The 144,179-nt window shown below is 40.7% G+C and overlaps 3 protein-coding genes across 10 annotated transcripts in view; 2 read left to right on the top strand and 1 right to left on the bottom strand.

The window, feature by feature from the left end:
* Positions 1 to 2,687: 2,687 nt before the first annotated feature.
* On the bottom strand, positions 2,688 to 99,553 carry Adgrg4 (adhesion G protein-coupled receptor G4). The gene is made up of 24 exons (XM_074063263.1): positions 99,398 to 99,553; positions 97,178 to 97,257; positions 81,260 to 81,874; positions 57,166 to 63,180; positions 56,132 to 56,226; positions 54,341 to 54,405; positions 52,751 to 52,790; positions 51,483 to 51,535; positions 49,415 to 49,578; positions 47,828 to 47,960; positions 45,673 to 45,791; positions 38,711 to 38,927; positions 37,343 to 37,505; positions 29,148 to 29,282; positions 25,363 to 25,485; positions 24,110 to 24,155; positions 22,354 to 22,457; positions 19,737 to 19,858; positions 17,130 to 17,398; positions 13,414 to 13,492; positions 10,582 to 10,862; positions 6,548 to 6,649; positions 5,498 to 5,665; positions 2,688 to 3,824 (listed from the first exon to the last, which is right to left on the bottom strand). The coding sequence occupies exons 2-24, from the start codon at positions 97,245 to 97,247 to the stop codon at positions 3,643 to 3,645; spliced, it is 9,360 nt and encodes a 3,119-aa protein (XP_073919364.1). The 5' UTR covers positions 97,248 to 97,257; positions 99,398 to 99,553; the 3' UTR covers positions 2,688 to 3,642.
* Positions 99,554 to 115,533: 15,980 nt separating this feature from the next.
* On the top strand, positions 115,534 to 116,246 carry LOC141419915 (mitochondrial import inner membrane translocase subunit Tim9). Its single transcript, XM_074064323.1, has one exon. It carries the CDS (start codon positions 115,680 to 115,682, stop codon positions 115,947 to 115,949), a length of 270 nt encoding a protein of 89 aa, XP_073920424.1. The 5' UTR covers positions 115,534 to 115,679; the 3' UTR covers positions 115,950 to 116,246.
* Positions 116,247 to 140,969: 24,723 nt separating this feature from the next.
* LOC109675089 (MAP7 domain-containing protein 3) overlaps positions 140,970 to 144,179 on the top strand; it is a 15,058-nt gene continuing 11,848 nt past the window's right edge. For 7 of the 8 annotated variants that reach the window (XM_074062525.1, XM_074062522.1, XM_074062526.1 and 4 more), the window contains exons 1-4: positions 141,223 to 141,529; positions 141,621 to 141,704; positions 142,520 to 142,680; positions 143,614 to 143,725. In XM_074062525.1, the coding sequence (XP_073918626.1) occupies positions 142,531 to 142,680; positions 143,614 to 143,725 (262 nt within the window). In that variant the 5' untranslated portion in view covers positions 141,223 to 141,529; positions 141,621 to 141,704; positions 142,520 to 142,530. The other variant, XM_074062528.1, reaches the window with a different exon arrangement.

The raw sequence follows: 144,179 nt of genomic DNA on the forward strand, positions 1-144,179 counted from the left end.
AAAAGAATAGCATTTGACACATTTGACAAGCAGGCCCCCATTACAACCTCCTTGCTGTCTCATGAAAATTGCTAAGAAGAAACTTACACAATTCCAGCTTAAGAGAAGGAAAAAGACTCTATCCAGTGGCAGAATGTGGCAGAAATTAGTGAAGACAAATAGTGTTCTCACCTTGTGCCCCACACTGAAACACAGCCTCTATGGGAGGACCCCATGTCATGTACCCCTACCTCACCAACTGTCACAGGTCCCAACGCCCAGTCTTTAAAAACCTTCCAGTAGCCGACCCTGCTGGGGCAATACTGCTTTCTGAGGGAGCAAGAACTTTGTTTCCCCATCCTGCCTCACCCCACAAGTTTAGACCATTCATTCATTTATGCATATCCTGACATGCACGTGACAAATATTTATGGCGTGGCTATGAAGGACCAGACAGTATAAGTATGAATTTAATCACTTCGCTTGTTTTGCCTAATCACCATAAGAAGGGCCTTCCTCCATTTCTCCAGACTCTATGTGGCCCCTAATGGTTGAAGGTTAGGACCAGAAACCCACCAATTCACCAAAGGCCTGAGCTGTTGAAGTTAGAAGTCTTACCTCCCTCATCCTTTCATCATCCCCAACCTTCCCCTATCCCTGGGTGGAGGGGAGGGGCCCATCACAGATGGTCGCTGTCACCTCTGGAACATCTAACAATAGAACATAGGGGTCCTGGGTAGGAGCTTCCTCAGACTTGATCCAGAGAGTTTACTACCTTCGGGTTTTTGCCCGCTTGTCTGCAATCATAACAGAGAATGGACAGCGAGAGCCTGTGCCCGGAAGCTCCAAAGGGGCTTTGTAAAATTCTCAATAAAGAGCATTTGCCTGTGGTGTTGGAAAATGGAGTCCCGCCTTACCCAAGCTACCTACCTCACCCTTGCTGGTTCCACCTGAACACGCCACTCCCAGCCTTACTAAAGCCTGCATCGTTGTCTACCCAGGAAGCACCTGTCTTCTACCACATCCCTGCTTTAGTCATTTACACCAGTGTGTGGGCCTGGTCTCCCCAGACAAACAGCTGCCGGAAGTAGTAGGCTAAGTGTGGGGTGTCCCTGTCTTTCTCCCCATATCAAGGTTCGATGAGTAATTGGAAGCTAAAGGTTGACTGAAAGCAATCCAAAGACTGTAAGGCTTCTTTTCCATAATTACTAGGATCTGTCTTCATAAAAGTGCCAACCATTTTGTGGTCCAGGAAGAACAAACCAAAGGACAGCCTAAAGATGTTTAATCTGTGTTCTCCCTGCTATTTCAAACTGTCATCTAATTTGCAGAAAACCCATGTTTTACTAATTAACAGGAGGCGTCATGACAAGAATCACGAACTTTTCCATAAAACATCGTGTCTGTTCTTGACAGCACATCAGGTCATTAGAGACATCATTCCAGCAGCAGCAGAACAATCAGGGTCCTATTACTTGTTGAAAATAAATACGATCATGGGTACTTTAACAGCCAAATCAGATCAAACAGATCAAATCATCTGCATAAGGCACATGTTGTAGATTTCCTAATTACAACCAGATCTTGTCCTTAAATCTAGTTTTGAGTGACAGTAACTTAATGCTGTCAGTTCAAAGACATGTAACATTCTGAACATTTTGACCATCATTTATATTAGTCCTTACACACACAGAGACACACACACACACACACACACACACAAACACACACACACACACACACACACAGAAAGAGAGAGGGAGAGAGAAAGGATCACTCATCTTCCCTTACACAAAAGTATACATGAAACCAGATAGGGGACAATGCATGTAGAATTTCCTTAACACACAATTTCATAGGAAAAAGATAAATTCCAACAACAGATATTCTGAGTCTTAAGGGCCTATCTACCTTCGTTTTGATAAGACTGGGGTTTGACCCACCCAGCACAACAATAAAAAAAAAAAAGACTGGAATTTGAATTCAGGTCTTCATGTTTGCAAAACAGGCTCTCTATCACTTGAGCTACACTTCCAGTCTGTTTTGCTCTGGTTATTTTTGGAGATGGGGGGGGTCTCGTGAACTATTTCCCCTGGCTGACCTCAAACCACAATCCTCCCAATCTCAGTCTCCCAAGTAGCTAGGATTATAGGTGTGAGCCACCACTGCCAAGCACCTATCTGCTTTTTTAATAGTATGTGAGCTGCTAACAGGGGCAAGAGGAGCCTAAGAACTTTCTACAAGGTACTAGCACCAGCTTCATTCTGTTTAATAGTCAGTGCTAAATTTTCCTTATAGGATTCAATGTGATACTTCTAATGGAGTAAACATGGTGGCTGTGGCTTGGGGCAGGGGAAGTGGTAAGCAGGTAGGGGGTTAAAAGGAAAAGAATGTAAGAAGTGCTGTGTTTCACTGTGCTAGAAAATTGTCACACCTCATCTCATTTAAGCTTCACTTCAGTTATGTGATGAATGTATAACTATTGTTACTTCTGGGGGGGGGGTTCTCATATTTAGGAAGTGACAGAGCTGGATTGGATCCCCGCTCTGCTGACACCACAGTTCACTGCATCACACACATTCACAGGAATAATGGAAACCCTGATTTATGGTTTTGAAATCCAGGAGTTTATCTTTCTTTCTCATCAGAATAGTCTGTTTAATAAAAGATCATTTATGTATTCATTTATTAATTGGTCAAAGAGGTAATGTATTTTTTCAGAACAAGATTCAAAAGATACAAAGAAGCATAGAATGAAAAGTAAATCTCTCTTCTTCCCTTGCCACCCTACACCCAATTTCCTTTCTTGAACTGTTCCCAGTTGCTTATGTATCCTTCCAGAATGTTCCTTTCTTTCCTCATTTGTGCCCAAGGCCAAATGTGAGCAGCATGCTTGGCTTGGAAACCTTGGTGGTGGTATTTGGATGAGACTGAGAAAGTCTCTCACCATGCTTAGGCACAAAGGCAAAGCTGGCAAGATCCATCTTTGTTCACTCTTGTTGCTTTTGGGTGATCCGTTCCTCCTCCTCCCCTACTGTCCTGTGCACCCTGATTTGTCCTTTCCTTCCTAGGGAGAACCATTAGTTTAAGACAGTTTCTGTTCTATTTCACTCCTCAGGACCCTGCCTGCTATTCCCTGAGGGGCTCTCTTGGCTGAGAAATTAGTCCTTACTATGGAATCCCTGCTTGCCTGTGGATTGATGGGCCACCCTTTTCACAAAACATGTTTACATTTTAATAAGGGGCTTCAATCAAGAGTAAGACTTGAAAAATGGTGACTTTAGGTGCTTTGTCATGAGAAGCAAATAACAAAAGGTGTTTTCCCAAGAGATATGATCTCATGGTTCTTCTACCTACAATCCCCTGTGCTTATCCTGACACTTTGGGCACCTAAAGTTGTTTAGCTCCTAGGGTAGGGCGTAAGATATTTGGTCTTGATTTTTTTTTCTTTTAGGATATGGTACACTTAGAATTTTTGAAACAAAATCTTCAATGCTGTACCCCTCTCTCCCCTAATATAGCATCTATAGGTTCCAATGTTGAGAAACAACTGTAATATCAAATAGAATTATTCTGACTTTAATATTCCCTAAATATTATCTCACTCTGCCTCTTCCAAAACAATATTCCAAATATGAGGTTGGGGCAGATTGCTTCACAAATTCAACATTTTCCCCAATCTAGGGATGAGGGGAGATGAGCATCTGTGCTGAGATTTATTGAAAAAGATCCTTGCTTGTGAATGGAATTCATTTTAATTTCTGCAGGTAATATTCTTCTTAAACAATTAGGCATGACTTCACAGCTCAAGGGAGAGAAACAGTAGGGATCTCCATCAAAGTCGTCTGCATTGAAGAAGGAAAAAAAAGAACGTTTTCAGCTGGGGCATTAAGGGCCTTGTACATAGAAGTATAAGAATTTCATAGAATGAAGGAATGAATAATTAGAAAGAAAATGAAGGCTCTGCTGCTTTCTTTAGATAGTTTTAATATAAATCTGTGGGGAATTAATTAATTCTGACCTCACTGCTTAGGCAACAATTGTATGTTCTTCCTGTTTTGTGAATAACAGACAGCTTTATTGACCTTGACCTTAACCTTAACCTAGGGGAGGATATTCATAACCAAACCTTGGAGGCCCTCAGGAAGAGGAGCACGTCTGTATCCCATATGGATCTGATATACTTACACTGCAAATCTGGTTATTTCTCAAGCTTGAGGGAGTTCAGTGACATGGAAGACATGAGTTTTCACTTAGGCTAATGGGATTGAGCTTCTGACTACCACAAATGTGATGTTAGCAGTCACAGTTCAGTTTTAAAATCTATGGCTGTCTTTCTGATCTCTGGCTGAGTTACAGTCACAACTGATGAGCATTTTGAGATAGGCCTCCAGACCCCTGGCTCTCCAGATCTATTGTTTAGTATAACAACATTGATTTCTTTGATATGTATTTACTACTGTTCCTCTGGAGGCAAATATGTTTACATTTGCACTATTTATTTGCCAATAAAATAAATGATATACCCCAGAGACAGCAAAAGAGCCAATATTAACAACCCTTTTGCAAAAATGATATTTTCCAATAAGACCCAACTATGTTCTACTAATGAGCTTCCACAAGCCAGGCCTTCTCTGGACTATGCCTCTATAGTGCCTCCATATGTTCACCAGAACACATTCACAGGTTAGTTGGCCAGAGTCTGACGGATGCTTGTGGTCAGGGAAAGATCTTTGCCATGTACACCACGAACTTTCCCATACAAAGATGAAGACTGAGACTCTTTGCTCTGGTCAACCAGCCTAAACTTGCAAGTAGTGCTACTTGACACAGACCTTGAGTTATTAGGTACTTTGGAGATCATCCATTCTACCCCATTCATATTAACGCTAGAAATAATGTAACTCCAAGCAGGGTGGTGAGGTCCCCAAGGTCACAGAGTTAGCGACAGAGCTGGGACTTGAGCCAAAGCCTTGTCACCCCAAGTTTGGTGTTCTGTCTATAACTAGAAATACAGTTTCCTGTGGAAGAAAGTGAACACCACAGAGTTGTTTTAACTCAGAGTAGTCTTGGTTGGGTGTGCTATCCCCGAAAGTCAGAAGACCTCTCCAGTCTGCTGCTGATGGATTGTGTGACTGTCTACAAGGCACTTTCCTTTAACCAGATTAAGGTTCCACTTCTGTAAAATGAGAGGCTTGGACTAGGCAATGTCTAAGGTTCTTTCTGGTTTCGACAGTCTGTGACAATTGTTTTCAGTTGCCTATGACTTTTTCACCTCCTGTCTTCTTTCTCCCCCATCAAATTAATAACTCTTCAGATGTGTGTATACTTAAGTTCAACAGGTGTTTCTATCCACACTTTCTCACTTTCTCAGCCAACAATGAGTGCACACACACACACACACACACACACTTGATTTTGAGGAGGAAGTACTACCCAAGACTCAGTACACACACAGTCTCACATTAATTGCAGGTGTCTGATATATGATTGTAGACAAAACAGCCTTTGTTCTCACCATTTGAGAAGCTTATTTCTGAAGGAGTTTCTTGTGCAGAGCCTATAGATTTGAAAGTGAAACTAGTTGCCGTCGACTTGAAAGATGGCGTCAACAACTTGTGCTGAAATGTTTTCTTCAGTCTCTCCTGTTCAGACCCAACATGCACCCTACACCTGATGCTCCCATCTGAAATGACACCCAAAAAAGTATAAGTGTCTTCAAATTTTACACTTCAAATGAGTGAACTTTATGACATGTGAACTATATCTCCCTCAATGATCCTGTCAAGAATACAAAGCCCAGTGAACAGTGTTTGTTCATTCTGGGAGTCAGCTTTTCTAAGCTGAAGAGAAGCTGTGAGAAGTAAATTTATGCTGCAATGTGTGTCACAGGAAGAGGTTATTGATACACCCAGCATAAAGGAGGGGGACCTTGGTGTTACTTCTAGATTTTAGAGTTCAAATACTGCCTTCCCTAAAGGAAACAGACTGGGGCTTGTATTGAGACTGAGACAAGCTGCCTGAATTGGATGGAAGATCCTTTTGATACATGTGACGTCAGTGTGCCACCTTGGAGACATCCTCAGGGCAAGCACCAGTGCTAAGAGGCAAGAGTAGAGTCCATTGCATCTCTGACTTTGCAGAGAATGCCATCAGAAGGGCCACCCAGGTAGCCCACTGGCCAGACATACTAGGAATTGATAAGTTCTCTCCACTGCCACCCCTACCTCTCACATCCCCTCAAACCACTCTGTCCCTGTGACCCAATGCCTGCAACACAGCAGACAATCAATATTCTTCTGATGAATCAAGACTAAGATGACGTAGATGACAAACAATGCAAGGAATCTGGGCCAAAACGAAAGCTCCACTAGGTTAAAGTATGGCCCAAGTCACATTCGTCACTTGACTTCATTCATCTTAGCACAGAAGCACAAATCATTTTAATGGCATGGAAACATCCCCTATTTTGATGCTTTGGCTATATGAACTTGTTAAGGAATGAGTTAGTCTTATCAGTCTTGTAAAACACATAAAATTCCACACCTTACCCAGACTGGCATCTTACCAGAAGAATTATCCAGACGCCACAACCTGCAATGGAGGTGTATGTGCCACTGCTCCCGCACACTCTCCTTCATCACGCAGTAAAACACAAAAATGAGGAATCCTAAGCCAGGAGAAGAAGGTCAGTCTTGTTCAGCTCTCTTTCACCAGCTATCACCAATACCCACACAAAGGCCTACTCTTGTCACCATAGATACTACTTCCAAAGAGCTCCAGGGCCATTACTGGCCTTCTGATCTTATCTTAGCCTCCCCAAAGGTAGCAAGGGGAAAAGGGTCTATGTCAAGACTTCATATCCACTACTATTTCCCCTTAGGTTGCCCTCTATCCCAAAGCATGAGAAATAAGGGTTACCATAGTGCCAGTCTCTGAGATGGCTCTCACCGATCCCCACATCCTGGTGTTTATACCCTTGTACAGTCTCCTTTCACATTGTCACATTGTACCAACAGAATATGGCAGAAATAATGGCATAGCACGTCTAAGATTAGGTTACAAAAGACATCTCTCTCTCCCTCCCTCCCCCTTCCCTCCCCCACCCCTCCCAGTCTCTCTCATTCACTCTAAAAAGTAATCAAGCCTTTTGTCTTGAAGACATCTCTGTGGAAAGGCCCACATGGTGAGAAACTAAGGCTTCCAGTTCACAGCCATGGGAGTGGGCCTTCCTGGAAGCAGATTCCCCAGCCCTAGTCAAGTTCAGATGACTACACACCCAGATGACAGCTTGACTCCAAATTAATGAGAGTCTCTGAGCCAGGAGTACCCAGCTAAGGCTGTTCCTAGATTCCTGACCTTCAGATATTGTGGGAGATAATAAATGCATGTTGTGTTAAACTGCTGAAATTTGGGGGTAATTTGTGACACAGCCATAAATAACCTACACGCATGATCTTTGGTGCAATTACACCATGTGGAAACAATGTAATTGGTGCCCTCAACTTCCACTGCCAGCTCTAATTTTGTCCTACAAGTGAGGGGGAGGTGCTAAACATATCTATCAGCAATATGGGCTATTTTTCATTTCCACCTTCTAAAATATCTCTTTGGAAAATAAAAGTAGGACTTAAGCTATTCCCGAATGTAAATTCCCTTGGGGGCCAGTTGGATTTTCTAAAGTTGGGGGAGGAATTGGCAGAAATTACTCCAATACTTATTGACAGGAGTTATAGTCCAAATCCAAAATCTTTACCCACAAATATTTTACAGATGCCTCAAACTGAAACTCATTTTTCCACTTCTGAGCTCCCATAACACTTTGGTTCTCATAATACTTGTCACATTGAGCAATATAATTCTCCACATACTGCCCATCTCACCACCCAGCTGTCCAGTCTTTGAAGGGCTTGGGTATATTTCCTTTTCATCTTCATGTCACCTTTCCTTTTGTCTCTAGTAGTATATATGGCAGCTCACTAGATGGTTGATGACTTGAACTCCAAGATACTCAATGCATAAATTCTCATAGCCTTCTATAGCCTTAGCAATGCCTGCTTGGGCCTCAAAATACGTATTTTGGCACAAGTGCAATTTGGAAACCTTGATTCTCTGTACAGGGTTCAACTTGCCTCTACACTGGCAATTGGTCCTATGGTAAATTAGATAGCGGAAGGGTCTTAACTCTGCAAAGTGAGCACAAGCAAATGCCTTCAAAGCTTATTTCAGTAATCCCTTAGTGGAAGTAAAGAATCTTGATTGAGGCAAGTGGGACTCTCCCACTGTCTGCTCTGGTTTGACCATGCATCCCACCAGTCCAGTTTGGGGGGCTTTGTTTTAAGAAGATGATGACAAACAGAAGTACAGAAGAATAGAGCAAATGGGACAGTAATGAACTTGAGGAAAATCTGTGGTGTGCATTTGGGTAAGCCAAACTTGGAGTGGGAACTACAGGGTAAGGAGAGGTGGTAGTCACAGATCTGAAAGGGCTGTCATGAAAAGGAAAACTTACGCTTGTTCTGTGTGGTTGTCAGATTAGAACCAAGAGCCATGGGAAGCAGCTACAGCACAACCATTTAATAACAAATTCCAGCTAGTGTTTATAAGCAAGGAGGCTATGATAGGCACTGTGATACTAGTCTCATGTTTACAGATGAAAGACTCAAAGTCCAAGAAGTCTAGTAAACTTGACCCAGGCCACAGAGCTAATATTGAGTTGGCAGCATCAGGATTGAACTTGGGCAGTCTGACTGTAGAGCCCAGAGTCTTAACCACTGTCCAATCCTCCCCTCAGGTAGGAAGGCTGGTAGAAGAACGAGAGCTGCTTAGAAGTTGGATGTGCTGCTTTATGGAATGGCAAGTTTTCTGTCTCTGGAAAGTTTCAGGCACAGGCAAAAGACTTCCTGTCACTTGATGGGGAGTTGGATTGGGAACATCTCCAGGCCCCAGCCCTGAGACTCTCTGATTCCAGGTGGGAGGCAACAATTTGGAGGCTAAACGAAATGACATGTCTCACTAACTCTCCCGAGGGCTTCACTTCCATTTGTAATCAAACAAGCGTGGTGATGAATTCAGCAGCCACCCAGAAGGCAGTGCAGCAACCTGATGGGACCAAACCCAGTCTCAGAGCAGGTAAAACTCCTCCAGCTTCAGCATAAACAAGGGGCAACAGTGACATCAAGCAGCTATGACTGCTCTGATTTCCCACATGGAGTTCAGTTAGTTCTCAGACTTAAAGGTTAGCCTGTGAATTCCAATGAGCTGCCTGCCAGCTCTCCCTCTCCACCTGACAGCCTTCCTTCTTCTCCAATAACAGATTGATCTGCTTACTCACCAGAACACAGGCATGAAAGATGTCAAGGTTTTGTCACCTGCATTTTAACTTGTGCATACTCCTTCACAAATGGTGCATCATGAACATAAGTGACCACAGGATGCCTCCTTTCAGCCAGAATCACTAGCTTGCCATTTTTTTCCTTAAGCTACTTTTGTCACTTGTTTCACTGCATTCTTGTTTTGAGGTTATTTGGGGAGTGTATGTGTGTGTGTGTGTGTGTGTGTGTGTGTAACTTGAATTTGAAACTCAAGGCTCCGAAAATACCCTCACTGCAAGATGGTAATTTTGTGTTGTAGGCAGGACTAGGAATGTTGGGTGCATGATTAACAGAAAGCATATCTGACAGACGGCTTGGTTCTGTTGATGCCAGATTTAGGGGCTTTTGGTTTTCATCTTCAAGAAGACAGCCAATTAATTCTTCTTCTACACATATAGGCTCCCTCTTAGATACTACATTCCCATTTCACAAAAGGAATGGAGGACTGGCTGTTTTGAAAACACCACCTCCCTTTTGAAGTTCAAAACTGCCTTGCTTTCTTGTTCTTTTGACAGCCTTTCTTAGACTCCTCTTTGGATATAGTGAGCACATTTCTCCTCAGATTAGTGAACAAAAGGGAAGCTGGGAGTTAGCACTGAGAAAGCAGTCTACACAGGTGCCTGGTTCCTAATCCACTTCTGTGGACACTCTCCAATAAGGTTGGTATGTTCTTGACATTGCTAGAATATACAGCGGTATGGGTCAGGTGGTTTTGTACAGAGGCAATGCGTAGCAGCATCACAAAGGCCTCAACCGGCAGTCTAGATTATAACCAAGTGCTTGTAGCCTCCTAGGGTACTGAAGGAGAGTGTGTAGAGAGTTCCTAGAGCCCATCCTTACTACCTGAGGCAATGAAAAAGTCCTGTAGAGGAAAGTGAGCATATTCGGTACCTTTACATATTCCACTCAGCATATAGATGTACAGTAAGATCCCCATTATCCAAGGGAGATGCATTCCCAGAGCCCAGTGGATGCCGACACAAATTAGCTAGATCTGGCTTCACTTATCTGGGCTGCTCCCTATGTCTCTGAGTAAAAGAGAGGGCTCTGTATTTATTTAATGAGGGCTAATATCTAGCCAGCCTTCATGTCAACTCACTGGGAGCAGGGGTTCCTGGAGTGTTTTCTCCTTCCTTGAGTCTCTGCTAGGTGACATTATTTTCCAAAGCCACAAAGACTTTACTGGAGACTTTACTAGCCACAGAAAGGCCAAAGAAGCAGCAGTTACCTTGCAAAGTATTACAAATTGCAAAAAGATATGTGAAAAAGATCCTCACAGGTCCCCAGGCAAAAAAGGCAAACCCCCAGGTGAGGCCAAGTAAGAATGTCAAGCTTATTGTGCCTTTGAGGTCATGCAGGATCATCTTCTTCCGAGTCTTCTGGCTTTGGAATTTCACAGAATTCAGTTGAGCAAGAACAATGCAAAACATGGAGAGATTCATGATAAATATGAGGCAGAAATAAGCCACCACCGAGATGTAAAATATAGAATCATCTGTAATCCAACAACTGCAAGAAACAAAGAGAAGACTTTTGTGAGGTAGGGAAACATAAACTCCTTCTTTACAGAGTCTCGGAAGATCTCCTGGCCTGTTTCATTTAATCTGAGGGCACCTCTACCAAGAGAACCCCAGTTCAGGCTCCTTTCCAATGCCAAGTTAGAAATCCTAGAGGATATTTCTGCCCTCCATATGGAGAAAGCTCTCAGTCTATTTCCTTAGGTGACTATTTCTTCCTCAACAGCAAAAAAACCAAATTATGTATTTTCCTCCAAAGTGGCTCTCTTCTTCCCCCCCCCACACCTGAGCTTTTTATTTGCAGGATAAATTCAGCTTTGCATGATAAATATCACAGTAAAAGGACATGAGCCCTGGCTGACTTTTCTGAATGCTTTGTCAAACAATAACGTGATGATTATAGTTAATGAAAATGCAACAAAAGAGGACAGCTCTAGTTGTACAGCTTTAAAATATGATGCATTTGGACTACATAAAGGAACACTAGCCACTGGATAGATCAATGGTCTATGGTTTCTATAAAAGAAGAAACGTGCAGTGGTTCATATGTACACCACACACTTCAGTTAATGTTTCCAGGTGCTAGAAGCATTCCCTCTGAGTTTTGACTCTGTGTCAATTGGCTCTGGGATCTCTTTGCTAAAAACCAGGAAAACGCCTCCTGGACATGGTGTGCATCACTTCATATGTGTATGAGTTGATGTGTTGGTGAGTTGAGACAGTATGTAAAAGAACATCTAATTTCCCTGATAGAGTCTGATACCCAGGATTCTCTGTTATCTTCAGCCCTGAAGGAACCTATAGAAAACTCTTCAAATGATCCATAGAGGACCATCTCCAAGATACACTGTTAAGTGAAAAGAGTAACATACAACATGGTGGATATTTATTATTTGAGTAACAAAGCGTTCAAGGGGTCACTCATGTGGCATCTAATAAAGTTGATCTATAGAAATAGATAGGAGAATAATGGTTTCCAAAGGCTGGGGAGTGTAGAGGGGAGGAAGGGGTGGGAACAGGTTAATCAATGGATGTAACATTGCAAAAGACAGAAGGAACAAGATCTGGTGTTCCATTGCACAGCAAAGGGGCTATAGTCAACAACATTGTATTGTATACTTTAAATTAACTAGAAGAAAGGATTTTGAATGTTTGCACCACAAAGAAATGATAAATATTTGAGGTGATGGATATGCTAATTACCCTGATTTTATCATGACACAACGTATATGGATATCCAAAATTCCACTGCACCCCATAAATATGTACAACTGTTATATTTCAATTAAAAATAAAATAACTTTAAAAATTAAAAACCAACAAAAAAGCATGCAAAAGAATATCTACAGATTTTACTGTTGGTTATAAGAGCTACCTCAAGGGAGAGAAACTGGGGGGGCGTGGAATGGGGCCTACATTTCAGCCTCTACCCTTTTGTACATTTGGATTTTGTACCATGTGTTGAATTACCTTTCAAAATATAATTATTTAAAAAACAAAACTCTTAGAGCCATCTGCCTCTTACTAACAAATTCGCATGTGAAAAGGCTGTTTGGGGGGAGAGCTGAGTTGATTCTGTTCTGCTTTTGTTTTTGCTTTTGATCTTTGAAGAAGAATCAGCATTAGATAGATCTTGGGGACCTTTTAAGTCACAAAAACAGGCAAAGAGGGAGGACAAAGGGGGAGACTAGAAGGAAAGCCAGTGAAAATGGAGAGAAAGAAAGGATAACAAGGAATTTTAATTAGAAAGCATGGCTGCAAAGGGCAATATAATTTCTACCCGCTGGAAACTGTCGTCTCGGTATGAAAGACAGGAGTCTTGGGAGCAAGACTTCCTACATTTGATTCTAGTCCAGTGGGAGAGGAAATCTATAGTGGATGTGATCTTGAGATGCAACCATAAAGAGACTGGATATGGAAAGTAAAAACAGACACCATATCATACAGCCTAAAGGATTACAGGGTTGTAAAAGAGATGGAATGGCCACTCTTTTGTGGCTGTGGTTGAGAGGACCAAAGGGACAGGCTTACCCACCAAATGAAGAAGAAAGGAAAGAAAAGAGGCCATGGAAGCTGAGCCGGTTTACAAAGGGAAGCTTTGCAGCTTCCTGCAGGGAAGACCTTTGTTATTAAAAGGTAGAAAATGTTTTCCCACTTATCTCAGTATTTCCTCAGAGTGGCCACTGAATCTTTCCAATGGTGAGTTTTATAATCCTAATGGCTGCCAGTTAGAGAGCACTTACCCAAGATCAGGCAACAGGCTGAGCACTTCACGTACATGATGTCATTTTAATTTGCACATGACCTTGACAGTAAATATTATTAGCCCCGTTTTCCAGAAGAAGAAACAAAGCTAAAAGGTAAGGTAATCTGCCCAAAGTCATACAGAGCCCAGGCACCTAAACATTCCATGAGTGTGCCTGTGGCTGTGTTTAGGCAAGAAGGCTGAGACTCAGTGCTCATCAAGGTCAAGACCGAGCCCCAGCCCATACCCAGCCTGGCCAGAGCTCCACCACTTGAGAAGCAGAGATGCTGGTACTTACAATGGAGTTGTTGGGCTCAGAGTTCCATATAGATCTTTTTTCACACTGAGTATGACTGCCACGGTGATTGCTGGAATTCCTAGAATGGGAAAGCAAGCCAAAGGATCCTGTTATGTCTGGGGTGAGGGATGGGGGCACTAGTACAGGAAGATACGCTTTAAATTAGCCACAGCTGTGCGGGCATCAAAATACCATTGTTTGCAAAATGTTTGTGAATTCTTCCAAGTTAAACATTTCTCAGAGTTTTCCAATCTGCTAAACTAAACAGCATGCCATGGCTCCAATACAACGCCCACTGGTTATTAAAAACAGCTCAAGTGCCAAAAACTCAACTTGGCAATAGAAGTACCTAATTCATTGGAATGCAAGTTTGCATCAAGCATTTCTTCTCAGATGCTGGGCCGTCGATTTTGTTCTCTCTTTGAATACTGCCCCTTAGTCCCTACTATCTTTGTCTCTAGGTCACCTTGGAGGAAGGGAACAGGCAATCAGTTGCACCCTTCAGTCCTGTTTTTGATAGGGAAGCCATTTCCGTACTCATTTACTAGTTTGGCATTTTGAGTACATCGACCAGTTAACGACCAGTCAACTCAGTCAGACTTTAATAAAGCAATCAGTTCAGTCAAAATGGTCAAACGTGACAGGAGCATAGACCCCGGGTTTCAAAATCCAATTTCATGGACATCTGCAAAACTTGAATGATTTATTTCCAAAACTGTATTTCTTCTAAACTAAAGAGCATGCACCCACTTACATTTTAAAGGTTTTGGAAGATAGTTCTCAAACCTGTTCCAAACCCCTGAGTGCTAAGCATCTTAACAATCCTCTACTCTTCTGTTCTGTGATTAACAGGAAAATTCCATCCAATTGGAATAGCCCACCCCTAGCACAGGACCTAGGCTCCTGCAGATGTTTTCCAAAAATACCTGAGGGAGGCTAGAAGGAAGGGATGGAGGAAAGCCTCATAGTTAGGAGGGAATTACACAGCAGTCCTAAAGTTTACATGTTCATAGTTGTTTTTTTAAATCCCTCTTGGTAGTGAGTTAGTTTCGGCGGCACTGGAGTTTGAACTCAGGGCCTCACACTTGCTACGCAGGCACTCTTACCACTTGAGCCACTCTGCCAGCCCCCATTATTTTTTTTAAATGTGAACAAATCTACTGCCTTGGACAGGGATTTAAATAAAGGAATAAACCTTTGCAACAGGTTGCCTTGACATTAAGAAGTCAGAGTTAATATTTATTGTCCTTCTAGTTGATTGTATATGTCTAATGTTTCAATATTCCAAAAATCCCTGCAGTGGCTCCCTGGTGAGTCTTGTGTCTAGGGCAAAGGTTTGGATGTCAGCTTATCAGAATTTTGGCAGAGTGCCCTGTGGCCCTCCACGAAGGGAAGCCTGTGAGATGTTCCAATGTCATCTCTTACTCGTCTCCCTGTCTCCTCTGGGAGACAGTCATGAGACATGTTCTCATCACCTCCCAGGTTCTGGGGAGATGTGGGACTTTGTATCCTACCCTCTCCGAACAGAGCTGCAGAAAAAATAACCACATAGCTTCCATTTGGAACTTGCTTGTCAACAACAGGGAATCCCACAACTTGTGCAGCAGTCATCTGTCCCCTTTTGTTTTGGTGTTATTCTTTCTTAGAGTATGATTTGAGAACTTGGGAGCTGGCACTTTTAACTACTCTTCCTTTCAGTGATTTTGTCAGTAATAAACTGAATATAAGAGTGGCTCTTGCATCTTTCTTTACTGGTCAGCCAGTCAGTCCTTGGCCTTGGCTTTGTGTTGGCTTGTGTGTGTACTTGATATTTCTCAAGATTCTCCTGCCTTAGCTTTTCTTGCCTCTCCCCGTACCCCAGGTAGTGTATGGAGAGAGAGTCAAGAAGCAAACCCTGCAGAACAGCGACATGAAAGAAATAAGTGAGGGAGGAAGAGTCTGCAAAGAGAGCTGCGACTGAGTAGTGATGAGGAAAGAGAAAAGCCAGGATCAACTCTGACAATTAGACCTATGTTGGTTCTCCAATTTTTGGGTTATTCATGAGGACCCTTCCACAATATTTTTCAGTCCTCTGGCTGAATCAAGATGAGGGATGCCAGGCACCCAAGCACTGCTTTTGGCTCTGTTTCTAATGAATTCCAAGGTGTGCAGAAACAAGTTTTTAGATTATGCTTTGTTTAATATTTGCCTCTCTCTGCTCCCCACACTAGCATAGATAACACTGTGTAGCCAATGTAGGCGTACACTATGTTAATTAACTTATCAAAAGGCTGAGTAGCTAATTAGGAAGCTATGGCGTTCATGCAGGCAGTGGAAGATAAAGTCAGTCTTCCTAAGTACCCCATGTAACCTGCTTCATAAACACCTCCTGTGCTTCCAGCCATGTTCTGAACACCAAATCTATTTTGAATAGACAAGGGAGGAAGGGAAAGGAGCTAATCCAATGATGTCAGTTAGGAATACAGGAAAACTGGAGGGGGTGATTTTGATCGGGGTACATTGTGAGCATCTGTGCCCGTGTCACAGTGAAACTCCTTTAATAGATGCTAATAAAAAAAGAAAGAAAAGAAATGTTTGTACAGATGCATAAGAGATGAATGTGTAGGAACACAAAAAAAGAAATACAGGAAACCAAACCAATAGAAAAGCATTTATATTAGGAAATGTCCGTGCTGAGTTCCATTCCTGGTGTCTTCCAAGGGCAGCAGTGATAGTCACAGTCAGGAGGTATGGTAAGAGTCAGGTCATGGCTGACTGGACCCCATTTCACCCATTTCAAGGCTTTGCCCTGTTCCTTAAATGATATGGCAAGGTCACAGAGGTTAAAGGTCCAAACTATGGAGACAGATTCCCTGGTTCAAGTTCTAGTTGTGACACTTACTGGCTCTGTGAGTTTGGGCAAATTACCTAGTCTTTCTGTGCCTGGGTGCCTTAAGTGGGAATAACAATGGAACTCATCCCAGAGAGATTCTGTGAAGATTAAATTAAATTCTAAAGTAGTTAGAATAGCATCTGGTATGTGCGAGGGCCACCTAAGTGGTATATAATATGTCAGTAAGAGTTTGATCTGAGTATAACTTCTGTAAGGGAAGGGCTCAAATCTGACAGGTTCACTACTGGGGATCCTGCACTTGGCACAGCACACAAGGCAGTGCTCAATAAGTATTTGTTAACCAACTCTTCACTATAAAGGTTAAAAGTAGAATTTATAAAGCAAAACAGGCAGGAAAAAAGATGCAAACCCAAACACCAGTGGTATAATCCTGAATTCCTTACTTACGATATTAACAGATTTTGGTCCCAAATAATTTGTCTAATGGAGTTTGCTGTAGTGTGGATGTCCCCCAACATTCACATGGAGAAAACTTACTCCCCACTCCAACAGTATTAGGAGATGGGCTCTTTAAGAGTCAGAGTTGATTAGGTCATAAAAGTTCTGCCCTCAAGAATGGAATAACATTATCGTGAGAATGGATTCCGTTTTTCAGAAGTAGATTTATTATACAAGGAAAAATTCTGTTCCCTCCTCTCTCTTGCCCACGTGATGCCTTCTACCATGTTATCGCATGGACTCTCCAACCTCCAGAGGTTAAGAAACAATCTTTCTTTAGAAATTACCCAGACTCAGATTTTCTGTTACACAGCACAAAACAGACCAAGATGGAGACACACAGGCTTAACACAGAAACATCACAGACAGTGGCAGATATACTTACCCCAACCAACCAGACAAAATTTAAGGATATAGTTTGGAATGTATATGTTGAAGACTTTGACTAGAGCAAAATACATGTGAACTGCCTCTAGGCCCATCCAAGTTAAAGAAACAAGCAGGAAGTAATGAAGTCCCACTGCAGCTGTGATACAAAGTCCCACATTCTGAAACGATGACAACCAGGAATTGACCAGAAATGCCAGGTTTAACATCAGTAGTGCTGTGCACAAGTTGATCAGGATTTTGGAAGGATAATCTTTTCGAAGTTTGCTAAAAGACAAAATACAATATTAAGCTAGGTGTGGTCAACATATCTGTATAATAAAAAAAAACACTGTTTCTTAAAATTAAATAATCAGGCGTGGTGGTATACTGGCACTCTGGAGGCTAAGGCAGGAAGACCATTAGTTCGAGGCCAGCCTGGGCTACATAGCAAGGTCCTGTCTCAAAAATTAAACTGTTCATTTTACTTTACATGGATTGAATTTTAGAGACCTCCCCCACTGTCTTTCCAGGTAGTCAAAGTATCCTAAATACAATAACCTTCACAAACAGGATTAATACTTGCCTCTCTCAGCTGGGCAGCCCTTTCCCTATTTTTTTATTTAGCAGGAGGGACGGAAGATATTTCTTGGCTACTAAAATTCTATCATTGCCAGTTCAGCAGGCTGTTTTTCCAGATAACAGGATGACTATGGAAAACATTTCACATAGAGTCACTTGAATATTTCCAAAGACCATGATGCTTGGAGCCATGGAAACATGGCCTTAAGTTTCCCTAAGAAACAGAATTTTCCTTTTGAAAATTGACCTAGTATATTTTCAAATTTAAAAAATATAATTTCCCCTTTGATTCTTTTATAATTTTTATTCAACGTTTAATAATTCAAAACTTGCAATCTTAACTTCCTATGACTGCAGGGGCCATTGTTTGTTTTTTGGTGGGTCTGGGGTTTAGAACTCAGGGCTGTGTGCTTGCAAAGGAGGCACTCTACCACTTGAACCACACCTCCAGTCCGTTTTTGCGCTGGTTATTTTGGAAATGGGAGTCTTGCGAACTATTTGCCCCAGCTGGCCTCAAACCTTAATCTTCCTAATCTCAGCTTCCCAAGTAGCTAGGATTACAGGTGTGAGCCACTGGTACCCAGCTGAATGTGCGGTTTAATTGTTTTTAATTGCAAATTGCAGAGATGTTAGGGAAGCACTCAATGAGTCTTTACATGTGTACAGACCTGTGAACTTCCATGCAGATCAAGAGGTAGAAACTGGGTATGGTGGTGCATACCTGTAATCCCAAGCATTTGGGAGACTGAGACAAAAGAATTGGGAGTTCAGAGCCAGCCTGAGCTACATAGTGAGACCCTATCTCAAAGAGAGAGAGAGAGAGAGAGAGAGAGAGAGAGAGAGAGAGAGAGAGAGAGAGAGAGAGAGAGAAGAAGAAGAAAAAGCAGATAAGGGATAGGATATTTTCAGCACCTCAAAGGGTTCCTTTATGCTTCTCCTTTTCAATAACCCTCAGCAGCCATAACCTACACTCTAACTTCTATCCCCATGGATTCAGTTTTGCCTGTACTGGGAACATCATAGAAACGTTATCGTGCACCATGATCTCTTTTTCCTGGCTTCTGCTCAATTCTGTGTCTACGAGATGTAGATATTATGCTGTGAAGAAGTAGTTTGCTCTTTTTTATGGCTGTGCAGTATTTCATTTTGCAAATATACCACAGTTTATTCATTCAGGACACTGAGGTCACTTCTCATTTGGGGCTACTATGACTGAAGCTGCTGAGAATATTCTAGCACATACCTTTTGATGGTCATACACATTCATTTCTCTGAGGTAAATACCTAAGCCTGAAACTTCTAGGTCAACAGCTTCATGTAGCTTTACCTTTAGAAAGTATTGCCAAAGAATGCCCTCAGGAATCTGTGCCTGTTGTACTTCCAAAGCCCGCAATGCAGAAGAGCGCCAGTTGTCTCACACACTTGATAACACTTGCTATTGTCAATACTTATTGATTTAGCCATTCTGTGTGTGCGCAGGTATGTAATTGCAGTTTCAATTAGCATTTCTCTCAGGAGTAATAATGCTGAGAACTTTGTCATATGTTTATCAGTCATTTTGGTAAAGGTTGAGGGGCTCCTGTTCAACTCTTTTGCGCATTTTTCAATTTATCGCCTATCTTGCTTTTGGATTTATAGGAGCTCTTTCTACATTTTGCATAAAAGTCCTTTGTTGGATATATGCATTGTAAATGTCTTCTCCCAGGCTTAGCCTTTTCACTATCTTAATTGTGTCTTTTGATGAAAGATGCTCTTATTGTTAATGAAGTCTACTTCATCAACTGTTTCTTTTGTGGTCAGTGTTCTTGTACCCTGGTAGAGAAGTCATTTCCTGTCCCAACCATCTTTCTTTTTAAAAGTCCAATTACACTCTTTTGTTAGAAGTGATAGTTATTTTGTTTTGTTTTTAACCTGCCCACTTCATAACCTAATAGGTCTAACTGCTTCCTATTGTGATTTGTTCATGAAATTAACAAGCTTCCAATGACAACAGCATCTGTCAAACCAAATTAAACTTATTCAGAGCAAAGCTGTATGAACTTACTGAAAAGCTATGTATGTCACCATTGCGATTCCCAGAAAAATGGAGGAGATTCCACATCCGGTGTATGTTATAATCACTAAAATCCGTTCATTGACTACATCCACCATGGACCTGGATAAATCCTAGGAATGCAATGTGTTGGATTTTACACTTTTGAAATGGCAAGTTTACAGCAGAAGGCATTCAATGCGCATGGACAGGTGGTTCCCAGGACGGAGAGCGTCATTGTTAGAGCTCTTACACAACCAGATTGTGTGGCTGGATACGTGATAAGACCATTGACTTTTTGTTGAGTATGCCCAGTACAACTTATTGTGTCCAGGGCGTGGAGAGTCATCTAGAGCATTGGAAGAACATTTAGTCCTTGGTTTCATTGTCATTAACATGTTCCACACTTAAAATATAACCAAGATAATAGGTTTGAATTTGGGATACAAAATGAATCATTATCTGAACTAAGCGTCCCAAAACACTACACAGTACATAAAAAATGTTCCTTTTCTTTAGGCCTTACATAACTTTTACAAAATTCAGAGACAAAGTGGACCTTAGAGATCTCCGGTAATAGTCCAGCAATTTCTTAATCTGGGGACAATAAAAGGCTGACATGACATGCAAAATGAAGTGCAGTGTTCTGGGAACAAAGTCCATAGCTGTCCTCAGATGGTAATGGAGAATCGTGACTCATAAAAAGTTAGGAAGTACTGGTCTACTCCTCTAGTTCTCAACTGGAAGGAGTCCTGTCCCTCCTCCAGATACACTGGGTAGTGTCTGAAGAGATGCTTGGTTGTAACAGGTGGCAGTGAGTGAATAGAGGTCCAGGATGCTCTTACAATATACAAGAGCGTCTCCCACAACAAAGAATTATTCGTCCAGAATCTTAATATTGTCAAGGTTGAAAAACTCTGATCTCCTTCAACTGTTCACATTTCAGAAGAAAAATCTTAAGTTCCAAACAAGTTAAACAAACAAAACCACAAAACTAGTTACTGGAGAGCTGGAAACCAAATGTGACTCTTTTGACTCTGACTGTAACCAATTTGGAGGGAGCTGAACAAAATTCTTACAATTTTGGTTTGAGGCTAACCCAGGCAAAACATTAGCAAGACTGTGTCTCAAATAACAGGTAGGCCCTGGTGGTTCACGCCTGTTAGCCCAACTACTTGGAGGTATAGGTAGGAGGATCTCAGTCCTAAGCTCAGCTCCAGGCAGCAGGCATGAGGCCCTTATCTGAAAAACAACTAAAACAAAAAGGTCTGGGTGTGTGGTTAAAGTGGTATAGTGCTTGCCTAACAAGCATAAGATACCAGTACCAAAAAAAATTCTCACACTATGACAAGTATCAATTGAAAGTATCTTATTTGATGAATATATATGGCTTTAAAAAAAGAAAGAAAGAAACATGAAACAGACGCTCAAGCCAAGTGTAGTGGCATATACCTCTTATCCAGGCAATTGGGAGGCTAAGGCAGGAGGACTGTGAGCTCTAGTTCAACCTCAACTACATGGCGACTTTGAGGCCAGCCTGGGCTACTTAGCAAGACCCTGTCTAAAATCCCAAAACAAGCAAACAAAAACCCCGAAATTCTCAGCCTTCAAAGAGCTTACCATTAGTTGGAGAAACAATTCACATAGGACGCGTTCAGATTACAGAACATAAAATAAATCAGGAGACCTTAGAAAGTCTTCCTGTGTGGGGGAGAGAAGAGACGCATTCACAAGCTATTTGGAAGGAAATCTCAGTATGACCTGATGTCAGGGAGGATCACAGGGAGTTAGGAACTAGGAGTGCTGAGGGGCTGGAGGTCTGGCTTAAGCAGTAGAATGCTTGCCCAGCAAGCCTGAGTTCAATCCCTGTACTGCCAAAAAAAAAAAAAAAAGAATACCACCAATGACACTGAGGTTTTAAGCCTGGGTATACACACTGATCAGATAACTTCTATTAAAAACTGCAAGTATTTAAAAAATATACCTGTCATATATTGAAAATTGACAATAACTACTAAAAATAAAAATTTTAAATGTTTATGCCCTTTAATCCAGCAGTTCTGCTTTTGTTAATTTATCCTACAAGAATATTTCCCCCAGTGTTTGAAGATAAATAAGTAAGAATGTGCATTACAGCTGAAATGCCCCCCCCAGGGACTAGTTAGATTCATTGTGTCAAATCCACATACTGGTGGATTCAGTGTTTAAATTGCAGTAGATGGATGCAGATTTACCTGAAAGTTGTCCAATATACATTATTAAGAGAGAAATAAAGTGGTAAACACAGTATGCAAAATTTGATCTCATTTTTATGAAACAAAAACATTAAAATATGCACATCGGAAAAGAATGTAAATGAGTATGCACAACAGACCGTTTAAGGTAACATGTGGATAATGCAGAGGCCTTCTCTGTATAGCTTGGAATTTGAGGAGCAGACATTCATTTTATAAGGAGAAAAATAAGTATCAGTTTCCATCTATTCTACTTTGGGTGAACAAGATGGGAAGAGGGGAATTTTTCTGCTTACATACCCTTTTTCCATAATTTAGCTCACAAATATATTATTAGTCTGAATCTAATAAAAGTTGTCAACATTTTATTGAGGAGTGAGTAAGAGACAACTCACCATTAAAACTCCAAAGTGAGTGAGGTGGTCACACTGACAGATTGTGTAATTTACAGTTGTTTCCTCTACTTCACAGCCCGACGAGTTCCATCCACCTAGGCCATCTGCGGGAGACAGAAGGGAATTTCAAAACAATTCTGCTTTTCTCAGAAATGCTTCAGTTTTCATTGTGTGCATCATACCAACATGGGTTATAATTAGCATTGTTAACACAGCAAGATAGAGGTATAATTGAACACCAAAATTAAATTAAGTCTAATAGGCCAAATTGCCTCCAGGACGGGCTTCGTAAATGGCATAACTTCTTTTTCTCTCACTTTTCCTGGTCTTGTACCATACCTCCACAGATTAGGACTGACTCTGAACACTCCACCATGCTGACATGACAGGTGTTTTTTATTTAATAGCCAACAAAGGAAACAGGAAGATCTTGAACTTTGTGAAGGATGTGAACCTGTGGAATATAGGCTGACACTTGAGTCTATTTGATGGGACTGGAACAGACATCAAGCAACCATTCAACCCAGAAATCAAATGGTTTCAAATGCTTCATGCCTAAACCAAGTCCTGGTCTAGAGCTCCCTGTGGCCAATTAGAGCCTCCGGTCTACTTAACATCTGCCTACTTTCTCATGAGCATTCCAGGGCTCTGAAACCAACTCTATCTGGACCCTGTAGGGGTCCTTGGATCCTAGAGCTGATTTAGGGTAGAACCTCCAGGGTGGCATTAGACCAAAAGGGTTATCTCAAGGCAGGTAGCCAAGTGTGGCCAGAATTTGTCCGTCTAGATAATTCCATAGTTTCTACAAGTTCTGGATCCATGGGGGAGAAAGGCAGGAGAAAAGGATATTCTGAGAGCATTCCACCAGTTGGCATTAATGAACACAGAGGCTAACTTATTGGTAAATCTTTGGGAACAATGTTTATCACTGTTTTCCTGAGAGACTTGCAGAGGACCAGACAAGAACAGTGCTGTTTCTGTTTGTCCACAAAAGGTAGCATTTCTATACCCCAAAGAGCCAAGTAGAAGAGAATTTCCCTTTTCTCCTAGAATCCTAAGGAGAAGTTCCTGGGCAGAGCTTCCACAGGTGGAAGGACTCTTGTCATAGGCATCCCTGGTGTAACAGGGGAAGTTAGTACTGTTGTGAGAAGACTGTGGGATTCGGTGCCATCTCTGGAGAGTCCAGAGAAACAGTCATCAGTAACTATCCCCAACATTGTCCTTTACTGTCTCAAAGTCTCATACCTACCCAAGCAGGAAGGGTCCATAAAAACCAACCAAGAAGCCCCACCTCCTCAATGAAAAGATTAAAAAATTGGAACCCCAAAAGTGTAAATGGCCTACCCAAGGTCACACAGTCAGTTTTGAACAGGTGAAAAAAAAAAAAGAAAAGAGATGGTAAGCATTGCAAATTCTTACAAGAAAGCACAGATAAAGGGCCATAAGATCATTCCAGATCTTTCTTTGAATTGCTTAAGGCTACTCTGCAGTGGGCTTTCCAATTTCTTTCTCCCAAATTTGCTTAACTGTAAATTGTGTGATTTTGTAATTTTTCTAATAAGTGTCTTATCAAAGAGGGTTTTTCTTAACTTCCATGCCCCAATTTGATATAAAAGTCATATCTGGTATCTTGGTCATTAAAAATACTCTGTAGATCTTGATAATACAGCAGCTTCAGCAAAGCCCTCTCCCTTCAAACTGTCAAATAGGAAAAAGAGCGAGGATAAAGTCAAAGTTTGCTTCTGAAAATACTTACTGTTAATCTCAAAATCCCAAAAGGCACAGTGAATATGATCATAGTTCTGGGGAGAAAAGAAATAAGAGTAAATATCTTTCCTTGTGAAGGTCAATAACAAAATACACACAAGCATTTTCATTTCTTTAACTTAATAGACACACACATGTACACACATACACACATACACACGGCCCCTTTGTGAGTTGATTTTAAGACTAACCCCATCTAACTCTGGATTTACAAGTGAGAAAGCAGCATGTCACTGCATGGTGATCTGGCATGTGTCATTTCCAATATTTGGCAGCATTGATTGGAATTTGCTGTGTTCTCCTGCTCCAAGACCCAGGAGGAGGCTGTGGGTGGCATAGGACTGCCGTGTAGTGGGTGTTCTTTACAGAGCTTTGGGCTTTGGGGCTCACAGCTGACACCATGCCTTAATGGACACAAGGTTGAGCTGCTCCCTCATGAGGCCCACTGAACACTCGTCAGGCCTCACCAGCTTCTAAGATCTCTGAGAAACCGGAGTCAAGAAACTCCAGTTTAATTCCTATTTTCTAGGGATGATTTGAGAGCAGGGGCCCTGGCACAAAAAACTGAGAAATTTCACCCATCTAATGTGCTTCATTTAGTATCTGTTTTTTTTTTTAAATTTCCTCTCCCACGCTCTCTTCCCTTCTTCTCTTCTAGAATCAAGACTACTGAAAAATATGTTCCACCATATGGTCGTTTAAGATTGAGAATGAAGGAAGCTATTACTTCTTCACACTGGACACACATTAACATCACAGAATGGAATAGTAACTCATCCTTATACTAAGGCTAAATTTGATCATTTAGCAATATATGTCTTATTCATGCCATATGACTATGGTTTTAGTCCTTTGGTGACAATTAATACACATTTTACTCCTCTTCATGGGAAATTCAAAGAATACAAATGTTTAGGTATTTTGAAGTTGTTTGCCTCACTCAAACAGGAATGGAATTAAATGTCATTTAGTGTGCTGGGACAACCAAGAGATCCATCTATTCTTAGTGACTGCCTTGCCAATGTGTCACAGTACTAAAATGTCCACCATTTGCTATCTCTTTAAGATAAGACACTCTTTCTATAAGTCCCCAATTACAACACACCTCTGGTACTTGGAATGGAGCAATCTTTATTTACTCTTTGAGTTACATCTATTAATTAGCCAATTATATTTAATAGGGGAATCAAGGAGGGGTGGTTCTGGGGCCATCTGGTTCACAGATGAAAATTGATATATTACCCGGTTTCCTCCAATGTGCCGAAGAGTGATAACCACTGGATCAGCCAAGCTTTGGATGGACATATCTGAAATGCTGGCACTCACAACATATGTGGTTAATGCTTTACTAGTGATGTTTCTGGCCTATGGATGAAACATACAGAAGAGAAGTTCGAGTCCTAAGTTTCCAATTTCTTACATATTCATCATCAATGTAGAATTTGTAAAGTGCTATACATAGTATTAGGTACAGAAATGTGGAAAATAAAATTGCAAGCTAAGAATGAATTTTCAGAGATCATTCAGATCATCTCCATTTGTATAAGGTCTCAATTACACCAAGGTAAAACAATTCACTAATCCATCCATCCATCATCTGTGCAGCCAGCGTTGGCTTTGTACCTGCTACTCTGTACTGTACTAGTGACAAAATAAAACTATTCCTTCCTTGGAGAACTCTCCAGATGCTGACACTTCACAGCTTACCCCAGTTCTGGCTCTCAACCATTCTTATAAGGGGATTCCTCCTTATAAGGAGTCGAAATCCATCATAGGTTAGTTATAAACCACTTCCTGTTCTATCATCTCTGGCGATGGAAGCAGGTTGATCAACGTTCACCTTGAATCAAGTCTCTGAGCATAGTCATCTCTGCCTTTGAGGACCATGAGCTCTGAGGTCATACCCAAGCATTGTGTGTCCTGGTGTTCTCTGCATAGCCTAGCACACAGCAGGTATTTTGTCTTGTGCCCACTATAAGCCAGATACTCTGCTAAGTGTTTTCCACATATATATTATCTTCAGTTCTCACTGATATCACACAGATTTTTTTTTGGGTAAACAGAGGCTTGGACAGGCTCTGCACCTGTATATACAAAGATGACATAGTCAATGAATCACAAGGAAGAGGTGGTTAATAAATGTTGGTTTAAAGGCAAACTAGAATGTATCTGTTGAGATATGGGGTGTGCTAATTAACAGGGCCAATGTACAATGGACAAGGCTCTAGAAGGCAAGCCAACTGGGGCACATGTGAAGAGACCAGACAGGGATGGTACAAGATGAGAGGCATAAGGAGGAAATCCTCTATGGACTTGCTAAGAAAGCCTGGAGTAGGTGAACCCAGACAACATCCCTTGAAGAGCTGCTGTGTTCATTTTGAACCAATATGGCGGCTCATTGCTCCCTTCCCAGTGGAGTTTCCTGGGACAGCCTGATGTAGAAGGGGAATCAACAGCAAGCTGTGGTGGAAAGGCCCTGGGTAACCCTTGAAAGACCAAGTACTAGCCTGAACCCTCTTGTTCTTCCAAAGGCCCCTCCCTTTCTGGGCCATTGGTGACATGAAGAAAGAGGGTGGGATAGATGATTTTTAACTACTCTTTCAACTTTCTGTATCTGTAAAGCTGTCTGTATCCCCAAAGGAGGAGGTACACACAATAACTTAGCAGTTAATTAACCTTTTCTCTGGCTTCATTTCTCTTACCTACAAATTGTTGGGCATGCTAGGGAAGGAATAAAATCCTTCCTCATACCTCCATCCTTTGTGCCTTAGACTCAAGTTTTATCTGTTGCACCTCTGAACCTTTATACAAGCTGTTGCCTTGGCCTGAAAGCCACATCCTTCCTCTTCTTTCATCCTAGGCAGCCTCAGCTCTCTTACACTAAGCCATTCCTGCTCTCCCAGATGAGGGGAGAGACCCTTTCCCACAGTCCCAGAGCCTCTATTCCCTTGCTTAGTGCCTTTTCCCTTCCATGAGAACTACAGCCTGTGGAGGAGGAAGTCCAACGTGTTCAAGAGCTGTGTCTTATCAACAATTTCTAAGGTAATGTGTTGTAATGAAAGTTAAGACTTTGATCTGAAGATGTGAGAGGGAGCTGTGTGAAAGCAAGACTGTGAAACCTGGGGCCTAATTTTTAAAAAGATAGAGGGTAGTATTTCTTTAAGCACTCGCTCTTCAGCAACCAGTGGCACAGATCCAGCATTAGCCTTGCCCCCCCCTTCTGTATCGAAACTTCTGGTCTCTGCTCTCCCTCATCACACTGTACTTCTGATGTGAGCAGGCCCTATGTCTCTCCACAGAGGACACAGGGTAAGAATTAAATGAATATTTGCTGAAGGAATCAGTGATGGGATGAATAAAGGAATAAACCATGTCACTTTCAGTGTCCTCCTTGGTACAATGAGGAGATGAGAACCCTTCCAGCTCTGAATTTGATGGCAGGCTAGTGCTAATCCTTCTTCATCTGGCACTATGACGTTTATAGGCTAATTTTGGCAAAGATCTCTAATCCCTTTCAGTGAAAGGTGTTAGTGAATAAAATTACTTATTAAGTGTGAAATCTATGCAAAGCAAGTTTACCTCTTATTCTAAGAGATAAGCACAGCCCTCTGAAGAACGAAGAAAAGCAATGGCATCTCAGATGATTCAGAGACATGACAAGCCTATCAAAAGGTTGAAACAGCTATGGAACACATGTAAAACTTTTTGTTACAAATTTTGTCCACTAAAAACTTTCATCTAGGGGTAGGGATGAGAGAGAGAGAAGAAGGGCTCACTAATTCTAGACAAGCATCCTGGGTAGGATTTAAGCTAAGCCCACAGAAGCAAATAGAATTTAGACAGAGGGGAGTAGCTACAGATTTCCAGGGGAACACAGTGTCTTAAACATACATAGCTGGTGATGATATAGTATATTTGAGTTAGTAGGCAGTATATTTTGAAATGGTTCAGCACAATCTCTTCCAAAATGAATCTGAATTTTTGACCTTTATAAATTCAATCCTTTGGATAACCTCCTAAGAAATGCAAACATATCGAGGAAAATTAATGTATTAACTTCTTACATACATGAACTTTGGAGCCAGACAACTTGAGTTTGATTTCTAGCTGTGTGACCTTGGATAAAATTCCTTAACTGCTTTGACTGTTTCTTGTGAGAAGTAGATGAGAAAATGGATATAAATATTAACAATGAATAGTGGTCACCATCAGCCATTTCGTGCAAATTCTGATTGCTCTCTCTTCCTAACAGATTCGATAGAGTGATCTGAAGGAATAGGCCTTTTGTTGAACAGATATCCAAGATAGGGTAATGATAGCAATGAAAACCAATTACAGTGGTACTTAGTATGTACCAGGCAAGACTATAAGTCCTTCACAGCTCTTCTTATCCAACTTTACATAGGATGAAACTAAGTCATATGGAGGTTAAATAGCTTTCTCAAGGTCACACAGGTAGAATATGGCAAAGGCAGCTTCAAATTCCAGCAGCCTGGCCCCCAAGTCCATGGTCTTCACCACATCACCCTGTGTGCGTCTTAGAGTGGGCCTGGAGTCCTCAGAGAACGTTCTATGGAGGCAGGGAGAAGAAGCAACAGATGCCTGCAGGCAGGTGTCCTGCTGGACCCTTGCCAGTTTCAAATATATTGCCCCAAAAGAGAAGTCATGGAGGCTTTGAGGAGCCAGGAGACATAGGGGAGGAGAGCATTGGCAAGAGGAAAGGACATTTTATCAGGAGAACATGCTCTTCTTTCTGGCTTGGAAACATCTTGTAACCACTGTGTGGTCATCAGATAATCCTGAAGGTCCCTTCCAAAGCTAAGATGCTAGGAAAATGTAAAAGCATAACACATCATGATAACAGGCATTGATTCATGTTGCAGGGCAGGGTTGTGATGGAGTGCTTGCAGAATCAATCAGAGAGCATGTTCTAAAATAAACAAAACATCTTGGAAATAGCAGGAGTTCATAATTACAGTGAGTCACCATATGTCAGTTCCTGACAGCTACCAGAGGTAAGAACTTACCTTAAAGAGTGAAGTTTGGCCAAAAAAACTGAACAAGATGGTTTGGAAGCTGTTAAGAGGAATTCTTTCCCTCAGTGATTTAGGCAAATATATGGAAGCCAAAACTTTCTCCAGAGGGACACTGCTTAAGTAAATCTGCCAAAAAAAACCAGGAAATGAAAACTAGAGTTTTCAGCCATTGGCATGAAATCCTTCCCACCTGTCACCCCAACCCCCTATGTCTCAGTATCCCACAGAAGGTTGAAGGATGGGGACACGCTCATAAGCCACCACGCGCGCGCACACACACACACACACACACACCACCTTTCCCTTTCACATCTCATCTCTGAAGTTGTGTCCCTTTAACTTGCCTCCACCTGGGTAATAATAGACATGGGAAGGGGAATGACAAATTAACTGATTTGCCCTCATTCTGAGAAATAAAGGCAAGTCTTAGAAATCAGGCCACCTTCCCCCACATAGTTCTGAACGGAAAACAAAACACAGCAACAACAAAAACCATGCAATAGCATTTGGCACTTGCCACATAATTTATTGAGTAAGGTTTTCACTAAAAGTAGGACAGAAAAGTGAGGCATTGCCTTTGGGAATTCTGCTAAAGACACACAAACACAAGGATTTGCTGATTTGGTTGGTAATAGTATTTGGTACACACTGGAAGATTTTTGAGAGGGAAAGAGGACTTTATTAAAAATTAAATGGGAACCAGAGTCATAAGCCTGGACTCTCCCAGGCAAAACCAGGTATGTGGGCACCCTTACCTGAATTCTTTTGTTTAATTCCACTACCAGCCCTGATAAGTATGTTGTGCTATATTGGGGCTCAGAGAACTTAAGGGACTTTTCCAAGGTCCCAAAGCTAAGATGTGGCTGATCAAAGATACATGTAATTTGGGCCCACATTTGCCCTGCTGTCCATGGTGTCTCTCAAGGAGCTATTATCTTGAGAGATGTATAGTCGGGGTGAAGGTGGAAGTTGATACTGTTTCTAAAAATTGCACATGCCCACAAAAGCCATCTGATTCTTCCCCTAGCACAGATGAACTCTGCTCAGGCAACTGATTACCCTACAGGTCAGGACCGAGCTTCAATATGTAGGCAGTGTCATACGAAGAATGCAATTGGGGTTAGTCAGTCAGTTGGTTGGTCCACCAATGTTTATAATAAAAATTCTGTAAGTGACCAGAAGGCAATGGAAGACGCGTCTGCCTCCACTGTGGCTAAGTAGTTCCTGATGGATTTGAACTTCCCTGCACATAACAACAATATAAACCAACAATGGCTTGAAGGCACTGGAAAGTGAACAAAAACAGATTCTAAAGAAGAATAGACACTTAGGAAAAGGTAACATCACAAGTTGAGTCACCTGTTTTTACAGCTGTTAGAGTGATGATGGGCTGAAACTTTGAAGGACATTTATAACTCTGATGGGGTCTTTCTGGTACAAAGAATCAGAAAACAAAGGTCATGGGAACCAAAGCCACTAGAAGGAGAAGGTGGGAGACATCTGTAAGGCAGAGAGCTACAGGTTATCACCCAAATTCTAAGTATAAACTAACCACATACCCACCTGATCTCCAAACCATGTTATGCACAGGACAGTCTCCAACTAAGGATAAAGGAACTTAGCTGAGATTTGAACTGCCACCCAGGAGAGTTCACCCTTCAATTTCAGCCAAGTTAATTGCCTATTATAACAAAAATCAACAGTCTTCAGAGTAATATAGTAGAGTTGAATGTCCACAATATGGAATTCACAATGTCCAGAAAATAATCCAAAATTACTGGATATGTGAAGAAAGAAAATATGTGACCCATTTTCAAGGGACAGACAATCTATAGAGATCAACCTTGAGGTGATCTGGATGTCAGAATTAGCAAACAAGGATTTCAAAGCAGCTAATACAACTGTGTTCCAGTATTTAAAAGAAAATATGCTTACAATTAATGTAAATAGAGAAAATAGGAGCAAATACAAAACTGGAAAAAAGGAGAAAGAGGAGGTAAAGAAAATTCTAGAACTGAAATACAGTATTGGGATTTTTCAGTTGCACTGAATGGGTTTGATAGTAATATGAAGATGACAGATGTCAATAAATTAGAAAAGAAGAGAATAGAAATTATCTCACCAAAGGAAGAGATAATAAATGTTTAAAATTATGAACAGAGACTCAAGGACTTACACAGGCAGTATTTAAAATATAACAAGACAAAATTGGAGTCTCAAAAGGTGAGAGAAAATTGTGAACAAATGGCATTTGAAGAAACAATAAATTGCAGATTCAAGAAACTCAGCAAACCTCAAGCTAGAGAAATAGAAAGAAAAACATACTTAGGGACAAAGAAGTCAAACTGCAGAAAAATCAAGCACAATATTAAAAGTAGCTGGAAAAAATGACAGATTTCATATCACTACATATCACATGCAGAGAAACAAAAATTCAAATGTTATTGTTTCTCATCAGAAAACGTACAGCATGGGCTACTTTACTGGGCACAGTGGCTTACACCTAGAATTCTAGCTGCTGGGGAGAAGGAGGTCAGGAGGATCATGGCTTGAGACCAGCCCAAGCAAAAACTTCAAGAGACCCTATTTCAGTCAATAAAACCTGGGTGCGGTGGAGCACACCTGTCATCCCAGCTACACAAGAAGCACAAATAAGAGAATCAAGGCCATACTGGAAAAATACCTAAAAGTCAAAAGGGATGGGGGTGTGGCTCAAGTGGCAGCACACCTGCCTGACAAGTGCAAGGCCCTGAGTTCAAACCCTAGTACTGCCCTTCCCCGCAAAAAAACATGGAGGACAGAAAGAGTGGAACAATATTTTCAAAACACGAAGGAAAAGTCTGTCAAGTTACAATTCTATAACAAGTAAATGTATCCTTCAAGAATAAAAAGAAATAAAGATACTTTCAGATAAATAAAAACTAAGAAAATGCATCATCAGACCTGTACCACAAGAAATACTAGGTGAAATTTGTGAAGCTGAAGGGAAATGATACCAGATGGAGCGCTGACCTTTGGGAAGGAATAAAGAACACCAAAAATGGTAAATATCAGCCAGGCATGGTGGGGCACACCTGTAATTCCAGCTACTCTGTAGGCACAGGCAGAAAGCTTGGAAGTCTGAGGCCAGCCCTGGCTGTAAGTGAGACCTTATCTCAAAAACAAAAAAATAAAAACAAAAGGGCTGGAGGTGTGGATCAAGAGGTAGCACGCTTGCCTAGCATGTGCATAATATACAAAATTAATTTTCTTTCAATTTCTTTAAAATACACAAGACTTTTTTGACGGTACTGGGGACTGAACTCAGGGTCTTACACTTGCTAGGCAAGTACCCTACCACTTGAGCCATACCCTGCAGTTCTTTTGCTTTTTAGTTTCTTTTTCAGATAAGGTTTCTTGCTTTTGCATGGTCTGCCTTCACCTGTAGAGTAGCTGGGATTACAGAAATGTACCACCACACCCAACCCTATGTCAAACTTTTTAAAGCAATGATTACAACATTATCTTGTGGAGTTTATGATAGTTCCAGGTTAAAAATATATATGACAATTAGACTACATAGAACAGGGGCATAAATGGATATTTATAATTCAAAGTTTCTACATTTTTCATGAAACAGTACAATCTTCACTCTAAGTAGACCGTGAAAAATACAAGATAATGTTATAATCATTGCTTTAAAAGTTTCTATAAATTTAAATGCACTGAAATTAGACCAAGTTCATTCTGTGTCCAAAATGGAATAAATAAGATATCAATAATAATAAGATAGCTTAGATATCCCCTAAATATTTGGGATTTCAACAACACATCCTAAATAATCTGTGCATTAAAGCAAAAAAGCAGAAAATATTTCAAACTAACAGATAATGAAAAAACAACATCTAAAAACATGTGTCCTGCAGCAAGTGCAGGCTTAGGGACACAGTTACAGCTTTCTACAGTTACATTAGAAAAGAAAAGGCTAATATCAAGTGCCTATGGATTTAAATTAAGAAGTTGGATAAAGAAGAACAAAGTAATCCCAAGGGAAGTAGAAATAAAGGAATAATAAAAACATGAGGCCAGCTGTCTACAAAGTAGAAAACAAACAACAGAGAAAATTAACAAAGACAAAAGTTCAGTTTTGGAAAAGATCAACAAATTAAAAGATGCCTAGCTCTACTGACCAAAGCAAAAAACTAGAGAAGAAATGACTGCTACGAAAACAAAGGCGATTTTACCAGCATGGATGGGAGCTAGCAGACCACTCAGCAGCCAAAACCCTACTCAAGGCTTGCTTTTGTATTGCACCGAGGGACAAACAGATTTTCTACTGCATTTTGTAAAGGTTGTGCCAAACAGGAAGAGAGAAGAGGGAAGGGAAGAAACAAAGACCAAGATGGAAGAACATGCAGCAGACTGAGACCACCCCTGGCTTTCAAAGTGTAAAGTATTTCTCATCTGCTCTTTAGAGAGTAAGTGCTGACTCCTGCTCTAAATCCTGCCGACGTTACAAAAACAACAAATGTTATGAACCATGGCCAACGAGCTTGGCAAGATAGCTGGAATAAATTCATAAAGAAACGTGACTAACCAAAACAGACACAAGTTGAGTTAGGAAGTCCTGACGGCAATGTATACCTAGTAAATAAATTGAATAAACCATCAAAAATGCCCATAAAGAATAGTCCAGACCCCAGGGTCTCTATCAAAACTGAATGAAAAAAATAACACTGATGTTGCCCAACCTCTTTCTGAAAGCAGGAGAGGGAACATATGCAACTCACTTTTAAATTTAGCATAAGGTGAGTAGAAAGCCCAACAAAAGAAAAGAAGATCAAAGACTAATATGTGTCACAAACATAAGTACAAAAATACTTAAATTTTAAGTACACTGAAAATAGCGACATAAAAATAATAATACAGTTTCTTCCAGGATTGTAAGATTGGTTGAATATTTTACAATCCCTGCAATTCATATCAAAAGAATAAAGGACAAAGACAAATAATTATTTCAAGAGATACAGAAAATAATTTGACAAAATTCAACAATCATTCATGATAAAAAAAAAAATTTCAGCAAACTACAAACAGAAGATAACTTCCAGCCGGGCAAGGTAGCGCACACCTATAGTCTCAGACACTCGGGAGGCTAAAGCAGGAGGTTCACTTGAGCCCAGTTATTCAAGACTAGCCTGGGCAACAATGCAACCTCATCTCAAATAAAGCACATCCAAAAATCAAAAACACGGCTAACATAGCAGAAACGGTGAAACAGTGAAGGTTTTCCATATAAGATGGAGAGTAAGTCTAGGATGCTCACTACTCAACATCTTATTGGAAGTATCAGATGTCAGAATAAGACTAATGACCAGAAAAAAAGAAACAGAGATGAGTAAGGAAGATATAAAAGCATTGTCCGAGGAGGTTGGCTTACATAAAGAACTAGGGAATCTATAAAGCAAGAATTAGAAGCAAGCATTGAATCTAGCAAGTGCACAGGATGAAAAATTTATACGCACAGGTTGAGTATCACTCATCCCAAATGCGTGCAAACAGAAGTGTTCCAGATTTTGGAGTTTTTTGGGATGTTGGAATATTTGCATCGAACTTACCAGTTGAGCATCCTAACCCAAAAGTCCATATTATGTATTATATTTTATATTATTTTTATATATTGTATTTGACATATAATATGCCAATGATGTTTGATATGCTTTATGCATAATTGAATTTTACATATTAGTAGTAAATAATTTGAGAATCAACTCATTTGTGACAGCATCAAAAAATCTTAAATATGTAAGGATGAATTTATCAGGAGGCAGCTGGGTGTTGTGGGACGTGCCTATAATCTCAGCACTTAAGAGGCTGAGGCAGGAGGACTGTGAGTTCAAGGCCAGCCTGAGCTGCAGAGCAAGACACTGTCTCAGAAGAGGGAGGGTCGGGATGCAGCTCAGAAGGAGAGCACTCATGAAGCATGCACACAGCCCTGGGGTCATTCCCCAGCACTGCAAACAAGACAGCTTAGATGAAAAGATGTAGCACTCCTGTCCCCAGAAAAGCATCAAGCACTGTGGAGAGAGATAGAAACAGACCTAAAGAAATGTCCTTACATTAGAAGATTCAATAGCACTAAGAAAAAATTCTCCCAATACCGACCAACGGCTTCCATCCCAATCGTGATGTCAGCAAGGCTTTCACGTGTTCAGCAGATGCAAAAACTCACATTGGCGTGAAAAAGGCTTAGAATTGCGAGCTTTGGGGAGAACAGAGTTGAAAGACTCACTACCACACTTCGAGACAGTGTGGCATAAGAATTTACTAAAACTAAGTGGAACAGAACAGGAAGCCTAGAAATGTGCCTACATTACCCACCTGTTGTGGGTTTTTTAATTTAAAAAAATTTTTGGTGGTACTGGGGTTTGAACTCAGGGCTTTGAGCTTCTTGACCTAACTAGGCAGGTGCTCCACCACTTGAGCCAAGCCCTCAGGCCTTTTGGTTTTAGTTATTTTTTTTATTAGGGTCTTATAGTTTTGCCCAGGCTGACATGGAGTGCAATCCTGTCTATGCCTCCCTTGTACCTGGGACCCAGGCATTCACCACCATGCAAAGCTTGGTGACATTGGTTGACATGGAGTCTCACTAACGTTTTACAAGGGCTGGCCTATAAATCCTCCAGATGTCCACTCCCTGAGTAACTGGGATTATAGGCCTGAGCCACCATTCCTGCCCCAACTATTTTATTTTTTAATATAATTATAATTTTTTTTTGCTAAGGGTACCAAAGCAAGCCAACAGGAAAGTCTCCAATAAATGGTGCTGGGAAAACTAAATATCCATATATCCTAATAAAAGCAAAAACTAAAGTGCTTTTAAAGGAAAGCATAGGAAGAGTCAGGCATGGTGATATACACCTGTAATCCCAGCACTCAGAAGGCTGAGTCAGGAGCATCATGAGTGGGTAGCTAGCCTACGTTACACATCAAGACCCTGTCTCAAAAAACCAATTCATAAATGAATGCATGGATAAATAAATAAAACTATAGGAGTTGCTAGCTACAAAGGGTTTTTGTGTTAGATAAGCAATATATGGTGATTGATAAGAGAAAAACCTACAAATTTGATCTAATGAAAACACAAAACTTCTGCTTATCAAAAGACACCACTAAAGGGTGGTAGACTGACTGGCCAGCATGAAGGCCTGAGTTCAAACCCCAGTACCACAGGAAAAAGAAAAGACACCAGCGAGAAAAAAAATACACACATTACACAGAAAATCCACAAGCCAGTTTAAAAAGAGACAAAATGTTTTGCCAGACACTTCAACAGAAGCTAAAAATGAAAACCTACTGCACGTCATTACCACTTTAAACCAATATGACAGCTTCTCATAAATGAGAACATGTACCCTCGGAGCCAGCCATTCCACTGCTAAGAATTTGCCCAAGGCACCTGACAGTGTATAGCCACACAAAGACATTCACTCAAATAATCATAGCAGTGTTATTCATAATATCTCCAAACTGTTCAGCAACAGGAGAAGAGAGAAACACTGAGTGGTATGTCTATTCAGTGGAATATTATTCAGCAATAAAAAAGAAAAAATCATACTAATGGAGTTGCATGCATGTATGAAGTTGTAGGACAGGAAAAAACTGTGGTGGAAAAATAACTCTATCAAAACTGGTGACACTATATAAATATGAACTCAAAATGGATCAAGGATCTTAATATCAGACCACAAACTCTAAAGTTGGTACAGGAAAGAGTAGGAAATACTCTGGAATTAATAGGTATAGGCAAGAACTTTCTCAATGGAACCCCAGCAGCACAGCAACTAAGAGATAGCATAGATAAATGGGACCTCATAAAACTAAAAAGCTTCTGTTCATCAAAAGAAATGGTCTCTAAACTGAAGAGAACACCCACAGAGTGGGAGAAAATATTTGCCAGCTACACATCAGACAAAGGACTGATAACCACAATATATAGGGTCACAAGGCCAAATGTGGCACCTCATAGATACCACTGCAACTAAGATGATCGCCTACCAGGAGTCGCATATGAATCCTCCCTGGGACGTTTGGGTTTTCTTGAGGTCCCTGCAGAGACTGCCCTGTCTCCCTCTTAAGATGCCCCTAAATGAAGCTCTGGACCCCAGCCTGGCTGCCTGGCTCTCCGCTCCCTGAGCCACACTCACCTCAGGAGTTGTGACTTCTTCATAGGAGCGGATACTGAAGGCCATCCCATTAAACTCGTGGTCCACACGCAGCACAGCCAAAGCCAGCCCAGCCACCGTCACATTTGCTGTGCTCCCCTCAAACTCCATCTTGTGACCAAGTCGCTCAATGGTCCTCAGAATGCTGCCAGGAAGCATGGGGCAAGACTGTATTGCATATGGCCTTAACCACCATCTGAACAGTGAATGATTACAGCAGTGCCAGTGGCTCACACCAGTAATCCTAGCTACTCGGGAGGCTGAGATCAGCAGGACAGTGGTCAAGGCCAGCCCGGGCTAATAGTTCTCAAGACCCCATCTCCAAAATAACCAGAGCAAAATGGACTGGAGGTGTGACTGATGTGGTAGAGCACCTGCTTTGCAAGCACAAAGCCTTGAGTTCAAATCCCAGTCCCACCAAAACAAAAACCAGAATGATAAGCTATGAGTATTGACTTTGCAATCAAACAGACGAGGGTGTACAACTGAGCACTTCTCATTCCTATCTGTGTAGGCAAGCAAAATGTCCTCTAAGCCTCCATTTCCTTGCCTGCAAAGTCAGGGGTGACACCAGCATGCATCTCAATTGAAGTTTAAAAAACTAAATTGTTCATAAAGTCAGATCCTTCAGAGTCTTGTGCAACTTACAAGAAGTTTGGATTTTATTTGACATGTAATGGAATGCTGCAAAATGTGATCTGATACATGCATTAAAAGATCACTCCAGCAGCCAGATGTGGTAGTTCACACCTGTAATCTCAGTTACTCAGGAGGCAGGGAGGATTGCAGTTGGAGGCCAACCTGGGCAAAAAAGTAGGCAAGACCTCATCTCAACCAATAAAAACTGGGCATGGTGGCCCATTCCTGCTATCCCAACTATGTAGGAAGCATCAATAGGAGCAGGCCCCAGGCATAAACGTGAGACCCTATACCAAAAATAACTAAAGAAACAAAAAGGGCTGGGAGTATGGCTCAGTGGTAGAATGCCTTCCTAGCAAGTGCAGGGCCCTGAGTTCAAACCCCAGTATCACCAAAAAGCAGTGCTTGTACAGTATGTGTTGATTGACTATGAGCTAGAGGGAGATAACTAGTACAGTACAGTTCCCATTTTTCAAGTTATCATTGTATAAAATTTGGAATACTGGGGAGCATGTTGGGGAAAGAGATCAGAGGTTTGGTTTGGGGCAATTATTTTATTGGCAAAGTCATTGCCACTAAGATTCAATTCAAATTTGAGTGCATTCTTTCCCAACTGGGACGGGAGTAAAATAAGTCCATTGCATTGTACTGGTTGGGGCTGACTCTACACTTACCACTCCCATTTTAGGAAACTGAGGTACCGGTACTTACTCGTCACTTATTTCATGCAGATTGGAGGTTAAATGGTTTTGCTTTTCTGAAACAGCACTGATTGTTTGTAATATAACCTGGGTTAGGCTCAGACTTATGTCATCGCATTTTGAAATTTCAGCTACTTTGGAGACAATAATCTTTGTCTCGTCTTCGTCCAGGAGTGAAGATTCATTTACCAGGTTTAAAATGTGCTCTGCGACGTCGTCAGCATTCTCTAGGAAGCAAATTGGAAACAGGCGATCTGCATTTCTGTACTTGGGGCCCATGCCTATTTTTAAAGAAGTTTTTAGGATGTATTCATTGTTCAGGGGGTTTCACAGAGACAATTCCAAATAGGCTTATATTGTACATTATTTACATCACCCCCACTGTCTCTCTCCCTCAACCCCCTCCCCACCCCACTCAAAGCAATCGCGACAGGTTTCATCGTTCTGTTTCATACAGGTTGATAGGGCCATGCCTTTAAAAGGGCAAAGCAGTGCAGTGGCAATGCCACCAAAGTAGCAACATTTACAAAAGGAAAACATCAGGCCTCGGTTTCCACCAGTCCCAGAAAGTAGCACATAAGGCAAGTTTTTATTCATTAAACCCTTTTCAAAATACACCAGGGAAATCTTTTTGTCACTGAAGAATCATCTTGAAATTTGATCCTAATTAAGTTAAGACTTTGGAGCATGGGTTTGAGTTAAGTCGATCCTACCTATATGCAAATATCAGCAAACACTCGCTCTAAATTTCCATAATCAAGGGTGGTGGTTATAATTTGCTGTCAAGAACCGTCAACCACAGGAAAAAGGAAATATGGACCACATAATAAAAAGCCATTAATTGAGATTTGTCTAGAGAGGCAGAACAATAGATATTAACTCGCCCACTTTTTTCTTCATTTTTTGTTATGGAAATTTTTGAGCACACACAAAAGTGGAAAGTGCGGTATAATGAATCCCTGTGTATTATGAATCACCGACTTCACCAGCTGTCACTGGAAGGCTAATCCAGCTGATCTACTCTCTCCCTCATCTGTGCTCCATCCTCAAATTATTTTAAAACAAATTCCTGACGTCATATCATTTTACCCATTAATACTTTAGTACATATCTTGAAAATAAAGGATTTTCATGGTTGGGTATGGCAGCTCACGTCTGTAATCCCAACTACTTGAGAAACATAGGTCATAAGGAGCACAGTTCTAGACCAGCCCAGGAAAAAAAAAAAACTCAGTGAGACTTCCATCTCCACCAGTAAGCTAGGCGTGGTGATGCATGCCTGTATTCTCACCTGCCTGGGAGGCATAAGTAAGAGGACTGAGGTCCAAGACCTGTCCTGGGCAAAAAGGCAAGGCTCTATCCGAAAAATAATAATGCAAAAAGGCCTAGCTAGGGTCATGGCTCAAGTGGGGAATGCCTCCATAGCAAGTATGAGGAGGCCCTGAGTTCAAGCCCCAGTACTGCATAAAAAACTAAAATAAAGTACTTTCATTTGTCTTAACTGGAATCTTAATTAAATTAAAATTAAGATGAAATATTAGCAATAATATTGTACTAATAATATCAAATATCCAGTCAGATCTCATAAGTGCTTTTTGAACAGTTGCTTTGCTTGAATCGCCACCCCCTGTTAAAGTTAAGAAAATTGTTGACCAAATGCCATGCAAATTAGCTTTTACTTCAAGATAATTTCTATAAGGCTAAGCTTTCATAAAACTTTTTCTCTCTCTCTCTCCCTCACATTTCAATATCCTTCACAGTTGTCAGCATCTCCCCAAATCTCTCTCCTACCTCAAGCTCCACAACAGCCTCCCCAGGTGAATTTTTTTGCTTTCTCTCCTTTCTCCCTCATTTTCTTACTGTACTCTTTTTAACCTACGAACAACTCTGTCCTCATTAATGAAAATTAAGCAATCTGAACTGTCCTGTACGCCCCCTCCTGGCTCAACCAGTTCAACAATGACCTCCACCGGAACTGGCAAAGACAGGCCCTTTGGGAAAATGGGAGGAGACTGACTAACGATGTAATCATGTCTAAATTAATATCTTGTGCCTGTTCATATCTCTTGCTAGTCAGTTAAAGAAACAAAACCAGAAGACTAGGGATGGAGGATAATGGTACTGAGCTCCTTCACCGCTCTTACTAAATTGTTCAAGATTTGTTGAAAATGGAAAAGCCAGAGCTGCCAGGGGTCATGAATCTTTGGCCTTCAGTGGTGTGACTTCACTTCGTGTAGTCCCTGCTGTGGCAGGGTGAAAGTAAACAACAGGCCAATGACTGAGTAGGCTGTGGAAAGTAATTGTAGACTTTTCATCTGGACCTGTAGAGTTTGTTCAAGATAACTCGTACTCATTTTGTAAAAATTCTGGGTCCCTAAGCAAAAGCAACACAAGGAATTTTCCCTTATTTATTGCAGAAGAACTAGATCTCCATTGCTTGAAATATTGTTATGTTCAATTTGCCAATAGTTGCAATAGTCGAAACAATAATTATCTGTTGTTTACTGAGCAATTTCTGAGTCAGTGTTCTAGTTATCTATGGCTGCATAACAAAAACCACTCCAAAACTCAAAGGCTTAATGCAACATTTAATCATTATCTCTCGGGGTCCTTTGTGTTGAGTAGGCTCAACTGGGCACTTTGCACTTGGCATCTGTTACATACTTGCAGTCAGTCAGAGGGCAGGTGGGCCAGCACATATGTGAAGAATAGACTGGGCTGGAGCTCTCACATGGTGACTGTTGATACTGACCATGGGCTGTGGACTGTGCTCCCCACTCATGGCCTGTCCTAGTTGCGTAGGCTCTAAGTGGTCAGGAACCAAAGTGTGATGATATTACAGCCAGCTGGTACCAGCTTGTAAGAACCAATTATAAATTGGGAGGAAGTTTTGTGAGCTGCTTATTAAACATAGACATCATTAAAAATTAAATTATGTAATGCTAGAATCAAATAAATTATATTAAAACAGTGGTGCCATTGCTTCCTAATTATTTTGCTACATTTTGCTAATTTATGCTCTTGTGATTACTTACACCCATCATCTCTGTGTGTACATCCCTGATCGACTTCAGAGCTCAGTGACTGTATGCTATAGTTTGCACCTAGCCATGTGCATGGTGAGAGGAAGCAACCCATATGAGAGCATACCAAGAGCGTATGCAGAAACTTCCAGCAGTTCCACAGTTGGCAGTGTCCCTGTGGCCAGATTCTACCACACTAAGCAGTCACTAGCCAGCCCCCATGGACAAGGAAAGAATGAATTGACGTTGGGCATGTCAGAGCCAAGACACAGAAGGAAGTCTTTGCAAGCATCTTCTCAACTAATCCTGGCAGTACCGATAGGAGGCAAGTGTATCATCCCCTCTGTGCAGATTAAGAGATTAAGACAAGGGAAATTCTAACCCACTTTGACTCCCAAGCTTGAGTTCCCCAATGTCACTTTTTACTACAGCATCTGTGCCTTCGCTCCTTTTCTCCATGTTGCTGGAGTTTGGGATGGCGATACTTTGCCATCCTTCCACCTGATTTCCTGAGGGTGGAACCCAGGGCCTTCTGCATGCAAAGCCTGTCCTGTCTCACTGAGCTATACCTCAGTGCTTAGTCACTCACTGTCCTATCTGCCGTGTTGGTGACATGGGCACAGACCACAAACCAGAGAGAGTTCTGTGCAAAGTCCCAGCCAACTTCTTTAGAGCCTGTGTGTGCTTATATAGCACAGAAAAGAACTCAAAGAACTTTGAAATAAGGATACATTTTCCAACTCTGTGATATTAAAAGTTAAGAAAAAAAATGAGCATCGAAGTGGAAGAATTTAAGAGTTTTTCACCAAGATGTCTAATGCTTGTCAGCAAGGTTGAAAACTAAAGTTTTGAAATATTGTGGCCACATTAGTACATGTTTCTGTCCTTTATACTCATTGTTCACTAAACCCTGAATCTAGGCAAAGAGAAAGATCCTTCCAGAAGAGAAGGATCCTTCCAAAGCTAGCAAACACTATAGTTCACTTTTCAGTTATATATGTTACAACCACCATCCAACTGTTTTCTTACTGTAATGATAACTTTTTATCTTCAATTTTCTAAAATTCCCAAGTATGCAGTGTTTTTGTTGTTGTTATGCTTGCTTGGTCACTCTTCTTCCACAAGAGAAAATTCTATTAGCATGTTTAAAGAAAAAGTGTCACTCAGGAGCCCTGTCTGTGTTTCCACCCACTTCCCACAACACCGCCTCCTGCCCTGACTCAGGGACTCATGGTCTCCCATCTAGGAACCATCAGAGCTGCACTTGCTGTCCTACTTCTCCATAGTCCTTGGCAAGGAGGTCAGGTTTGTATCTTCTGTGAGGAAGACGAGTCTGAGAAGTTCACTGTCTCCAGGTCATTAACATACGCAGTCCAGCCAGAAATTTTCTGAGGTAAAGACATTTGAAGCCTGGTGAGCCCTACTTCCTGGTTCACAGATAGGGGACTAACAAGTCCCTTGTGCTATTCGTGAGGGTTCCGCCTTTCTGACTTAATCACTTCCCAAACACCCCAACTCCAAATAGCATCACATTGGGGTTAGGATTTCAACATAAGGGCAGGAGGGGGTGATAAATATTCAGTTTATGTTCAGTCTATAGCAGACCTCACCAAAAGACACACACAGATAACAGGGGAGTGTATGAAATAACACCACAGGAAACCAGAGAGCTGCAAATTAAAACAACAATCAAACATGGTGTTGTATACCATAAAAGCATACAATTTTTATTTGTTAACTAATAGTAAAAAGGGTTAAGCATCTTTTTTAACTACCCCACACCTACTAGTATGGCCAAAATATAAAACAGTGACAATGCCAAGTGCTGATGAGGACATGGAGCAACAGGAATTCTCATTCATTGCTGATGGGAATGAAACGTGGGACAGTCACTTTGGAACATGATGTGGCCATTTCTTACAAAACTAAACATCCTCTGACCAGATAAGTCAGCAATCACACGCTCTGGTGTTTACCAAGTGGTGTTTAGGTCCATATAAAAACCTGCACAAAGCCGGGTACTGGTGGCTCCTGCCTGTAATCTCAGCTACTTGGGAAGCTGAGATTGGGAGGATCATGGTTCAAGGCCAGCTCAAACAAATAGTTCATGAAACCTCATTTCGAAAATAACCAGAGCAAAATGGGCTGGACGTGTGACTCAAGCAGTAAAACACCTGCTTTGCAATCATGAAGCCCTGAATTCAAACCCAGTCCCACCCTCCCCCCCACACAAAAAAAAAGGATACGGCTGACCCAGCAATTCCATGTTCATGAATTTATGCTTCACAAATACCCCACTTGCTCAAGATTGTGGGCCATGTGTGCTATCCGTTACAGCATGTTTTTTAATTCATGCTCCCACTTGCAAGGTATGAAAGTGCCCATTTTAAAACACCTTCATCAACACAGCATGGTATCAGATGTTTGTATTTTTGGTGATTTGATTACCAAAAGTTGATATTTCCATGTAGTCTAAAGAGATACACTTTATTTTGAATCTCTTTTACCTAACAATATGGAATATGGTAACAGTGTCACAAACAAAAATGAAAACTAACATGGTCTATGAATGTATGTTTAAAAGAAATGTAATCTTCCATATCAGCTGCTTAGAGAATGCTCACTCTGAAACATTGTATATACCAACGAAAATGTGTTAAAGTCAGGTGTGTTGCCTCATGCCTGTAATCCCAGCTACTTAGAAGGTGGACATAGGAGGATTGATGTCGAAGACCAGCCCAAGGCAAAAAATTAGCAAGAATCCATCTCAAAAAAAAAAGCCCTGCATCATGGCACACACCTGTAATCCCAGCCAAGCAGGAGGTATTGGCAGGAGAATTGCTGTTCAGGGCTGGCCTGAGCAAAAAACACTACACTCCATCTGGTCCAGGCATAAAGTGACACCCGATTTGAAAAATAACTGAAGCGAAAAGGGCTGGAGGTGTGGCTCAGGTGGTAGAGTGCCTGCCTAGCAAATGTAAGGTTCTGAGTTCAAAACCTCAGTATTACCAAAAAAGTGTTCTTAAAGATATGTTATACTATTTTTACTTATTATAAAAACACAAGTAAATGATTTTTGTAATAAGGTATTTAAAGCAAAATTATGTTAAAAACCTAAATACCCTTATGTAGAAAGCATCTTAAATAAATAAATCAGAGAGTTGTGGGAAGGAGAGCTGTGGAAAGATTGGTCAGTGGGTCATACGTTACAGTTAGAGAGGAGCAAGAGGCTCTGGTGTGCTACTTACTGCACAGTGGGTGACTACGGCACATTTCAAAAAGCTAGCAGAAAGCATTTTTGAAAATTTTTGCACAAAAATTGATACATTTGATTTTTTTTGAAAGTCTTTTTTGTTTTTTAGCACAACTGGGGTTTGAACTTTGGGCTTAATGCTTACAAAGCAGGCACTCTACCACTTGAGCCACACCTCTAGACCATTTTGCTCTGGTTATTTTGGAGATGAGGGTCCTGCAAACTATTTGCCTGGGCTGGCCTCAAACCGCAATCCTCCCAATCTCAGCTTCCAAGTAGCTAGGATTACAGGTGTGAGCCACCAGCACCTGGCTTTGAGACAGAGTCTTGCTATACAGCTCTAGGCTGGTCTTGGACTCACAGATCCTCCTGTCTTCACCTCCCAAGTGCTAGGGTTATAAGCATGCACCACCACAGCTGACCTATTAAAACCTTTCGAGCATTAAAATAAAATGGAAAATAACAAAGAGACAAAAATATAAAAATTTTTAAAAATTACAAAACCAAACAACCTGACAATCCTTACTTTCTCCTGCACCCCACTCCACTTCCACCACTGTGAACTACTAGTTTCTGAAATGGGATTGTTGTAAGGCGGACTTTGATGAAGTGAGGGTTTGCCTGCACTCTCTGGTCTCAAGGCAAGGAGGCCAACTGAGGCTCCACGACTTCCCTGATGTGCACAAACAATCTTACCATCACTGATGGTAATGTTAGCGAGATCCATGATCTTATTGGGCAGTTCTTGAAGCAATTTGCATTGCTTAAGCCTTGGTTTTTCCCACTGACACTTGCCCGTTTGGATGCTGATGGAGCTGAAAAAGAGGGAAAGGAAGGGTAAGTGACATGGTCCAGCTGCATCACTGAAGGATGAGGCACGGATAATCATTTTGTTGTATTTTTTTTTCTTTTTAGCAGTACTGGGGTTTGAACCTGGGGCCTTGAGTTTGTGCTCTACCACTTGAACCACACACCCAGCCCTTTTTGCTTTTAGGTATTTTTCAAATAGGGTCTCAACTTATGCCTGAGCCAACCTGGACCACAATCCTCTTATTCATATTTTCCAAGTAGCTGAGATGACAGGTGTACCTCACCATGCCCAGCTTTTTTATTGTTGTTGAGATGGGGTCTTGTGATTTTTTTGCCTGGGCTGTCCTCAAATTGTGATCCTCCCCATCTCTGCCTCCTGCATAGCTGGGATTACAGGCATGAGACAAAGTGGCCAATGAGACAATAATAGCCTTAAAGCAAGAGGTGGAGATGCAGTTATCCTTGGGATGCCTCCTCCTCTTCCTCCCTAAGTCTACTGGACAAAATAACACGGGTAGGAATCCAGTGGTGGGGGATGGGGCAAGGCAACACCCAGCTCACCAGGAGTCAAGGCAGGGATATTGTCCCTCTAGATACCGCCCTGTCCCCTCACGCCTCTTTTAAGAGGAAATTCCTATTGGAATGCTGTCTCTATGTCAGCATATTAATTTCCTTCAAGTGATTGATGTAGGACCCTCTGTAGCTCATGAGCCTTCATCATCCGCCCTCTCTTGTGTCTCATCCAAGTCAACCCAGCTCAAGTCCTCAGAGCCCTCGGTGAGCTCACACTACACTGTAGAGCTGGTGACGGGCAGTGCAGACAAAGGGGACAGGAGCTTGTAATTCAGTGGCTTCAGACTCTGAATACAACATCTCTAAAATTAGGCAAAATATGAGAAGAAAATCAGTGTAAACAAAATTGAATCTATGAAACCTCCGAGGAGGAACTGATTTTTCAACATTTGAACCGAGCTGAGTCTGGCGCTGAAAGACAGAGACCCAGAAAGACACACACCTCAACCCACTCCCACCTCCAAGCGGGGGAAAGGAGAGAGGGTGCAAGGAGGTGTCCTTGGAGGCCACAATAACAAATGCTTTTCGGGAATGGAGTGCAAGAGCCCCGTGAGCAAGACAGCAATACAGGGAGCCTGAGGTCTTGAGGACTGTATTTAGGGGCTGCCACTTCATTCTTGAGCAAGAGTGTGACGTGATGGCAGCCAGACTTTCAGAAGATCATGCTGACAGAAGTGGGAAATCCAGTTGCGATGCAGTGGACAGCAGAAAGGCGAGGGAATGGTCCAGTGCAGGCAGAGGTTGGCAGAGGGTTTGCACCAGCAGAGGGTTGTCAAGGAGAACCTCGATGTGAACTCTGGCTGTGCCTGTCCAAGAAGGGAGGATGCAGCCCAAGATGTGGCTTTCTGAGTGCTTTTAAGCCTCTGTCAAAACCTGCTGCCTCTCTGGTCTTGCCTGCTTAAGTTAAAAGCATAACCATTAACAGCAGAGAGTCGGAAAAAGAAGGCTGATGATTTTAAAAAGGAAAAATGATAAAGTGAACAATAGAAGAGTGATTCAGTAAATAATTACAGTCCATCAACGGGACAGCATCAGAGGCCGACTTTTGAACTGACCATTAAGAAGATGAATGTAAAGCGTGGGAAATGTCTGATAAACCATTGAGTAAAAGGGTAAATTACATTATTGATATGAGAACTTTGATTACCACTGCAGAAAAATTAAATGCACACAAAGAAAGGCCAGATTTGGAGAAAAAAAAAGAAGAAGAAAAGAAGACATGTCACAACCTAAAAGCAGCCGCCTTCAAGTGGTGGGATTCCAGGTGACTTTTCTCTTTGGACTTCTCGAATTTTTTTTTCTTATTATATCGCATCGTGTGTTTAAGTCCGAAAGGGGAAAGAAAGAAAGACCAGCAGGAGAGGTGGAGGGGAGGGAGCACGCTCACACAAAGGACATAGAAACAGGCCCCCAGCTAAGCAGATCTTGGTGTATGTGAGCTAGTGATTAGAACATGGCCGTCACATACCAGATTCTTGTGGCATTTCCATCCTCATTTTTTATGCATCTAGTTTGGGCTGTCTCAGTAGGTTCAGTTAATGGCCATTTGTATGTCCCTTTGTATATAGATGATGTTTCATCGGCTTTGCACTTTCCCGGATCTACAGAGAAAATATATACACATTTTCAAAGGCAAAAGCCACTTAGAAGTATCACAAATACCCATTATGACCCATCGTTATTACCCTGCACATAAATGTCAGCAAATAAAAGAGGAAACTTTCAACAGCGACATTTAAAGCAGGCTTCACTGAAAATAGCTTTAAATGGAGTCTTTTTGTTTAAATAAGCCATCCAGTAAAACACAAGTTTAGTCCTTTTCATTAAAACGAGCAGTTGACAGGAAAGTGTTTTTTAGTCTTGTTTTTTTCAAATGGCATATATACACTAAGAAAAAGTTGAGGCCACACGAAGAGGCGATAGAGTGAAACATGGAAAGCCCTGACCTGCCACCTGCCTTTCTTCTGAAGTCCCCACTGTTCTCAGTTTGATGAAGAACACAGAGACTATAGGTGTACTTCTCTTCCTGGAGAGTCACATGTCCTTCTTAATGGACGCTGGGGTGGATATGGTTTGAGAAAACTGAGTGTCCTTGCCATGACCAATATAGACAGGGACCCTGGAGGAAAGAACTAGCCCCTTCATGGAGAACTTAGGTAGAAGTAGTGGCCTACCAAGGTTTGCTGCCAGGCAATGTCCCATTAAGGGAGATGTGGTCTGGGCTAAGTCTATGTGGTAAGTTCCCAGCTTTTGGAGAGCACCCACTGGTATGACCCTGACTGTGGAATTCTTTCCCTTAGGTGTGGACAGAGTGACTCAAGAAGTGGCCCAGCCATCGCAGCCTCCTGTGTGAGTGAGAATGAAAGATGCCTTCCTTTTACTTTCAGGACATGCTAGTTAGTGTCATTTGCATGATGGCTTTTGCCTGTGGCCTCTGCAATTCTCTGCCTTCATCCCAGTCTCACTCTTGCACAATCACAGCCTACCCTCTGCTATTTAATTAGCTTGTTGCCAAGGACTGTGAGTTGCAATGGCTATGCGTGTTGTGTGGGTAACTCGGAGCTCTTACAGTACTCTGTTGGGGGAAAGGAACAAAGCAGGCAGCAGAAGGAGGCAACATGGCCTGGTAGCCTTTCTCTGTTACCATTAAAGCCTTCCTAATTGGAAAAGAAAATCCCCATGAGAGAAATTGGGGCAGTTCCCAGATCACTTCCCAAGGTGAATAGGTTGGCCGACTCAATCAATAAATTAGCAAGTATCTATAGGGCATCTGTTGTGCATAATAAGGAAGCGCTCTAGGTCTTAAATATCTGTGCAAGAGAGACCATCCTCCCACTCTTAATATCCACAGCTGACCAACAGTCTCTTGGAAACTTTCTGGCACTGTTCTTTTATAAGCAGTTAAAGGCAGAAAGGTCAGCAGGGCAAATGAGTATCGATGACATGGAAAGACAACTTCTCTTCCCTCTGAACCTAGGATCCCTTGCAATATGCACTATGAGTTTTGCAATAAGGACATTGAATTAATCCTGAGATACCCCGCCAAAATAATTACCTATTTTTGTCACTACAATGTGATCGGCCTTTACTAATAATGTCAATTGATTTTGTGTGAAGATCCCATACGTGAAGTTGCCATGTATTTTACTTCTGATTCTGCTGATCAATTCCACAGATGTTAAGGCGGAGTTGGCTTTTATAATGACCAGACACGCACAGCTAAAAACCAGGGCAAAAAAAGAGAAAATGTTGCAGTTATGTAAACGGAGTACAACTTGGCCTGCGATGCTGAAACTCTGTGTAGTTGCCTTAATTGGCACCCCATAAAATGTCAAACGTTTTCTACCTATAAAGTGACAAATATTAAGAAATGATGGAAGGCAGCATATTGAAACCTTCTGACACATTTTCCTGTATCCAAAATGGACAACTCAAAGCCTATTTTCAAAAGAATAGTCGGCAACATTTGTATTAGGTTGAAATTGCCAAGTCCTGAGATTTCTCCAGGAGGTTACAGTAATTAATAGAGAAGATGGAGTACTATTACTTCAAAGAAAACCTTTTATTGTTCTGGTCTCCAATTTACCCGTCATTGCTGCAGTAAAGCAAATAAGCACATGCTCAATTAGACTATAAAGATGTGTTCTGCAGAAGGCTTATTTCTATAATAGAATAATAATGATGATAATGATAGCTGGCATCTATGGAGTGCTTGCTGTGTGTGTTTTCATTCACTCTATCTTCACAACAACCTTTTGAGGTAGTGCTGTTATTATTCCCACTCTCCAGATGAGTGAACTGAGATTCAGGGAGATGACATTTCTCTCAGTCACAAAAGCCCACCCACTACTTCTCTCCACTAAAAGATGTATCATGAAGCCAGGTGCTGGTAGCTCACACCTGTAATCCTAGCTACTCAGGAGGCAGAGATCAAGAGGATCGAGGTTGGAAGCCAGCCCAGGTGAATAGTTTTCAAGCTCCTATCTTGAAAAAAAATCCATCACAAAAAAGGGCTGGTGGAGTGACTCAAGGTTCAAACCCCAGTACAGCCACAAAAAAAAATGTATCATGAGCTGGGTGCCGGTGGCTCACGCCTGTAATTCCAGCTACTTGGCAGGCTGAGATTAGGAGGATCGCAGTTCCAGGTCAGTGCAGGCAAATAGTTCGTGAAACCCTATCTCCAAATTAACCAGAGCAAAATGGCCTGGAGGTGTTTTGCAAGCATGTTTTGCAAGCATGAAGTGCCAAATTCAAACCCCAGTCCCACCAAAATAATTAAATAAATAAACAAACAATAATCATGAAAGAATAAGGTTGACCTCAACCTCTATAGTGAGGTCATTAAACATATTTCATTAGGGAGAATGTTTCAGATTTATGAGCTTACTTGCATTCTTTTTTTCCATTTGTATTTGTACATACAGCTTTTGAAAAACACATTTGCTAAGTTTCCTACTGGATGTTGAAAGTTAGATGCCCCTGTCCTTACTCAAAACCTGGGTTTGCCCAATCTAGACAATGTTTCCCTCTCCTTTGATCCTATAGGTGGTGAAGTGCCTGCTCGTCTTGCCCACTCCATTTGGAGCCGACCTCTCTCAGCTTTTGTCTTTATAGTCTGAAGAGGACTCCTCTTTTTAAACCCTTCTCTTGCTTATAACAGACCCTATACTCTGGCACCTTGAACAACCTTCTTTGGTTGTATGTCCTTAATGATATGCATGAAGCAAATCAACAAGAGCCCTTGCCCAAGAAAGGCTGGACCATGAATGTCAACAGGACCCGGGTGCTTTCCGTGGGGTTGGTGTTTCAATTTCCCTGCTCAGAATGTCATGGACCATGTTGACCACAACGAATGCTTTATTCCTCCATCCCCCAATTGCAATCACTTTCTACCCCATTTTCTCTCCACACAAAGAGGCAGGAGGCAGGCTGCTAGGCTGTATCGTGACCAGATGAAACAACTTATTTCATGAAGCCAAGAGCCCAATTACAGCATCTGTAAAATAACCACTGGGTACTTTGATCTCCTTCTGACAACTCTGACCAATAGACTGCACATACAGAATCAAATGGAAGGAAAATCAGAACTAAATGTACCAGCTATGAATAAACTCATCTCTTACCTGTATGTTTCATGGGAAATTGTAGATATTTCTTGCCCTTCTCTCTGTCCCAACTGATGCAAAAGAAAAGTACACAGTCACTGGAATCTTCAAACAAATGTCAAAATTGAGTACAGGGCTTATAGCTAACAATCATAATTTTGATTTACATTTAAGTAACCTAGTGCTATCTGCAAGCCACCCCCAAAACCAGTAATGCATTTGGTCCTCACACCAAGCCTGTAGGGTAGGCAGTACAAGGAATGCCACCCCATTTTCTAGATGAGTAAATGGAGTCTCAGGGAAGTTAAATGATCTGTCCAGTATTGCACAGTTGAGTCACAGAACTGGGGGTATAATATAAGCCTTCTGGATCTGGATATTAACATCATGGTGACAAAAGAAAACAAGAAAAACAATACATCCTAAGCCATGTGCTAAGCACCTAACACAAATTACTTATTTTCTCTAACAGCCCTCAATTTATAGACGAGGAAACTGAGGCACCAAACAGTTAATTCAGTTACCCAGTTCTCACAGTCAGGAAGTAGAGGAGCAGAGATTCCAACCCAGGCAACCTGACCAGATTACTACCAAAAAGCTTTTATATCTATTATTTGACAGATATTTTGTTATATCATATAATCTATAACTGTTAAATTTTAAAATTCTGACAGCTATTTACAGAAAGTATTTTAAATGGTGTCAGATGATTTGGAATGCGCTGTAGGCTTGGTTGTATTCTGTATAGTCAAAATATTTATCTCATTTAAATATCTTGAGGCATGTGTGCTTTCTAATCATTTTAGATTCTACCATTGGAAAGCTTTGAGGTACTGTAATAAGCAGGAAGATTTGGGGAAAGGATGATATGAGATAGCTTTGTCACACTGACTTCAAATCTATACAAATAAAGGGTGGATTTAGACTTCTTATCTGAATGTCACATAATGCAGACAATTGTGTTGCTCTTGGAAGTGCCAGACTTTTTTGCAAGATATCTACAGTCAAGAAATTCAACTGCCATTTATAATCCCCAAATCATTCCACCTTCCCATAGCCCAAGAAAATGTGCCTCAAAAAACTACCACGCATATAGATCAGAAAAACGGGGGATGACTTTCTGGATAGGTTCTTGTGCCAATCGCAAAAGAAATAATATAATTTGATCCTCGATTATCACCACTGAACTTTGACTGATAATATAACCTTGGGTAGAAGAGCTACTTACTTATATCTAATCAAGTATAGAATGATCACAAGTAGACTCATTTTTAAAAATTACTTACAATATCTCGGTGCACGACCATTTCTTCCATAGAAGTGTCTCTGTATCAAAAACACCACAAAATAATAGAAAATGAAATGTAGTACCAAAAAAACAGAGCAGGATAAAGACAACTCTGATATAGAACAGCAGATTGCCTATTTTCCCCAGCTGTGAGTTCAAATAATCCAGTGCTCCAAAACAACCCTGGTAAGTCTTCAGTAGGCAATCCTTCCAGGAATCTATCCCATAATGGTATAAGCAGGAGTATATATATATATATATATATATATATATATATATATATATACACACACACACACACACACACACACACACACACACACACACACACACATACATGATGGTAAGATTTGCTCAATTATCCCTCACCAGACAGTTGAATAAACATAATGGCATGTCCATGCAAAATAATCTTATGCAATTATTAAAATGAATTAGCCAGATTTTCATGTATTGTCCTGAAAAGAAGTACATGATGTATTATAAAGCAAGAAGCAAAAGTCATTAAGCAGTATACAGAGTAGGAACTCATTCTCTTAGTAAATGCATAAAGAAAATCTAGAGAAATATGTAAAACAAGCTGTCCACAGGAGACCATGAAGGAATGGGGAAAGGAAAGTCATTCAGAGATTTTGACTATCCCTTTCATAGATTCCTACAAAACACTAAGATTTTATAGTGACCACATATTACTTTTGCAATAAGGAAAGACAATACACAGTTTTAAAATATTGTATACACTAAATATCTCCAAGTTTCTTTTAATATCTGCTGTGGGTTGAATAGCAACCCACATATGAAATTCATATGTAAAAGCTTGTGCAGGGAATGTTAGAAGGCTTGATCTTTGAGAGGTATTTGGTAATGAGGGAAGAACCCTTGTGAGCAGGATTAGAGTGGATAGCACAGATAGGAGAGCTTCCTGCTTTCTGTTTTCTGCTATGTGGGGACACGACAGGGTGACCTTCATCAGGACCAGATCATGCTGATTTCCAGCCTCCAGAACTGTGAGAAATAAATTTCTTGGTTTAAGCCACCCAGTCTATAATATTTTTGTTATAGTACTACAAACTGACTGAGACAATCAATGGATTTCCTTCCTTTCATTCACATGAACCTGTTTAACCTATTTATATTTGAACACGTAAAAGAAATGAAAGGCCCAGCATATAGGAGATAGGCAGTCACATGTTGAGGTCAGTCAGTCCTCCTATGTGGCAGTGTTGAGAGGTGGAGACTAGTGAGAGGTGTCTGGGTCATGGGGGCAGAGGGCTCATAAATGGACTTTCTCATGTGAGTGAGTTCTCACTATCATGGGATTGGATTCATTGTCTTAAGAGTAGATTGTTATTCATTACTTCCTCTACTTATTTTTTATGTTTTGTTCTTCCATTGACTTTACACCCTAAAGTAAGACAAATTTCATCTTCTTTCCAAAGAGAACTTATGCTCAGAAGGAAAGATGCAACTCCTCTAAATGGGAAGCAGCCCCTAAATCTCAGACATAAACAACCAGAAACCGTTCTGGATAGGAACAGACCAGAATGCCCTCAAATTGCCATTTGAACCACAAATGGCATTCACTTACCTGCCATTAATTTGAATAGCCAGATTAGCAAGAGAAAATTCACTGTGCTGAAATACAGAATTCAACTGTAAAAGATAAAAGCAAAGAAAAAAGAAAATCAATTTTTCTATTCCCACTCTCCCATTTTAACACAGCACAGTCACCTGGGACAATGTGATCTTTAAGCTGCATTCATTATTTCAGCAGGCTCAACATTTATTTCCTTCTGCTCTACTCAGTGTTTCAATTTACATCTTGCACCTTATTACGGGCTAGGTTGCCCACTCCCCAATACACACACTCAAATTCAAATGTTGAAACCCTAGCCCCCAATTTGATTATATTTGAAGATAGGGTCATTCGGGAGGTAATTAAGGTTAAATAACTAGGTCACAAGGTGGGGCCTTGATCCAATGTAATTGATGTCCTTATAGGAAGAGAGAGACCAGAGGCGCATGTACACACACAGAGGAGATACCATGTGAAGACACAGCAAGAAGGTAGCCATCTTCAAGCTCCCAATGAGAGACCTCACCAAAACCCATCCTGCCAGCACCTTTATCTTGATCTTTCACCTCTCCTCACAGAACTGTGAGAAAATGCCTGGTTTTTTTTTTTTTTCATCGATCTGTGTATTTTCCTAAGTCAGCCTAAGCAGACTGATACACTCACCCACCGTCAAGCACCTACAGTCATGTCATATGTCGTCTAAAATAAGTGCGGATGAGTTGAAGGGAAGCCCATATGAGCAACCACTGTTGGGTGGAAGGTACAAGTTGGTATCTGGGAGGCCATTTAGAGAAAGCTCTTAAAATGCAAAATGTTCACAACTTTTGATCCAACAATTTCAATTCCAGGAATTTCTCCCCTAGAAATATTTGAGTGTTCCAAAATAATAATATAGCAAGAATATTGTTTTCAGATATGTTTAAAAATAGAGGGAAAAAACCTAAATGTCCATCAATGGATGTCTGGATTTAAAAACAAAACTTTAAGTTACAACCATATAGTGAAACCGTATGAATAAGTTAACATGTATGGGAAAGAGATACTTATCATCATGAATACGTTTTCAAAGGTACATGTTTAAGGGCTGGAGATACAGTTCATTGGGAGAGTGCTCGGTTAGCCTGCGCAAGCCCTGGGTTCTACCTCCAGCACCACAAAAAAAAATACATGGGTAAGCGGGAAGGAGAGCAAGTTGGAGAGTAGCATTAATGCTGGGGAATGCAGCTACTTTTGTGAAAAACACAATGTTATAATTTGTATAGAAAAATATAAAAGAACATACCTTAAATTATTTAAAGCAGTTTGCAAGTAAAAGCGGTAGATGACATGCACTTTCTGTGTTAGATGTGAATGTGTGACATTTTTACGGAGTGTTATTAGTCTCATCATCAGAAATATGTAAGGATAACTAAAACATTCAGTGCGTTAGAGATAGAGAAAAGTTAAAAATGCAGAGAACAAAGATACTTAAATACAATGGCTAGACTTTGTTATCACTGCTCTCCTATTTTCCCCAAATAGGAAAATTTGGCAATGACTCAGAATTTGTATCAGTGGAGGAAAATGTACAGATCTCAAAAATGAAAATAATAACATTCCATAAAAGCTTTTAGGACGGGTACTATGAAATAGAGCTTGCATAGATCTTCAGAGTGTTGCTTACAGAGTAGATAGATTTGCAGTGAAAAAAATCAAAACTGTATATGTCAAATGGATTATCAGTAGGAGAAAAAGTAAAGTCTAGTTTTAATCTACTTGCCTATATACTTCTATGTACAATAAATATTCAAAAGATTATTTTACCCAATTTCTTGCAAATTCATTTATAACACTGGTAATAGGAACCTTTGGCTCTTCTTCAGAGATAGACAAGCTCATTTCAATATTGTAGAAGGAAACTGTAATTAAAAATAAGCAGGTTAATTTTACTCGTTTACATCAAAGAAATTTGAATTCTGTAGATTTGATCAAAAGTACACTCCATTTTAAAGCAAACAAAACAATGATTTCACATTCCTAAACTTGACTTAGTTTAACTCCAATATTAAAAGCACTTTTGGCTCCATATCCAAAAGCAAAACATGAAAGACGTTATCATCCCATTTTTACTTTATTTGGGCATTTCCCTGATTTCTATACAGTTGATAGACATGCAACAAATCTCCTAAATTCTCCACTTTCAATGACCAACAGATTTCTAGTCCATTCAATGCCCAAGACAAGCATTATCTCATCCAAGCATATACCTTGAGAAAATAACTGTTTTCCCCCTATGCATTTCTTTCTGCCTTAGGGTTTTCTCTCCTTATGCCCCTCTTGATCTTGCATGTACTGTCATATTTTTACTTTTGAGTGTTAAAAGTTGCAAGAACATTCAAAATTTGAGCAATATGGAAGCCAAATACACCCTAGCTATGGCTAAGTATTTCTAGCTGCTGGATGTAGGGATTGGAGAAGGCTGAAACTTGCATGAGAAGAATTCAAAAGACAAGATAGTGTATCTTCTACTGTTTTCTGGTGTGTGACTAAGATGACAGTCCTAAGGTCACATGATCTTTTTACTAGGTAGGTGTGTCTATGAAGAATCAGTCAGGACATCAAGAATAAAACAAGTGGAGAGGGGACTTCAAAATGCCATACTGGGTGAAAAGATAAATTTCAATGAAGATGAGAAAATTTGCTAGAAAATTCTGTGTCTTAGTAAGGTACCCATTGTACTCACTATCTGAAGAAGGGCGCACCCTTCCTCATCCTTTTCTGCCTTCAGAGAATTGGCCACCTTGGAAAAGACATGACCCATTGTCCACAAATTCTATTAGGGATAAAAGGAACTATACCTGGGGATCTGGCAGCAGTTGGTGAAGTGAATGATTCTGTAGATGGGATGGAAGATGTGGAGTCCGGCCAGGTTGTCTCAAAAGAGGAAGAGATTAGTGAAGACACAGTTGCTGTAGGATGTGTCACCTCAGTGGATATGAGTGGAATTGAGGCTCCAGTAGCAGTGGGTTTAGTAGTGATTGTATTTATAAGGGAGTCCAGGGTGGGCTTAGGAGGAATTAAAGCAGAGGATGCTGATGCAGCTGGAAATCTGCTCCATGCAGTCATTTTTGTAGGGCTAGGTGGTGGTGGTGTGGAACCAACAGATATCGTGTGGGCGTGGTCAGTTGTAGAAGGTGATGCACTCATTCCACTATAGGTCAGAGATTGAGACACAGTCCTGGAATTGTCAGTCATGGTGGTTCTGGAGGATGCCTCAGGGGATGCAGAAATGTGTACAGTGGCATCTGCGGTTTTTGTAGATATAGGGAGAGAAGTTGGGGAGCCAGAAGTGATACTGCCTAGTGTAGATACAGGAGGGGTTTTGGTGAGTATGGTGCTTCCTGTAGCAAAGGGTAGTGTGGCAAAGTTAGTGAATGGGTATGTTGGTATCGTGTCCGAAGTTAAAAATGTGGATTTTGACACCTTTACTATAGAGGATGTTGGAGCAGGAGAAGCATTAGATCCCATTGTCAGGGGGGAGCCTGAAGGGAGACTAGATAATATCCAAGTCAGCATAGGTGAAGTAGCAGCCTTGGAAACTGTAGGAGGACTTGATAGGAGGGTGGTTCCAGGGGTTACAAATGTGGATTTTTTCTCAAATGGGTGCTTAATGTCAGCCAAAGTGGTAGAGAGAACTCTTGAAGATATTGATGATGAACGGCTCTCAGAAGGCCCAAAGGAAGGAAGAATTTCTGGTGTAGGAAATGATGATGTTGCCATAACACCTCTAGAAACTAGACCAGTCTGAGAAGCTGCAAATGTTGACAAAGACCCAGGAATAAGGTGTAGAGTCTCTGTTTCCATCTTGTTGGGTGTGGGTACACGAGTCATGGTGGGTGTGTTCCAGGAAGTTGTAAGCAGAGACTGAGTATTACTAGATGTAATTCTTGTTCCCAGAACTGGAAATTCAACCATTTGGGATGTAGGAGGAGGGGAGAGCTTTGGAGTAGAGAACTTGGCTTCTGTACTATGAAGTGAATGAAGAAGTGATGTCAAAGAGAGTGTAGTTGTACTGGATGGGGTCCATGGAGAGTATAAAGCAGAAGTATTCACAGATGTGGCACTTTTTGTTAACTCAGTTGTTAAGAAAGTATTTTCTGATGAGGAAGTCATCTTTTTGGTATTAGAGGAAAGGTACGCAGTGATGGCTTTTACATTTTCTGTGGGTCCAGGAGTGCGCTTTAAGCTGGTCAAAGATGGAGAAACCTGAGTAGCCAGGGAAGTATGAGCATTATCTGAAGGAGTAGGTGAAAGCCCACTTTCAGGGACAGCAGTTCTGGAATAAGTATTTGTGAAATCTGTCACTTTACCGCTGCTCATAGTAGAAAAGGAGCTGTTAGTAATGCCAGGTAATATGCTTGGAGTTGTAGTCTCGTCTCGCAATGATAGCTGGGTTGTTGATGGTAATGGAGAAAATGTGGTCTTTGGAATGGATGAAATAGCTTCAGTGTTCTTAGAATTGAGTAGAGAGGAGGCAGTGGTACCTACATCTGAAGTCACTACCCTAGCCATGGTTGAAATGGTTTTTGTGGATGGAAAAGTTGGTTCTGTTGGAGCAAAAACAGATGTAGGTGTGATCTTGGAAGACATGTTTGTCATTTCTGAGTTAGTGAAAGCAGAGGAAATCACTGAACTTTTTTTGGAAGTAGGCCCAGCATATGTCACAGGTGTGACAGCCAATGTAGATGTTTGTATGTTCATGGTAGTCCTGGGGGTAGTTGAAGACAATAAAGTAGAAAATGACCCAACTTCCCTGGAAGTGTCAGAAGAAACCACTGTAGGTGAAAAAGCAGAGTCATTAACTGGCATTGAGGACATCTCAGACAAAGGCCCAGAGGTAGCTACAGAGGGACTTTTCAAACAACCTGGCCGTGTTGTTTTAGAAGGTTTAGTTATTAGTATTGTGGGAGTAGTGGAAACATTTTTGGAGGCGAAGGCAGTGACATTAACTGGTGATGGAGACATCTTGTAAATAGGAATTGACGTTTCCAAAGAGGTTTCCCCAGAGAGTGTTGTAGGTGCATTTGGAACAGAAACAGCTGTAGTGATCCCATCATTAGAGTTAACTGTAAAATTGGCATTAGATAGTCCAGTTGTGGAAAGCATCAGGGACTTAGGGAAAGCCTGAGTGCTTTCAGAAATGGAAGAAGCAACTGAAGTCACCTCAGGTTGAGTCTTAAGTGAAGACAAGTGTGAAAGACTTGTGCTGATGGTTGTTCTTGAGGTTGTGATATTTGCAAATGAAGTATCCTGGACAGTGGAGACAGGGTGAGTCACAGAGGAGGAACTTACTATCATTTCCACACTCTTGGGAGTGTGGAAAGGACACTTTCCACAACTAACACTTTCCAAGGACACTGAAAGGACACTTGCACTTTCTTTTTCAGGAGGTAAAATTTTCGTTATTGTCAGAGCCTGTGAAGGGAGAGATGTTTTCTCAAGACTGGTAGACATTTCTGAAATATGAACATCCACTGTGTTACTTGAGGTCAAGATATGTATACTCTGTGTGCTCGCAGAAGTGGAAGGTACAGCTGAATTTCCATCAGGTGAAGTCCCAAGTGGAATCTCTGTAGATAAATGTGTTTGGTGGTTGGAAATTTCTGTGGTCTCAGAGAATCCCATATCTGTCATTTCCAAGTCTGAAGTGGTCTGAGAGTAGGAAATGAAAGAATCCTTGGATGGAGAAATTTCTGTCACTTGCATAGTTCGAGGGGTTTTCCCCAGAGAGATGGTCATCTGCTCTTTGTCAGAAGATGAAGTAGAGGTGCCAGTCACCAGTTGGGTGGAGACCTGTGTGTTTACAGGAAGTTTGGAAGATGGAGAAATGTGAATGCCTCCTAAGGTAGCAAGCTTGTTGGCTGAGGTGTGTGAGGGCATGGTCGCATCAACAGTAGAGGTCTGTGTGGTGCCGGTAGCTAAGCTAACAACATCTTCTCCACCACTGGAAGTATACGGAAAGCTAAGAGCAGGGGTAGAAGTCTCCTCCACTTGCGATACGGGTTGAGTTGCTACTGGTGTAGCTGTAGTTGAGATCACATGAGCAGAGGTCACGATAGGAATGTTGTCAGGGGGCGGTTTTGAGCAGAGAAGAGTGTGTATGGATGGAGTTACTGTTCCAGTTGAGGTGGAAGGAAGGGTGGACTTAGCCTTTGTTGTCATAGGAGTGAGGGGTCTCAGGGAGGGTACCAGAGTTTTTTTCAGTGAGGGAGCTGCTGTGAATGTCATTGTGGCAGAGATCACTGTGGCCTCTGAAGTGGTATAAAGTGAGTCTCTGTGGGTAGACAAGGTATTGCTAGTTGTGGAAGCTGTTTTGCCCAATGGTGTTCCTGATGCTGTGGTCATTGTAGCTGATGACAGAGTGGAAACATCTGAGAGCACAGATGTGGAGAAATCGATGGCCACAGTAGAAGGCTCTGGCGTGGTCACCTTATTCTCATCAGACACCACCACAGAGGTGACCACAGAGATATTATTTGGTGGTGAGACTGTATGGGTAACAGGAGTAGTGGTTGCTGAGAAATGCAGAGCTGTAGTCTGTGCAGGCAAGATACTGGCAGACAAGGACATAGCTGTTCTGTCTGTAGGAGCAGTGCTGAAACTAGTTTCCAATATGCTTGTGGTGGAAGCACCCAGGGGATTGAATGTCTGAGTACTCCCAGAAGTGGGAGATGGAGTTGAATTTCCCTCAGGTGTCTCTGAAGTCCAAGGTGTGGTATAGGTATGGGTGGAATTCAATATTTCTGTAGTTCCATTGTATGAATTCTTAGGTGTACTTTTCATCAGTTTTGTCGAAAACCAACTCCATCCCATCTCAGAAGTTACAATTTTATTATCCAATGTGGTTGTTAATTTTTCTGTATCAGGAAAAGGAGAAAAGGTGACAGAAGCTGTTTGTGATGATTCATCTGTTGCTTCTTCCAGCACTGCTGAAAATGGAGAAGCCTCAGCTACTGTTGCTATCGTTGATGTTTCCCCAAGATGATGGGAAGTTGTTTCTTTTCTCATCACAGTGGCATTGACTCTTGGTGTTGTTGCAGTCTTTGGTACAGGGGTCGTTGTATCAACAGATGTGCTTGTACCATTTGTTTCTGCTTGTGTGGTCTCAGAAGTGCTCTCTTCAGTAGAAAGATTTCGTTTCATATCAGCAGTGGTAGCTACTGATGGAACAACTGTCTCCCTCGGTATTAGAGAATGTTCACTTACAGCTACTGTGGACACAGGGATAGTTTTCAGTAGTAAGGTGGTGACTTTAAACTCAGGCAGACTGGTGACAGATGTGGTTTCAGAAACACTGGAGAAGTCAGCAAACTGTGGAGATGTCGATTTGAATAGAGCGGTTGTATATCTGGCTGCAGTAGCATCAGTGCTGGCGGTAGCCTTGCTCTCTGTGGATGCTTCTGGTGGGGCGATATTAATACCTGTGGATGAAATTTCTGTGTTAGTAGTATTGTCATGAAATGCTGATGTGAAATTTTCATTAGGTACAACTGTAAGTATGGTAGGCGAATTAGTAGATGTCAGTAGGGTCTGGCCTGGCCTAGAAGTCCAAGTGGTCTTGTTGGTGGAGAACCAATGGGCTGTTTCATCAGTTACAGATGCAGGAACTGATTCAGATGCCTCAGGTGTGGAAGCTGATTTAGTGGGAGTCAGAGTAAGCATATGATCACCAGCTGTGGGTGTATTCTGGGTACACACAGGCCTTGCACTTGTGGGGGAGAGCATAGTTTCGGCCACTGTAGGTGCAAGTGTGATTCCAGGAGTTAAGGCTGTATGTGTACTCTCAGCATCAGTAACCATCTGTACACTCTGAGTTCCAATGACTATAGAGGAAGTCATGGGATAAAGGGCCATGGAAGAGGTCTCTTTGGGCATGGAAGTAGACATGGCATCCTCCATGCTGGGCAAAGAGACACCCTGGAATTTTGGAGATGCCAATTCTGTTTCTGCTGTTCTTAGGACAGGCGTGGTCTCAATAGGCCTCACTGAATGAACTGTAAATGTTACTTCCATATCAGGCGTAGCCAGTGTTGATGATGTCTGATTTCTAGGAACTTCAGAATTCATGGGAGCAGCTGTGGAGGTGAGCAGAGACTCAGGCGTGAAGGCTGATGAACTCCCAGTCCCAGTAGTTATAGCTGTAGTTTCTTCTACTGTGGACCAAGGTACAGTGCTCACAGCTGTAGCTATAAGATATTCCTGTGCAGATGCGGAGATAGAGAGTGCTGCAAAATCTGTGGATTTGTGTTTTGGCCAAGATGTTGTAGAATTGGATGTTGACTCAGTAGTTGAGAATAAAGTTGTCTTCATAATGGCTGACTGAGATTCGGTTGCTGAAGTTTTAGATACAAAGGAATTTTTGATAAATCCTGACGTGGAAAAGAAATTAGTAGCTGTAGTTGGATGAAATTTCTCAGTAGCTATGGCTTCCACCATTTTTGTTGTCCTTGTGCTCTCTGAAGATGGGTATTTAGTTATTTTCATGGAACCAGTGGTAGCATGTATGGATGTACTCTGGGTAGGCAAAGTGGTGGCTATTGAAGTAGACAAGATATCTGCAAATGTAGCTGTCCCAGATAAGGATGTGTTTAAAATTTTTGATACAGTCATTGTAGCCAGAGGTGGAGATATTGTATTGGAATATGATATGGTTGTGTAATCAGTTACGAACACAGGCATGCTTTTTGACATCACTGTAGAGGAATGTATAGTCTCTTGTGGTTTCAGTCCAGTGATTTGGGAGGGAATTGTCAAATCTATTTGCTGTGAAAGAGTTGTACTTCTTTCTTGAACTGTCATATTTTCAAAAACAACTGAAAAATCAAAAAGGATGTGTTACTTGGATTGAGTCTTAGAAATCAGAGACAATTCTTTTAAAAAGAGCTCTATGATTTCATTTTTAAGAGAGTTGAGTATCACAGATATAATCAAGGCACTTGATTACTTAATTTTTCTTAAGATGATTCTCTACTTTGTAGAATCACTGTATGGTTCTCATAATACCCTGGTTAAATAAATAGTAGGAGGGCATCCATTGCACAGTATCTCCACAAAAGATGTAGGTACTCCTAAAAGAGGGATGCATACTAGAGTGGTACACTGATTAGGATGATTCGCTATGGGAAAAGGACCAAGACTTTGAAAGACATGCCTATCAAAATTCGCTTAAGAAAAACAGGGAACTTGATTACCTCTGTATCTATTAAAGAAATTGAAGTGCGTAGTTTAAAAACTTCCAAAAAAGATCAACTTTAGATTCAAATAGATGCAGTTTTAAATCCTGTCTTCATCACTTGTTTATTATTACTTTGGACTAGTCACAAATCTCTTTGTCCTTCAGTATCCTCCTCTGTAATGTAAGAATTAAAATACCACCTAACTTACAAAATTATTGTGAGCCTTAAGTAAGTTAATGTGTGTCGAATGTCTACTGTGTGCACCTGGCACACAGTAAATGCACAAAAATGTAGTTAATCTGACTTTGATTTGGTCGAATTTCTTTCTTTATCTTCTTCTCTTTTTTTTTTGAGATGGGATTTAGTTATGTAGCCCAGCCTGGCCTCAAACTCATAATCTTTCTGCTTCAGCTTCCAGAGTGCTGGAATTGTGGGTGTGCACCAGCACTTGGGCCTGACTGACTTGGTGAAATTTCTATTGCTCATTTAAATACTATAGATTTAAAATGTTTTATCTGGAACCTCAAGATTGAAATATCTTGAACACGCACCATTTTGCATATATAGATATAGATATATAATGTATCCATGTGTGCATTATAAATTTACATTCTGTACATTAGAAGCATACACAAAGATAGAAATTTCAAAGGGATGTCACAGAATAAGTACAAATAGCAGTTGCAATATTTTTCCTGCACTCTAAGATATTGACTGTGCACCCTGTTTTGAAGGGCACTAGAGCCTAGCGTATGCCTCCATTCAAGTAAATTAAATTTCACAAATATTGTCAATACTATTGTAAGTCCTATGAGAAATAAAAAGATTTATAGCATGATTCTTTCCCTCAAAGAACTCATACTATTATTGGGAAAGTTTTATATTACTGAAATATTTTCAAACGAAAGATAATATTTTAACAACCCAATGATAAAGTAATAATTAAGTTGATAATAAAGTGAACAATGGAATATAACCAGGTTCCAAATATCTCCAAAGTACAATGGAAGCTCAATGCAGTGAATGAGCAAAACTGGCTTCAAGGTAATAAGGAGGCTTTCTCTTAGAAGATGTGTGCCATTGAGAAATTATGGGATGTAAGTAGAGAAGGCGAAAACACATGGCAGTGAACGTGGAGGCAGTAAAAGATCAGTCCAGTTGGGAGTAAGAGGCAGTGTGCTGAGTAGGGATAAGAAAGAACAACAGATTAGAATGAGACCTAAAGGGCAGGTAATACAGGTGCTTTCGTGGGTTGAACACTTACCACAATCTAAGCCCGATGTTGCATGCTGTCACATTTAACCCACCCAACAACCTATACAGTAAGTAACTATTACAATCCTCATTATTTTAGAGTTGAAAAAATGGACTGTCAGAAGCTTCACATGAATTGCTCAAGTTCACACTTGTAATTCAAACCAAGGTTTATCATCTGTGCTCTAAAATCACTATGCCATATGGAAGAGTGCAGATTCTTAAGCAAGGAGAATGAGTTGACAAAGGAAATTAAATGTCATGGAGGTGTCCAAGATGGGTAGGAATGGGAGGAACTGAAAGCAAAGAGATGCTTTAGGAGGCTGGTAGAAACCTCTGTCCCCACTGCCTCCCCCACCCCCGCCACCAACACTGGGCCAGCCCTGCTGTCCTTCTCCTCCAAACCCGCTCTTGAGCAATGAGGCACTGTTGGACACAGTCATTCAGGAGGAAAAGTGTATTTCTCTAAAGTCATGATCTGCAAGCTCAAATGAGCCTTTCACACTGCCCAGCTACTTTTCCCTGGTCAACTTAGGAAGGTCCTATTTGGTAATAACATTTTCAAACTCCCATTACCAAACTCTGTCCCCACATGTTTATCAGATAATCATGCCTCCTACTTCAAAGGAAAGAGTAATCAAAATCATCAGATTGAAACTCAACAGTGTTTTAGATCCTGTCCCTCCTGCCATTTCAGAAATTGTCCCTCTCCTTTCCCTAATGAGCCATTCCCTCCTGATTTAAACATATTCCAGTCTCTTGCAGTAAAAGTAAAAACCCTGCCTCCCTCTGCAGGCACTTCTCCACCTCTCTCCTCCACATTCCACCCAAAAATTTTTTAAAGAAAGTTGATCTAGACTGGCTATCCACACTTCCCTGACTACTTCTCCACCATGTTTGCAGACTCATCCTAATTTGCCTGGCCAAAGCTTTGCCCCAGCCCTTCTTTCTTTCTTTCTCATTCCATAGTTTCTTCACACTTAGGGCTTCAGTTTACACTCTACACATATGAATCTCAAAGTTCTCTCTCTAGACCAGATCTCTGTTCTGAGGTCTACATTTGAATTAAAGTAATTGCTTACTTTACATCATCTTTTGGATAGCCCACTAGTATCTCAAATTCAACATACCTCAACTTGAATGCATTATCTTCTCTCCAAACTGGGTCCTCTCATATTCCTTCACTGAATAGCACTTCCATACATTCAGTTATGCAAGCAAAGCCCTCTCTATCTGTCTTCTCCATTCTCTCACTCTCTTGCCATTTCAACCCATGTCCTCTGGTTCTCATCTACTTAGCATCTGTTGACTCGATCAATTTCTCTTCATCTCCATTATTTACTATGCTGACTATCTCTCACCTGGACTACTAAAGTAGCCTCCTAATCGAACTGTCTGCAACTACTCTAGGATCCCCTCTAATCTTTTCCATAATGCAACCAGAATGATCATTTTGAAATGCAAATCTGATCCTCTCTCTCTTTGGGTCTCTGTCTCTCTCCTTGTGTCTCTTGTCTCTCTCTATCTCTCTCTATCTGTCTCTCTCTTCCTCTCTGTCTCTGTATCTCTCTCTCTCTCTCACACACACACACACACACAAACTCACACACACTCAGATCCCTTTAGTGGCTTTTATCTTACTTATAGGATAAAAACAAAGTTTTTCTTAACAGGGCCTATAAAGCTACGTGTGGTTTCATCTCTGTCTACCCCTCTAGTCTCGGTTTGTGCTAGTCCATCCCCGTCATCTAAGCTTTCACCCCAGACTCTTTCTAGTCCTCCAGTGCTTAGTATTCTCCTTGCTGCACAAAAGCATTATGTGTGCTCCTGCCCCTATGTAAAAGGTTTTCCCATATTTCTTCATTTGATTAACTTCGACCCATCCTTCAGATCTCAACTCCTTCCCTGACCTCCATAACAGGCTCAAGTGAATCTACTCAAGATTGCTATGACACCATGTACCTCTTCATCATGGTGCTTGTCACAGCTGCAGCTTTACATGTGTTTCTGTATGCTTCTTAATGTCTGTCTTCCTCACTAAACCATATGGGTAACAACCACATCCTTCATTGCTCACCACTCTATCCTCAGGCCCTAGTGTATGCCTCGCACATGGTAGATGTTCAGTGCATATGTTTAGGCTAATTGGAAAAAATGGAAATGATAAATGCATGGAATGAGGTGAGAGCTGTGTGACAATCCCTAATCCTATAGCTATGGAAAGAAAGAAGTGACAGGGTATGGTATCAAAGAAGTTTGGGAAATAAAGAAGACAGAGAACTCAAATTCTGCACTTAGGAAACTCACAGAAAAGCTGTAATATTCATAGAAATAGAAAAATACCCAGTTCAGACTTGGCTAAATGGAATTTGAGGTGATTATGGAGCAACTGGGTGACAATGAGGCATAGCAAAATTCAAGACTGAGTCATAGTCTTTCTCCAATTCAATTTCCCCCAAATGAAATCATGCATATTTACCTTAGGGAAATTAGCATTTTGAGTTTCTCTATCTGAGAAGCACATTACCTATGATGTAGGAATAATTGTGGTGGTAGACAATCTACTAGCTTATTTTGTTGTCTTGAGTGTTAAAATTACTTTTAATTTGCATATACAGAAATTCTGAGTGTTTGTAAGATGTTCTTTAGGATTTTGAGGTCATTAGCAAGTAAAATGAGTAACCATCAGAAGCCTGCAGTTGGCTGTATAGATGAGCTGACAAAAGCACATACATTTATAAGGGAAAAGGTCAAAGTTACATAAGAAGTACTTTTAAACTTAATTTACAGCATTATTTTCATGATCAGAGATTTATATTGTTAGGCTTTATCAAGACACCAGTGTATTTCAGAACCACAATACTCATTTCAATCTCTTGCTTTTAAATTTGCCCATAACTGGAAGAAAAAGGAGAATGGTCAGGCTCTTGGCTTTTTGCAAACCTCTGTCAAACTGTCACCTCTAGCATATGCAAGGAATGTGACATCCCAGAGCCCACATCACTCTCTGTGATGAAAATAGTAACTGTTGCTAGAAGAGTTCACAATTTCCACTTGTTTACAAATGATTAGTAATCGAGCTACATTCAGCTTTCAGGAAAACAATAAAACACTAAATATCACAAAAGCCTAAGTTGCCTCCCTTGATGCAGCATTCAAAGAACGTTGTTAGAAGAATCCATAACAAGTAATGGGAAACTCTTAGAAAACAGGGGGTGGGAGGTAGACATATTTTTCTCAAAAACGGCTGAGCCATGGGTGTAACAATTGTTATTAACATTACCAGTATCTCAAAAAGGAACATAAGATTTAGAAAAAAAAAAGGCAAATGAGTTGAGTAAAATTGCCAAGCAGGTGGCATCTTAAGCACCAGAAATCTCTTAAGAAATAATGCACCTTACATCGCTCCATTTTAACCTGAAGCATGGGTTTGTATATTTCATATACAAACTTCAGATGCAAGTGTTTCCCACCCCACCCCCAAGGGACTACTGTACCACATTTTCCTCTCTGTAACGTAATTACTAACAAAAATTCAGATCTTCATTCATTAAAATCACAGAACTTTAGAAGCAGGTTTCAGAGACTGTTTTCAATCCTTTATTTAAAGAGGAAGCCCCAAGAGGTGCAGTGCTGAGATGAGAGCTTCACAGATGAAACATTTAGCGAAGAAATAAGACAGTATGTGGCAATGCCTGAATTACTGATCACCCTCAGTTTACACAGAACCACCTCAAATCCAGGAGAAAGAAATGAAAAGACTTCACCCAAAATAACCAAGGAAATCCAAAGTTGAATACTAAAAGCCAAGTTCTGCAAATGCTAAACAGTATCAGAAACAGCAATCACCCCAAAAAGCCTGCAAGACATAGCTTTAGGGGAGGGCATCACAGTGCTAAACTAAAACACTGAAGTGAAAGCATCAGCTCAGGAATGGAAGCCAATTATGACCATTCTCTGGAACATTATCTCCCTTAAAGAATCGTTCATATCCCAGATAAAACAATCCAACCAAATATCCATAGCTTTTTAGAACCAGAACCTTCCTTCAAACCCTAAATCTAGAAATTTATTACAAAGGATTAGCAAACATGTTCAAAGTCATTATTAAGTATTGCAACTTGATAGTGAATATAAACTTGTTTGATTATTTATCATGCCCTTTTTCTCTTAATTCATATGTGCTTTTTTCCTTAAATTTGATAATTCAGACTTTCTCCATACCCATCATTTCTCATGATCTAAGTTCACTGTACTTCTGCCTCATCAATCTCTTTTCTCCATATGTGGTCAAGACTTTTTTCTTGTGGTCTCTAAATGGAATATTTATCTTCTTTTTCCCTTTGTCCTGCTCAGAAAAGAAAATGTAAGTGATTGAGGTAGGTGCAATTCTAGCTATACTATCTCTGTCATTTTGCTACATCCTATTTGTCTACACACACACACACACACACACACACACACACACAAGTTTCTACTGCCCAAGAGCTGATGTTACAAGCAAATTCAGACTTCCCAATTGAACACGGTGGCATAGACACACGTTTCCCTGCTCTTCTTCAATAAGTGAAACTATAAGTCATGGAAATGGTATGAGAGACAACAAAAGAAGAACTCTGCAAGGTACTAAGAAGGAAGAAAACTGATTTGGAACCCCAGGAGGAGAAGGATGAAATGCTGGAGGATGTCTGACATAAAAAGGCAGCCCAAGCCTGTGTTTCCTAATTGCTAACCTTGCAGCAGAAGATAGTCCAAGTAGGCTTATGCCCTTCGTTAAACAAACAGGAGTCCCTCTGACAACACTAGACAAGCCTAACATCACCATTAAAGGGACCTACCTGAGAGACCTGCTAACAGTAAGCAGCCAGGGGAAGCAACTCTCCATCCCCATCAGTCTTGGGTTTCCTTTCCTTACCAAATGACACTGGCTAAACAGCACTTGATTGGGCCAGACTATTTGTTCCCATCTGTCCAAGAGTCAGTCCATCCATGCAGAAGCACCAAGGCAGGCAGGCATAAGAGGAGAAAAGGAGCCAGTAATGACAAGTGGCCTGGTCCAGGAAGCTTCTTTATTCCCTATAGTCCTGAGATTCTTTTCCCTCACCCAGAGACACCAACACAACCGGGAGAGAGGAGAGTAGATAAGAAAGAGGGACTCTCTAGCAGCAGGAAGTCTAGCCCATGACTCTCTTTTCTGATTAGATACAGGGGAACCCAAGCCAAGAGACATCAGTAGGGGAATCCCACCATATCCCTCCCCCACTGCAAGGTACCTGGAGACCTGGCCTGGGAGAACTTTCTGTTTCCCATCTAGGAAGCACCAGCAAGGACCAGTGGGAGCCCCAGAGGCACCAAATAAACCAAGCAAGACAAAATAGCACCACAAAGACTCTAAAAATTAATCTATATTTGAAAGCACAGCCCACAAAAGTGAGCCAAACTTAAACACAATGACTGCCTGCTGAAAAGAAAATTTTAAATAAGACTCAGTCTCCTAACATAATTGACAAAATGTCAGTTATGTCCATCATTCTTCCTCCTCCCTCCCTGACCCCCTTCTTAGAATAATTTCAATAAGTTTCGTAGCTCTATTTTCATACACAAATACAAAATACATCCACCACATTCACCCTCTCTATTTGCCCTTCTCCCTGTCACTGCTACCCATCCCCAACAGGACCTGTTTGATAAGAATGTTTAATTCAATTGTATTGGCATATGTTAGTGGTACAAAATAATGGATTTCATTGTGACATTTTCAGGCATACATATAACGTACTTTCATCATAGTCACACTTGCTACCTTTCTTATCTCGTCTCTCTCTTCCACTGACCTCCTTCCTCTTCTCTAATAGTCACCCTTCTATTTTTGTGCCTCTTGTTTTTCTAGATTCAGATAAGAAAAAACATGCTATACTTGTGTGGGTATGACTTATTTTGCCAGATATAATGATCTTCAGTTCCATCCAATTTCTTGGAAACAACATGATTTCATTTCTTACGGTTCAATAATACTCCATTTTATATGCACACCATATTTTCTTTATCCATCCATCCCTTGATGGGCATATAGGCTGATTCCATAAGTTGGCTATTGTAAATAGTATAGTAATAAACATGGGTGTGCAAGAATCTTGACAGTATGCTGACTTTGAGTCTTCTGATACCCTGGAGAACTATAGCTAGATCATATGACAATTCTATTCTTAGTTTTTTCAGGAAACTCCATCCTGACTTCTATAATGGTTGTACTAGTTCACATTTCCCACTCCAAAAAGGATTCCTTTCGGCCCCACATCCTCACCAGCATTTGTTGTTGTTTGTTTTCTTCATAATAGCCATTCTGAATGGGTGACATGGAATCTCAATGTGGTTTTGGTTTGCATTTCCCCGGTGGCTAAAGATGTTAGACGTTCTCATTTATTTATTGGAAATTCTACTTCTTTTGAGAACTGTCTGTTGAGTTCATTTGCCCATTTATTGATTGGATTATTTGTTCTTTTAGTGTTTACTATTTCTAGTTCTTTAAATATTCTGGATATTAATTCCCTGTCAGAGGACTATGTGGCAAAGATTTTCTCCCATTCTGCAGGCTGTCTCTTCACTCTGTTAATTGTGAAGCCTTTTAATTTGATGTAATTCCATTTGTTAATTCTTTCTATTATTTCCTGAGCTATTGGACTCCTTGCCTATACCTGTATCTTGTAGTATTTTCTTCTAGTAATTTTAGTTTTAAGTTTTCCATCAATATCTTTGACCCATGCTGAGTCTATTTTCAGTCTTCTTCATGTGGGTAACCAGTTTTCCAAGCACCACTTTGTTAAAGATGCTATCTTTTCTCCAACGTATATTTTTGGCACTTTTGTTGAGAATCAGATGCTATAGCATATTCTGGATATCCACATTGGTCTATGTGTCTGTTTTGTGCCAGTGCCATGCTGGTTTTGTTACCATGGGTCTGTGGTATACTTTGAAATGGGTATTGTGGTACCTCTGATACTGCTCTTTTTGCTCAGGATTGCTTTTGCATTTGGGGCCTTCTGTGCTTCCATATGCACTTTAGGAGTCTTATCTAGTTCTGTGAAGAATGTCATTGGAATTTTGATGGTGATTTCATTGAATCTGTACATCATTTTCAGTAATATGTCTATTTTAACGATATTAATTCTACCAATCCATGAATATGAAAATTCTTTCCATCATCTAACATTCAGCTTCTGGCAAATGGGGATAGTCTTTTTTATTTCCTGTTTGTATATCTTTTATTTCTTTCTCTTATCTTATTGCTCTGGCTAAGAATTCAAGCTCTATATTAAATAAAAGTGGACACCCTTGTCTCATACATGGTTTTAGAGGAAATTCTTTCAGTTTTTCCCCATTCATAATAACATTTGCTATAGGTTTGTCATATATAGCCTTTATCATGTGAAGATATGATCCTTCTATTCCTAGTTTCTTCAGAACGTTTTTATCATGAAGGGATGTTAAATTTTGTCAAATGCTCTTTCTGCACTCATTGAGATGATATTGCGATTTTTATGCTTGATTCTATTTATGTGCTTGATTATGTTTATTGATTTGCACTTGTTGAAGCATTTCTTGAATGAATCCAACTTGAACATAGTCTGTGATCTTTATAATGTGTTGCTGAATTTGGTTTGCAAGTATTTTTGAGGATTTTTATACTTAATGTTCATCAATGATATTGACCTATAATTTTTTGTTGCTGTTGTGTCTTTATCCAATTTTTGTATCAGAGTAACACTGGCTTCATAGACTAAGTTGGAAAGCATTCCTTCCTTTTCTATTTTGTGGATTTGTGTGAGGAACATTGCTATTAGTTTTTCTTTAAAAGTATGGTAAAATTCATAAGTAAATCCACATGGTCCTGCGATTTTCTTTAGTAGGAGACCTTATTACTGCTATAATCTCACTGCTAGGTGTTGATCTGTCTGGGGTTTTCAGGAGTACTGGAGTTTGAACTCAGGGTCTTGTGCTTGCTAAGTGGGTGCTCCACCACTTAGCAAGCCTGAGTATTTTTTTAAATCACTTGGTTCAATTTAGATAGGTCATATATATCTGGAAATTTGTCTGCTTCTCGTAGATTTTCTAATCTACTGGAATATTAGTTTTCAAAACAATCTCTGATGATCCTCTGGATTTCGGTGGTAACTTTTTCATCTGTAATTTTATTAAATTGTGTCTTCTCTTCTGTTTGGTTTGAATAAGGGGATGTCAATCTTGTTTGCGTTTACAAGGAACAATTCTTTGTTTCACTCATCCTTTGTGTTGTTCTTTTAGTTCTATTTCATTAATTTCAGCTCTGATATTTACTATTGCTTTTCTTTTATTGGTTTGGGTTTGGCTGGTTCTTGATTTTCTATGACCTTGAGATGCATTCTGAATAGCCTTATAACCATTTAAATATCAACTAGTAATTAAAAAACTCTAGGGAAAGAAATCTCCAGGCCTTAATGATTTCACTAGAGTTTACTACCAAAGAAAAATTGACACTGATATTATACAATCTCTTCCAGAAAGAAAAGAAGAATGAAAACACTTTCTAATGCATTTTATGGAGCCCATATTATCCCACTGGAATCAGATAAAGACAGTACCAACAAAAACAAGTTATAGGCCACTGTCTCTCCTAAACCTAATTGCAAAAACCCTTAACAAAATACTACCAAATTGAATGTAGCAATGTATAGAAAGAAGTATATGCCATGATCCAGTGGGACTTGATCCAGATATGCAAAGCTGATTGCATTGATTTCTGGGAAATCAGCCAGCATAATCCACTATATCAACAAACCAAATAAGAAATCATATCCTCATATTAGTTAATGCAAAAAAGGCATTTGACAAAATCCCACATCCATTTATGATAAAATCTCTCAGCAGGTTAGAAATAGAGGGGATTTGCAGCAACTTGATAAAAAGGATCATCAAGAAACCTACAGCAACTGTAGTGATGAAAGACTGAATACTTTCTCGCTAAGATTGGGAACAAGGCAAGGATATCCACTCTCACTACTGTTACTCAATGTAATACATTCCAGTAAGGCAAGAAAAAAATAATAAGAGGTATTGGAATCTAGAACTAGGCAGAGTTGACACCAGAAAACATGATCTATAAAAATACATCAACAAATTAGACTTTTTCAAAATTAAAAGATTTTGCACCATGAAAGCCCATGTAAAAAGAATTTTTAAAAATTGACAGAGTAGGAGAAAATGTTTCCAAAATGTATATCTTAACAGGACTAGAACAGGTAAAGAACTTTCACAACTCAACAATAAGACAATCAAGCACCCCAATTTCTTCAAAAGGCAAAAGACAGAAAGCCCTTTAACCAATAAAGACAGACAGATGGCAAGAAAGTACATAACAAGATGTTCAACATCATTAGGCATCAGATAAATGCAAATTAAAACTATGATGAAACATCACTACACATTTATGAGAATGTTTAAAATTAAAAAATGGACAACACAAAATCCTGGGAAGGATGCACAGAAACTGGATCACTTGTACATCACTGGTGGGAATGTGAAATGGCAAAGTTATTTTGGAAACCAGTCCAGTACTTTCTTATAAGACTAAACTTGCAATTACCATGCAGCTCAGCAATTCCACCATAGCCATCTATCCCAGAGAAAGGAAAAGTTTTGTTCACACAAAACCTGTGTGTAAACGTTCATAACATTTTTTGTAATAGCTAGAAATTAGAATCAGCCCAGGTGCTTTTGACAGGTGAATGGTTCTTAAAAGTCTGTGAGGCATCCCTACCATGAACTACTACCCAGAAATAAAAAGAAAATAAACTATCAATACATATCACAACCTGGATGACTCTTCAGAGAATAATACCGAGTAAAAGGTCAATGTTTAGAGGTCACATCATGTGTAATTGCATTTATGTACTATCTTTAAAATGACAAAATTTTAGAAATGAATTTTGTGGTTGTTGAGGGCAAGGGATTCAGGGAATGAAGAAGGGGTGGAGGGAAAGGATAGGAAGAGAGTAGGTGATTATAAAAGCACATGAAGGATGGTGACTCTAGTGGGGATGCTCAAACATACACAGTTGATTAAATTGTATAGAACTTAACTCACACACGTAAATGAGTACAAGCAAAACTAGACAAATCTGAATAATATTACTGGTTTGTATCAATGTCTATATTCTGGTTGTTATACTAAACTTTGCAAAATGTTACCATTGAGGGAAACTATGCAGATTGTGCAGGAATCTCCCAGAGCATGTGAATTTATAATTATCTCAATAAAACTACCAGCCAAAGAAAATTCAAATGCATTGAATGTTAGGGGAGCATGGTGATAGAGAATGAGTAAGTAACAGGGGGAGGGAGTTAATTTGACTAAAGCATGATATATGCAGGCCTGAAGCATCACAGTGAAACCCCCTTGTACTATCAATATACACACACACAAGAAAAAGAAGGGAATGAAGGGAAAACAGGTCTTTTCTGGGCATGGGTACCAGTGGGAAGGGATGGGCACAAGGAAAGGGTGAATGGGGGTGAATATGGTGAATGTATTTTGTATTCATATATGAAAATAGACGATTGAAATTGTTCTAAGAATGGGGGAGGGGGAAAGAAGGAGAAAGATGGAAGGGATAAATCCAACTAAGGTATATTGTAAGCACATATGTAAATATCACAATGTATCTCCTGTACAAATATTATATGTTAATACATTTTTAAAAGGCAAATGCAAAAGTCCACATTGTCCAGGTAATTGAGCAGTAACCAAATGTCCATTTGTACCCGAGGGACCACAGAAGTCATGGGGTCTGACTTCCATGTTTTTGTACACTCATTCTGTTCCTGTTTGTGACTAGGTGATCACTTCCCCCAAATTATTTATGAGCCTCATTGTCTCTGTATGTTAAAGTGGAGCTAATCCGTACTAATTCACAGGGGCCTGTGGTTTAATTGCCATTTGCTCTTTCACTCTAGATAAAATTGTATTATTGTAATCATTGAGAGCTGGAGAACAGAGGTATAGAGTAGCTGAATATTTATGAGGCATTTTGTGGCAGATGTACCTGCCAACAGAATATTAAGTAGAACATTTGCTAAGGTACCAAATTCTGGTTGTGATTTGGATATATCAACTCATATTAAATCTGTGTGTTGTTCTAGCTCAGATACTGCATCTGGTTTTTCCCTCAATCACGACCTCTGTAAATATAATTCAATGTGTTGATTAGATTTGTGAAAGATAATGGTGACCAGAAACTGCCACAATCAGATCTGCCTGTGGGGTACAAAAATATGAAATGAATATCTTTAAGATGATAAGGAAAAAACTTTTTCAAAATGGTGTCTGCATTCAGTTTTTAAGCAAGGACATGAAAAATGAATCCAGAGAGAGAGAGAGAGAGAGAGCTAGTGCTTCCATCTCCGAATCTATAGAATGTCGCCCTGTGCAGGAGAATACCAATAAGGAAGCTTTGAGTGAATTACAAACAGCTCATGCTTATCTTTCATGATGAAAAACGAGGGTAGCACAGAGAATTGATGTACAAGGGCAAGACCAGATTGCCTTTTAGCTATAGAGTCCATTGCCATGGAATCTTTCATATGAAAACTGATAATTAGACGGAAGGATTAATAGTGGCCCAAAGACCTTTAGAAAGTACATAAACTATACAATTCATTTCTGCGTATTTTAAGAGTGATCAGTTCATAAAGTAATTCAAAGGAAATCAATGACTCCACAGACAGAGGAATAGTATGTTTTCATACAGTCTAGATTTCCCAGGATGGACTCCATTCATATCATTTCATTCTTTTCAATAGAGGGGATTTCTCAAATGTATAACTAAGAGGAATTTCATCTGCATGTCTTTGTAAAACTCTTCATATTCATACATTCATAGGTCACAGCAAATTCTGTGTTGGATCATGTGTCTGAATAAAGATTAGGAAATTATGCTCGCCACACCCACACAGCAACTTTAATTTGCAAGCAAACTAAACTTTGAACTAAAGTCCTTAATGGTCGCTCTAAGACATTTCTGTCACCACCCATTACTTTTTAAAATCCTGTAGAATTTTGTTATAGCTAAAAACTGGAAACAACTTAAAAGTCCTTCAAATGGAGCTGATTGAATAAATGATAGCATACCCTTATTCTATCATACTATTCAGCAGCCTGCTCCCAGAAATAATCAGTTAGCTCTGTATTTTCAGATATGGAACTATCTCCAAAATGTATTATTAAATTTAAAAACACTTGCGAAGACTGTGTATATAACAATTCCAAACATGGAAAAGGAAAAAACTAGAATATTTACCTTTAAACCCAAGGGTTGTTTTTTTCTGCAAGTATACCTAACAATTGTTCACAGCTATTACTTTGGGGGAGAGGCAGTGGGTGTAAAGGATTGTGAAAAAACAGCCATTTTCACTTTGAATATTTATCTTTACGCATTTTTTGCTGTATGTTTCTATTAATTTTGCTTGAAGAGATATATTCATTTTAATGAAGAGTTAAATTAATAAAATAAGTAGTAAAATGATAAATCAATCTAAATTGCAAAAACTTACATTCTTTTTCTGAGAAGCATATTCTTAAGAATGTGTCCTGTGACATAGCAAGGCTAAGCATACCAAGATGGATGGATGGGTGAGGAAATTTGTTGCATGATCATTTGTAACTGTGAAAAATTGAAACAATTTAAATACCAATCAATAGTAGGTTAGTTAAATAAATTATGTTACAGCCCTAAAAATACACTAAAATGTTCTTATGTTTCTGTGATAATGCTGTTAAAATAAATCAAGTTTATAGAACAATATGTATGTATGTAAATTTTATTTCTGTTTTCTTAAGTTATGCATACCCATGAAAATATACACACACAAACATACACGCTTATAAACCCATAGAAAAAGTCTTTAAAATAGACATCTCTATGGAGAGGATGGGGGTTACTTTTTGCCTCAGATACTTTTGTATTTTTTAAGTCTATTTTATTCACAACCATATATATTGCATTTGTAATTTTTAAAAATAAAAAAAAGACTTTAAAACCTCCCCCAAATAAATTCCTAACAACTAGCACCTTTACTGTTACTATTATTTATCACTATGCTAGTTAAATATTCCTGACCCATCTCCAGCTATAGCGAACCTTATTTATTAAATCCAGGTAGGGTTCATGTTTTTTAGCAAATGTTCCCCCAAAGCCTTGTTCTCATGAATATAAATATATACATATATAATTTATGTGTAAATAGATTTATTGAGATTTGCAACCTAGTAATGTGCTCATTAAAATTTATTTTAAAAGATCATAATCCTTCTATGGACCATAAATACTAACTTATTAGGCAAAAGCTAAAACTAGACATGTTGTAATCAGTCATTTATTCACACATTGTCACCCATTTCCTAGATGTCATATGGCCAAGACAGAAGTAAGAGAAATTCCATGGTGTGACAGCTCCTTCAGTGGCGAAGCCCGCAGTGATTCCATCAGGCAGCCTAATTCTCCCAGATGGGTTATCAGCACCAGAAATTTCCTTTGAAGGAAGTTTCTAAGGCCTCATAACCTTTTAGGAATCACAGACTCCCTTGAGATAATCCTACATGGTGTGGGGATCCAAAGAACATGGGTTTTACAATCAGACACATCTTTGTTCAAACCCCAGCTCCACTACTTGCTTGACTGGTGATGTAGGATTGACTTAACCTCTCAGTGAGCCTCGCTTTCTTCATCTAGAACATGCCTGGCACATGGTAAGAACTTAGTAAAAGGGAGTAATTGTCATATTGCTAGAATGGGATGGAAGCTATAGACTCTGTCCTCTGGGAAAAAAATCCACCTTACATTTTTAAGGTATTTTATACAATCTCAAGGACTTTATTCCTTCTAGGACACCATGGCCTTTGGGTTAAGAACACCTATTTGAAAGTTTGGAAAGAACACTTGAAGAAACCTGATAAGTAGAGAGAACATTTTCTACCCTTTTTGCTTGATTGTCATTTTAAGTGGTTTTCTTGTTTGTTGTGTTGGGTGATTTGGGTATTATGCACACAAAGACTCAACCAGACCAGAAGAATGGATTGTATATTAAAAAGTGTACAAGAATGAAGGTGTGGCTCAAGCAGTAGTGCCTGATTTGTAAGAGCAAAGCCCTGAGTTTAATCTCCAGTACCAACAAAAAAAGGTTCAAAAAAGAAATGGGGGTTGTCCACCACTTTCACATATTAGTTAGATTAGTGATTTATCATCCAAATGGTAAAAAATGCCACAATCATTAGCTGGCCAGATTAGGTTTTCCAAGACCTCTAGAAAGCCTGTGTATTTATGAGGACCATACTTTGAGTTCCTTAGATCATAGATAAAGTTACCTTAAACTACATTGTTTGAGCTGCTCCGGCTTAACCTACTAGTCCCCAGCTTAGTGTTGCAATCAGAGCCAGCTAGAATTATTATTTCTCTTCAAAGCCTTGGAAGAGATAAAAAAAAAAGTGGCTTCAGGTAATAGCACAAAGGAATAGCTTTCCTGTTCCTCTGTATTGATCTAATCTTAAAGCAACAAAAAATCCCTTGCAATGGACTGCTGCCATTAATTCAACTAGCATCTGGACTGTTGGTGAAAATATGTCCCCATAGTCTGTGACAGCTCTTTTAGGCTTGGATCTAGCCCCCATTCTCTCCCTAGCTGCCCTGCCACAGAGCCATAAGAACGATAAATAATGTCCCTCTAAGAATGAGTGAGTATTTCAGGAAATAAGAAAAATCCTATTCTGATGCTATTAGCACTGACTACTCAGGACTCAGGACTAATGATGATGGTGGTGGAGAGGGTTGGAGTTGAGGGGAGAATGGAGTTGTTCAGAGAGAAACAATCCTAAATTTCTTTCTCAAAACTTGAGAGAAGGAGCAGAATATATACATAATTCCATGAAGACAGTTTCTTTTAACAAGAACTTCATTCCAAGTAGGTCTTTGCTATCATCATTTTATCACAAGAAAAGTGAATTGGTTTATAAATACCATTCCCCATGAAAAGGAGCCAGGGCTCCTTGGTAAAATGGCTGATTCTTGGGCTGAACAGAAAAAATACAAGATGCGCTTGGAACATCTTGTTGGGCCAGAAAGTAAGGAGGTGTGCAAAAGATGCTGAAACATGTCAAAAGGACACAACAGTTACATTAAAAGGCAAACTCTGGCCAAATCTAGGTCAATTTTAGCATCAAAATAAATAGAAGTAACAGATTGTAACCCACTGACTAAAAATGAGAATCAATGAGTTTATGGTCATAGAAATAAACACATGAAAGAAAGAATGGATGAGTACACTGAAGAAGGGAAAGTTCTTCCTTACATTAAAATGTAAACTAATAAATGTAGAAAAATCACGGAATTTTTTAAACCATTCTTTTGTGACCATCATAGTAGTTAGTGATACAGGCAAGAATCATCAATATATATAAAATTATTGGGTGATAGTTTGATATGAAGAGGATATTTATATAGTCTCCAAATACCTCCCCAGAAATTAATGATTTCAAAGGAAAAAGATAACTTCACAGTGTATTAATCTGACAGTCATCAGAATCAAGTGCTCAAAGTTGTCACAAATAGTGGGACAAATTGGCACAGTGTGTCTACTGATGTCATGCATTGAGAAGACCACAGCCTCACTTCTGTGGTGTTCTTGCCAAAATTCATAACTTGAACCTAACCATGAGGCAATATTAGACAAACCCAAATTAAGGGACTATTTACAAAAAAACTGGACTGTATGGTAGAAATATCTAAGTTATGAAAGACGAAGAAAGACTGGGGGTCTGTTCCAGATTACAGTCTAATGAGACCTGGTAATTAAATGCAATGCATGGTTCTGAATTGAATCTTAGAACAATCCCAAAAATATCTATCAAGGAAATTAGTAGGATAATTGGCTAAATTGGGATATGATCTAGGAATTAGATATTAGGATTGTATAGATGTTACATTTTCTGATTTTGATATTTTAATGAGGTTTAGAGAATTCCTTATGCTTAGGGAACACACACTGAGAAGGTTAGTGGTAAAAAGGAATCATCCTGCTACTTACTTGCAAATGATTCTGGAAAAAATCAGGTGTGTGTGCACATGCATGCACACATTTGCATGAGGAGGAGAAACGAGAGATTAAGATATGGAGAATGATAAAGCAGGTGGATGCAAAAGTCTTGACTATTGGCAATCTGGGTAAAGAGGCTATAAGTATCAGTTTGAAATTATATCAAAATAAAAGGTAAAAGGAAACAGTATTTGCTTTACATTTTAAGAAGTAAATGACAAAACTGTGGCCACTTGGGCTCCTTGAAGAAAGACAGAGCCCTTATCTAGGAGTGGGTCATTTGGAACATCAAGCAGAAGAGTACTGCATGGATGCTAAAGAGAAAAATCCAGAAGGTACTCACAGCAGCGGAGTCTCCTGTCAGGAGTTGGGATGATCTTGTGGACAAGCCAAATATCTTCTTCCCAACTAACTATATTTCCATCCAAACACTTCATAAACTCCTCTTTTTCCAGGACGCGGTCCCAGAGTTGAAAGTAGTACAAGCTGCCAGTAAAGTGAAGTCTCCTGCTTTGAACCTGATTCTCTCTATTCTTGGGAAAGTGTCCTAAGACCAGAGTCCCATTAGGTGTCAGGCTGTGTGGCCGGTCCATTATTACTAGTATCCTTTCTTTATCCAGGAAGAGCTCTAATCTTCCTTTTGCACCATCCCATATCAAGCATACCGTATGCCATTGAAGTGGAGTCAGGCGGCGTCTGATATAAAAGGTCTTGCCCAAGTTGTATAGGATTAGCTGCTGATGGTCCCCTGCAAGTCCAAGATCTATGACTTCTCTGCCCAGGATGGTGCTCTTAGTAATATAGGAGAAGGCCATCCAATAACTTGACTTGTCAACCATGCTCACCAGATCAATGCATACAGTGAATCGGCTGAGCTCAGGAATGGTGTTGGCCAAGCTGACATATGTGTCATGTCTTCCATAAAAATCCAGCTTTTTTCCTTTTAGTGAAAGTGTATCTGTCCAGATTTGGGGAAGGAGGAAAGCGAAAACAAATGAAATTTCAGTCAAAAATGTTTATCATCTTTGGCAGTAGAGTCAAATTGTACAATATAATTACGAGTCAATCCTGATACAAATAAAGAAATAGTAGACAAAAACCAGCTCTATTTGACAATGGCATGTGATTTTTTGGCAGAAGCGTTTCTTCCTAATTATATTTTGCCCAGGCTAATATGAAAAGTTAGATTAGTGTTCCCTGAGTATTATGCCAGCTGGACAGTTTGGAGAGACAGAAGTGTGTGGCTAGTGGGAGGAAGAGGCCAAAGAAAGGCAGCCTGGACTTCAAATTTGCTACACATCATCCTTATGCATGTAATCAAAAGAGAATTATTTCCTCCCACCTAACTGCCTTATTACATTCACGATCAGCAGCAATTTGTTTCTCCATGCCTTTCCCTGAGCCAAATTACCAGACTTAGTCTATCGCTGGAGACTGATTCTTATTGAAAGACACTGACAAAGGCCTGAAGGATGACCAGGGCTGAAGCTCTGAGGTACTACCCTAGTGCATCCTATGCCCTCTCCTCACGAGGGGCCACACTGGCTTTAAAGCCCTCCTAGTGGTCATGGACCCAGTTACTGCTGGCTGCCAGACAGCTGGGGTAGAATCCCAGATCTGACACTTCATCAGCTGCCCAACTTGAAGCCAGTAACTAAACTTCCTCCTAAGACCTCACTGTTTGCTTCAGTAAAATGGGTTTTCAGGGCCACAGTGTTGTGTGTCTGCTGGACAAGAGGGGTCACCATTCACGTGATGAATGTGATAGCCAGATAGCATCTGCTTACTTACAAGAGAATTGGAAGATGAAGTGACATGGTGTCAAAAGTCGTCTCAAGTGTGGCTGAAGGATGTGCCCATTGCTAGTCTTTGGTCACACAACTTGGCAGCATCTATGAAAATTTAAATCAAGCATAGTTCCAGTCTCATCAGAACTACTGAAGCTGATACTGTCATTACGACAAACCTCACAGCCCCAGGCTGTGACAGTCAGCCTAGTGACAGTCCCACTATAGCCCTTCTTTGTGGAAGAATGGAAGAGTAACCACCTCCTGGTTTAGGGTTGTAGTGTTGAGACCACCGCTCAGAAACAGAGACAGCCATCGGAGCCCACGACAGAGGCTGACAGGAAGTAACCATTGCCCTGCTCTGACAGATGCCCACAAGTGAGAGCCTCCAGATATTTCCTGGCCACAAAGTGTTCTCTCTCTCCATTGCTCTCCTGAACATCCTCCAACAAGCTCGTGTACATGCTACATACACATACACATACAACCTGCATGTGTGTGCACACACACACCACACTCGTGTACAGAAACTTACACTGCCTACCTACCAGAGTTATTTCTAAGTTGTCCATAGTGGATGGGTGAGGAAATGCTTTTTTCTGTCCTTGGCTTATGTGATTGTGTTATCTTATCATCTTTCATGTGGTTAATAAGCCAACAGTTAATCCCACAAGAAGATAGCCACTATGAAATCCAAGACTCAATTATTGTTGGTTAACATTGCTTTTCTGCTCAGCCCTTCAAAATGATGTCAAATACTACATTTAAGAACTGATTTTGTGGTGGGCATAAATCTGCAGGGCTTACTTGGCTCTTAAAAAATATATTGAGGACTGAGCCCAGTGGAACATGCCTGGAATCCCAGGTACTTGGAGACGGAGATCATGAGGATTGTAGTTTAAGCTCAGTCTGGGCAAAAAGTTAGTGAGAACTCCATTTCAACCAACAAGCTAGGTGTGGTTGTAATCCCAGCTACACAGGAGGCGTAGGTAGCAGGATTATGGTCTGAGGCCAGGCCTAGGCAAAAAGCATGAGACCCTATCTAAATAATTAAAGCAAACTGATGCACAGGTGAAGAAAATGTGGTATATGTACACAATGGAATTTTATTCAGTCATAAAGAAGAATGAAATTATTATTTTTGTTGGAAAATGGGTGGAACTGGAGATCATCGTGTTAAATGAAGTAATCCAGGTTCAGAAAGACAAATATCACATGCTCTCTCTCATACGCAGAATCTAAAATCATACACTTTTTAAGGGAGGAGGGTCATTGTGATAATTCCATAGATGTATACAGTGTCCTTTGAACAAGTTCACCCCCTATTAGATTTCCTTATTATACTCCCTTAATCCCTTCCTCTCTGACCCCTCTTTTCAAGCGGCATTTGGTGGGTTTCATTATGCTGTCTTCGTGTGTGTGTGTGTGTGTGTGTGTGTGTGTTGCATGTATGTAACTTACTTCCCCTCTCTTCACACTCTGAACCCCCCTCCTTTTCCTTCCCCACTTCTACAGCTCCCCAAGACAACCCCTCTTATACACTCTCATATGCTGACTCTATGTCAGAATAACCAATGACAAGAGGGCAAAATGGGGGGCTATTTGAGGGTGGGAAGCAGCGTGGGGAGAGTGAAAGGAGGGTGGAGGGGGTGAATAGGATCAAAGTTCTTTACATGCATGGATGAAAACAGACTAATGAAACCTGTTAGAATTTAGCTGGGGGCATAGCTCAAGTGGTACAGTGTGTGCCTAGCAAGCATGAGGTCCTGAATTCAAGCTCCAGTACCACCAAAAACATGTTTTAAGAAGGAAGGAGGGGATAATAAAGCGTGATACATGGTGCGAATTTGATCAAAGTACATTACATGCATGTATGGAAATATTACAATGAAACCCCTTTCTACAATTAATATGCAACAATAAAAAGAGAGAAAAATAACTAAAGCCAAAAAGTGCTAGGGCATGGCTCAAATGGTAGAGCACCTGCCTTGCAAGTGCGAGACGCTGGGTTCAAAAATCCAAGTACCAACAAAAGTAAACAAGATGTCTCATAGTTTCACATGGTCTGTGAAGGCCTCTCATCTCTGCAACGCATGAATACAAAATAAGTTATTAAAGGAACAGAATGATCCATTAACAAAGTCAGAAATAGAAAGGCCAATAATATAAAAAGATGCCACTGCATTGTTGGGGGACTGGGCAGTACTGGGGTTTCAACTCAGGGCTTCATGCTTATTAAGCAGGTGTTCTATTGCTAGAACCACACCTCCAGTCCTTTTTGCTCTGGTTATTTTGGACATAAGGTCTCACTCTTTGCCCAGGCTAGCTTGGACTGCAACCTTACTATCTTAGGCTTCCCATCAGAGCTGGGATGACCGGCACATGCCACCATGCCCGGCTTTTTTCCATTGAGATGGAGGTTCACAAACTTTTTTGCCTGAGCTGGCCTCAAATGACAATCCTTCTGGTCTCAGCTTCCCAAATTGCTAGGATTTACAGGCATGAGGCACCAGCACCTAGCTCTACCTCATAAGTACAAATTAAAACAATAATGTGATGCAATTTTGCCTCCTAGATAGATAGAATTTTAGAGGACTGAAAATACCCAGCATTGGCAAGCCTGTGGGGAAATGAGTCACTTATATGCTGCTGGTGGGAGTGCCAATTAAGTAGCATTTTTAAGAGCAATTTGCCAGTATCTATGAAAATTTTAATTATGTATATACTTTTGACCTAGCATTTCCATCAGTTTACTCTTGATAAAGATATATATATGAACATTTAAGTACAAAGATATTTATTGTAGCATTTTGTCTAATAAAGACCCCAGAGTGCCTGCCATGCAAGCGCACAGTCCTGTGTTCAAACTCCAGTACTGAAAAAAAAGGTTACCTTTAGGTGTGAGATTTGAGCTTGGGTGGGGGAGACTTTCTATGTTCCTTATTTTGGTAAATCTACATTTTGAAAACAATCACAGTGTTATATCTATAATCAGAAAAATGAAGAAAGACAGATGGGTAGCTGGATGGATGGATAGGTGGATAGATAGATGATAGATGATAGATGGATGATAGATAGATACAGACATAGACAGAAGGACAGAAGGTAGGAAGGAACACTCACTGCTTTACTTGGGATTGTGTAGACAGAGACAAAGTCTACTTAGACACATTCAGAAGAGCTGTAGCATCTGAAGAGCTGGATTTGTGTCCCAGTTGTCTCTGAGGAACTGTGGGGACATGGGCAGTTAATGCATAGACAGCTCTCAAGACTGGCAGAGAGTGAGCACTATTTAAATGTTCAATAAACTCCCATCGCGCCTTTGTCTCGTTCCTCCATGGTGAGATGGGAGTAGTACTAGCCTGCCTCCCAGGGCCACTACAGATGATGCAATAGCAGCATTTAGGGTACCTGTGTGAGAATGTTTATAAACTGTGGAGTGCCGTGTAAACGTCAGCTGCTGTGTTTGTCAGTATCATCAGTAGGAACCTCTTTCTTCTCCATAGCCTCTCACAGGCAGGTACATCTGTGCTGAGCCCTGCCACAGCCTCCAGTTGGGCTGTGATGAGGCAGACAGGGGTTTGGCCCTTGTCTTGGGCCAGGCAAACAGCCTTCTCTGCATGGCCTCTCAAGGGTCTGCTTCAAAGGCCACTTGTGTCTCTGCCTATCATTTCGCTATCCATTGCAGATGTCTGCTTGGACTCTCCCATCTGTTGCCTGGCAATTTTCAGGTCCAAATTGTCTGATTGCTCCCCTGAAGTGTGTTCTTTCTTGATTCTGGCTCCTGTGTGTCTCTCTTTGCCTCTATCTGCTGTTTCCTTTTATTTCAAATTCCATCGCTTGTTTTCCCTACTTTAAAAAAATAGTAAGAGGCGCTTCAGTCTATTATAAAAGTAATACTGTATGTGGTTTTTGAAAAATAAAAAATGGGAGGCATTAGAAAGCAAAAAAGATGAGAACAAAGTCAGCCAGAAAGTCCTGTCATCCAGAAACAACCACCAGTAACATTTTGGTATTTTTCCTCTGACCGTTTTCTTCTGTGCACACATTTTGCCTGTTTCTCTGTGACTGAGAGCATATTATATGGAAATTTTGGTCCCTTGCCTTTCTCACTTAACATTGTAACATGAGTGCATTCATGCTAAGAACAGCTCACCATAAATCTCATTAAAATGGCTGTGCTGCAACCAAACAGCACCACATGCCATTTTAATTGTGCTAGAAAATTTACCATTTTAAAGTGTTTGATTCCCTGGCATTTAGCATCACAAAGGTATACAGCCATAATCATTGCCTAACTCCAGAACATTTCCTCCGCCCCAAAAGGAAATCCTGAACCCAGTAAGCACTCATTTTGTGTTTGTACCTCCAGCCCCTAGCACATACTTCTTTGTTTTCTGTCCTACAGATTTTGTTTTCTGTCTTACCTATACTAGACTTTTTATAGAAATGCAATAATACAATGTATGGCTTCCTACATTGACTTCTTTGTTTAGCATAGTATTTATCCATGTTGTAGCATCTATCAGTACCTCATTCCTTTTCGTGGCTGAATAATATTTCATTGTATGGCCATCACATTTCCTTCATTGATTCTTCTGTTAATGGGTATTTGGCTTGTTTCTACATTTAGCTATTATGAACAGTGTTGCTATGATTTTGGCCATTCATTTTGTTTCAGCAAATGGGACCTCATAAAACTAAAAAGCTTCTGTTCATCAAAAGAAGTGGTCTCTAAACTGAAGAGAACACCCACAGAGTGGGAGAAAATATTTGCCAGCTACACATCAGACAAAGGACTGATAACCAGAATATATAGAGAACTTAAAAAACTAAATTCTCCCAAAACTAATGAACCAATAAAGAAATGGGCAAGTGAACTAAACAGAACTTTCTCAAAAGAAGAAATTGTAATGGCCAAAAAACACATGAAAAAATGCTCACCATCTCTAGCAATAAAGGAAATGCAAATTAAAACCACACTAAGATTCCATCTCACCCCTGTTAGAATAGCCATCATTAGCAACACCACTAACAACAGGTGTTGGCGAGGATGCGGGGGAAAAAGGAACCCTCTTACATTGTTGGTGGGAATGTAAACTAGTACAACCACTCTGGAAAAAAATGTGGAGGCTACTTAAAAAGCTAAACATTGATCTACCATTTGATCCAGCAATACCACTCTTGGGGATATACCCAAAAGACTGTGACTCAGATTACTCCAGAGGCACTGCACACCCATGTTTATTGCGGCACCATTCACAATAGCCAAGTTATGGAAACAGCCAAGATGCCCCACCACTGACAAATGGATTGAGAAAATGTGGTATCTGTACACAATGGAATTTTATGCAGCCATGAAGAAGAACAAAATGTTATCATTTGCTGGTAAATGGATGGAATTGGAGAACATCATTCTGAGTGAGGTTAGCCTGGCCCAGAAGACCAAAAATCCTATGTTCTCCCTCATATGTGGACACTAGATCAAGGGCAAACACAACAATGGGATTGGACTTTGAGCACATGATAAAAGTGAGAGCACACAAGGGAGGGGTGAGGATAGGTAAGACACCTAAAAAATTAGCTAACATTTGTTGTCCTTAACACAGAGAAACTAAAGCAGATACCTTAAAAGCAACTGAGGCCAATAGGAAAAGGGAACCAGGAACTAGAGAAAAGGTTAGATCAAAAAGAATTAACCTAGAAGGTAACACCCACGCACAGGAAATCAATGTGAGTCAATGCCCTGTATAGCTATCCTTATCTCAACCAGCAAAAACCCTTGTTCCTTCCTATTGTTGCTTGTGTTCTCTCTACAACAAAATTAGAAATAAGGGCAAAATAGTTTCTGCTGGGTATTGAGGGGGTGGGGGGAGAGGGAGGGGGCGGAGTGGGTGGTAAGGGAGGTGGTGGGGGCAGGGGGGAGAAATGAACCAAGCCTTGTATGCACATACGAATAATAAAAGAAAAAAAAATTAACCTAGAAGGTAACACACATGCACAGGAAATCAATGTGAGTCAATGCCCTGTATAGCTATCCTTATCTCAACCAGCAAAAACACTTGTTCCTTCCTATTGCTTATACTCTCTCTTCAACAAAATTAGAAATAAGGGCAAAATAGTTTCTGCTGGGTATTGAGGGGGTGGGGGGGAGAGGGAGGGGGCGGAGTGGGTGGTAAGGGAGGGGGTGGGGGCAGGGGGAGAAATGACCCAAGCCTTGTATGCACATATGAATAATAAAATAAAATAAATAAATAAATAAATAAAATTGATAGAAGTCCAAAGAAATTGTTTTTATTTCTTTTCATGCCACTCATTTTGTTTCTACAGGTTTTCATTTCTTTTAGACATACACTTAAGACTAATTACTGGGTCAGGTAGTAATTCTGTTTAACTTACTGAGCAACAGTCGAACTATTTTCCAAAATGCCAACAAATGTATAAACGTTCCAATTTTTTCACATCCTTGCCAATACTTGCTGTTTTCCACTTTTATTATTATCATTGCAGTCCTAGAGGGAGTGGAGTTATAGGTATCTCATTGTGGTTTGGATTTGCATTTCCTTCAGAATTAATGACACTCTTGTTAGTTGTCTGCATGTCTTCATTGCAGAAATATCGGTTCAAATCCTTTGCCCCTTTTTGATTAGGTTGTTTATCTTTTGGCCAATGAATTGTAAGCATTTTTTTTATGTCTCCTGGACACTAGAGCCTTATCAGATATATGACTTACAAATATTTTCTCTCATTTTGTAGGTTGTCCTGATAATGTCTTTGGATACACAAGTTTTTAATTTGGATGAAATACAATTGATCTCTTTTGTCTTTTGTTGATTGTGCTTTTGGTGTCCTTTCTAAGAGCTCATAACCAAATCCCAGGCCATGAAGATTTGTCCTTATGCCTTCTGAGATTTCTAGAGTTACTTCTTACATTTAGGTCTTTCACCCATTTTGAGATAATTTTTGTACACAATGTGGAGTGTGGGGATCCAACTACATTTGTAGCTGTTTACTGCGTAAGTAGTTTTAGGATATAGATTTGGAGGCTGATGGACAGACAAATGGAAGGCTGTCCATCATGCAAAAGTATCAGGAAGTGGATGAAGAATCTGGCATAAAATGAGCATAAAGAACTTGTGCCTTGTTTTAAGGAACTTGGCAAAAGATCAGCAGAGAGTTCTCTCCCTACCAGACACCCCAAACAACAAATATATCCATTTAAAAATGTTCAGAACTTTGAGACAGACAATCTAAACAATTTTTTAGCTGACGACAACAGTAAATATGAGATGTGTTCTGTAGTGATTTTTCTGCCCTTTCTTCCTTGAGTTTCTCTTTAAAATGTGAAAATGTTGCAAAGACAGCAATGCAGACTCCAGGTGTATTATCTTGCTTGATCTTAGGGACAGTGGACAAATGGCGTTGTCCCATAGGCCCTGTGGGCATGATCCGGTCACTGTTTGTCCCCCATGAAAGGATCTGCTTTCCTTTTTCACTCAAGAGTTCTGAGCCAGTGAGTCCAGCAGAGCATCAATGTCTGTGTTATTAGTTTGCTAGGGTTACCATAACAATGTACCACAAATGGGAGAGCTTAAACAATGTAAATTTGCTCTCACAGTTTGGGAGACTAGAAGTCTCAGGTCAAGGTGTTGCCAAGGTTACTTCCTTCTAAGGACTGTCAGGGAGAAAGCCATTCCATGTTGTTCTCCTAGTTTCTGGTAGTTTCTTGACAATAGTTGGTGACCCTTCACCTACAGACTCATCCTCCCAGTATCTGCCTTTGGCTTTACATGGTCTTCTCCCTGTATGCATATCTGGATCCAAATCACCTCTTTTTATAAAGACACCATTCCTATTGGATTAGGAGCCCACTTTCCTCCAATATGACCTCATCTTAACAAATTACATCAACAATGGCCCTATTTCCAAATAAGATCCCATTCTGAGGTGCTGAGACCTCAAAATATAAATTTAGAGAAGACATGATTTAACTTACAATACTGTGAAGGGCTCACGACTCAGCCAAATCTTGGATTCAAACTTCATATCTCACCAAACAAAATAGATGTCCTTACTCATAATGCCAGAAACCCCCTGGAAAACAAATTTACTCAACAATAATGGCCATTGAGCACTGACAGTGTGCCAGTGTTAGAGTGCTATAATAGAGTGGACTTGGCAATGCTTCCTATCAGAGCGGGGAGAGAAGGCAGGGCAACCTGGGGGAAGAACCCACCAGGCACTGTTGTGTTTATACTCTGAAAAATCTGACCACTGTGGGGGTGAGCATTCTGCCAAGGGTACTCCATGCCTGCCAAGTAGGAAATGTCTCCACCCATTCTTCAAAGTGAGGGAGTGAGCAGACACACATTTCCATACTATATGAAGTCTTTACTTGAGCAAGAGGACTTCTGGCTCTCAGTATCACTAATCCTCACAAATCAACGTTTGGAGCATTGACAACTTCATAGACCAGATTCTGGTCTAGCAAAACCCATGTATGTCTGAGAAGATGTAATAGATAGGTGCCTGATAATGGGGAATTCTGCCATCCACACATCACCTGGATCATGATGTGAGCAACCACAGAGAACCACAGTTACTATATGCTACCCATTGCCCACACTTTCCACTGGTCTTGCCAGGCTAATCCTTACATAAACTAGATCTACCACACATAGGACCATCCAACCCTGAGCTTAATTTCTGCCACTTGTCACACCAGTCATAGAGCTAGCCAACACATCCCCACTCCAGGACCCAAGCTACTGATCACACATGTGCTTTGCCAAGAGTTCTTGGAACAGGAGGCAGAGGAATTGTCCTCACATAGGTAATGTGATTGTTCCTTCAACTCTTGGATTCAAAGTCCATAAAGGTCACCCCAAAAAATAGATGTCCTTAATCATAAAGCCAGAAGACCCCTAGAAAATCAATTTACTCCACGATCATCGCAGAGCACCATGTGTCAGTGTTACACTGCAGCAATAGGGTGACATGACACACAGGGTCCCTGGTCTTGTCCATTTAAATTCAAGAGAGAGGGATAGTCAATAAACGAGCAAAGAAAATAATTACAAATTGTGAGAAGTGCTCTGAGGGAAACTAACAAGTTGACAAGCTAGATAATGGGAAAATAGAGTTAAGGGAAACAGGAAAGTCTCCATTAGACAGGAGAGTTAAGAAAAGCCTCTCTGAGGAAGAGTCACTTCAGCTTAGTCCTAGGGGATGAAACAGGAGCCAGGGTTACAAAGAAGTGGGGTATGAATAACCCAGACATGGGTAATAGCACGGGAACAGTCCTTTCTTGTAAACTGTGCTTGGCATTTTCAAGGAACAGCAGGAAATTAGTGTATTGGAACAGAAGAAGCATGGCAGGAAACGAGGCCCAAGAGACAGTGGGAGACTAGCTCATGTAGAGTTTTTTAGGTTTTATTAACGAGTCTGAATTATATTCTTTGATGGGAACTTCTTAGCAAGTTTGAGTGAAAGAGTGGTATTGTCTGCAGCGTACTTATGGCTCACACCTGTGATCCTAGCTTCTTGAGAGGCTGAGATCAGGAAGATTATGGTTCAAGCCCAATCTGGGGAAATAGTTCTTCACAAGACCCCGTCTCCAAAATAACCAGAGAAAAATGGACTGGAGGTATGGCTCAAGCAGTAGAGTATCTGCTTTGCAAGCACAAAACACTAAGTTCAAATCCCAGTCCCACCAAAATAAATATAAACACATAAGTAAATAAATAAGGAGTGGTATGGTCTGAGTTAATATTTTAAAGGATCACTCTGGCTGCTGTGTTGAAAATAGATTGTAGAGCAGAGATTCCAGGTGGAAGGCTATTGAAGTGATCTGAGAGAAGATAAAGGTGGCTCAGATCATGCCAGAGCAGTAGAGAAGGGAGGAAAGGGTACAGAGTGGGGTAGAGATAGAGACAGAGGTTTGACTTGGAACATATTTTAGAAGTGGCATGCACTAGACTCAGTGGATTGGATGTGGATCTAAGGATGCAGGATTGGTAGCTGGGTAATGGGACTCATTTCCAGAAGAGGAAAGACGACAGACCATTACCTCACAGTTGGAATTGCTAGGCCCTCAGCCTCCCTACCAAGGCCTCTATACGTGATGTTAACAGCTCACATAAACCTTGGCCTACTAGACTAACTCAGACATGCCTAGGTAATAAAATCCCAAACCAAGAATCTTAGAACTCCATCCCTATCCTGGAGGCAAATGACAGGGGATGGAAATGGCACTTGAGGCCAACTCTTCAGGCTATGCAATTATTCATCAATATTTTCACTGTTGATGAATGACTTTTCAACAACATACTGGCCTGAGATAGATTATAAGTGTTGATCACCCTCCTAAATGACATGTTCAGTCACTCTGAATAATGCTATTTGTCACATGAGCCTTTCTTATCTAGCCTAGGCTGACTCCAAAAGCACTATGGCTGTGTCAACTCAAGGAAATATGTATCTGGCAAAAGCATAAGAAGAGAAATATATGCTTCAGAGTCTACAAGGTATAATCTTCCTGGCCAACAGCTCTGAGTATCGTCAGGTAAAATATCTGTTCTTGCACTAGAAAAGATGCTCAAAACATTAGAGTCGTAGGGAAACGCAAATCAAAACCACAGCAAGGTGTTACTTCACACCACTAGGATGGCTGTAATCAAAAAAGCAGACAGCAACAAATGTTAGCCAAGACGTGGAGACGTTACAACTGTCATACACTGCTAGTGGAGATGTAAAATCATCCAGCCGCTTTGGGAAATGGCCTGCAAGTTCCTCAAAATCTTTGTCATAAAGTTATCATATGACCTAGCAATTTCACTCCTAGATGCATTCCCAAAAAGAAGTGAAGGCATATGTCCACACAAAAGCCTATACACAAGTGTTCACAGCAGTATTAACTATACCAGTCAAAACCAGAAACCACTCAAATGTCTATCAACTGATGAATGAAAAATATGAGATATATCCATATAATTAAATAATGTTAAACAAACAATAAAAAGGAATGAGCTGATGATACAGGCTACACACAGACAAACCTTAAAAACATTATGCTAAGTGGAAGAAGCCAATCACAACAGGCCAAATAAGTTTGATTCCATTTGTATGAGATGTCCATAAGAGGCAAATACATAGAAAGAGAGCAGAATAATCATTGCCAAGGTCTGCGGTTGAGAGGGAGGGGAATGAGTTGAGAATTTGATGTTTCTTTTTGAGGTGATGAAAATCTTCTGGAATTAGATAGAGAAGTGATGGTTGTACAAGTTTGTAAATACACCAAAAATCATTGAAGTGTACACCTTAAATGGGTAGATTTTATGGTATATAAATTATATTTCAATAAAGCTAGTTTTTTATTTGTACAAGTTTTTTCTCAATGGGCCAGTCTTCACAACTTTCCAGCACTATGCCCAATATGGTAGCAACTAAGCATTTAAATGTGGCTTCTGCTACTCTGAACCGAATAATTTATTTTATCTTAATTAGTTAAAACTTTAAAAGCCATGTTTTATAAGTGATTACCATATTGGATGGGTCAGTTCTAGAGTTTATACAGAAATTTAGAATTTCTACTTAAAATTCACCCTCCACTTCCTTTCACCAAATAAGTTCTTCCAGAAAGCACAAATGCCTCTCAGATGAAGAGTTTCTTTGCCTCTTCAAGCTTACCACATCCTGACTGACACTGCCCAAGCTGGCTTCTCCAGCATGAAGACTGATTCTTTCACATGACTCTCCTCCTGTGTCAAAAGGATTCCTGCCTGTGTGAGAACTTATCAAGAAAGCTGAGTCCTGCTCAAATAGAAGCAAAAGGTCCTAAGGTATTAACACATAGATCCACCCTGTAAACATGCATCACAAAGTTTTAGTCATTTTCCAGACATCAAGAATGGAGAGGGAGATAAAGGAGAATGGTGGAAGGGTGAATTCGTATTTGATATATTTGAAGAACTTTTGTAAATGCCACAATGTACCCCGACCCAGCACAGCAATAAAAAATAAATAAAATGTTTTCTTATTGAAAAAAAGAATGCTGTAAAACACATTATATTCTTTCACAAAACAAAGCCTGTCGTAGGGCTAGAGGCATGGCTCACGTGGTAGAGTGCCTGCCTAGCAAGCACAAGGCCCTGAGTTCAAATCCCAACACTGCCAAAAAGCAAATTACTCAAAACCTGTCCTAGCTTGCGCTCTCTCTCTCTCTCTCTCTCTCTCTCTCTCCCTCAGCAGGGTCCAAATTGGTCAACAACTTGATCCTGGATTTCCTGTCCTCTGCAACTGTGAGAAATAAAGGTCTGTTGTTTAAACCACTCAGTCTATGGTGTTTTTGTACTGGCTACCCAAGCCAACTAAGACAGGACGCCAGGGAACTTCAGTCTTTCTGACAGCCTGAGACCAGGGCCCTCTCCAAGAATTCCTGCTTATTCCTTTCCTCCTGCTGCATCAGCGCTGGAGCTCACTCTTTGACCCTTCCTGCCCACCCTGCTCTTGCCTCTTGGACTTTATGACAGATCTGGCTTCTTCCTGACCTGTGGTATTCTTCTACGAACAGTTTGCTCCGCTCTGGCTCCATCCAGTTAGAGCATTTCTGAGTCACCCTCTGCTTGGTCTGACCTTAATCTCTTGCCCACAATGACTCTCACAGTTAGGAGGCTGGTGACTCGTCTGGAGCCTGAAGGGAACTAAACTTTAGTTATACTACTGATTCAAGGACAGGATCTTTTTCCAGGAAGAAAGTGATGCATTTCTCACCGACGGAAGGACAATTGTACTTAATTGTTTGATATCCTAAAAGAATCATTGCCTTGACTCATATAATTTGACACTAAAACAGTCTGGACACCCTTGTGGTACTTCAAAGTGACCTCTGCAGGGTGTTTGTTTGTTTTTGCTACTTCGGTTTGAACTCAGGATCTTGTGTTTGCTAGATAGGAGGTCTACTGCTTGAACGACACTCCCAGCCCTTTTTGCTTTATTCTTTTTTTTGTAAGGTCTTGTGCTTTTCGCCTGGATCCAGCCTCAGACCTTGATCCTCCCTGCATCTCCTGTGTAGTTGGAATTTTGGGTATGTGACATCACACTTGGCTTATTGATTGGGAGGGGCGGGGCGGGGTTGGCTAACTTTTTGCCTAGGCTGGCCTCAAACCACAATCCTCTCCATTTCTGCCTCCCAAGTAGCTACCATACCTGGCCCCTTTGCAGGTTTTAAATCTGCACATTTATCATAATTTTCACTGATCAATGACTTTCCTCAAAAAAAACTAATCCATACTTTTCAGGGCCACATATGCTTCAGTTGTTTATCCCATGCCTGTACTATACTCCTATATCTTGCTGTTCCTAGATGACCTATGGCTCTTCACACTAAACTCATGAGGGCTTGTGTCATATACAATGCCACCATACAGATGTCTACAGCTTCATCATTTCAAATTGCAATATTTTATTAAATCAGTTCACATGTACTGAGTGTCTAATCTATGTGTCAAGACCTGTCCTGAATATTTTGGATAAAGAAATAGAGAAAACAAGTTTCTTGCCTTTGCAGGAGCAGGTCGGGGAAAGACAAATCAACATCTTAGCAGGTAGGCAAGGCCAGGTGACAGAGTTGCCACTGTGCCCTGGAGGCCCTATCTCAACCTTTATTATGAAAATCATGACTTCCCATCAGGCCTGCACTCAAGCAGTCAGTTGGTGTTTGCTATTGATGGTGATGGTGATTTGGTATTTTTCCAGAAGATTAGCTGTGAAACCTGAGCATTATTCAGTTTAAACCACAGGTGAATTTCATCAAGTATTGTCACTCACTGGCAATGACCTTTTATCTAAAGACTGATGTGCTAAATGAGCAATGTTATCAACTGAATTTCCTTAATATGGACGAGATTGCAATTTTTCAAGACAACCTTCTCAAGTTTCCAAATTACCAGCTACTTCAGTCTTAATCACATTCACTACAAAATTAATGCAAAGATTCAATCTCCACTCTTGTCACAGAGTGTAGGTAAGGGCTGGGCCCTTCCAGACATAATGCCCAAGTGTCACTACGAATCAATTTGCAGATTTTGGCACAGCTCGGTTTCTTCACCTGTATTCTGTGATCATTGCCGTATACATATAATGGATGCAGAAACACAATATCATAAGCCCCAGAGAGCTTCAGATGAAGCAGTACATATGAGAGGAAACAGCCCAAAACAAAATCAACATCTTCTGGTAGGTGTACATTGGCCATCAAATGGCATTTCAGAGTCCAAGCTACTGCCTGTTTGAGGCCAGTTCACCATTAGTTGTGCAAAAACACTGAACAAACACATTCATTTACTCGAGTTTCAGCTTGTTCTACAGCCATAGTGACCAATAAGAGGTGGTTGAGAGGTAACAGAGTGGAGTTTTTGCTTTTTTTCTAGCACCTACTATGCATTGGAAGGGATAGTAAGAATGCATTTTCTTACCTGATAGAAACATGAAACTTGACATGACAACCAATCCATAAAGCCTCTGATAGATGATGTGTTCTTTCATTGTCTGAAAGCTGCATTCAAAAAGTCAAAATATGCCCAGCTTAGATTCAGAACAATTTCTAAGGGTATGTGACCATACTTCCTTCCATTCTACCTAAGGCTTTTTCCTATTACTTAAGACCATGTCAGTGAATCCCAAGATAGACACTTGCCTGAGTTATGCACCCTGACCGAAACGTCACTGACTGATTTATCTGTACACTTGATCAATAAAGTTTGTTAAATTCCTACTATGTGTCACTGTGCTAGCCACTGGGAAAACAGTACTGAGTAGATAAGATAGAGAAAAGTGCCCTCAGGGAGCAGTTATCCCAGTAGGGAAGACAGACATGAAATGCATAATTACAAAACATGATGCATCCAGGGCTGGGGATGTAGCTCAGTGCAAGACCATTTGCTTAGCAAACATGAGACCCTGGGTTCTAACCCTAATAACACAAAACACAAAAACAAAGTGTAATGCACTCAACCTTAATGCACACGACTTCAACCCAACTACTTAGTTTTAATGCTCCTTAACTCTTTTAGTTGGTTTTTGAAAAATCTTTAATTGACACATAATTACATATATTTGTGGGAGACAATATGAGGTCTTCATACATGTCTACACTGGGTTGAAGGAATGGTGTACAACACAAGCTGATTGACAAAAGTAACTCATTGAATCATTCCAATTCTTCAAGCAGATCTGTGTAGAGAAACTTGACCATCTCGTTACATTTGCCCAGCTTCTCTCTTTAATTAATTGTAACTGAAATTTCTTATTTGGAAAACACACTGAAAGCTAGCCTTTTCTCCAACCACAATAGTGGTTCAAACCACAAATCTTACTGAAATACATTACAGAAAGCTGGTTGGAGAATGCCGATGGGCATTTTCTGATTTAAGTGTATCTTTTCCAATAGGCTAATGTGACATACTGTATTTCTTTCCACTTCTAAGTGGGATTTGGAGTTAACAGGCTTGCTTTCATTGAATATAGCAGAAACCAATTAGGGAATACTTGCTATAAGCACCGGCCACTAATCTGCCTCCTCATATTTATCAAGTATTCTTTGTCATTAGAATAATAAGAGAATTCGTATGGCTTGGATGGGTTGTCTAAATGACAAGCATAGAAGTAAGGGGGTACCTAAATCTTTTATGACTTGCAAAATGAAATGCAGCTTAAATTTATATGTCATACAATGATTACGCTGAGAATCAGTAACTAGCTGTGAGACCGTGCAGATTTCTGTTCCTTAATTTACCTGGGACTCAGTTTCCTTATCTATAAAAATGTAGATAATGATCTGCCTATTTCCCACAGCTTCTCTAAAAGAGAACCAAATAAGATGATGATATTTTAAAGGCAATTTTCAAAGTATAAAGTGCTATAGAAATGGATACGATCACTATCTATAAAATGGAATTTCCAGCAGCAAACAAGCCAATTTATATCTTCCTTCTATTTCCTCTAAACTTTTATAACAATTCCAAAGACATGCTTCAGAAATTTACCTGGCATCCAATAAATAAATCAATGGACATTCAATGACAGAATACTATGCAACCACTAAAAGGAATTAGGTATGTCTATATGTCAGGCACGAAAAGGTAGATTGGGAAAGGGTAGGGAGTGAAGACATTTCCTTTATATACCATAAAATTCTACACTGCTTGATTCTTGTGCAATAACCACGTATTATTTATATAATTTTAAAGATTGAAGGAAAAGAGAAAAGAAGGGAAGCAGAAAGAAGTTTAGGACAAACAGGAAGAACAGAGAAGGAAGACGGGAATAAAAGATTTATATCACTTATGGTTATGTACTGGTTGATTATTTTGCAATGAGAATACATCATTTTATAATTTAAAAATTGATAGAATAGAAAGAGGAAGAAAAGAGAAACAAAGAAGAGAGAAGAGATAAAGGAATTTAAGAACTCGTATTTTATAATTCATACAATTGCATACAAGCTGGTTCTTTTCTCATGAGTAATTGTTACTTCCATAATTAAAAAATTGTAAAGGAAGGGGCTGGGGCTGAGGCCCTGAGTCCAATCCCCAGTACTATCAAATGCAATTGTAAAGGAAGGAAGAAAAAGAAGGAGGAGGGAAGGAGGGCATGTAGGAAGGAAGGGGGAAGGAAAAGAAAAGAGAAATGCTTACCTGAGAACAGAATCCCTTTAACTTCCCACCCCCGTGTCTCTGTGGGGTCTGAAAGAAGAATTTGCTTTGCAAATAGCCCAATCTGGTCTGTAAATCCTTACATTTGATGTGAAATGGTACAAGCAGGAAACAGGAGACTCGTTATCTCCTGGCCATGCCTCGGTCACCTTTTCTGGATCCAACCAGCCTCTGTGCTCTTAGCTTTATGGGGCTTATTGACTAGGACAGATCCTCTTTTCGTGGCTTGCAGCACGTCACAGGGCTGTTTTCCTGAGCATAAAATCAGCCTGAGCAAAGTTCTCTGGTTATTGCATACCTGCAATAATCCATTAATTTCAGGGCTCTTTCCCAATTTTCATTAAGGATTATCTTCAACTCCTAGTTGATTATTGCTTCAATTAAGCTGGACATATTAAATGGGTACTTGCTCACTTAATTAAGGCTCATTTCACTTTATTGAGAAAATGGGGGCGGGGTGTTCAGAACTAGAAGCAGAAAGCAAAGGCCAAGAAGACCTGAACACATTCACATCTTACACTATTAGCAATGTGAAGCCAGCTGTTCACCCTCAATGGACATTTCAGTCTTCAAATTGCCTTGAAAATAGATTTACTGAACTGGTTTTTATACCATTCTTGAGAGGGGGATGAAATTTTTGTCCCAGACCTTATAGCTATAATGACAATATCATTGGCCATGAAAATATCATCAAATCCCACCAAGGATCCAGAGATGATCCCTGTCAGCCTCTGCCCTTCACAGGTGAGGACCCTAAGGTCCACTGAGTAGAATGAATTGCTCAAGGTCACAGAGCTTGTAAGCTAAAGCTGAAGTCTCCTGACTCCCAGACTAGGGCACTTTCCTCTCCATCTTGTGCTTTGAGTGCAAAAAGTCAATCTGCTAGGAGGCTGTGTCAACCAATCTGTATGCCAGGATTCTCCATAAGGGAAGGAGGAAAGAAGAGGTCTATCAGTCAGCCATCATTCACCGCCAAGCACAGAAGCTGTGCTTGATGTGGTTGATAAGATCCCAGGCTTGGCAGACAGATAGACTTGAGCTTGAATCTCAGCTGTGTGCTTTAGGGTCAGTTCCTTGAGCCCCAATAGCCCTCATTTACAAAACACAAATAATGGAACTCATGTCACATTGTTGTAAAGATTACACGACACAACATGTGAAAGGTGTTTGGCTCAGTGCCTGACTCCGAGTTCCAGTCTAGGACTCCAAGGCTTCTTTCTCCTTTCCACTAGGCATAAGGCTTAGGTTGTTGTGACCCGCCCCCATGGCTTACAAGAAGAAGTTGTGAGGCAATTATCAAGGAGCTTCATGACACCTCCATGCCACATGTTGATACTTCACACCATGCTTGCTCATCGGTCTCCTCCACAGAACATCATGCCCTGGAAGGACATGAACTCCATGGTATTCATGGTTCACACATCGCCTGGCACAGAGACTATGGCTTTGCCTTTTTCCCCTACTGCAGTGTAAGCTTCCTAAGGATGGGGAAAACACATCTCTATTCTGTGTCCTGCCCCAAGAGTTAATATAGTGTCTGACACATTATAGCAGCTTAATAAGTATTTGCTGCAATGAAGGTCGCTATAGTTTGAATATGAATGATGTCCCCCAAAGGCCCATATGAAAAGGTTTGGTCCCCAGGGCAGAAGTATTGGGAAGTGCTGTTTAAGAGGTGAGACCTAGTAGGAGGAGTAAGTCCTTACATCATCGGAGGTGGCTCTTAAAGGGGATTGTGGCTCCCCAGTGTCTCTCTCTCTCTCTCTCTCTCTCTCTCTCTTTCTCTTCACATCACTATGATGTGCTGCCCTCATCAGAGGCCCAAAGGAAAGGGTCACCCAATCCTGGATTCGAATTTTCAGAACTATGAGCCAAAATAAACCTCTCTTTTTTCTCTCCACTTTTATTGGCATATATTCATTGTACAGGGGGAATTTTTTGTGACAATTCCAAATAGCCTTACATCTTACATTGGTTAGATGCCTCCACCCTCTCCCCCCTCAATCCCCTCTCCGCCCCACTTAAAGCAATTGCAAGAGGTTTCATTGTTCTAGTACATGTATGTAGAAGAAGCCCATCAATCACATTCCTTCACCCTCATCTCCTTTCACCCTCACCCTCCCATAAGTACTCCTCCCACTGTACCTATTTTACAGTCCTGTATTCATTATTAATCCCAAAGTCAATGTTCAAAAGCATTTCTCAATGTATCCCAGCTGAGAATATGCTTTACTTTGGTCAGTTCAGCCCCCATCTGTCACTTTCCCTTACCCCTTTCCTCCCACCCCCATTATTCAACAGCTTGAGGACATAACACTATGTACTGAAAGCTCTCTTTACATCATAAGTAGCTTGTGTCAGGTATTTCATTAAAGTGATGGAAACCTCACTAACACAAAAATGAAGATAATTTGGAGAGAATATAATCATACATACTTAGATACATGAAGAAAATTCCCTGGAAGGAGACCCTGATGAAAAGAGCTGCTTCAAGAAAGAAAAACTGAGGGATCTTAGGTGAGTGGGAAACTCACTTTTCATGTTTTTGTGATGTGAGAATTTTAATCATTTAATCAAAGAAAAACACTATGTAGTTTTTCAAAGAAAATCCAATATGGTTCAAATGAGATAATTGGCTAGAAGAGGAATGTGTGCAAAAAAATGATGTTGAACCTCTTTGGTCATGAAAATAAGTGCCACCTGGGAGGGCTACAATGGGTAGCTTCCATTCTCTGGAAGGTTATAAGACTAGTGACCATCTGTTCTCCATATCTACGGAGCAAGAGGAAATGGACTGAAATTGCAATGGGATATGCACTAGACATAAATAAGTCATTATTGACAATAGGAGTTGATAAATAGCAGAAAAGACTATCAAGGGATGTTACAAGCCACCCATCTCTGGAAACTCAAGGACCTAGATAGCCATATGGTCCGGCTATCTTCCCACAAACAAGGCTGAGCTGAATGACTTGACACCCTGTCCCAACCTCTGACACTAGAAAAGACCCTTAGTCTGTTGAAGGTCCAGGCTAACATCATTCCCATCTCCCTTTCTGAGAGTGAGCATCCCATTGGGGCATTTGGGAGCACAGTGATTTCCATATAGCATGGCTTCCAACTGTAAGCCAGTTGTTGAATTTGGGCTGAACCATAGAAATGGTGAAAAGGTCCAATGCTGGAAGAAAAATCATCTGTGTTGGTGACTCCCTAAGAGATTTTGATTTTATTTGGTTACCACCTTAATCCAACTGACAAACTGCTTGTTGTCATTCCCATGCATGCCTTCACACTTTTATGCCAACATATGTTGGCATTCCTTAATGATATGTGTTATTGCTTTGGATAATATTACCATGTTTTTAAACATCACATAAATTTTCATGCTTATCTACATGACACAAGATGTATCAAACCTCAAGTGAAGCAGTACAGCATAGGGGTTAATAAAATAGATTCCAAAGCCACACTGCTTGAATTTCCTAATGTCTCACTGCCTCAGCTTTCCCACCTGAAAAATGCAAACAAGTTGATAATGAAGCTGTTTGTGTGATGGTATCCACCTCCAGTGTTTTCGTAGTTTACATGACGTAATATATGTAAAGCACTTAGAATACTACCCCGTACATTATACCTGCTTATAAATTTGAACTGTTATTATATGTTCTTCTGCAACTTATTTTTGAACCTTAACAGGATTCATTTAGTCAACAACATTTGACTGGCCACTGTATGAGGCACAATGATAAGATGGTAGGGATTTGGCAGTGAACAAAACATGGCTAACTCTCTCTTGCCTCATAAAGTTTATGTTCCCATGGGATTAGACAGACAGTAAACAAGAACAATAAGTAAAACATATATCAGAAGGTGATAAATGCCAGAGAAAAATGAAGTGGGAAAGGGAAATAGGGATTTCTGGAAAGAGGGTGGGGAATGTAATTTTAAATAGAGCGGTCAAGGGCATCCTCACTGAGGTCTCTGTTTGGACAGAGATCTAAAGGAAGTGCGGAAGTGAGCCCTGGGGGCACCTAAGAAAAAAGTGTTTCCAGCAGAAGGAGATACAGTGAGTTAAGCAATTCTAGAGTCAGTACTGGGGTCAGTGTGCCTAAACATAGACAGTGAAGGGAAAAACTGTGAGAGGAAGTAGGAGCAGTCAGGGAGGGCCAAATCAAACTGTGTCTTGTGTGCCATTTTACAGTATTAGGGGTGCATTGTGAGAGTTACAAAAGTTGTTCGAATATATCAGAGTTAAATTTACCCCCTCTATCATTCTCCATTATCCCTGAAATAGTTAACTTTTAATTTTGAAACAGCATCAAACTTACAGAAGAGTTGTAAGAATAGCACAAAGAACTCTCGTATTCTTCATCTAGATTCTCCAGTTTTTGACATTTTGCCACTTTTGCTTTATCTCTCTTTGCATGTATTTTTTAAATGAGAGGAAATTGGAGATCTTATATCCCTTCACTCCAAGTAATTCAGCAGGCATTTTCCTAACAACAATAATTCCTGACGCAACTACAATTATCAAAATGAGGAAAGTTACATTGATGTAACACTACTTTATATACAGTCTAATGTCCTCTATACCATTTCCTCCACTCTGTCCAGGATCCAATCTAAGATCACACACTGCTTTTAGTTGTCATGCTTTTTCAATCTCTTTTAATCTAGAAATGTCCCTCAGCCTTTTTTGACTTTGATGTCACTGACACTTTTGAAGCATACAGACCAGCTATTTTATAGAATTCTCCTCAATTTGGGTTTGTCTAATCTTTCCTCATGGCTCAGGTTACACATTTTTGGCCCAGAATTGATGTGTCCTTCCCAGGACACACATCATGTCAATTTCTCCCACTATTGAGGACTTTGATCACTTCGTTAAGGCAGACATCAGTCTGCAGACATCAGTCTGCCAGATTTCTCCACTGTATTTAGCATTTTTTTCTCATTTTTAATTTGTAAGTAATCTGTGGGGAAATCATTTGAGTCTTTGTAGATATCCTGGTCCTTCTCGAACCAATAGTTTTAGTTCATTGATCATTTTCATCCTAGGATTACCAAATGATTTTTTGTATTTCCATCATTTTTCTACATTTATTAGTGAGATTTCTCCTGAAAGGGAGAATTTTTCCTTCTTTCATATTTATTCATATCTTTTTTATCAACATGAACTCATGGATTCCTATTGGAATTAGTGAATTACAATCTATTATAAAATTCTATGTTGAGGCTGGGTGCAGTGATTCATGCCTATAATCCTAGCTACTCAGGAGACAGAGATCAGGAGGATCACAGTTCGAAGAGAGCCCATCTCAAACAATAAAAGATGAGCATGGTGACATGCACTTGTAATCCCAGCTACTCAGGAAGCATAAATAGGAGAGGATCATGGTCCTGGCCAGCCTAGGCATTAAATGGGAGACCCTACTCTAAAACTAGCTAAAGCAAAAAGGGCTGGGGGAGTGGCTCAAGTGGTAGACTTCATGCCTAGTAACTGCACAGCCCTGAGATCAAATCCCAGCACTGCCAAAAAATAATATGTTGATGCTGAAATTGTCCAGATTTATCCAGGGGGAGCTCTCTCCAACTGCCTTCTGTGTCCTTTCAATGCATTCCCCATGATTCTTTGAGCATTTCCTTACTATCTTGCACAAGACGTTCCAAGTTTATCTTATATTTTTCCTAGCCTCATACATAAAATCTACTGCTCCTCTAAGGATTTCTGGTTCCTTTTAGAGAAGAAATAGTATGTAGAAATCAGGATCCAAGTCATGAAAGTTCAGTCAGAAGAGTAGCATTCTAAAAGGATCACCCAGGCTTCTGTGTTCAAATTGACTCTAAGGGAACTGAGGAGAAAGCAGAACAACATATCTGTGTTAACAGAGAAGACTTCTTTCTCTGCAAGTCTGACCATGTGGCTTTTCTTCAGAACTCTGGCAAATAATATCAAGTACCAGGTTAAAGTCCTGTGGCATTGCAAAAAGCTCTTCCATAGTCTGGTAAGGGATTTCTTCATCTTTGCCCCCCACTGCTTCCTTTCTCATTTTGCCTATAGTAAACCACTCAGAGTTCCCATAATGTACCCTTCTGTTTCATTCTTCTATGCTTTTGCAGATACTGTTCCCTTTGTCTAGAATATTCTTTCCACAACCTACCCCTCCACCTCTTGACTATCTTACCCTTCATGACTCAACACAGCTGTCTTTGCGCTCTGAATAATTCCCTCCATTTGCATCGCACCCCAGGAGTAAATTATCATTTGGACTAGTGTGACCTCGCATATTTCATCATGGGAACACAGTGTCTGTCCTTCAGTCACCTTTCTAGACTGCCAGGAGAGAGAAAAATCACCTTTGAGGCTTCCTTTGTCCCATTGTATCAAGGATATTAATTGGTGCTTTTGGGATGTAGGGCCTAGCCCCACAACACAAGCAAAGTCCGAAAGCTACAGTGGTGGAGTCCTTGAGGCCAAACAGCGGTAGCAGTACATCTAGGAGGGAAGAAGCTTGCTTGGATTACCCCAGAGATGGGAGTCAGCAGACTTCAAAGGCATCTGGGGAATGGGAGAGAGGGAGGCAGACCTGGCTGCCTAGAAGACATAACTCAATTGAGTTTTGAGACTTGTATAAGAACATGCTCCTTCCTTTGTGCGCTCTAAATCTTTCAGAGCCTAACAACATCTTTCTTCCTCTTGTTCTGTGATAGGAAGCTAAGGTCATTCAAATAAGTTACATGTTTTTTAAGCCAGCTAGAAAAAACTACCTTAAGGTAGTTCTTTTGAAATGGTCCCGCTTTCTGAAAATTTGCTTTCAGAGTCTTGGAGATGGGTCTCTAGTTAGCAGATCTTACCACCATCAAGGTAGAAAGAGCAAGAAAGCATCAGTTAAGTGAAATATGCCAGTCCCACAAAACAAATATCACACATTTTCTCTCCTATGTGGAATTTAGGGGTGAAAAAAAAGGACATGAAAGTAAAAGGAGGAGTATTAGGGATATGGAAGGGGAGGAGGGTGCGGAGGGGAGAAGAATAAGAAAGAGCAATAAAAAGTGTGAATATAATCAGAGTATATTACATGCATGCATGTACGTTATATGAACGCCACAACAAAACCCCTCACTTGGGACAATAAATATATACTAATAAAAAAGTCATCTTGCATCAATTCCCTCCAGCCAAAGACTACTAGGAACAAATCTTAGTACAAGTTGGGTTCATTATTTGTTGCAACAAGGGAAAACACAGAGGGAGTAAGAAAAGACTTATTACAGGATTTTTGGTTTTGAGTTGGGGAGGAGTTAAGGAAGTAATATTCATTCTAGAATCTATCATTAGACCTCTCAGCAAATCTTATGGAGAGAGAAAGTAAAGAAGTAGCAAAGGTGAACTTGCTTAAAATACACTGTATGCATATATGGAAATTTGAGGTGAAACCTCCTTGTACTATTAGTGAATCCTAAATTTAAAAAAAAGAAGTAGCAGTTCCTGGTAATAGCCAGAAGAGGGAGATGTTTGCCATTTTGCAGACTGCACGGTGACTGATTTTTGTCTGTATATAGACAAAATTATGAAAGACCATGTTTTGTTTTCTTTTATCATAATCTTAGAGTAACATTATCTGTTACAATTCTGTGAGATTGTTTATGTCCCCCGGGAGAATAATGTATTCTAGCTAGGACTGCCAGGCCAGCGTACTCCAACACAGAGGCCTAGCTGTAAGCATCATACCAGTTCCTAGATGTGGCAGGCTGCTTTTCTGCCTCTCTTGGCCAAGAACTGATGAAGTCAGACAGTAGGACATTGCTTCGTGATATCCAGATTCTCCCCCATTGCTGATCAGGAGGTTGTTCAGAGAATATTGTCTGTACTTGGACTATATCAGTGTCTCCTGCTGGTTGAAGGATAAGTTGTTGCATTTTCTGATATAAAAATGGCTGCATGGTAAGAATATAGTATAAAAAACTCAGGGAAGATTGCATCAGTTGACTGTAAGAAAAGCAGTTATCAGAAACACATATCAGTAGCAAGTCTCAAAGTCAAGAGCCCACTTTGTAAAACCCAAGCAATGAAAACATCCTAGAAATCCAACTTGGTCTGTTTGAGACAGCCGGTAGCTATTTCTTTTAGCCCAGTCATAAACTACTATGCTTTTTCTGGAGTGTTTTCATAGGTGTAACAAGTAAAATTTTCTATAGCACAAATCCTCCCCCACCCAGCTAAGAGGAAATCAAGGGCTTTGTGATTGTTCATGACCAAACTAGTCAATGAATCTAGACTAATTCACTAGACTTCCAGAGAAGTGTATCACTTATGACTTCTACTAGTATCTGAGGTATTTCACTTGACCTTTCTAGTCATATTATGCCCACTAAGGGAATTGTAGTGGAGTGTAAGCATAATGAGGCTATCTGTTATCCCTACTGAAAGTTCTCTTGAATACCTTTGTTTGCCTCATTTTGGAGGCTTCTGCATATCCTTCTTAAGGAGATATCAGTCATTAGAGGTGGAAATTCTAAATCCCTAAAAATTACCCTAAATACACAATATGGGAGTGTGCAGTGGGAGATTTCTAAAGAGTATGTAAGGAGATATATAAGAAGTAGTACCATAGTGGAACATAGGTTGTACTAAAAGGCCAGGCTTGGTGACTCACATCCATGTTCCCAGCTACTCAGCAGGCAGAGATCAGTAGAATCACAGTTTGATACCAGCCCAAGCAAAAAGTTAGCAAGAGAGAAAACAAAACAAAAAGTTAGCAAGACTTTATCTTAACCAACAAACCAGGCATGGTGGCACACAGCTGTAACCCCAGGTCCAAGGCCAGCTCTAGGCAAAAATGCAAGACCCTACCTGAAAAATAACTAAAACAAAAAGAGCTGGGGGCATGGATCAAGTAGTAGTGCAACTGTCTAGTAAGACTGAGGCCCCGAGTTCAAACGCCAGCACCACCCAAAGCAAAAGGAGTATAACTATCGTTCACTATATTAAGAGTCAGCCAATTTGTGTCTCTTGGGATAGACAAATCCCTTCAGTAGAGTTAAACATTCCTCCAAAGAAGGTTGAAGAGCACAAACTGACCACTGTAACTGGGATATCCTTCAGATGAGTATCCACTCCTGATTGGCCAGATCTCTTTGATAGCCTTATAATGGCTTCAAGTAGAAGCATTTTGTTGATGTGCGGTCAAAATCCAGTTTTTACTGGACTAAGGGTTGGACTTATGCTGTGAGGATAACAGGTACCAGAAGAGACCTGTAAAAGGGAATCTACCTCCTGAAGAGTTTAAGGGAACAGCTATTATACTTTTGTCAGCAGGGCTAGGCAGAGGTGCATGACTTCAGAACCATGGTTAGGGAAAATACATGAGAGTTTTGTTTTCTTAAATGGTAGATAGGGAAGCAAAAATAATAGGATGGCGATAAGGAATAAGGAACGTCACATTAGTATTCTAGAAGGCATCTAAGTGGAATAATAGGCAAGACTGGTAGAAGAGGAAAGGAACTGGAAAAGGAGTTGCAGAATCTGAAAATTAATCTTGTTCTGTCAACTCAGGTTGATACTGCCCATCTCTGAAGTCAGCAGTTTGTGGAGGATTCATTAGAATCCAAAGATTAAGGTTTTTCACACAGAATGGATGTACAGTAATGAGGACAAGGTTATGTGCATTTTGAATAGGGAAACATGAATCCAAGCACCACCATCTTGGAGTTTCAAGACCATGTCAGCTGATAATGGTACCTGACTAGGTCCTTTCCATTGAGGTTGGAGAGCAGTGCTCCCCCAGTGTCTTTTCCAGATGGCTAAAGCTCCTGGTTACAGAGCACACAAAGGTTTCTCAGACAGGAATTTTGAAAATGCAGTTTATACCTATTGGTGACTAAGTTGGAGGTATTTATGAGCCAGTTGCATTAACTGATCATATCTGCTTGTAATACGGTAAAATTCCCATCTATATAAGGTGTCCTGTTATTGATTCATAACATAACTTGTGGATGGATCCCATAAGGGGTTGATCTTACAGACAATAAAGATAATGGTAATATTTTTAAAGCATGAAAGTTTTAGTGTTTCTGACTGCTTTTCTAGTTTTAATTTTAGAATTCTATGAATTTTCTCTACTTTTTATGAGGATTGTGGACAATGAGGCTAGTGGAGTTTCTGGATAAAAGATAGAACTTTACAGAGTTCCTAAAGTACAGCACTACTAGTAAAACCAGTTCCCCTGTCACTGCAGAGATAAGTTGGGATTCACTACATTGAAAAAATAAAACCTTGATTTGCCATAGTTAGGGTTTTAGGGTGTATTATAGGTTGAATTATGTCCCCACAAAATGCTCAAGTTGAAAACTAAGCCCAGTACCTCTGAATGTGACCTTATTTAGAACTAGATTCTTGGCAGAGGTAATTAGTTTAGTTAAAATGAAGTTACAGGCCAGGTGCGATAACTCAGGACTATAATCCTAGCTAATTAAAGGCAGAGATCAGGAGGACCATGGTCCAAGGCCAGCAAAAAGTGCTGGAGATCCCATATCAACCAATAAAAAGATGGATGTGGTAGCATGCACCTATCATCCCAGCTACACAGGAAATGTGAATATGTGGGTCATGGTCCAGGCCAACCCCAGGCAAAATGCAAAATCTTATAGCCAAAATAGCTAAAAGCAAAAAGGACTGGGGGCATGACTCAAGTAGTAGAGTGCCTGCCTAGCAAGTGCAAGGTCCTGAGTTTGAGCCCCAGTACCGCCAACAGAAAGAATAATAATGAAGTCATTAGGGTGGGCCCCATTCATTGTAAAAAGGGAAAATATGTACACAGAGACAGGCAGACACATAAAGGGAAATCGATGTGAAGATACCCAGGAGAAGACAGGCATCTTCAAGTCAAAAAGAGAGGTCTAGAACAGACCTTGCCTTCCACGACCTTCAAAAGGAATCAATTCTGCTGACTTCTTGATTTCAGGCCTCTCACCTCCAGAGCTGTGAGGCAATAAATATCTGTTTACCACTCACACCCAGCTTGTGATACTACATTAGAGCAGCCCTAGCAAACAAACACAGGACTATAGCCCTCTGACGAGAAAAGTTCTATCCCATCCTGGAAGTAAACAATCTCCAGCCATGTTTACAGCCTATTGAGAAGGCATTTCTATGAGGCGTATCTGGAGGTGTTCAAAGTGCTGTCGAAGGTTTGGTTCCTGTCTCTGAGACACCTTCCCAGTTAACTGAAATTATGTTGTTTTGGAGACAACTTTGACCGATTATCTTTTAAATTAATCCCATTGATGTTGGTTTAATATCATGGCCAATCTATCTCCACTATTGTAGATAATGTCATAAAGAATGTTTTGCTGAATTCTATTTTAAAGGAATTGGCACTGCCAGTTGGCCATCCTGACGGTGCCAAATATTATTTTTATGCAATGAATCTTGGAAATTTTCCTAATATCTTTTTTTCCCAATTGAGGGCTTATCTTTGAAAGTTAACAACAATCTTGTTTAATTGCTCTAAGGCTTCTGCTTTCTGGATGATTACAGGAGCAATTACCCTGGTTGAAGCTGCTTGTTCAGCCAACTGGTCACCTTTTGTTATGAGGTTCTGGTGCCTTGTGCTCTAAATGATATTCCACTTTAATTATAGCTGTTTCCTCAAGTTAACAGTATCTAAAAACATCAAAAAGCTCTTTGATTTGTCCATTTTTTAGGTGCTTCTATTGAGGTCAGAAAAACTCTTTATTTAAAACATTCTGAGGTCAGACTAACCTAAATCATATACTTACTATTTTTATAATCTGTTTTTACTAATTTTCTTTTTCTTTTTTTCTTGTTTTATTTATTGTTGTGCTGGGTGGGGGTACATTGTGGCACTTATAAAACTTCTTACAATGTATCAGTTGGGGGAGCACTCTTTTTTCATGTAAAGGAAAGAACCTGGCCTCATAGTGCCTAGAAATGGAAACATTGTATCTTGTGGTATGTGAAAGAGAAAGTAACAATGTTTTACACAAGGTTAGGTAATAAGGATGCCAAGAATAGTGGTTCAAACCTATAATCCTAGCTACTGGGGAGGCAGAGATCAGGAAGCTCTCAGTTTGAGACCAGCACGGACACAAAAATTTCCTGAGACCCCCATCTCAACCAGTGGCTGGATGCAGTGGTACATGCTTGTCAGCCCAGTTATACCAGGAAGCACAAATAAGAAGATTATGGTCTAGGCCTGGCTGAGCATAAAGTGAGACCCTATATCAAAATTATCAACACATAAAGTGGTAGAGTGCCTGCCTTGCAAGCATGAGGCTCTGAGTTCAAACCACAGTACTGCCAAAAAATAATCAACACATAAAGAGTTGGTGGAGTAGGTCAAGTGGTGGAGCTCCTGCCTAGCTAGAGTGAGGCCCTGAGTTCAAACCTCAGTACTGCAAAAAAAAATTAGATGATAAGCTGAAAAGTACTGAGTGCTCTTTTGGTTTTGGTTTTGCTTTTGTTCAGTGCTGGGTGTTGAAACCAGGAACTCATGAATGGTAAGCATACATTCTACTACTGAGCTGCACCACCACTCAGTACTTTTTTAATATAAGAGTTTTACATCATGGAGAACCATTAAATTTATCTGAATTCCTCACATGCTTTGCTAGTGATATTACAGCACTTAAAGAAAAGGACATATCTTGGCTACTAGGTCTTAAAAAAGACTGAAATAAGCAACAGGCCTCTGATGATTGCTATGTAATTGCACCAGTATTTCTACTGCCTATTGAGATGATTTATGAGCAAAAATGGGCAGTGGAATCATGAATCTATGAGACTTTAGGAAGAACAATTATATCAATCTTTGTGCTTATATGTGAATTTTCTTCTACCTTGAAAAGTATTCAATCCTCAAAGTATACTCAAATATAACCTAGCTCTGGTCCACTTATGTCATAGTTCAGAGTAGATCATAGTATGTTGCTGAGGACACAATGCAGTGTTGGAGGGGCCAGGGTGCAAACCCTGTCTCACTCCCTGAGACACCTCAGACGCTGCAGAAGAGATTGACTGAAGACATCCTAACTCACTGTGTCAAGGCTCCCTCCTGAAAATTAGCAACACACATCCTCCAACCAGGTGAGTAGGTAAATTTGCCATCAATCAAGGCATCTAAGAAGAAGCAGACCTAGCTGACGAGAGGTACAAGGTAAGGGGAGATGCAACGAATGGGGTTCATAGAGTTACCAAGCCAGGGTTTAAGGGTGGAACTCTCCAAGAAAGATGATTTGTTTACAATTTATGTATTGGTTAATTATTTTTCCTCCAAAGAGAATTGGAGACAGCTTAAAGCATTCATTCAATATAGCAACATAAATTTTAAGTAAAAAAAGAAATAGAAGGTAAAGGAGAAAGGTACTAAGCAGGTAACCAGGTCAGAAATGAGACAAAGTTTCCAGTTCTAGTAGGGTCTCAATTCATTGTAACAGTGAAAGAAAACATTAAAACTATGAGGTGGAAGAAGGCTTCAAAGGTGACCATGGAGCTGGGCTGTGAAAGGCAAGTGGTTTTGCCTGGGTAGAGATGAATAACAAGTACATCAGGTGGGAGGAGAGCCATAGCTCCAACATCCAAGCCTGAGGAAATGTGCCTGAAGCAAAGATGGTGAGGAGGAGGCATGGGACATCACTGGGGCAGGGGACAGGCGGGAAGTGATACAGGATCCTGAATGCCTGCTAATGAGCTGTACTGGGGTCCTTTCCAATCACTCAGCACTTCTCAGTTCTGAAAACTGCAAACATAACTTGAGATAAACCATAGTGAAAAAAAATGCTGGGTAATAGGATAGACGATATGCTTCAGCATGACAAGGGTTGCCAAGTTACCATGTAAGGGAGACTCGGTGGGAAAAGTTGAAAATGAGAGAAATTGGATAAAACAAACTTCAGGGATCACTTAGTTAAAACTGACTTTTCACCAATGTTTCCCATTGGTGAAAGATGGGCCAATGGCCCTCTGCCTTTACTATGAGGTCATCAGTTGCCACACTCAAGGGGCAGTTTCAAGAGCTCTAAAGTCTGCATCAAGAGATGTGCCATTAAGACTGGTAGGTATGCCATACAAATACAAGCAATATTATGAAAAACAGGTCATGCTAAGGGGAGGGCACTAACAGGAGAGAGAAGGTAAAGAAGGAATTAAGAAGGTGAATATGATTGGTGAACCTCCTGTACAAGTATGAATATAGAATTTTTAAATGTGTTGAAGTGATCATAAGAAGGGAACTAAGGTAGAAAGGAGAAAAATAGAGGGGATGAACCAATTCAGGTTATAATATGTACATGGAAGTGTCACAGTGAAACTCCCTGTAGAGATGTCTTAAACAAACAAAAATGGAGAACAGGAAGGTAAAACAAGTCCTGTCTGGGGGTTAGTACAAGTGTGAGGGAGGGGGACATAAGGACGAGGGTGAATATGAGGAAATATTATGTACTCATGTGTGAAAATGGAAAGTGGGACCTGTTGAAACTTTTCCAAGAGTGGGGAGGGGGAGGGAAAGAAGAAGGATTGAGGGAGTGAATTTAACTATGATATATTGTAAGCACTTTTGTAAAGTCACGATGTATCCCCAGTACAAGAATAATATGACAGAAAAAAATAAAAATAAAATAAAGGGGAAAAAGACTGGTAAGTGTACTTCTAGAAAGAAGTACTTTACACGTTAGACCTCCACATATACCTACACTCTACTAAGGGAAGGAGTGAGGGGCATTCAAAAGTACTATTCGATTTTCCTTACACATGCTGCACAAGGTGCTCTCTGAGTGGCTGAGGACTTTAAGCAGGAAGAAGCCATGATGCCTCAACTGTGAAGCATCACTAGCCTAACCAAGAAAGTTTCCCATTGGAAGAAAGCAGACAATGGCTGTCCTCCTTCCTTATGATGTCAACTGTTGCCACCCTCATTTGGCAGATTTAACATCTCTGAAGTCCATAAAGGTTGACATTAAGACCTAGTGGTGTACTTCTAGAAAGAAGTGCTTTTCATTTCAGACCTTCACACACACTCTACATTCTACTGGGGGGAGGAATTAGAGAGTTTCAAAAGTCATGTTCAACTGTCCTTACACATGCTTGCACAAAATGCTCAGTGAGTGGCTGAGGACCCTTAATAGGAAAAAGCCATGATGTCTCCATTATGAAGCATCATTGTCCTATCCAAGAGGGCTTTCTATTGGGAGAAAGGGACCAATGGCTATCCTCCTTTCCCATGACATCACTGTTACCAAACCCAACTGGCAGGTTTAACAGCACTGAAGTTCATAGGACCTGATCTTAAGACTTAAGAGAGTAGTTCTAGAAAGAAAAAAGGGAAAGAAGAGCTTTCCACATTTCAACTCCACACCAATACCCTGCACTCAACACAGGGAAACAGATTAGAGGATTTCAAAAGTCATCACTGATTTTAAATTACACAAGCTTCCAAACTGCATTCTCTGACAGTCTCAGGAAACCCTTATGAGGAAGATGGCTTGATGCCTCCATTGTGAGGCATTGCTGACCTTCCAAGTCAGTATGCATTCCCACTGGGGGAAGGTGGCCAATAGCCATCTTCTCTCTAATTATATCATATGTCACCACACCCAAGGAGTTGATTTAACAGTATTGAGGTCCATATCACAGGGATTGACATGGACAATGATAAGACTGATCTAGCAAGCAGTAGTGGCCAAGATATACATGCATCCTCATATCCTCAACTTGCTTGAGTGGAGGGAGCTTACAGGGTTTCAGGAATCACCACTGACATTACACTTCACATACTCCAACACAGTGCTCTCTGAGAGACCCAAGGCACCACTTCTTACTAGGAAAATGTCCTTTTGCATCCACTGTGAGGACTTGATGACTGCCCTCTGAGAATTACCTTTGGGGATCCCTTCCCAATGGCTATTCTCTTACCTAATCAAAGACTGTAGCTATAGCCCATGAGGTCTGTTCTCATGTCTTGCTTCCTACCTATGGGGTTCTGCCATGAATGTTTAGAGGGATGCACCAGAAAGGTAGTGATCCTTTAGGATATCTGAAACTTCAGCAAAGGTACCCAAGTAATAACCAGCATTAGGAGTGTTTCTGGATCTCTCCCACGTGTTCTCTGCCATCCAGCGGCCGCAGCGCCCGCCCGGACTCCGACAGTCAGCCCCGGGCTGGATAGACATCGCAGCCCCTCATCCTCGTACGGGTGTCTCATGCGGGAGCCTGCAATTAAGTGACTAATAAACGTATCAAAAGAATATGGCTGCGCAAATACCAGAATCTGATCAGATAAAACAGTTTAAGGAATTCCTTGGAACCTACAACAAACTTACCGAAACCTGCTTTTTGGATTGTGTTAAAGACTTCACAACAAGAGAAGTAAAACCTGAAGAGATCACCTGTTCAGAACATTGCCTACAGAAGTACTTAAAAATGACACAAAGAATATCAATGAGATTTCAGGAATATCATATTCAGCAGAATGAAGCCCTGGCAGCCAAAGCAGGACTCCTTGGCCAACCACGATAGAGAGTCCTGATGGGTGGACTTTCAATGAAAGATTGCAAATAGCCATTGCACTGGAAATGAGGATTCATCTGATAGAATCCCCTGAAAGCAGTAGGCACCATATTTAACAATCTGTCATGACTGCTTGGTAAATGGAAACCACTGGAGAAACAAAATCCCTGTTTACTGGTAACAAAATAGAAGGTCTTTGTTCAGTGAAAATAGTAAGATGCAACATTTGTGGAGGCCTTAAGATGCAGCAGCTTGGTCAATTTGATTAGAAAAATAAACCATTGTTTCTTCATTTGTGACTGTTAATTTTAAAGCAAAATATGTGTCCAATCATGTATGACAGAAAAACATTTTATTAATGAAAGTAAAATAAATGAAGTATCACTGAAAAAAAAAAAAAAAGGAGTGTTTCTGATGTCACAACTTCCATAACTTGGGCCATTTCGAAAAGACTGACTTACATATTTCTGCTGTGATGTCACAACATGTTACCCTCACAATTGACAGGATCCAGGGATGGGAAGGCCCATGGTACCTCCTTTGTCAGGCATCCTGCTCCCTACATCCATGTTTCCTATTGGTGGAAGGTGGGCCAATGCCTTCTGCCTTAGTCGTGACATCATCAGTTGCCACACTCAAGGAGAGGTTTCAAGTGTTCTGAGGCCTACATAATGCGATGTACCATTAAGACTGGTAGGTGTACTTCAATAAGAAGTGCTTTCCACTTTAGACCCCTACATACATACCCTGCACTCCACCAAGCAAAGGAGTTTAGAAAGTTTCAAAAGTCGAATTCTGCATCCTTACACATGCTTGCACAAGGTATTCTCTGAGTGGCTGAGGACCCTTAACAGAAAGAAGCCTTGAAGCCCCCATTTTGAGACAGTGATGGTCTCACCACTAATATTTCCCAATTGTGGAAAGTAGCTAATGCCTCTTCTCTTACTTATGAAGGATGTTTTAGGAACAGATGATGCAATCCCTTCTGAGGTTAATATTCACAACCATAAGGTTATGCCCTGAGTTTTGATACGATTGGTCCTAAGGGATAAGCGTCTCTTCCAGACATGTGCCACTCCACACAGGGCATTCTTTCCAAGAGAAAGAATTTAGAGTTTGATTATGGCATCAATTCTATGCCAAACCCCATTTGTACAGCTTATCTGCATATCACTATTCACACATCAGCAGCAGAGTTTTAAGATGCTTTGGGATCCAAGACCATGAGCGGAGAGGATGCCTCATTTGCTGTTTGTAAGACATCATGTGCCCTCTTTTTATGGTTTCCCATTGGATGAAGCTGGGGCAATAGCTGTGCTCCTGTCTGGTGACATCATCTGTTGTCACTCTCGAAGTGTATATCAGCATTGAAGTCTATATCATTGAGTGTCTATTACAGCACTGACGTCTATACCATAGGGTCTGACATTAACACGAAAAAGGGTGATTGTTGAACATGTGTTTCCCATATTACTCCTCCACACCAATGTCCTACACTCCACCTAGAGGAAGTAGATTAGAGTTTCAGAAGTCTTCTCTAAAATTATTCTTCCAGACCCTGCACACAGTGCTCTGTGAATGGCTCACGGGACTCTTTACTTGAAGAAGCCATAATGCCTCCAATGTGAAGTATTGATTATCTGTCCACTAAGGTTTCCCTTTACCAAGAACTGGCCAATGTCTGTCCTATTTCATAATGCTGTCTGCATTACCGTTCATTGTGCTTATTCCCATCCTAGCACCTCCTGTTGTAGACGCATATCACCCAGATGGCTTAGGCCTTCCCTCATCTCATAATACTTTCTATGAAGGGAAGAAAGTCACTGTGCTACAGAAGGCATCTCTGAGTATACTATTCACCTATCTGTCACAAAGCCCTCTGTCATGGCTAAAGAACCCATGGTTTGGAAAGACCATGATACTTATATGGTGTTATGTGGCCTCTAAATATACAGATTCCCATTGACAGAATCTGAGCCAATGGCTGGCCTCATGCTTAATAATAGTCATTTCACTCTGCCAAACACAGGTGGAGTGTGTGTCAAATCTAAAGGTGAAAAGGTCTCTTTCCCATTACCCCTCTCCTGAGCATAGAAAAAGCATATAAGGGTTTTTATGAAGAGATTATTTAAAAGCTCATAGTCTTAAGACACTAAGTGCAAAATGTCACTGAGAGTTTGTGGAATAGGATAGACTTATTGCACAGAGTGGGAACAATATTAAAAATCTCTCAGTCTAATTATACATAAGTATATATAACATGATGTACATAATTTACTAGAATATAAACAAATGTATAATATTGATTAATTAATAATGGCATTCCCAGTCAGAGTGTGTATGGGCCTTTTTCTGACCCCATTTAAATCTTTTGAGGATGATTTTAATTTGCTTTTGGGATATATATGAATTGGCCCACGTTGCTATGGAGATCTCAAAGCTCATCCTAACTTCTCTGTGGTTATGTCTGAAATTATGTCTTTGGGGAGATTCAAATTATGAGAATGAGGACTGTGGGTGTCTGCCTCTCAAGGTGCCACTTGTTATCAGCCACCATCATCAACTAACTAGAAAGACTCATAGATTCTCAATCTTAATAGATGATTACATTTCATAGTAGATCTTTTATCCTGTCAACCATCCTGAATAACGTACCAAATTAATTTGGGGCATAAATGGATGTGCTTTTTAGGAGAATTTGGCTCTATTTTCAGCTGTGAATTATGCATTAGTAAGAATTATTTGGACAGCATTCATCATCATTTCCGAAGTTAATGAAATTCCATTACACTTTGGTACATTTTCATTTTACCCTGTGGTAAGTTAATTCTCCCTCAATCTTTCTGTCTCTGTCTCTCACTTCTCTTTTGCATCATTTACAGTAGCTACAGAGTGGGAACATGGAGAAGCCTCATAAGTAAAATAAGTTAAATAAGAGCCAGGAGAGACAGATGTTACTGATCCCATGTATAATGATGTTCTCTGCAACTGGAAGTTAAATAAGGGCCAGGAGAGACAGGGCTAGAGGCTGCTTGTTTTCAACTGTCATGGTTTTTTCCACTAATCCAGAATTCACAGCATGGCAGGGTTAGAGCTGAAGGGGGAGGGTTACCTGGGCTACAGTTTTGAAGTCTAGCCACTCATCTTGACACACCATTCCCACCTGTGAACTGTAGTCCAGGTAACCCTCCCCACTCTCGTTTGCCCAAGGAGCTTTCCCCACTCCACCAGGTTTGCCCCACTGAGAAGCAAGCCTGGAGCTCTCTTTGGTGCTGGGTACCTCTGTTTACTATTAGCCTGGTCCTTCTCTGGCCCCACCCAGCATCCAGACCTAGTCATGGCTGGATCCTGATCCCACAGATCCCCTACCCAGTAACCAAACAAATGTCTTCAGTCTAGTCCCTAGAAACAGACCAAAGTGCATCCTGGAAGCTGCTTTGATCCCCCTCTCAGTGGTGGCTTTGTATGTTTCTAGGCTTTTCTTCTAGCTAATAGGGTAGTGGCTACAAGGAAGGTTATGACTTTGAACACAGAAAACACCAGTGTTTGAGCTTCCACAGCATAAATGGGGACAGCATCTCTCACACAGACATATTAGGAGGAAGAAATGAGAAGAAGGTGTGGGAAAACATGGAGCACAAAGGCTGAAACCTAATAAATAGCAGTTAATAGATTATTACTGGCTTGTTCTAATCGTGTTTCCTGACTACCTTCTGATTCGCTGCTCTTTTTCTCTTCTGTTTACTGTTGTACACATTTCCTGACCACCTTCCATGGACCTAGATGGGTAATGGTTCCCACTAAACCATGGCACATCCAGACCCAAACATCATACAGAAATTTGGGGGAGCATAGAACCTCTTTCTATTCTCTTTAACTAATTCACTCACCTCGGCATGGAGTCCTCTCAGGTTGTGTGACAGATAGATAGATAGATAGATAGAAGGCACCTTTCTGTTCCAGGTAATCTCAGGGCCCCTCATTCAAGCAGGCCCCTGTAAGTACTGGTTGATGCTGGGAGTCATGGGGTATTCTAGGTCAAGGGGGACAGAGATGTTAAAGTCACTGTCAAGATAGGCAGGACTTGAGGGAAGAAGAAGATTGTTTTCGGAGTGTTTAGTGACTCCATTATACAAGTAGTAGGTAACATACTATAAACTGTCTCCTTCAGGCAAATCTGCATTTTATTTATGAAATAAAAAGGAACTTTTGAGTCATTAACAGAGGGACAAGGCTTCCAAATTCCTATCAAGACCATACAAAAATAAGTCTGCTTCCATGGATGAAAAAGTCTCAATTAATTCTGTCAGAACAATTAGAAATGACCACAGTTAAATGAATTGTTTTCTGGTTGATGGTATTCAGCTAAACTAACCGGAATGAAATCAACCAGATGGCAATGCCATTGATTGTACAAGCATCAGTCATTTTCTAATCCAAACAAAATGGCTTCCCAATGAGCAATTCAGGCATGTAATAACAACACAGACTCCAGCTTATATATAGTAGTCATCACTTTAGATTACTTTTCAGCTTGATTTAGTTGTCTTGTGTAATACAATGTATGTTTGTTCAGAGTATTTGATGCTTTCTTTTTCAATTAACTCCAGACAGGTTCCCCTCCACAAGCAAACGCTAGAGAGCATACGTTTATTTGCCTGTAATAACAAAACTGGGAGGGACTTCAGCAAACACAACCATAGCAACATCCATGTAGTAAACTGCCCGGAGCTCCCAAGACAGGAGAGTGATTTGAGTCAGGTGGAGATAAGACGGGACCTTGACGACAATTTATAGTTGTCGGGGAAATGACAGAGATGGGGAGGTGCCCTACTCTTGCTGAAAGCAGAAGCCATTAATGAGGGGAAGTAATCAATATTGATTGTGAAAGGTACAGTAAATCCTGTGACCACACGCATCCCCTTATCAGGAGATGTTCCCCAAGAGTTACTGATCCTGGGACGCTGCACATAAACCTGTGAGCTAAAGACAGCATGATGTAGACACTCAGTTGGATTGGCCATCGTGGAGCCTTACGTGCTGGCATTGGCTCAGGCTGAGTAAGCTCAGGGAAGACCTCTCTCTTTCCTCTGATCTTCACCAGTCCACTGCAAAAGAAGACAAATCTCTCTCTCTCTCTCTCTCTCTCTCTCTCTCAATTCCCAAACTCTACTAGGAGGGGACTCAAGAATTAATACATTTTTTTAAATTAAAGATTAGGTACTCTGCCTAGGGTGGAAATTTTTCCCAGAAGTATGTTATTTTAATAACTATAATGGCAGATAAACTTTTCTCTTTGCACCAGACTTGAGGTTGAGAACATAAACAAGTTCCATTCCAGACAAGAGACCAAATTATTACATATTTGCCTCCCACTTCCCCTGAAGATTTCTCATCTCACTAGCAACATACGAGAGGTCCAAATACTGTGCATCCATGCCAGCATCTGATATTATCAGTTTGTCTGTTTTTGTGTTAGCTATCCTAATACACATACAGTGGTATCAGCTTTACTTTTAATGCGTGTTTCCCTGATTGCCTATTTGCTAGCACTATTTGTGGTACATAAAATTGCTCCTTTTCAAGATTTCAGTTTCTACCTTATTCTTTCCAAATTGATTTCAGCAGAGGCCACCTAGAGACATTACATAACCCCAGGATTTCAGGTAGTAGCCACATGTTTGGAGAAAAAGGCCTGGGAAAGCTAGGAAGGAAAGGGGGTCTCTTTTGTAACTTCCCACCCTAACGCTAAGATTTTTTTCAACACTAGCTTCTCTGGATTAAGCAAACATACATACACACCACAGCTGTGATCCATAGAAAATGCAGTGAGAACATTTACCATCTCTATCATCTTCCCTTCACACTCTGAAAGGTAGTCTTGCTCACTTCCCATTTCTTTAAACACACACACACACACAACTTGATTCTTGAAGCCTGATACCTAATTACAAAGTTCCTTTTAAGTCATCAAATATTTATTGAGTACCTGAAATATGCCAAGCACTAGGCCAGACAACATGGGAGAATCTATGATAAATATGACCAACTGTCAACCATTGGAAGAGAACCTGTTGGGGGGGTGTATTTTAGGAAGCAACAGAAAATTCTGTATGTTGTGCAGCCTTACCACATGGCATCTATGCATGAGATGAATCCACTATTTTTTTTAAATGGACTTTCTGTCTTCGGATGGCCCTCTAAACACAAAGCTTCCTTTAGTCCCAAATTCACTTTCTCTTTTTAACAGCATTCTCAGCTTGTGCTCAACTATATCCCGTTCGCATATTCTAAATGCCCTTGTTATTCTCTGCCTTTAAAAAGACAACAAACAACGTAAAATGTTAAATTAGTCTTAGCATATATTCTTAGCCCAAGGAACCAACAAAACTCAAAGGGAAGGGTGGGGTAGGGCCAAGAGAGAAATCACTGTGGTGCCTATTCTGTTCCTGTTACATAGATAGATATGTAATAGATGGTAGATAGGGAGATAGATAGACAGATAGACAGACTGACAGACAGATCGATGCTTAAGGAGCCCCTTCATCTAATTAGCAAGTCAATGGGAGGAAGACAGAGGATCATAGCAATACACACCAGGAAGAAGTCCATTCCTTTCCGTGAATAATTCTGCATATGTGTGTTTATTACTGAAGAGATTTTGCCTGTGAGGGAGGAAGATTTGAATTTCTTAACTAATAGTTCATTCTTAAATTACCCATGTTGATAGAAAGAAACAATCACTCTTTCTATTAACTGATAATCTGAAACAAAAGATAATTAAAAATCTTCCCATCAATTAGTCACTTGTCTTCCTACAGTCTGTCTCCCTCTACCCCTCCCCCCCCAGCCAGCTAAGAATTTTTTATGCATTAGGGAAAATGTTTCCCGAGGTAATCTCTCCCCCTACAGGCAAGTAGCCTACCAAGCCGCTGGATCAGTTCCCTGAGGAAAGGCTGTAATGTTGGACCACCTAGGTATTAATTTACACTAGGCTGTAGGAATGGCAAGGAGGGAGTAGCCTTCTAAAGACAGAGAGTTGCTTGTCCCCTAACCAGAGTGTACACTCGCCTCCTGCTTCCTGGTGTTAGTGCTCCTGGGAAGGCTGACTGACAGCTGAGATCATCAGGGAGAGCTATGTGACATTGGGTCTCTGAGCCTCAGCTTACTCAACTGTAAAATGGGAATGATAGCAATTACCTCATTGGTTTATTGTCAGATGTATAACATAATGAATGCAAAGCACCAGACACAATGGATGCTTTTAGTGATATTAGCCATTATTATTACTATTATTATCATTAAGGTTGTCGACTGGACTGGGAACAAGTAGATCTTCTCAACAAGGGGCTGTTTGTTGTAAATTATTTATTATAATAGCAAGAGAAGCTTTTGATTTTTTTCATTTTTCACTTTTATTAGGATATGTTCGAATAGGGGGAATTCATTGTGACAATTCTGAATATGCTTACATCATACATTGGTTAGATCGCCCCCCATCTCCCCTCACAACCCCCTCCCTGCCCCACTTAAAGCAATTGCAGGAGGTTTCATTGTTCTATTTCATATTTCATATATGGATATGAAGGCTTCATCTCCTCCATTCATCCCCCCCCCACAAGTACTCCCCCATACACACACTGTACCTATTTTATAGTCCTGTCTTTTGTTATTAAAAATACATTCTAGCAGATTCAGGTTATAACAATAACATTTGCCTCTCACTCTCACTTCTGATATGCTTTCCTCATAGCAGAGAAAAAGGTAAGAGTCCACCTGGTGCACTGAGATCCCTGGGCACTCCCCAGGGTGGAAATGTGTCTCACGAAATGAAATTTGAGATCTACTGACCGGTGGGGGGTGGGGTCTTTACTGCTGTCTAGTCCTCCATGAGGCCCAGGTGAGGGATCCCTTTGTTTAGGCCTTGTAGTGTCTGAAGCTCCCTCAGCCTCAGTTTCTCCCAAGTTTTGGGCACACTACCTATTCTTCTTTACCAGAATGACTTAAGTCCTTTTAAATATGCTTATATCATGGATGTGTCTCCTAACCCTGTCGCAGACCCTCCTCTTGTGAAGGTGATTTGGCAAAACTCCAATCTCATTCATTCTGGGTGGGTTTTCTCAGACCAGTTTGCCTACATTAACTCTCTGTACATGTGTGACCTTAGTCAAATCGGTCTTCCTCTGTGTTGTGACCAAGGCTGAGGATGGAGCTAGAAAGTCTCTGAAGATGGTTCTTTCCTTCTCAGAGTTTCTTCAGTTCTGGGATCCTAGCTAGGAGGTAATAATAGGAGAAGGAGAGGACACAGTATAGGCAGGTGTTTTGAGGAAGCTGAAGATGGATCATGTCTTCTTAATTCTGCCAAGTGTAGGTCAAAAGAAAATATATTGGCTTGGAGATAATGAAACAAACACTGGGATATTTAACATACCAGTGAAATCCCATGAGTTATCTGCTCAATGGGATGACTGCTGATGTTTTTCACTGGGTGTCCACAGAATGACAGGAACTTGCATGAAAGCCAGTGCTCCTTCTACTCGCTAGGTGGCAGCAACATTCAGCTTTGCTAAAGAGCAGCAAGTGGACTTCGAGTTGTCATTTTTATGATGACCTCTAGTATTTATATGCTTAGAAACACCTCTCTATTTATATTTTTATTTTTCTGAATGACTAAGCAGTTCAGTTCAAATGACAGTCACAAATAATCGTACATATAAAACCAGGAAAGAATAAGAGCAGTAATTGAATTTGGCCTTTAGTTTACAGAGGATGAAACAGAACTGCAGTAGTTAGTGGGTAGGGTCTCTTTACTTTCAATCTTAATCTCTTCCCCTTTTCTTCTACTGGGAAGTGAATATACTTAATAGTTTCATTTAGTAACTGTACCCTGGGGCAGATTAATTAGCTTCGGTAGGCCTCAAGTCCCTTACCTGTTATATGGAGATAATGACAGTATTTACCTCCTAGGTTTTTACTCATTTAATGAGAGACACAAGGGACAGGAAGGCACATCACAAGAAAGATTGACACACACGAGCAGGTGTGTCACATACAGGAAGAGGCAGTACACAGAGATGTCTGATGGCACTTTGTACCACAATTTCTTGTGATAAAGTATGATAGAACACACTACATACAATTTTCCTTCTTGTCCCCATACTAGGCAGTGCATGCATTTTTAGCAAGAACAATTAAGGTAGATTCAAGAAAGAACAAGTGAAAAGGTGAATGGGTGTCCCATGAGAACCTATCCAAGGCCTCTTCCAATAAGAATAGTCTGTGATTTGAGTATGATGGTGTCTAACTCCAGGTTTCTCCCTTAGGAGAAGCTGATTAACTCCCTTAATGTCCAGCTCCACCAGCCACCCACCTATTCCAGACACCTGACTCAGAAGAGTCAGGCGTCTCCTGACAGTCTCAAAACCACATTTGCTTCACCTGACATTGTTGAAGACATGCACAAGACAACCATGAAAAAAAGTACCAGTACAGGTGAGTCTCATACAGGTGAGCACCGCATTTGCAAAGAGCATAGTATGACCATCATCAGATACTGTTAGTTACACAGAAGCTACTGAATGTCTCCAGTCACGTGACTGTTAGACCAGGTTATATGGCTGGTAGCATCCTACAGAATCACCACAGCTAAATTAAATCCAAGTGACGAAATGCCTTGCATTTTTCAAAAATGCCTATACGTTTGGATGATTTTTGTTTACTCTTTTGCAAGGGTTTCAATTTTATTTCATTTGACCATTCGAAGAACAGTGGAGTCAGTATGGCAAGTAGTAATGTCACCATCTCATAAGTAAGGGCAACATGGGAGGCTAAGCAAGATCAAGTCAGGTGTGAGAGGCTGAAGCAGAAGGATTGCTTGAGCCCAGGAGTTTGGGGCCAGCCTGGACAACATAGAAAGAACCTGTCTCAAAAACAAGACCCTATAATCAGATGAACTTGAGTTCCTATCAGAACTCTGGTACTTCCTAGCTGTGTGACTCTGGGCAAGTTAAATGATCTTTCTATGCCTCAGTTTACTCCGTCATAAAATGGATATAGGAGAATTCACTTAGAAAATTCTTATGAGGATTAAATAAGATAGTGCAAAGAACTGATAAGTTCAACATTTAAAACTGTTACTTATACATTAAATGACAATTTGTAAGTGACCTCTAGACCAGTGGACTAAATGTTCAAATTCAAGGACATAGATACATAGATCCAAAGTCAGACTTTTCTTCTTTTAAGAAAGGGAGGGGCAGTATTTTTTCATCAGCTGATCTTTGGAACCAAAATCCCCTGTTTGTCCAGGGCAGAAATTCACAAATGTTCAACATTTGATTTGGGATAGCAATATGTATGTGCATACTTCTGTGTGTGTCACTGGTATTGGAACAGAAAGTGTCCATCTGTTGTACATTAGTATGGCCACTTCTGCTCCAAGATTCCTCCCAGAAGGAGGAAGTTAGAAACAGGCAAGAGAGTGCTAACAGTGCAGAGGGTGGAAGATTGGGGAGAATGGGGGTGGGGAAGGAAATTTCTGCCAAGAACCTTCAAGTTTCCTTTTCTATGTCTGGAAAGAACAGTTAAGCCATGATTTTCCCCAATTACACCCATCTCTGGTGACACATAGACACAAGAAACTGGTGGTGTTTCCCTGGAGCACAATTCGGATTGAAAAATCTTTACACCTCTCCCCATCCCCAAGACCATATTCCAAAGAAACAATCCCCAAAGGACCAGGGGGTTGGAGGGTGGAAAACTGTGTAAAGTCACCCCAAGTCCTATTTGTAACTGTATTTCTAATTGTAATGGTGAAAATTAGAAATAATTCCAAAGTTCAATAATGGTAGAGGGTCTAAAAAGGTAGCCTATTTGATCAGATGACATGCTATTCAGATAACATGCTATTCAGGCATCAAAATGTTAAGTATAAATGTATAAAATGGTAAATATAAATATATAAAAGTATAAAATGGATGGGGGAGGAGGTAAGGAGGACATGAAGAAGGGTGAATATGGTGGAAATATTGTGCACACATGTATGTAAATGGAAAAATGAGACCCGTTGAAACTATTCTAGGAATAAGGGAGGGTAATAAAGGAGAATGATGGAGGGGGTGAATTCAACTATGATATATTGTAAGACCTTTGGTAAATGTCACACTGTACCCCCAGTACACAATAAAAAAGGGTAAGTATAAATAGCTCTATAAAATGGGAAAGGCAGACTACAGCATGGTATGGATACAAGCATTATAACTAAAATATTCATAAACATTAATATAAAGGGAAGAAAAATGTGTGTCGTGGGTAGAACGTTTTCATCGATTTTGGTTTAGTAACTCTGCATGCGACTTTACAAACATTTCTCATCTAATCCATCTTTTAATTTCTACCAAATCCTGCTTGGATTGTGTATAACAGCATTTTGAAAATGCGACTAAAATAAAATGAATGGCTCTGCTATTTACTAGCTATGTGGCCTTGGTCAAGTCACTCTATCTAATTCGTTTTCTTCAGAAAACAAGGGGAAAGCTGATTAAATGTTAAATCTGAGTGTCTTCAAGATATCAAGTGATTCATAACTTTAGTTTTTCTGTTTCTGGTGCCCCTAAGAATCACAGTTCAGACTGTGTACTGTGAAGTATTCATTAAGGGCTGAGGGTGTGGCTAAGGAGCAGGCGGCCCTGAGTTCAAACCCCAGTACTGAAAAAAAAAAAGGTATCCATTAACAGGTTTTGAAAAGTAAAGTATGGTGCAAAATACCACTGGAGAAAAATATAAGTGACTTTTCCATTATAAAGCAATACTGGCATTCCTATTTCTATAAATTTTGGAAACCAGACTGAAAGTGCTTCCTTACTACTACACCCACCCAGGGAATTGCCAGAGATTGGGGTGGAGGGGAAGGAACATACCCAGAAATAAGTTGAAACTCTACACAGATAGTTGAACTATGTTGACTTTCTGTGTTGTGGCATCTCTAAGTCTGAAAGAAAACTTGAACTTGTTTTCAGTTGCCATTCAAATAACATAGTCCTAATTCCCCAGTGCAAGATATACTCCAGGGTTGGGTAAAGCAGTGGGTTTAGCCTCAGGAGCTGGTAACTCGTGCTTAGCCTGCCCTTCTGTGAGGCCAACATGCCTCCCTCTTTGCCATAGGCTGCTAAGACTGTGGTCTTCTGGCTCAGATTCTCACTAGACACCATTTCAGCTTTTGCCTTACTCTTGAGAAAGCCCTTCTCCTCTTGCAATGTCTTCCAATAAAGCTGCTTCCACTTGTAAGAAATGAGGAAAGGGTTCAAGCACCTTGATGGCTATGACCCATCAATTTCGAATCTACTTGCTTGGCTTCAACAGGAGACATGCCTGGGAGAAGGGGTGGGTGGGTCTATGGCTACAGTTTCCTTTGCCACCACCTCGAGTGAATGGACCCTACCTTTTCTCCTTCTGAAGCAGGCTTTCTCCTCCTCCAACAGCTGAAGGAAGCGAGGGCAGGGACACAAAGGGTACTGGTGCTCTGTGAAGCCCCAGTATTCTGGTTTTTAAAAAGATAGTAGGACCCCTTCATCCCCCTCCCCACAGTCCTCTTTGTTGGAGAGTTACACACAATTATTATTCTTTGCCTGAAAACTTGATCTCTTGTGTCTGACTGCAAACCCCTCTGCCAACATTTGGGTTACAAATGGCTGTTCTCTTGGCTTCCTGCCTTTATTCATTGATCACCTAGTGAAACACTCCCCAGCCTCTGCTCACAAATGAAGAATTTGAGGGCAAAGGGGTTGAGGAAGAAGAGGCTTTCCAGTAACTCAAGTTAGAACAGGATCAGGAGGACAGGATTAGGATAGCCTATTTCCATCTGAGCTGCGTGGTATATTCTCATTATTAATAGTGTTCACATTTTAGGGGATGATACTACTGACTTCATAGCATTAGTGTCAAGTGAGGTGATGTGAATAAACTCCAATTCAGGGCCTGACACATTTTCTATGGAGCCTGCACTGTATATGGGACAGTGTACCTGATCCTTTCTATCAACTGATTAGAATATCAATAAAACAGTTGAAAGCAACTGTCATTTTACAGATGAAGAAAGTGGAGCTCAAGGCCACATAGTCCTTAGGAGGCAGAACTTGGACTCAGTCCCAGAAGTATGAAATCCCAGAACTCACACTCCTTCCACCCCACTGCAGAGGATAAAGGACACATTTGGGGGCTTTACAAACCAGCCAATCAGTTACTCTCCTAGCTAGTCTATTACTAAAATTTGAATGCTTATATAATGACAGCATTTTGCCCTGAACCAATTTCCTCCAAATGTCATTTCCTCCTTCTAGAAACAGACTGAACACATCCCTGACTCACATTTGAACAAAGTCATTTCACATTTCAGATTTTCTTTCCCCTACAGTCAGCCCTATGGCAATTCCACAGGCCTGGGGCCAAATTCAAGCACATAGTGGAGGATGTGTGAATTCCATAGGCTAAGAAAATAGCATGAGACCAACTGACAGAGGTCCCCCAGGTGCCACCTTGCCCAGCTATTTCTCAGTAGGCTGTGGATTAAGATATAAATGTGACCTGTGTTCCTGTCATGTGCACACACTGGGCCATTTTTAATCATGAAAACACCACCAAGTAGGCTGCCCAAAATGTTTCTACAGAGCCTAAGTTGAAGTCAGTGCTTTATTTCTCACACCTTCCTTCTTAAATGGGCCTCATCAGTGGTATGCCAGTGTACAAACACATCCAAAAGAAACCTGAATTGGGCCTACACCCTCTTCTCCCTCTAGGCAAAGGAGAGAGAGAGACAGAGACAGAGAGAGAGAACAGTTAGTTCCAAAAGACCGAGCATTTCCTCCCAGGTCTGAATTAATTATCCTTAGGTATAAAGCAAATGTCATCACCACCACCAAAAACTTATTGAACATAAACAGCACTCGGCTGACTTCTGAGGATAGCATATACAAGAACTCACCATTCAGCCAGGCGAGTGGCATGCCCCTGTAGTCCCAACTACTGGGGAGGCTGGCATAGGGTGATCACTTGAGCCTAGGAGTTTGAGACGAGACTAGTCAACATAGCAAGACCCTGTCTCAAAAACAATCTTACCATCCAATGAAGAGTAACCACTTATTAGAAGAGCCATGATGCTTCTTGGGTACCCTAGTGCTTGGCCATCTTTTCCCTTCCCACCCTCACTCCAGGATTTGGTGGCTCAGTTAACCCGTGGCCTCAGCTGCCAGGCACTGTTTTTAGAGGCCCTTTCTTTCTATGACTCCTCAATTTTCTGGAAAGCTCCTGAGCTCTGGAGTCAGATTAACTTGACTTTGACTCATGTCTAAGGGAAGTAGGGAAGGGGCCCAGAGGCTCCTGGGCCAAGGTGATTGCCTGGGAGGAAGCAGGGTGCAATAATGAGTGGAGAAAAGCAGGTGGGGGCCAACTCCTAGGAAGCCTTGCTGCAGCTCCTTTCATTTCCTTCCCATCTGTCTTTTGGTTTCATCAAGTGGATATAGGTCAGATTTCAGCTGGGAATGTTCCACCACACTGGATCACAATGCTTATGTTTATGTTTCTTCCAGAAGATTGCTTGGGCAGATGTCCCCGTGTATGTAGCAAAAAGAGCACTAGATAGGGTGTCAGAAGATCTGGCTTCCAACAATGGGAACTTCAGTCAGCTCCTACCTCTGAGCCTGGGGTGAAGGGGAGTCAGTCGAGGGGGAGAAAAGGACTAAACTAGGTAGCCTTGACTATCCTCCCTAGCTCTGACATCCTGTGATCTGTCATCAACAGTAAGAACTAGAAACAGGAAAAGCGAAGTCCACTGTATGTGTCGTTCATAAGAGAGCAGATATTTGTGGTCCATTTACCCTCTGGCTTAGAAATGATCTTCACCTTTTCTGTTTTCCCTCCCCCTCTGCCCTGACTCTTCCTGACACTTGGACCAACTCGAGCCTTACAAGCATCACTCACTTTTTGTAGAGTCTCTCACCCCAGCTGCATTCAGAGATGATGAGAACCCATCGGGGAGCCTGCTTCTGCTCTTAGCTACACGTGTGCATGCTGACCCACACATGCCCCGGATAGTGTGCACTGGGGTTGCTGTACTCTCAGGCCCTTTTGCTCCTTAAGTACACGTTCTCTAAATAGATCTTCAAGCTGGCCACAAAGAAACAATGAGGTTTACAGTACAGCCTTTCAGGTACACATCTGTACCAGCCTGTTGGCAATTGCATTTTGCAAACAGAATTCCCCAAGAGCCAAAGTAAGGACAGATTTGTAACTATTTTCAATGGTTTCAGCTTGGGTCTCAAAGTCTTGATGGTCTAAGAGTTTGTAGAACGACAGGACTTGATGATTCATGAAGTGCCGTATATGAACACGGATATGATTCCTTCCATCTACACGACTTCCAAACATCTATATACGTACTCAGAGTAACAACACATGCCCTCTGCCATGGAGGCATGTGAGTTTGCAACAGAGGGCTGCATAAACTGGGGGCTGGGTGTTGTGGGCGAGGGGACACGGTCTACTGTCAATCTGGCCCAAATTCCCTGGGAAACCTCTCTCTCAGGATTCATAGGAGTTTCTTCTGTCTTTCTGTGATCTGGATATCTTTCTTTTCCCCTTGCTCACTGAACTAATTCACTTGAAAAATTTGAAAATGTAGTTGGGTTTGCACTGTCCTATGTAGGGGGAAAAAGATGGAAAACTGTATGTGTTGAGTGTTGTATCAGACTCTGTCACAGGAAATGGGGATGCAAGACACCATAGGCATTTCTGTATGTGATGTACCTCCCATCTGCCTATATTCGTGGTGTGCTTTCCTGTCTTGTGAGGATCATGGTAGTAATGTCATGGTGATACCTTGGCTTTCGATGTACCCCAGGACAGAGCTTTGGCCTTCTCTTAGTCAAAAAAGAAATACTACAGGACTTTAGATTTGTATTAGCATTTCTAATAGTTCTCAAAATCAAAGTGTAATGGTATAAATAATCTGATGTTATCAACGAGGCATTAGACATTATTCAGTACCCTTCCTTAGAAGTGAATATTGCACAAATAATATTTAAAGAACTGGCAACTCTAGGAATAGAGTCCAGTAATCTATGTCATAACAAACTATGGTGACTGCTTTTTTCTCATTTTCTCCCCTCTGGATTTTTTAAACCATTTTTTAGCTCGATTAGAAACCCCAACGTGTCTTCAAAAGGGCATTCCTTAATATTTTATGCCTTTTGACGTCCTATAAATGTTCTACTTTACTTGAAGTCAAGAAAAAAATGAGGATATTTTCTTGCCCTTTAATAATTTTAAGTCTAAACCTGTCTACACCCCAGTCACTATCCAAAATATTTTTTTTTTCTTTTTCAGTACTCAGGAAGGCTTTTAGTACTCTCTTTTATTCATTCAACAAATAATCTTTGCAGGATTAACAGTGTGATAAATGTGGTACGTTTTACTTTTCACAGGTATTTTGAAATCAGCCCCACAGATATGTGTGGTGGTGTGTGTGTGTGTGTGTGTGTGTGTGTGTGTGTGTTAATTTTTTCACAGGGTAAGTGAGCCCCGACATATATTAAACTCCCATTTTCAATGATTTCTTGTTCAACAATTTAAGTCAGTTCCATTAAAGTCTAAAGAGCCAGCTGTACTGATACTTGACTTGGGAGGCAGAGTTGTAGTGAGGCCTCACCAGCTAGAAAGTGCACAGTGTGAGGACTGGATCAAGGAAAAAGTGGGAGACATGGGGTAGGAACTAAGAGCAAATAAGGGCCTATCAACTGAGGAATCTGAAGGCACAGTGGAAGGAATTGGGGCCCTGAAGTCAGATATATGTGCTCTTGAATCCTGGCTCTGCCTCTTTCTAGCTGTCCTAAGCCTGGGCAAGGATAGGCTCTGTGCCTGTTTCCTCTGTGCCTGTTCCCTCTGTGCCTGTTCCCGCTGCACCTGCTTCCTCATCTGTAACATGGGGATGATAATAGAAGCAAGTTCATAAAGCTATAAGGATTACATGAAATAACCCATGATAGATCTGTAGCACTATGGCCGCCATTGAGTGAATAGTCACTCAACAAACGACAGCTCTCTCTTCCTATCTACTATCTACTAGTAAGTATCTAAGACTTGGTGAAGCAGATTGTCACCACTGCCACACCCTTCTTCTGTGAGCTTTGAATTTCCAATTCGAAAAGGAATTTGGCCTCTTCTTCCTCCCCTGTCCCCATCCTAGTGAGCTCAGGCAATGAAAGTCAGCCCCTCATATGCTGGGAAAGGCCAGGCACTCTCTAAAATGAGATACCACAGAACAGCCTGCTGAAAGGAAGAGTGGGGTCCCTCTAGCCACCTGTGAAAAGGGAAGGAGGGGTACTGAAAGGTCAGTTGTAGACAAGGGGCATGCAGCTGTGGTAGGAACTCTCAAGTTGAGAAGATCGGAAATGACCAGGCCCAGAGGTAAGTCTGTATCACAGAAGGCAAGAAAGTGTAGATTTGGAGAAAGGAAGGGAAATGTGAGTAGCTTTGGCAAAAGATGAGTCCAGAATGAATCATGACTCTTCCTGTGCATCACAGCAAGCTGCAACAGACACAGAGCGAAAGCCAGAGGTGAAAGGGGAAAGAAGGCACAACCCTGTCCCAGCTCTCCGTGTGAGCGATGAGGCCAACAAACAGGTAGTTAGGAGGGGGACAAAAAGCCTCCAGGTGGCTGCTAAGCTTACAAGGATAGTGCAGTGCTGGGGTGGTGGTGGTTTAAATGTAAACTTGTTAGACTGGCTAAGTTATCTGAATGTTTATTAGATGGGAAGTCAATTTTTCAAAACTTCATCTTTTAATAGAAAAAAGGTGACAACTCTTGGACCTGTTATGACTGTGGTTTCTAAATATACTTGCTGCTGGTGTAGAAAATGGCCAAGCAGGAGAGAATTCAAGTTCTCTTCTGTACACAAAGACCATATGCTTTCCAAATTCAAGGAGGAGAGAAAACAAGAGGAGAGGAGAAGAGAAAGAAGGGGAGGGGAGGGGAGGGGAGAACAGGACAGGACAGAAGAAAACAGGAGAAAGCAATTGCCCTCGTTCTTTCCCAGCTCTGAGTCTCTTGGCTCCCAAATAAACTGCATTCCTCCCAAGCTGGTGGCTTTCAGGGCAAATATTTTTCTGAGAAATGTACAGATAGTCTGGTGGGGGCTCCTTAGGGAGCTACTGTAGTCCCAAGGAAATGTCTAAGGGTTCCTTGATATGAATTAGAATCCATGAGGTTTGCAGGCCAGAAAAGCAGGGCTTCCTTCCTCATCTCTTCATCTCTTTGCTGGGCACAGAGTAGGTAACTGGTAAAAGTTTAATTGAATGACTTATCTACTGAATGAAAGAATGACTGCTAAGTTTCACAGTAATCTGTCAAGGATGTTAGAGAGATGAAAGGATTAGCTATAGATTAAAGGATGCTTCACCAGCATATCAATTAAGGCAGTGCATGGACCTAGTTTGGATGTTTATTTAAACATCAGATAATGAGACAATTAAGAAATTTGAACACTGGTTAGAAAGTTGAAAATTTTATTTATCCTGGACAGTGTTTTGAAAAACTTTAGATATTGTCATCATTTTAAAATAAGAGCTATTACATTAATTCTGATTCTTTGATTATTTTGAAAAAAATGGGAGATCTAGCCACAGGTGGGCTTATCTCCCCACTCAGCGACCATGGGCTGCAATTTAGGCATGCTCACTCTCTTAGAGGTAAAGCAATAGTTCCCTGATTCCCTCACTGTCCTTCCACCTCCGGTCCAGAATAAGTGACAGAATTGACTTTTCCTCCCTCTGACCTCTTAGACCCATTTTAATTATTCACCTTGCTCCTCGAATATCCTGCCTGCTTTTGGTATTTGTGGATGTCTTATCTTTCCTCCCTCCCCCACATCCAGGCTAGATTGAGGCCTTAAGTGCCTCTAAACATGGAAAAGATTATGTATGGTGCCCCCCTATATGTAATTTCTGTTTTTGTTTTTTCTGGCAGTACTGGACTTTGAACTCAAGGCCTCATGCTTGCTAGGCTACTGCTTGAGCCACTTCACCGGGCTTCCCCCAACCCCAGTATGTAAGTTCTAATCAAATTTTGTTTTTCCAAGTGGCAGTGTTTACATATAAACTGAAGAGAAACTTTCAAGATTAAAAAAAGCGAACCTCCAGAAGAATTGAAAGAATATAGTAAAATGAAATGCACGCAGCCATCTAGATTGTAAACATTTCGTGTTGTCTGTCACGTGCTTTTATCTGCTTTTCCCCTAAACTACTCTTTCATACATTTTGAGGCCTTACCCCTAAATTCTTCTGAATGTCTTCCTTAAGAAAAAAAAGACATTTTTTCCTACACGATCGCAACATTATTCTCATGGCCAAGAAATCTGGCCTTGATGCAACATTACTTCTTTGGCATTTCATAGCCAAAAAGTCCTAATTGTGTCATAATGAATTCCATTGGAAGCTGTTTTTAAATCCAGGTTCTAATCAAGGATCAGGCATTGCATTTATATTTTAATCTGATGTATAACATATTTTTCAGTCTTTCATGATGTGGGCATTTTGAAGCATTCAGGCCAGTTGTTTTCTAAACTATGCCACAGTCTAGATTTGTCTAAATGTTCCTTCATTACTACATTTGAGCTCAACATTTTTGTAAGAAGCTACAAAGGTGATGTTGCATTTTTCCAGATTTTCTGTTTGTGAAGCTCCTGATAAGTTTGTCAGAACTGCACGTGGGTTTGTGTATGTGGGAGTGCTTTGCTGGTTTCCTAAACACAGGTGTGTCATAAAATAATCCTGGTTGCCATCATGGATCTCATACAAAGCAACTGTATTTGCTTAGAATCGGGGCTTCTGGTGCTTTAATTGGTAACATCCTCACCAACACTTATTGTCCATGGTTTAATTTGTACAAATCTGTAGGTGAATATGTTATCTGATACTTTTCATTTGTGTTGCCTAGTAAAGAGCTTGAGCATTTCCTTAAATGCTTATTGGCCATTTGTGTTTTCTCTCCTGTGAAAAGCTTATTTAGACATTTCACCCACTTTTGAAAAGTTGTATTTTTCATATATACTCTTAGATCTTCATGCATTGTGGATGATAATCATTTATAATTTTTCTATTTCTCAACTATCAGGAGCAAACTGTATCGCTCAAGACTAAGCACATAGATAGTATAGTGAGATGTTTGGGGTTTAAACCCTAGTACTGTCACTTGCTGTATGACTCTAGACAAATTACTTAACCTCTCCTTTGTATCCTCATCTGTCAAAGTTAGTGTAGTAAGGGGAACTAAATGAGTTAATACGTGTTGTGCTATGTGACACTTTGTAAAGAGTAAAATGAGTATTTGTTGTTACTGGTTTTTTACATTTTATGGTTGGATGTCATTTTGAGACTCCACAGGCTCATCAAAATGCTTTTCCTACAAGCAGTGTCCTGCTCCATTTTTTGGTGTCCTGCACCATACCTACTGCTCCAACCATAAACTACAACTGTGTGTCACACACACACACATTTAATAACTGGGGTACTCCACCTTGTAGGGGCAAGCCTCCATGAAGTGATGTAGCTCAGGCAAATAAGGTTTTTCCTTGTAAATGGGGAAAGTGTCCAGCAAGTTTAAATGGCCTCCCCTCAGAGCTGGAGAGGTTAATGCCAGTAGGTCTCCTCCTTGACTTTAAAGGTCCACAAACACACCCTAAAGAATTTTCTCTGAATTTTGAGACCGAACAGTGTCACAGTTTGTCCTGCCACCAGGTAAGAAAGTCTCTATCCATGGTGGGGACTCTAACACCTCACAGCAACCTATCTCCCTTCCATTCTCTCTCTGGGCCTCTCCCCCACAGCTTCGGCTTTTCTTTATTTAGTGTTTCAAAGACAGCAGACTTACTACAGACTTAGCAGGATAAATAAATAACTAAATAGATAGATAAATAGATAAGTGCCCCTGAACTGAGGAATGGATGGCGAAGGCTGGAATGTGACTGTGTTGCTAGGGAGAGGTGAGAAAGGGGAAACCGGAGCATGGGCAAGCAGGCTGCTGATTGGCTGGCGCCCGGAACGCGCAACAGGGCTAGAGCGTGGCAGGTAAGAGTTTCTTCAGTCAGTCGCTGGCCAGCCGGGGCAGCGACTGGGCCTGCTAAGAGTCGCTCTGCCTCGACTGAGGGTCCCAAGGCGGAGCGGTGGCTCTTTGGGCCCCGCCCCGCCCCGTCCCCCGGGGTTCCTGCCCGGACCTCCCGGGTCCCGGCTGCTGCGGCCCCAGCAGAGGCCGCGGCGGCGCCTGCGCGGTGCGGCCCCAGAGCCACCGGTGGTGGTTCCCAGCCTGGCTGTGAAGATGGCGGACCGCGCTGTCGCCAGCGCCAACGGCAGCTCATCCTTGCGGGGTACACAGGAACGAATGGGTAAGTGGGCCTGCGGCTCCCGAGGGGACTTGGGCCTTCGAGGGAGGCGGGGTTCCCACTGCCCCCGGGCCAGCTGGAGCAGCATGGCCGGCGTCAGAAAACTTTTCTCTGGAGTCGCCTTGGTCCTCCCTCATCCCGCGGGATTGTCCTGGGATGGGACAGTGGGGAGGTTGGGAGGGGGCGGGAGGGGAAACGGCCGGCCAGCGCTTCCAACGGCCAAACCGCCGATGCCGGTGGCCAAACTGTCCGTGCCAACGGCCAAACTGCCGATGCCAACGGGCGAACCCCCGCGGGCGGGGCTGGAACTCGGGGCCCCGCGTGTGGCCCCGAGTCACGCCAGCTGTTAAAGGGCAACGGACGTTCTGCTGCCCGGGATACCGCGCGCCAGGGCGGAGCTTCCAGGATTGGAAAGTTTGAGGTTTGCCCCAACCTGGGACGGGACGCTGCACCCTCCTTGTCAAGGTTCAGGGAGGATGGAGCAGGGGATGGGGATGCTTTGAAAGGTGACATGAAACTTGGCTCTGTGCTGATCTCCTGATTAGCATGCTGTAGCACTTGACTTCCCCCAAGATGTCACCTTCCTTGGGTCATCTTGCAGGCCCTAGGTTGAACTAAAGGAGAATCAGCACTTCAGAGTGCTTTCTCTTCCACACGTCTCATCGCCAGAGTACCCCCCAGCCCCCACCAAAAAATCTCGTTAATCGTATCAAAGTTTGCAGCCCTTCGTTTAGGAGATTGCGCTGGACACCTGGGCAAGGAAGTATTTCTTGCCCAAGTAAGGAAGATTGTAGCCTGCTTTGAAGACTCTCTCTCCCACCTATGCACTAGAATACATGATTTCTATTGACTTCTGTTGAAATCCTTAGGGACTTTTGCATGTGTAATTGACAAGGTAGTTTAGATTCACTGAGATTGGGTGGCCATATGTTACTAAAAATAGGAATCAGTTCTCCAAAGAAGGTGTCAGAAGCAAACAAACGGTTCCATAGGGGAAAATCAGTACTCCTGCTTGTAGCTTATTCATCTAGAGAGATAGAGTTTGCAATAAATTGTTGTATTCTTTGTTAATACCTAAGACCTTCTGATCTTAGTTTATTTCAGTGATTGAAATTAACCTGTACTCTTGAATTTACAGCATTTCAAAATAAAAACATAAAAGCCATGCAAAACAAAAAAAGGCTTAACTCAAAACCCTCCTTTACATTCTTGCCTCTCCTTCTACATTCAGAATTGAAAATATCCCATGTTAGACTGGAACAGAACTCCATCTTGATTAAAACTGCCCTCATGGTCTCAGCATTTTCCTGAAGGGGTCAAGAAGACAACCTTTACTAGGTCAGTTTCATCTCCTGTGGAGATCCTGGCTGATGAGTTAAAACAGTGTCCATTTATATGCATATGCATTAATATATACATTAGATATATTCGTGATATAAATGTATGGATATGTTTAGTTATGTTTCCTGTGCACTGGTTGTAGCATACCAAAGAAATGTGCTGGTGGAGTGACTGAAGTGATAGAACACCTGCCTAGCAAGGGTGAGGCCCTGAGGCCCTGAGTTCGAACTCCAGTGCTGCCAAAAAAAAAAAAAGAAAAGAAAAGGAATTCCAAAGAAATAGGCTTCTTTCAACAAACACGTTTTTTCCTATTTTTATACAGAACTTTTTTTTCAGTACTGAGGCTTGAACTCAGGGCCTATACCTTGAGCCACTCCACCAGCCGTTTTTTGTGATAGATTTTTTTCAAGATAGGGTCTCACAAACTATTTCCCCGGGCTGATTTCGAACCATGATCCTCCTGATATCTGCCTCCTGAGTGGTTAGGATTGCAGGAGTGAACCACCAGTGCCTAGCCAGAATTGTTTTAAAATACACTTTGAGTATTTCAACCAGATGAGCATAAGAAAGTTTGCTATTGACTTGTCACCTTTCCCTTCTTGTTTTTCTAAATTCACACATGATTTCTCAGCCTAGAATAAATTATGTAAAAAATACTTTGTACACATTCAGGGAAAGCTACTGAGATTGACAGCCAGATTCTCATAGAGTTTAGAGCTGGAGAACCTGTAAGGTTAGAAAATCTTGAACAGCTTCTACAAGTGGAAGGTCTACTGTAATGGCCAGCTGAATATTCTTTCCAAGTTGCATGTCTACTGTAATGGACAGCTATATATATTCTTTCCAAGTGGTCACTCATTGTAGATAGCTGGAAGTGGTAGAAAATTGTCCCCAGTTTTTATTATCAATTCCAAAGACATGCTGAGAGGTCTTCTGGAAGTATCTGTCAGCCTTGTGACTTTGTTGTTATTTTAGACAAAATTCCATGAACTCACCTATTTTTGTGGTTTCCCGATTGCATATTTCTTTGTTTTCCTATTAGTTTCTTTCTTAATGCTTTACTATCTCAACTCAAGTTGCTTTTTATTGTACAACTAAGATGTGGTGCCACTACTTGCTACCTATGTGATCTGAGAAAGATAGGTTTAGCTTCAGTTTTCTCATTGCTTTAAAACCATTAGCAAGGCTATGCCTTTTCTTTTCTCTGTTTCTTCTTTTTGTGGTGCTGAGGATTGAACTGGGCCTTGGCTGGAGTATGCTAAGTGTGCACTTCCCCAACTGAGCTATATCCGCAGCCCTCCAAAAGTTCCATTCTGATGCACAGTGAAGATGGAAGGAGAACCAGTATTTGGACATGTGACCATTCTAGGTAGAAAAATGTCAAGCAAACAAATATAAACTATACAAAGTGCCAACACACATCTCTTGTAAACAGGCAGAAAAATGATAAAGTTCAATAAAAGTGATGTGTAAGATTAGTAGAGCACATTTTAGGGAAATGTAAGAAAAACTACAGGATAATGCACATGAGAGTTCTTAACTCTTTAATTGAACTCCTTAATTCCATGTATGGCTGCATCTAAAATGCCTCACAATCCTGGGCATCTCTGGGAAGGGCCTGGAGAAGAACACTGAAAAATCTGTTTTATCCTTGTTTAAGAGCATAGGAGATACGCCCCTATGCTATTGCACACAAGTCTGGTTACCACATATTAAGAAAAACTAAATTAACGGTTATGATAGGTAGTTAAAATAATTAAGGAAATGTGTGCTTGTGCGGCAGAGAACTAATGAAGCCTGAGATGTTAGTGGCCACTGAGAAAAGCTATCTGGGACTTATTTTACAGTGTAAGCTTGAAAGTGACATTACAATTGTTGCCATGGAGATCACCATTTCAAAAGAGAGAAATGATATTTTTTGTTCTCAGGGGTCTAACAGCTCAGATAAGTTATGACCCAGCTAAATTTGAAGATTAGACTCTTGTCAGCTTTCTTACTACTTCAACTACTGGCAGTTTCGTGTGCGCATTTAGTTCTCCTGCTTAGAAGTATGAAGGACAGGAGTGTGTATTTGACACAATTTAGCTGACCATAAAGACAGTGTCTCTCAAAATGTACAATTTTACCAGATTATTTAACGGTTTTATTAAATAGAAATAACCTGAGAAGTAGTTATGATGGGAATCATGAACCAAATTTGGGCTTCCTATGCCCCCGATTTAGGTGATTTATAAATGTAGTACTTAAAATTGGGCCCATTCTCTGAGGACCTCGCTGTTAATGCTTTGTTTCCAAATTCGGATCCATAAATTCTTAATTTCTTATCTTCTAAATTCCCAAATTAGGGTGAAACTTAACTTCTTTCTAATTCCTTGCCAGCTCAGTTTTTCCGATACTTGGTGAAAGGTATTTATTATCGACTCTCTACTCATCCACAAGTTTGTGCTGCCACTGCTATTAACAACTCTACTTGTCTTTATGAGCACAAATACCTTGGCACTTCCACAGTAAGCACTTTTAGTTCCTTATGAAAGCATTGCTGAGCATCACAGGTACTCAGTATGTCTTTTTTGTTGACTCAGATTAAGTAGTCATGATGTTACCTTATAGAAGTGATCCAATCCTTTATTATCAGGACACATTTGGCTGTGGTTTGCCTACCCCTTGGGTTAGCAGTTTGTATTCTTAACATCTAATGCCTTTCCTTATCTTCCTGTATTCCAGTTGCTGTGTCTCAAACTGACGCAGAAGAAAAACGTCAAAGTCGCATTAGCTCCTTAGCTACTCAATCTCATAATGCAAGACCAGCTTTTAAACCAATGGGTATAATTTCTGTAATGCTTCGATTGATGTCAAATTGTTGTATCTTTAAAATTTGATATCGTATTAACATCTAACTATATTCTCTTTGTAGTAACCGATAGCTCTGTTCTTAAAAACGACATGAAGCAAAGATTAGCAAAAGAACGTAGACAAGAAAGAAAATGACAAGAGGAAGGTATATTTTGTTTGTGTTTTGTCCATTTTTTTAGTTTATTGTTTTACATTTACCCACGTGTATACAGTGTTCGGGCATATTTTAGAAGGTATATATTAGATGTTTTCCTTTAAATCAAAATGAATGAACTTTATGTGAACATTTCTGAATTGGTTTCCCTTGCTTTTCCTAGTGCTCAAACTTTTTCAAATGGAATATAAATAATCTTTGTTTTGATTGAGGAGAAAGACAAAGAGTACTGTATTGGAAGAGTATTTTACAACTGCGTAGATAATCTCCAGGTTTTCTTCAGGAAAAATTTGAATATAGGAAAACATGTACTTCCATGATAGGGTATACTACTACCTTCATTAATATAAAATCTGCGTGCTTAATACTGTCCCTATAGATGAGGATTGTGAAAGTAGTTTCCTAATAGAAGGAAGCAAAACATATATTCTGGCCATGTGTTTTTTAAGCCTGTATTTTAAAATATAGCATATTAATCTGGTGGAGTTTGACTTGATCTGAAGTCAGCAAAATTTTACATGAAAGAAAACATTTCTTGTTAATTTGGAATTTTAGTTTGGCCAGAATGAAGGTCATCTGGCTTGGACACTATAGTTCTTCAGAGTTAAATGAATACCTAGTGAAAAATGGTTCTGTGGTGGCCACCTGTGTTTACTTACATAATTAATCTTTAGTTACTAGCATAGACTGTATTGTTTTAAGAAAGAGAATGAGATAAAATAACCTGTTCCTTCTACGTGTATAATGTGTAAAACTTAAATATTTTCTTGGTTCTACACCTTGAAAATGTATTTGGAATATTTCAGCCAATAAAGAGATGCAACTCCTTGAGAAGGAACGGAAAGCAAAACTTCAGTTTGAAAAGCAACTGGAAGAAAAACAACGGAAGATAAAAGAGCAAAAAGAAAAGGATGAGCGAAGGAGACTATCTTCAGAAAAGAGAAAACAGAATTTAGAAGCTGAAACAGTGCGTACTTCTGCAGCCTGTCTGTCTCACTGCATTGCCTGTATCTGAAATACTTTTTTCTTAGCCCTTGTCCGCCTTTCCTGGCCCTTTGGAAAGGAGACAATCTTGATACTTCCTGTCTTTGTTTCCTTCCCCTCAGCATTAGAGGCACTCGCCCTGTCCTGGTAAGGTCCAGGAACATAGACCCACCTAACTGCCTTCCAGAAACAGAGCCCTGTCTACCTTCAGGATGTAGCTCACAGGATGCCTTTGGTCTAGGGTTTGCTCTGAGCTGTTCTCTCTGCCACCAAAAAGCATACATTGCTGTCCCATTGCCTAGAGGCTAAGGGCAGATCCCACTGCCTCCCTTCCCTGACTTGTCCCATCTGATTTTCTTCCACCTCTAATTGTCAGAGCACTTGCTGTCCTGTCTAGCTCTCCCTCCCTTCCCCTGTCCCTTCTGTTCCTGCCAGTCCCTTTCCTGACATAGTTAGCATTCACTCTCTTGTTTTGTGGCACTATTGCTGCCTTTTTCTCCCTCTTTTTTCTTTCTTTGGTATCTTGGGCATGCTATTATGAGGCAGTGGCTTCATTATGTCCTTTTTTTTCTCTTCTGTGTCCCTTCAGTTTCTTGTGTTATTTATTCTTGGCATCTGGCTATTCTGTATGATTTTCTCTTTTTGACACTACATTTTTCTCTTGTAGGTCATTCCACTCCTTTACTCTGAATATGCTTGATTTCTTCTGAATCTGGCATGCTCTCTGTGATGCCATTCTCTCTGTCTAGTCCAGTTAATCTTAAGTGTCCCTAAATAGATCTGGGAGTGACTGACTGACACACAAAAACTTGTACTTGATAAAGAAGTTTGGCGAGGGGCATGTTGTCTGAACTGGAAAACTTATGGTAACCAATATAATGAATATATTAAAAGTATTGGCATTTATTTTTCAAAGGAGAAATATAGAGCTGCTGTTTCGCGTACTATGCAATGGAGTACTCGTTTTGATCAGCGATCAAAGAGATGTTCATGGGACGGTTCTACTGAGAACACTGAAAATAAAAATGGTAAATAATATGATTGCTAAATTTTAAGTTCATTAGTGTTCATATTTAAACATTGGCTTGCATTTTCAGGAAGGTTTTCATCTGTATACACTAAACAAAAATGCAATACACAGTAAATTTATATTTAGCTATGTCATATGCCAATGCAGAAGAAAAAGGTGAGATTTTATAATAGATTTTAACTCAGGATACCCTAAATCTTAAATTTATAATCACCATAAAGATGCCAAATAGTTACACAGCTTATCCAATGCATATTTTTTGAGGTACTAGAGATTGAACCAAGGACCTTGCACTTGCTAGACAAGTACTTTACCACTTGAGCCACAGCCCTTGTCCCCTTTATTGTTTTGTTTTTAGGATAAGGTCTCACTAATACTTTGTATAGGCTGGTCTTAAACTCTTGATCTTCTTGCCTCCACCTCCCAAGTAGCTGGGATTACAAGTGTGCACC

Source organism: Castor canadensis, chromosome X, assembly GCF_047511655.1.
Source record: "Castor canadensis chromosome X, mCasCan1.hap1v2, whole genome shotgun sequence".
In the NCBI taxonomy this organism is placed as follows: domain Eukaryota; kingdom Metazoa; phylum Chordata; class Mammalia; order Rodentia; family Castoridae; genus Castor; species Castor canadensis.

Coding starts and splice junctions, on each gene's coding strand:
- Adgrg4 (XM_074063263.1), bottom strand. CDS start 97,247: ATGAAAGAACACATCATCTATCAGAGGCTTTATGGATTGGTTGTCATG. Junction 29,283..37,342: donor AAGAAGTCACAACTCCTGAG/GTGAGTGTGGCT, acceptor TTTTTTTGGCAG/ATTTACTTAAGCAGTGTCCC. Junction 22,458..24,109: donor TTGGGATTTTGAGATTAACA/GTAAGTATTTTC, acceptor TGTCTCCCGCAG/ATGGCCTAGGTGGATGGAAC.
- LOC141419915 (XM_074064323.1), top strand. CDS start 115,680: ATGGCTGCGCAAATACCAGAATCTGATCAGATAAAACAGTTTAAGGAA.